This window comes from Pseudophryne corroboree, chromosome 3 (assembly GCF_028390025.1).
Source record: "Pseudophryne corroboree isolate aPseCor3 chromosome 3, aPseCor3.hap2, whole genome shotgun sequence".
NCBI lineage: Eukaryota > Metazoa > Chordata > Amphibia > Anura > Myobatrachidae > Pseudophryne > Pseudophryne corroboree.
This window is the reverse complement of record NC_086446.1, coordinates 359,337,662-359,481,840: the sequence shown is the minus strand read 5'-3', so window position 1 is coordinate 359,481,840 and position 144,179 is coordinate 359,337,662. Positions and strand designations below refer to the sequence as shown.

The 144,179-nt window shown below is 43.4% G+C and overlaps 1 protein-coding gene across 1 annotated transcript; it reads left to right on the top strand.

Annotated features, from left to right (window-relative positions):
- Window positions 1-40,628: 40,628 nt before the first annotated feature.
- On the top strand, window positions 40,629-133,642 carry LOC135057272 (keratin, type I cytoskeletal 19-like). Its single transcript, XM_063963162.1, has 11 exons — window positions 40,629-40,640; window positions 63,318-63,932; window positions 72,406-72,488; window positions 80,165-80,321; window positions 88,757-88,918; window positions 91,042-91,167; window positions 91,852-92,072; window positions 102,629-102,660; window positions 122,441-122,582; window positions 124,242-124,374; window positions 133,601-133,642. The coding sequence occupies exons 1-11, from the start codon at window positions 40,629-40,631 to the stop codon at window positions 133,640-133,642; spliced, it is 1,725 nt and encodes a 574-aa protein (XP_063819232.1).
- The last annotated feature ends 10,537 nt before the right edge of the window (window positions 133,643-144,179 follow it).

Sequence of the window (144,179 nt, the reverse complement as noted above, 5' to 3'; positions counted from 1 at the left end):
AAGAGGCGCAATGAGGTAGCTGACTGTGTGAGTAAGATTAGCGACCCTAGTGGCCGACACAAACACCGGGCCCATCTAGGAGTGGCAATTATGGACGGACTGCCACGGTTAGGTGGTATAAAAAAACCACGGTTAGGTGGTATATAATACAATTATGGATGGACGGACTGCCTGCCGAGTGCCGACACAGAGGTAGCCACAGCCGTGAACTACCGCACTGTACACTGGTTGATAAAGAGATAGTAGTATACTCGTAACAACTAGTATGACGACGGTATAAAGAATGAAAAAAAAACCACGGTTAGGTGGTATATATTATAATACAATTATGGTTGGACGGACTGCCTGCCGAGTGCCGACACAGAGGTAGCCACAGCCGTGAACTACCGCACTGTACACTGGTTGATAAAGAGATAGTAGTATACTCGTAACAACTAGTATGACGACGGTATAAAGAATGAAAAAAAAACCACGGTTAGGTGGTATATATTATAATACAATTATGGTTGGACGGACTGCCTGCCGAGTGCCGACACAGAGGTAGCCACAGCCGTGAACTACCGCACTGTACACTGGTTGATAAAGAGATAGTAGTATACTCGTAACAACTAGTATGACGACGGTATAAAGAATGAAAAAAAAACCACGGTTAGGTGGTATATATTATAATACAATTATGGTTGGACGGACTGCCTGCCGAGTGCCGACACAGAGGTAGCCACAGCCGTGAACTACCGCACTGTACACTGGTTGATAAAGAGATAGTAGTATACTCGTAACAACTAGTATGACGACGGTATAAAGAATGAAAAAAAAACCACGGTTAGGTGGTATATATTATAATACAATTATGGATGGACGGACTGCCTGCCGAGTGCCGACACAGAGGTAGCCACAGCCGTGAACTACCGCACTGTACTGTGTCTGCTGCTAATATAGACTGGTTGATAAAGAGATAGTATACAATACTACTAATATACTGGTGGTCAGGCACTGGTCACCACTAGTCACACTGGCAGTGGCACTCCTGCAGCAAAAGTGTGCACTGTTTAATTTTAATATAATATTATTTATCATGTACTCCTGGCTCCTGCTATAACAACCTGCAGTGCTCCCCAGTCTCCCCCACAATTATAAGCTTTATATACAATACATTGATGTGCAGCACACTGGGCTGAGCAGTGCACACAGACTGAGTCACTGTGTGACTGTGTATCGTTTTTTTCAGGCAGAGAACGGATATATTAAATAAAACAAACAACTGCACTGTCTCTGGTGGTCACTGGTCACTGTGGTCGTCAGTCACTAAACTCTGTCTGCACTCTCTTCTAATCTACAGTATCACAGCAATCTCTCTCTCTCTCTCTCTTCTAAATCTAATCTAAATGGAGAGGACGCCAGCCACGTCCTCTCCCTATCAATCTCAATGCACGTGTGAAAATGGCGGCGACGCGCGGCTCCTTATATAGAATCCGAGTCTCGCGATAGAATCCGAGCCTCGCGAGAATCCGACAGCGTCATGATGACGTTCGGGCGCGCTCGGGTTAACCGAGCAAGGCGGGAAGATCCGAGTCGCTCGGACCCGTGAAAAAAAAAGTGAAGTTCGTGCGGGTTCGGATTCAAAGAAACCGAACCCGCTCATCTCTAGTATAATTATCACCTGACAAGCGAGGTGCAGCCTGGCATGGCAAGCAGTACTCCTCGGCAGTCTGTAGCAGCGTAACAACGGTTGACTGGCACTTCCCCTGGATAAGCGGCGAGTTTGTCGTGGCCTCAAGGGCCAACCTGGTCATCATCTTAAGGATGGACCGGTGCCATGGCATTTTGTCGGGAAGTGGTACTGCTCAGCTAAATTGAGCAGGGGCGGGATTTACAGTCCCGCCCCAATGGTTGTTTAGGTGAAACTTAGGAATGAGGCCATTGACGAGGACCAATTCTAATTTGATCAATAAATTTGTCTGTGACCTCTTAAATCGCAATTCAGTTTTCCGAGTCTTTACTGCATGTAAAGGTGTGTGGGGGGGTTGTTAGTAGGTGAGAGAAAAAATAAAGCCAATGGACGGCTTACAAACAGTTGTCAAAGAAACACACAGAGACTAAGGGGTCTTTGTACTAAGCAAAAGCATTTTAACAGAGGAGGGGGCCCATGTGCAGCTGCAGTCGCAATTTCTGTTTGATCGAGGGGGGGTGGCAGTCAACATGCTGGGCGGCCTTGACCTGAGATGGGCAGCCCCCAGCATACGATCACATGGATTGCGAATTCTGCTTCTTAGCAGAACTTGCAATCCAATATCCAACCTGAATCAGGCCCATAGACTCCTAAAATACAGAAAATATAGAGAGATACAGTACATGTACTAAAGGAGTAGGAAGAAAGAAAGAAAGAAAGAAAGAAAGAAAGAAAGAAAGAAAGAAAGAAAGAAAGAAAGAAAGAAAGAAAGAAAGAAAGAAAGAGAAAGAAAGAAAAACACTTAAGATGATGAAGAAGAAAGATCACAAAACACAGGGTAGTATGTGGGGAGAAAGAAAGGCATAGGGGGTAATTCAGACCTGATAGCAGCAGCAAATTTGTTAGCAGTTGGGCAAAACCATGTGCACTGCAGGTGTGGCAGATATAACATGTGCAGAGAGAGTTAGATTTGGGTGGGTTATTTTGTTTCTGTGCAGGGTAAATACTGGGTGCTTTATTTATACACTGCAATTTAGATTTCAGTTTGAACACACCCCACCAGGCCCGGCGCTATCCGCTCAGCGAAGGGATGCAGTCATAGGCGTGCACCATTGGAGGGGTGTGTCTAGCATCGCTTTTTGGCCGTGTCTAGCACCATCTATTAATGGTCAACGCAATATAAAATATCCACCTTTGTACCAATCCTAATAATACAGATGCATTGTCAGATGTTGTGGTGTGCACCAAATAAACACCCCAGATGGCACTCACTGCAATTACAGTGCTCCTCCTCAGCCTGTGCTGGCTCCTCCTTTTTTCCTCTGCAAGCTCCAGAAGCTTACTTACAAGTCAGTAACTCACTGACACTGACAGTCGCAGACTAGTACTGCTGCTGCTGGAAAAACGAGTGACGTATCAATGCTGCTGCCGGCCGCCTGCCAGTATTGAATTTGTCTACCTAAGAGGAATGCTGGCTGCATGCTGCTCCTCATCAGTGGCTGGTGTTGGCATAGCATAGAAGGAGAGAGGTGGGCGGGTGTGACGGGTGGGCGTGCGAGCAGCATGACGTAATCACGTCACATCACGCTGTTTTTGTACATGGAGGTGGAGCCGGGAGTTTGAAAGCCGGTGGCAGTGGCACCCTTGATTAACCCAGGCGTCCGGTCAGTAATGCAGTCCTGACAGGGTGCAACGCAGAGGGGACAGTAATCAGCCTGCTCGGCGATCGCTGCATCAGGCTGTGAGATCGGAGTGCCGGACATTAGGGGGTGCCTGTGCGCACCAGGCACCCTCCCTGCACACACCTATGGATGCAGTGCAGGGAGGCGCTGGGACGGAGAGGCGCTGTCGCTGCTCTGCATCCCTTCCCTGCTGCTGCGCCATCCTGTACCCTCTGCTGCTGCCAGCTGCTGTGCCTGTCACTGTATGACAGGCACTGACAGCGATGCCGGCAGCATGAAAATCCTCCTCCCTCCCCTGTGTGACAGCGCTGTGTACGGGACAGAAGGGGGCGGAGCTACATGGGATGGAAGGGGCGGCGCTAAAGGGGGCAGAGCTACACAGACCAGGCTGCTGTACAGAGGGAGACTGGAGAGTAATTACAGTGGCTTAGGTAAGTGGAGGGTGAGAGAGAAATGTGTGTGTGTGTGTGTGTGTGTGTGTGTGTGTGTGTGTGTGTGTGTGTGTGTGTGTGTGTGTATGGTGGGTGTGTATGTGTGTGTATATATGTGTGAATTGTGTGTGTGTGTACATGAGGTATGTCTGTGTGCGCACGCTTTATGGACGCTACTACTGGGGTAGGCATTATGTTTAGCAACGCTACTACTGGGGGGGGGGCATTACATGTAAGGACGCTACTACTACTGGGGGGGGAATTACATATAAGGACGCTACTACTACAGGGGGGCCATTACGTGTAAGGACGCTACTACTACTGGGGGGGAGTCATTACGTATAAGGACGATACTACTACTTGGGGGCATTACGTATAAGGACGATACTACTACTTGGGGGCATTATGTATAAGGACGCTACTATTACTAACATAGTAACATAGTATCTGAGGTTGAAAAAAGACAATTGTCCATCGAGTTCAACCTATTTGTGGTCTCCTATGCATGATGATTCGACTAAAATTTCTGACTGATGCTGCTGTCAGCCGTTACATTTTATCCCTATTTATAGTAACTATAATGCATGACTATGCACCATACCCCTGGATATCCTTATCCATTAGGAATTTATCTAACCCATTACGTATAACAATGCTACTACTACTGGGGAGAGGGCATTACGTATAAGGATGCTACTACTGGGGGCGCATTACGTATAAGGACGCCATTACTACTAGGGGGGAATTATGTATAAGGACGCTTCTACTACTGGGGGTGCACTACGTATAAGGACGCTACTACTACTGGGGGGTATTACGTATAAGGATGCTACTACTGGGGGGTATTACGTATAAGGATGCTACTACTGGGGGGGCATTATGTATAAGGACTGTACCACTACTGGGGGCGCATTACGTATAAGGACGCCATTACTACTAGGGGGGAATTATGTATAAGGACGCTTCTACTTCTGGGAGTGCACTACGTATAAGGACGCTACTACTACTGGGGGGCATTACGTATAAGGACACTACTACTACAAGGGGGGAATTACGTATAAGGACGCATCTACTACTGGGGTTGCACTACGTAAAGGACGCTACTACTACTGGGGTCGCATTGTGTATAAGGACAATACTACTACTAGGGGGGAATTACGTATAAGGACGCTTCTACTACTGGGGGGCATTACGTATAAGGATGCGTCTACTACTGGGGGGGCATTACGTATAAGGATGCATCTACTACTGGGGGTGCACTACATATAAGGATGCTACTACTACTGTGGGTGCATTATGTATAAGGATGCTACTACTACTGGGAGGGGCATTATCTATAAGGATGCTACTACTACTGGGGTGCATTACATATAAGGACTCTACTACTACGGTGGGTCATTACGTATAAGATGCATAAGATTGTGCTACACTGTGTCATTTTAAATAGGGGTACTATTGTGTGGCCATGCCCCTTACTTGTGAGACCACACCCCTTTTCCCGACGCGCACCAAAGGAATATGGCAGGGCGCAAATTTATAGTTTGCAGGGGGGCGCCGAACACCCTAGCACCGGCCCTGCACCCCACCCAAATCTAACTCTCTCTGCACATGTTATGTCTGCCCAACTGCTAACAAAGTTGCTGCTGCGATCAACTCTGAATTAGGCTCGTAGAGAGGTGACAGAGATAGAAAGAGGGGAGGGAAATAAATAATTTGGGGGAGAAAGGAGGGAGTGAGAAAAACAGAGTAAGAGAGGATGAAAGAGAACAAACAGAAGAAGTAGAGAGATATGGGTAGTGGCAGAAGATAGAGGAAAAATGAGGTCCAGCAACATTGCTCATAACAGCTGCAGACACCCATGCACATGATGTTATTAAAGCATTTGTTTCTGTCATGCAAATGACGAGTCCAAAATACTTGTATAATCAATGTCATTAGTTCAGATCTGGCACTGTACAATTAAAACTGAGTCAACAGACATCATCTGAAAATGTTGTGTTTGACATGGTGGTGAAGGGGCGTCTCAGGGATTTCCTACTTTATGCATTTAGGGCCTAATTCAGACCTGATCGCTCCTCTGCGAATTTGCAGATAGTCGCCGTATAGAGTAAAGATCTGCCCCATGCAAATCTGTGTACACCTTGCAAAAATCTGTACGAATGCAGGTCAGCTGCAAATCCATTCGCAACTCACTCACCATTGAATGAGTTTTCTAGTCTGTGCAGTCTGTGTGTAGCCCAGGACTTACTCCTTCAGTGCGATAAAATCAGGCTATCGGGGCCGGAGCTGACGTCACACACCCTTCCTGGTAACGCTTGGGCATGCCTGCGTATTTCCTGACACTCCCAGAAAATGGCCAGTTACCACCCCCAAACACCCGCTTCCTGTTAATCAACATGCGAATGCCTAGTGAACAAAAAAGTCGTTGGATTTTTTCGCAGTTTGGCCTTGCACATGCGCATTATGATCCATGTGCATGCGCAGTAGTTTCATAATCGGCAGCCTTGTGAATTTGCACAACAGCGATCAGGTCTGAATTGGGCCCTTAGTTCCTACGAAAACAGAACCAGCGCGGGGGTTAGAAGGGCTAGTATCATTTTCTATTGAAAGTAACAGGGAATCACTGTTTCACTGTAATTTATGTTACTTACCACAATATCACAACATTTGCTACAATTTGCACATCTTGAGCATGGCTATGAATCGGGTGGATCTCTGAGCATGGATGCAAATGGTGAGTTGTTGCATACAGCACATGCTCAGAAGCATTTCTGCAATTGTACATACTATAGAGTAGAGATGTGCACTTGAAATTTTTCGGGTTTTGTGTTTTGGTTTTGGGTTCGGTTCCGCGGCCGTGTTTTGGGTTCGACCGCGTTTTGGCAAAACCTCACCGAATTTTTTTTGTCGGATTCGGGTGTGTTTTGGATTCGGGTGTTTTTTTCAAAAAACCCTAAAAAACAGCTTAAATCATAGAATTTGGGGGTCATTTTGATCCCAAAGTATTATTAACCTCAAAAACCATAATTTCCACTCATTTTCAGTCTATTCTGAATACCTCACACCTCACAATATTATTTTTAGTCCTAAAATTTGCACCGAGGTAGCTGTGTGAGTAAGATAAGCGACCCTAGTGGCCGACACAAACACCGGGCCCATCTAGGAGTGGCACTGCAGTGTCACGCAGGATGGCCCTTCCAAAAAACAGTCCCCAAACAGCACATGACGCAAAGAAAAAAAGAGGCGCAATGAGGTAGCTGTGTGAGTAAGATAAGCGACCCTAGTGGCCGACACAAACACCTGGCCCATCTAGGAGTGGCACTGCAGTGTCACGCAGGATGGCCCTTCAAAAAAACACTCCCCAAACAGCACATGACGCAAAGAAAAAAAGAGGCGCAATGAGGTAGCTGTGTGAGTAAGATAAGCGACCCTAGTGGCCGACACAAACACCGGGCCCATCTAGGAGTGGCACTGCAGTGTCACGCAGGATGGCCCTTCAAAAAAACACTCCCCAAACAGCACATGACGCAAAGAAAAAAAGAGGCGCAATGAGGTAGCTGTGTGAGTAAGATAAGCGACCCTAGTGGCCGACACAAACACCGGGCCCATCTAGGAGTGGCACTGCAGTGTCACGCAGGATGGCCCTTCCAAAAAACACTCCCCAAACAGCACATGACGCAAAGAAAAAAAGAGGCGCAATGAGGTAGCTGTGTGAGTAAGATAAGCGACCCTAGTGGCCGACACAAACACCGGGCCCATCTAGGAGTGGCACTGCAGTGTCACGCAGGATGGCCCTTCCAAAAAACACTCCCCAAACAGCACATGACGCAAAGAAAAAAAGAGGCGCAATGAGGTAGCTGTGTGAGTAAGATAAGCGACCCTAGTGGCCGACACAAACACCTGGCCCATCTAGGAGTGGCACTGCAGTGTCACGCAGGTTGGCCCTTCCAAAAAACACTCCCCAAACAGCACATGACGCAAAGAAAAATTAAAGAAAAAAGAGGTGCAAGATGGAATTGTCCTTGGGCCCTCCCACCCACCCTTATGTTGTATAAACAGGACATGCACACTTTAACCAACCCATCATTTCAGTGACAGGGTCTGCCACACGACTGTGACTGAAATGACGGGTTGGTTTGGACCCCCACCGAAAAAGAAGCAATTAATCTCTCCTTGCACAAACTGGCTCTACAGAGGCAAGATGTCCACCTCATCATCATCCTCCGATATATCACCGTGTACATCCCCCTCCTCACAGATTATCAATTCGTCCCCACTGGAATCCACCATCTCAGCTCCCTGTGTACTTTGTGGAGGCAATTGCTGCTGGTCAATGTCTCCACGGAGGAATTGATTATAATTCATTTTAATGAACATCATCTTCTCCACATTTTCTGGAAGTAACCTCGTACGCCGATTGCTGACAAGGTGAGCGGCGGCACTAAACACTCTTTCGGAGTACACACTTGTGGGAGGGCAACTTAGGTAGAATAAAGCCAGTTTGTGCAAGGGCCTCCAAATTGCCTCTTTTTCCTGCCAGTATAAGTACGGACTGTGTGACGTGCCTACTTGGATGCGGTCACTCATATAATCCTCCACCATTCTTTCAATGGGGAGAGAATCATATGCAGTGACAGTAGACGACATGTCCGTAATCGTTGACAGGTCCTTCAGTCCGGACCAGATGTCAGCATCAGCAGTCGCTCCAGACTGCCCTGCATCACCGCCAGCGGGTGGGCTCGGAATTCTGAGCCTTTTCCTCGCACCCCCAGTTGCGGGAGAATGTGAAGGAGGAGATGTTGACAGGTCGCGTTCCGCTTGACTTGACAATTTTCTCACCAGCAGGTCTTTGAACCCCAGCAGACTTGTGTCTGCCGGAAAGAGAGATCCAAGGTAGGTTTTAAATCTAGGATCGAGCACGGTGGCCAAAATGTAGTGCTCTGATTTCAACAGATTGACCACCCGTGAATCCTTGTTAAGCGAATTAAGGGCTCCATCCACAAGTCCCACATGCCTAGCGGAATCGCTCCGTGTTAGCTCCTCCTTCAATGTCTCCAGCTTCTTCTGCAAAAGCCTGATGAGGGGAATGACCTGACTCAGGCTGGCAGTGTCTGAACTGACTTCACGTGTGGCAAGTTCAAAGGGCATCAGAACCTTGCACAACGTTGAAATCATTCTCCACTGCGCTTGAGACAGGTGCATTCCACCTCCTATATCGTGCTGAATTGTATAGGCTTGAATGGCCTTTTGCTGCTCCTCCAACCTCTGAAGCATATATAGGGTTGAATTCCACCTCGTTACCACTTCTTGCTTCAGATGATGGCAGGGCAGGTTCAGGCGTTTTTGGTGTTGCTCCAGTATTCTGTACGTGGTGCCTGTATGCCGAAAGTGTCCTGCAATTCTTCTGGCCACCGACAGCATCTCTTGCACGCCCCTGTCGTTTTTAAAAAAATTCTGCACCACCAAATTCAAGGAATGTGCAAAACATGGGACGTGCTGGAATTTGCCCAGATTTAATGCACACACAATATTGCTGGCGTTGTCCGATGCCACAAATCCACAGGAGAGTCCAATTGGGGTAAGCCGTTCCGCGATGATCTTCCTCAGTTGCCGTAAGAGGTTTTCAGCTGTGTGCGTATTCTGGAAACCGGTGATACAAAGCGTAGCCTGCCTAGGAAAGAGTTGGCGTTTGCGAGATGCTGCTACTGGTGCCGCCGCTGCTGTTCTTGCGGCGGGAGTCCATACATCTACCAAGTGGGCTGTCACAGTCATATAGTCCTGACCCTGCCCTGCTCCACTTGTCCACATGTCCGTGGTTAAGTGGACATTGGGTACAGCTGCATTTTTTAGGACACTGGTGACTCTTTTTCTGAGGTCTGTGTACATTTTCGGTATCGCCTGCCTAGAGAAATGGAACCTAGATGGTATTTGGTACCGGGGACACAGTACCTCCAACAAGTCTCTAGTTGGCTCTGCAGTAATGATGGATACCGGAACCACGTTTCTCACCACCCAGGATGCCAAGGCCTCAGTTATCCGCTTTGCAGCAGGATGACTGCTGTGATATTTCATCTTCCTCGCAAAGGACTGTTGGACAGTCAATTGCTTGGTGGAAGTAGTTAAAGTGGTCTTACGATTTCCCCTCTGGGATGACCATCGACTCCCAGCAGCAACAACAGCAGCGCCAGCAGCAGTAGGCGTTACACGCAAGGATGCATCGGAGGAATCCCAGGCAGGAGAGAAATCGTCAGAATTGCCAGTGACATGGCCTGCAGGACTATTGGCATTCCTGGGGAAGGAGGAAATTGACACTGAGGGAGTTGGTGGGGTGGTTTGCGTGAGCTTGGTTACAAGAGGAAGGGATTTACTGGTCAGTGGACTGCTTCCGCTGTCGCCCAAAGTTTTTGAACTTGTCACTGACTTATTATGAATGCGCTGCAGGTGACGTATAAGGGAGGATGTTCCGAGGTGGTTAACGTCCTTACCCCTACTTATTACAGCTTGACAAAGGCAACACACGGCTTGAAAAATGTTGTCCGCATTTCTGTTGAAATACTTCCACACCCGAAGAGCTGATTTTTTTGGTATTTTCACCAGGCATGTCAATGGCCATATTCCTCCCACGGACAACAGGTGTCTCCCCGGGTGCCTGACTTAAACAAACCACCTCACCATCAGAATCCTCCTTGTCAATTTCCTCCCCAGCGCCAGCAACACCCATATCCTCCTCATCCTGGTGTACTTCAACACTGACATCTTCAATCTGACTATCAGGAACTGGACTGCGGGTGCTCCTTCCAGCACTTGCAGGGGGCGTGCAAATGGTGGAAGGCGCATGCTCTTCACGTCCAGTGTTGGGAAGGTCAGGCATCGCAACCGACACAATTGGACTTTCCTTGTGGATTTGGGATTTCGAAGAACGCACAGTTCTTTGCGGTGCTTTTGCCAGTTTGAGTCTTTTCATTTTTCTAGCGAGAGGCTGAGTGCTTCCATCCTCATGTGAAGCTGAACCACTAGCCATGAACATAGGCCAGGGCCTCAGCCGTTCCTTGCCACTCCGTGTGGTAAATGGCATATTGGCAAGTTTACGCTTCTCCTCCGACAATTTTATTTTAGATTTTGGAGTCCTTTTTTTACTGATATTTGGTGTTTTGGATTTTACATGCTCTGTACTATGACATTGGGCATCGGCCTTGGCAGACGACGTTGCTGGCATTTCATCGTCTCGGCCATGACTAGTGGCAGCAGCTTCAGCACGAGGTGGAAGTGGATCTTGATCTTTCCCTAATTTTGGAACCTCAACATTTTTGTTCTCCATATTTTAATAGGCACAACTAAAAGGCACCTCAGGTAAACAATGGAGATGGATGGATACTAGTATACTTATGGATGGACGAGCGACTGCCGACACAGAGGTAGCTACAGCCGTGGACTACCGTACTGTGTCTGCTGCTAATATAGACTTGATGATAATGAGATGAAATCAATATATATTATATCACACTAGTACTGCAGCCGGACAGGTAGATATATTTATTATGTAATGACTGATGACGGACCTGCTGGACACAGTCAGCTCAGCAGCACCGCAGACTGCTACAGTAAGCTACTATAGTAGTATGTATAAAGAAGAAAGAAAAAGAAAAAACCACGGGTAGGTGGTATACAATTATGGATGGACGAGCGACTGCCGACACAGAGGTAGCCACAGCCGTGGACTACCGTACTGTGTCTGCTGCTAATATAGACTGGATGATAATGAGATGAAATCAATATATATATATATATATATAATATCACTAGTACTGCAGCCGGACAGGTATATATATTTATTATGTAATGACTGATGACGGACCTGCTGGACACTGTCAGCTCAGCAGCACCACAGACTGCTACAGTAAGCTACTATAGTAGTATGTATAAAGAAGAAAGAAAAAAAAACCCACGGGTAGGTGGTATACAATTATGGATGGACGAGCGACTGCCGACACAGAGGTAGCTACAGCCGTGGACTACCGTACTGTGTCTGCTGCTAATATAGACTGGATGATAATGAGATGAAATCAATATATATATATATAATATCACTAGTACTGCAGCCGGACAGGTATATATATTTATTATGTAATGACTGATGACGGACCTGCTGGACACTGTCAGCTCAGCAGCACCGCAGACTGCTACAGTAAGCTACTATAGTAGTATGTATAAAGAAGAAAGAAAAAAAAACCCACGGGTAGGTGGTATACAATTATGGATGGACGAGCGACTGCCGACACAGAGGTAGCTACAGCCGTGGACTACCGTACTGTGTCTGCTGCTAATATAGACTGGATGATAATGAGATGAAATCAATATATATATATATAATATCACTAGTACTGCAGCCGGACAGGTATATATATTTATTATGTAATGACTGATGACGGACCTGCTGGACACTGTCAGCTCAGCAGCACCGCAGACTGCTACAGTATGCTACTATAGTAGTATGTATAAAGAAGAAAGAAGAAAAAAAAACCACGCGTAGGTGGTATACAATTATGGATGGACGAGCGACTGCCGACACAGAGGTAGCTACAGCCGTGGACTACCGTACTGTGTCTGCTGCTAATATAGACTGGATGATAATGAGATGAAATCAATATATATATATATAATATCACTAGTACTGCAGCCGTACAGGTATATATATTTATTATGTAATGACTGATGACGGACCTGCTGGACACAGTCAGCTCAGCAGCACCGCAGACTGCTACAGTAAGCTACTATAGTAATATGTATAAAGAAGAAAGAAAAAAAAAAAAACACGGGTAGGTGGTATACAATATTATATATATATTATATACAATTATATATATATATATATATATATATTAAACTGGTGGTGACTGGTGGTCAGGTCACTGGTCACACTATCAGCAACTTGCAAGTAGTACTCCTAAGCAGACAATCACAATATATATTATACTGGTGGTCAGTGTGGTCACAATGGCAGTGTGGCACTCTGGCAGCAAAAGTGTGCACTGTACGTTATATGTACTCCTGAGTCCTGCTCTCAGACTCTAACTGCTCCCCACTGTCAGTGTCTCCCCCACAAGTCAGATAATATACAGTCACACTATCTATCACTTCAGCAAGTAACTAGTACTCCTCCTAATGCTCCCCAAAATTACTACTGTGTCTCTCTCTACTGTCTCACTCTCTTCTCTATAAACGGAGAGGACGCCAGCCACGTCCTCTCCCTATGAATCTCAATGCACGTGTGAAAATGGCGGCGACGTGCGGCTCCTTATATAGAATCCGAGTCTCGCGATAGAATCCGAGTCTCGCGAGAATCCGACAGCGGGATGATGACGTTCGGGCGCGCTCGGGTTAACCGAGCAAGGCGGGAAGATCCGAGTCGCTCGGACCCGTGTAAAAAAACATGAAGTTCGGGCGGGTTCGGATTCCGAGGAACCGAACCCGCTCATCCCTACTATAGAGTACTATTCTTGCGCAGATTTGTCTTTCCATGAAGTAGGGCGTTCCAGGGCAGGAACTGGACAGTGACAAGGAACAGTAATCATATGTAACAACCCTGACTTGTGGGCCAAGGTACTGTAGTGCATACCTCCCAACTGTCCCGATCTTTGCAGGACAGTCCCATTTATTTGGGTCTGTCCCGCTGTCCCTCCCGTGGGCCGCAGTGTCCCACGGTGGGGGGGGGGGGGGCAGTTGGGAGGCTCCAGACACTCGCTGCTCTGCTCAGTTCGGAGCAGAGCAGTGGTGAATAGACACATGCGCACAGCGCCTATTCCTGGGAGGCAGTGGGACTGGGGACATGGCCGGCAGCTCACAGAACGCTGGCCATGCCCCCACTGTGACTAAAATGGGAGGTGTGGCCTCCTAGTAAATGCCACGATCACTAGCCATGCCCACATTTTTCTTACAATGGGGACATGAACAGCACTCTGTGAGCTGCTTATCATTCCCCTTGTTTCTCTCTTATGGTGAATAGATGCTGTGCACATGTGCACAGCATCTATTCACCGCTGCTCTACTAGGCATAGCAGCGGTGACAGAGGGTCACCCAACTGCCCCCCCCAACTGTGTGACACTGAGTCCCGCAGGTGAGACAGTGGTATTGTCCCGCCCAAGCATACACAGCTCCCATTATACATCCGAGTTGCAGTTAATATACCGGCTGTCGGAGACCCCGGCGTTCAGGATCCTGACGCTGGAATCTGGACAGCTGCTAAAATGCAGGTGGTTGGAATTCCAACCGTTCCCCGATATTCTCCTCTCGGGTGGTGGGTCCATGCCACCACCCAAAGGAGAACAGAACCCCTGGCGAGCTTTGGGCCCGAAGCGTGACGAACGCAGAGATCCCATGAGGGGACTCGCTGTGCTCGCTGATGGTATTATGACTGGTGGGATGCCAATGTCGGGATCCTGACAGCTGGCATCCCGTGAGCCTTGATACCATCTCCATCTCATCAGACCCAGTACCACATTACATATACACAGCCCCCTCCCTAATATTACACCCAATACCACACTACATTATACACAGCCCCCCCATATTATACCCAGCACATTACATTATACACAGCCTCCCCCATATTACACCCAGCACAATACATTATAAACAGCCCCTCCCCCATATTATACACAGCACACTACATTATACACCCCCCATATTCCACCCAGCACATTACACAGAGGCGGAACTACCGCCAGTGCAACCAGTGCGTTGCACTGGGGCCCGCCTCTGTCCAGGGGCCCAAAGCATGCAATGAGTCAAACTGACTCATTACATGCCGCTGTGCGCTGCGGGCAACCGATGCCCGCAGCGCACAGCCGCCCGGAGAGAGGAGAGGAGCAGCGGTACGGGGGAGAAGGAGGAGGAGGGAGCTGAAGGAGGGAGCCGCAGCAGCGCTTTACTACTGGTGGAGGCGCTGCTGCTGCTGCCCCTCTGCTTCACTATAGGCTGTCTTCCGAGAACAGCCTATAGTGAAGCAGAGGGGCAGCAGCAGCAGCGCCTCCACCAATGACACAGCGCTGCTGCGGCTCCCTCCTCCACCTCCCTCCTCCTCCTTCTCTCCAGCCCGGGAATCGTCTGACGCTGCACCGAGGAGCCTGAGCCAGCGGTGACGCCGGAGAGGGTAAGTATAATTCTTTCTTTCTGTCTCTTTCTTTCTGTCTCTTTCTTTGTTGGGACTGCCTGCCGCTATGTGTAAAAATGTGGGACTGCCTACCGCAATGTGTAAAAAGGGGGAATCTGCCTGCCGCAATGTGTAAAAATGGGGAATCTGCCTGCCGCAATGTGTAAAAATGGGGGACTGCCTCCCACAATGTGTAAAAAGGGGGAATCTGCCTGCCGCAATGTGTAAAAATGGGGAATCTGCCTGCCGCAATGTGTAAAAACGGGGGACTGCCTGCCACAATGTGTAAAAAGGGGGAATCTGCCTGCCGCTATGTGTAAAAAGGGGGGACTGCCTGCCGCTATGTGTAAAAATGGGGAATCTGCCTGCCGCTATGTGTAAAAAGGGTGAATCTGCCTGCTGTAATGTGTAAAAAGGGGGACGCTGTCTGCCGTAATGTGTAACAAGGGCACGCTGTCTGCCGTAATGTGTAAAAAGGGGACGCTGTCTGCCGTTATGTGTAAAAAGTGCACGCTGTCTGCCGTAATGTGTAAAAAGGAGGACGCTGTCTGCCGTTATGTGTAAAAAGTGTACGCTGTCTGCCGCTATGTTTAACAAGGGCACGCTGTCTGCCGTTATGTGTAAAAAGTGTACGCTGTCTGCCGCTATGTGTAACAAGGGCACGCTGTCTGCCGTTATGTGTAAAAAGGGGACGCTGTCTGCCGTTATGTGTAAAAAGTGCACGCTGTCTGCCGTAATGTGTAAAAAGGGGAACGCTGTCTGCAAAAAGGGGAACGCTGTCTGCCGTAATGTGTAAAAAGGGGGACGCTGTCTGCCGTAATATGTAAAAAGGGGACGCTGTCTGCCGTAATGTGTAAAAAGAGGAATCTGTCCGCTGTAAGGTGTAAAAGGGTCTCTACCTGGTGTAGTGGTGCTTCTGTGCGGCGTAATTTGAAGAATGGAGACTACTGTGCACCGTTTTATGAGTTGGTATTATTTTGTGGCCACACCCCTTCCCCACGAAGCCACGCCACTATGTATTTTTGCACGCGCGCGCACTGTCCCTGTTTTGCATGCAGGGGTGGAGCTCCGATGCCGTTTCTTGCAGTGCTAAAATGTCTAATTACGGCACTGTTGCTAGGTATCCATTTCTCTGGCCCTGAGCAGGTCCCCCTCACCAGATCCTCCCCAGGGGTGAGGGGGTGGACTTGGATGGGATGTGGGGGGGGGGGGGGCAAAGCATTTTGTCGCACCTGGGCCCACCGCTCGCTAGTTCCGCCACTGACATTACATTATATTATACCCCGCACCCCTCCCCCCCTATTATACCCAGCACATTACATTATACACAGCCTCCCCCATATTACACCCAGCACATTACATTATAAACAGCCCCTCCCCCATATTATACACAGCACACTACATTATACACCGCCCATATTCCACCCAGCACATAACATTATACCCCGCACCCCTCCCCTCCCCCCTATTATACCCAGCACATTACATTATACACAGCACCCCCCTACCCCCCATATTACACCCTGCACATTACATTATACACAGCCTCCATTACCTCCCATTCCCCACATTACACTCTGCACTCACCGGGTTATGTTGCTCCTTCCTGTAAGGACAGGGAGCCAACCCCAGGACAGTGTGGGAAGGCAGCATAGTGCAGCCACACACAGTGAGTGTGGAGGAGCAGGAAGAGGAAAGCTGCTGCTGCTGTGCTGATACCCGCTGAAGTGCCGAGTCTGGCGGGAGGGGCCAGTCACAGGGAAGCAAAGTCCTGCTCAGACTGCCTAAAGATACATACACCCAGTGTGATGCTTGCTTACGATTTTGACTATATAGTCAAAATCGGAAGAAAAGTTATCACATATCGCACCGTGTGTATACAGCTTGCGATACCGATGCGCGCTCCCGCGGGGTAGGTATCGCAAGAAAAAATAGACTGTACAGGCATGGCAATTTTGACTATATTGTGTACAACCTACTTTCTAGTATAGTCAAAATTGTACATAGCCAAAATCACAAGTAAATATAGTCGGTGGTTCTGGGCTCCAGGGAATTCAAGGGAAATCACAATCGGCACTTAGTCAGTATCTCACCATGGGGGTAATTCCAAGTTGATCGCAGCAGGAATTTTGTAAGCAGTTGGGCAAAACCATGTGCACTGCAGGGGAGGCAGATATAACATGTGCGGAGAGAGTTAGAGTTGGGTGTGGTGTGTTCAATCTGCAATCTAATTTGCAGTGTAAAATAAAGCAGCCAGTATTTACCCTGCACAGAAACAAAATAACCCACCCAAATCTAACTCTTTCTGCACATGTTATATCTGCCCCCCCCCCCCCCCTGCAGTGCACATGGTTTTGCCCAGCTGCTAACAAAATTCCTGCTGCGATCAACTTGGAATTACACCCCATGTGTATGCACCTTAAGTGTGAACTGCAGGATAGCCACTGCTACACACAATCCTGTGGTGGCTGGCCCTGTCCCCAGCTTCTATGGACTAGCACATGCGCAGTCAAGATTTTTAATAAATGACTCTTAAAATCCTGGAGTGCTGTCGAGGTTTATAGTAGAGATGAGCGGGTTCGGTTCCTCGAGATCCGAATCCCCCCGAACTTCACCCATTTTACACGGTTCCGAGGCAGCGTCGGATCTTCCCGCCTTGCTCGGTTAACACGAACACGCCCGAACGTTATCATCCCGCTGTCGTATTCTCGCGAGATTCGTATTGCATATAAAGAGCCGCGTGTCACCGCCATTTTCACTCATGCATTGGAGATGATAGCGAGAGGACGTGGCTGCATTCTCTAAGTTTCTGTGTTCAGTGTGCTGCAAATATCTGTGCTCAGTGTGCTGCAAATATCTGTGCTCAGTGTGCTGCAAATATCTGTGCTCAGTGTGCTGCAAATATCTACGTTCTCTGCCTGAAAACGCTCCATATCTGTGCAGCATTGTTGTTGTGCGCAGTATATAGTAGGAGGACAGTGCAGAATTTTGCTGACCACCAGTATATATATAGCAGTACGGTACAGTAGTCCATTGTTCTACCTCTGTGTCGTCAAGTATGCTATCCATATCTGTGCTGCATTGTAATTGTGCGCAGTATATAGTAGGAGGACAGTGCAGAATTTTGCTTACCACCAGTATATATATATATATATATATATATCTATCATAGTTCCCAATGCTTACCCTGAAAGGGTTTAGACAAAAGGAGACCAGCACACCAACATATGAAAAAAATATGAAAAGCATTTAATGAAACAGTGGCATTATCAGGCCTTTTGAAAAAAGTTTTTAGTACTCATCATGAGGCTTTCAGCAGTATTCAAGCAGAACAGCCATCCCAACGGCCCGTTTCGGTTGTCACACCTTCATCATGGGGTCAGCTACAACATAGTGTTCAAACAGAGAACCTTATAAAGCTGTGCCATTTGCATAAATCAGATACACCTGTTTTGCCCAATCACCAGTGATTCAAAAACCTCCCAGGAGTATGTGAACAAACCAGTGTGGAACTACAAAAGCAGGACAAAATTGCCCAGACCACTAACAACAGTTCCGTTGTACCGGAAGTGACAACACGCAGCCGCGTTTGTCAACATCCGCCAAACAACGGAACTCAAGTGCCGGGGTACGTTTCCACGGCACTAACATAAGTACCGCTGTGCCGGAAATGATGTCGCGTCATCGCGACAATCAACTTCCGCCAATACAAAAACCGGCCTCAGATCACTGGCAATGTCACCGCCTATGTGTTCAAGGTACACAACTTGTCACATACATTAATCTGTACCTAAAAAGAAAAATAAAAATAAAAAATACAGCATAAGAATATCAAATGAAAATAACACATAATAAAAAGTATATTATAGAACATAATGAAAAATAACCTGTGTGTCGATACTTATTCTAAGGGCCAATAGGTCCTATATAACTATCATCTTAAACAGGCATACAAAGCCGCATTAGTAGGAGAATATCGACATAGAGGCTAATTGATCATAAAAAACAAATTATATAAAAAACACAAAAATAGAAATGGTAGTAAGTTGCATTAGTGGCATTGTCAACAGCGATCCCAGATAGAGACAATTTGGCATGAAGTATACTATCTTGGTCAGTTGACTGTAAAACAGTAGTACCAATGATAATTCAAATGAAAGGAGTCAAAATAAGTTCTTCATTCAAACCACTGGGCGCAGTTGAATTTAACTTGTATATCCATTCACATTCACGTTGCAGAAGTAACCGATGTCTATCGCCTCCCCTACGTAGTGGGGGGATGTGATCTATTGGCATACATCTAAAGTCAGCCATAGTGTGACCACTAGTAACAAAATGCCTGGCTACTGGTGGTGTGCTGGAATCTAAAGCTGTAAAGGCCTTCTTGATTGAACTCCTGTGCATGGATATACGTTCCTTCAACATACGGATAGTTTTACCCACGTAGAGTTTATTACATGGACAGAGAATGATGTATACCACATAGCGAGAATCGCACGTCAGTCGATGTCTTATAGTATAGCTACTTTTGGTAATTGGATGTGTAAAGGTTTTTCCCAACAAGAGAAATCTGCAATTTGCACAGCCCGCACACTTATAGGCTCCTTTTTGCAGTGAAAGCCAATGCACATTAGTGTGTATACCTGGACTAATGTCAGAGAATGTGATGCGTTCTCTTAAGTTGCGACTTCTCTTATAACTGAAGAGAGGTGGATTCGTGCAACTGGGTCCAAGGATCGGGTCAGCTTGTAGTATGTGCCAATGCTTAATAATGGTCTTCCTAATTAAACCAGAGGAAGTGCAGTAAGTCGTGGGAAAAACCAATCTGTCAGAAGTAGCATCGACACGTTGTGTAGATAGAAGATCATCCTGTTTCAGCAGCAAACATCGATCTATTGCTTCATCGACTTCATCTTTACTGTACCCCCGCTGGATGAAGTTATCACCCATTTTGTGTAGGGCTATAGGGAGCTTAGAAGGATCTGATGTTGTTCTAACAACTCTAACGAGTTGTGAGTAAGGGAGTCCTTTCTTCAAGGGCCGTGGATGAAAGCTGTCTGCCAAAAGTAGTGTATTTTTGTCCGTGGGCTTTTTAAATAGTTCCGTGTGAAAGGAGTTATTTTTAATAGATACCAAAACGTCCAGGAACTCAATACTGTCGGCACTACTCCTGCACGTGAAAGTGATGTTCTCAACCTTATGGTTTAATTGCTCCACAAACAATTCTAAATCTACAATTGTCCCTGACCAAACAAAAAATAAATCATCAATATACCGAAAATAACAACTTATAAATTTAGAGAAAAGTGGATCTGATGTGATATATGTGGTCTCAAAATCATACATAAAAATATTGGCATAAGACGGTGCCATGTTTGAACCCATGGCGGTTCCTTGAAGCTGTAAAAAAAATGCATTATTAAACAAAAAATAATTTTTATGCAAAATAATCTCCATAAGCAAAATCAAATAATCAACAGGTGGACCTTTGTAATGGGGATTAAGCATCAATACACGGCGCACTGCCTCAATGCCTGCATTGTGTGTAATATTCGTATATAGACTGGTTACGTCCAAGGAAACCAAAAGACAGTTAGCAGGTGGTATCCCAAACTGTTTTAATTTCAACAAAAAGTCAGTAGTATCTTTCAAATGATAAGGGTTTTGTAGTACCACGGGCTGCAAAAAGTAGTCACAATATTGTGAGAGGGTTTGACATAAAGAGCCACGTGCCGAGATTATAGGTCTGCCAGGCGGCAGGCTGAGAGACCTATGTATCTTCGGCAGAATATACAGAAGAGGGATTTTGGGAAAATCCTGTATCAAAAAGTTCTTGGTGTGTACATCAATCCATCCATTAGTGAAACCAAGTTCAATGATGGAATCAATTTCTCTTTTATATAAACCAGTAGGGTCAAAAGATAATTTTTTATAGCAACTCTGAATGGACAGTTGCCTGTCCACCTCCCTGATGTAGTCATCCCTGTTAAGGACAACAATACCACCGCCTTTATCGGCGGGGCGAATTATGATTTGTTGGTTATTTTTCAAGGACTGTATTGCTTTAATTTCATGAGAAGTTAAATTTTGAAAGTGTTTTTTCTTGTGTCTGATCTTAGGTATTGTGTCCCTCTTAACTAGGCGTATGAAGGTTTCTATAGCAGAGTTATTACTAGGTGGATCAAATGTACTTTTTGCTGAAAAAGGTAAATGTCTAGCAGTACTGGTTGTGTTGCCTTGTCTAGAAAAAAAGTCTTTTAGTCTGAGTTGTCTGTGAAATCTATATAATTCAGTCTCCCATTAGAAGTCAGTTTGTTGAAAGGTCTGTACAAAGGTTAATCCTTTAGTTAACACTGCATGTTCCGGCTCACTGAGAATATAATCAGAGAGATTAAAAACAACTATTTCTTCAGTGTTTTTGGTAATCTGTCTGGGCCCCTTCTTATGTTTGACCCCCCCTCGTCTGCAGGGTCTCTTTCTGTGGGATTTTTGTTGCGTGTAAGTGTCTGCTCCCTTAAAAAAGATTTCTTGGAGGAGGAGGACTGATCTGAGTCACTTTGTGATGTGTGTGACTCTATGTCTGTAAATGTCCGATTCTGTCTATATCTATTTGTTTGTGCACCTCTCCAAACCCTTCGGGTACTTTGATTCAAAAGCCAATAATAGACTCGTGAGTCTTTGTAGTCATCCTTGACTTTTCTATATTTGATTTTTTTAAAGGCTATTAGTTCATTTTTGAACTTTAGTGTATTTTCATTCAGTTTGGTGAACCACTCAGTATTACTGTCTTTTTTTAAAACATCAGTTCCACTTTCCTCACAAGCACTAATGTCCAACTTAAGACTCTCCATTTCTGTATTCACTTGCTGTATAACTAATATCATCAAATCAAAGCTGCACTGGTTTAAGATCAGGCACCACTGACGGCAAAATTCCTTGAAATTAAAACAGTTTGGGATACCACCTGCTAACTGTCTTTTGGTTTCCTTGGACGTAACCAGTCTATATACGAATATTACACACAATGCAGGCATTGAGGCAGTGCGCCGTGTATTGATGCTTAATCCCCATTACAAAGGTCCACCTGTTGATTATTTGATTTTGCTTATGGAGATTATTTTGCATAAAAATTATTTTTTGTTTAATAATGCATTTTTTTACAGCTTCAAGGAACCGCCATGGGTTCAAACATGGCACCGTCTTATGCCAATATTTTTATGTATGATTTTGAGACCACATATATCACATCAGATCCACTTTTCTCTAAATTTATAAGTTGTTATTTTCGGTATATTGATGATTTATTTTTTGTTTGGTCAGGGACAATTGTAGATTTAGAATTGTTTGTGGAGCAATTAAACCATAAGGTTGAGAACATCACTTTCACGTGCAGGAGTAGTGCCGACAGTATTGAGTTCCTGGACGTTTTGGTATCTATTAAAAATAACTCCTTTCACACGGAACTATTTAAAAAACCCACGGACAAAAATACACTACTTTTGGCAGACAGCTTTCATCCACGGCCCTTGAAGAAAGGACTCCCTTACTCACAACTCGTTAGAGTTGTTAGAACAACATCAGATCCTTCTAAGCTCCCTATAGCCCTACACAAAATGGGTGATAACTTCATCCAGCGGGGGTACAGTAAAGATGAAGTCGATGAAGCAATAGATCGATGTTTGCTGCTGAAACAGGATGATCTTCTATCTACACAACGTGTCGATGCTACTTCTGACAGATTGGTTTTTCCCACGACTTACTGCACTTCCTCTGGTTTAATTAGGAAGACCATTATTAAGCATTGGCACATACTACAAGCTGACCCGATCCTTGGACCCAGTTGCACGAATCCACCTCTCTTCAGTTATAAGAGAAGTCGCAACTTAAGAGAACGCATCACATTCTCTGACATTAGTCCAGGTATACACACTAATGTGCATTGGCTTTCACTGCAAAAAGGAGCCTATAAGTGTGCGGGCTGTGCAAATTGCAGATTTCTCTTGTTGGGAAAAACCTTTACACATCCAATTACCAAAAGTAGCTATACTATAAGACATCGACTGACGTGCGATTCTCGCTATGTGGTATACATCATTCTCTGTCCATGTAATAAACTCTACATGGGTAAAACTATCCGTATGTTGAAGGAACGTATATCCATGCACAGGAGTTCAATCAAGAAGGCCTTTACAGCTTTAGATTCCAGCACACCACCAGTAGCCAGGCATTTTGTTACTAGTGGTCACACTATGGCTGACTTTAGATGTATGCCAATAGATCACATCCCCCCACTACGTAGGGGAGGCGATAGACATCGGTTACTTCTGCAACGTGAATGTGAATGGATATACAAGTTAAATTCAACTGCGCCCAGTGGTTTGAATGAAGAACTTATTTTGACTCCTTTCATTTGAATTATCATTGGTACTACTGTTTTACAGTCAACTGACCAAGATAGTATACTTCATGCCAAATTGTCTCTATCTGGGATCGCTGTTGACAATGCCACTAATGCAACTTACTACCATTTCTATTTTTGTGTTTTTTATATAATTTGTTTTTTATGATCAATTAGCCTCTATGTCGATATTCTCCTACTAATGCGGCTTTGTATGCCTGTTTAAGATGATAGTTATATAGGACCTATTGGCCCTTAGAATAAGTATCGACACACAGGTTATTTTTCATTATGTTCTATAATATACTTTTTATTATGTGTTATTTTCATTTGATATTTTTATGCTGTATTTTTTATTTTTATTTTTCTTTTTAGGTACAGATTAATGTATGTGACAAGTTGTGTACCTTGAACACATAGGCGGTGACATTGCCAGTGATCTGAGGCCGGTTTTTGTATTGGCGGAAGTTGATTGTCGCGATGACGCGACATCATTTCCGGCACAGCGGTACTTATGTTAGTGCCGTGGAAACGTACCCCGGCACTTGAGTTCCGTTGTTTGGCGGATGTTGACAAACGCGGCTGCGTGTTGTCACTTCCGGTACAACGGAACTGTTGTTAGTGGTCTGGGCAATTTTGTCCTGCTTTTGTAGTTCCACACTGGTTTGTTCACATACTCCTGGGAGGTTTTTGAATCACTGGTGATTGGGCAAAACAGGTGTATCTGATTTATGCAAATTGCACAGCTTTATAAGGTTCTCTGTTTGAACACTATGTTGTAGCTGACCCCATGATGAAGGTGTGACAACCGAAACGGGCCGTTGGGATGGCTGTTCTGCTTGAATACTGCTGAAAGCCTCATGATGAGTACTAAAAACTTTTTTCAAAAGGCCTGATAATGCTACTGTTTCATTAAATGCTTTTCATATTTTTTCATATGGTGGTGTGCTGGTCTCCTTTTGTCTAAACCCTTTCAGGGTAAGCATTGGGAACTATGATATCAATAACAATTGACACGGCACCCTTCTAACATCCTTTAAGTGTGTGCGCTTCACCTCTGGACTTTATATATATATATATATATATAGCAGTACGGTACAGTAGTCCATTGCTCTACCTCTGTGTCGTCAAGTATACTATCTATATCTGTGCTGCATTGTAGTTGTGCGCAGTATATAGTAGGAGGACAGTGCAGAATTTTGCTGACCACCAGTATATATATATATATATATATATATATATATATAGCAGTACGGTACAGTACGGTATATATATATATATATATATATATATTTATATAGCAGTACGGTACAGTAGTCCATTGCTCTACCTCTGTGTCATCAAGTATACTATCCATATCTGTCCTGCATTGTAGTTGTGCGCAGTATATAGTAGGAGGACAGTGCAGAATTTTGCTGACCACCAGTATATATATATATATATAGCAGTACGGTACAGTAGTCCATTGCTCTACCTATGTGTCGTCAAGTATACTATCCATATCCGTGCTGCATTGTAGTTGTGCGCAGTATATAGTAAGAGGACAGTGCAGAATTTTGCTGACAACCAGTGTATATATATATATATATATATATATATATAGCAGTACGGTAGAGTAGGCCATTGCTATTGATATATTACTGGCATATAATTCCACACATTAAAAAATGGAGAACAAAAATGTGGAGGGTAAAATAGGGAAAGATCAAGATCCACTTCCACCTCTCATGCTGAAGCTGCTGCCACTAGTCATGGCCGAGACAATGAAATGCCATCAACGTCATCTGCCAAGGCCAATACCCAATGTCATAGTAGAGAGCATGTAAAATCCAAAAAACAAAAGTTCAGTAAAATGACCCCAAAATCAAAATTAAAAGCGTCTGATGAGAGGCGTAAACTTGCCAATATGCCATTTACGACACGGAGTGACAAGGAACGGCTGAGGCCCTGGCCTATGCTCATGGCTAGTGGTTCAGCTTCACATGAGGATGGAAGCACTCATCCTCCCGCTAAAAAAATGAAAAGACATAAGCTGGCAAATGCACAGCAAAGAACTGTACGTTCTTCTAAATCACAAATCCCCAAGGAGAGTCCAATTGTGTCGGATGCAATGCCTGACCTTCCCAACACTGGACGGGAAGAGGTGGCGCCTTCCACTATTTGCACGCCCCCTGCAAGTGCTGGAAGGAGCACCCGCAGTCCAGTTCCTGATAGTCAAATTAAAGATGTCACTGTTGAAGTACACCAGGATGAGGATATGGGTGTTGCTGGCGCTGAGGAGGAAATTGACAAGGAGGATTCTGATGGTGAGGTGGTTTGTTTAAGTCAGGCACCCGGGGAGACACCTCTTGTCCGTGGGATGAATAAGGCCATTGACATGCCTGGTCAAATTACAAAAAAAAAATCACCTCTTCGGTGTGGAATTATTTTAACAGAAATGCGGACAACAGGTGTCAAGCAGTGTGTTACCTATGTCAAGCTGTAATAAGTAAGGGTAAAGATGTAAACCACCTAGGAACATCCTCCCTTATACGTCACCTGGAGCGCATTCATCAGAAGTCATTGACAAGTTCAAAAACTTTGGGTGACAGCGGAAGAAATCCACTGACAACTAAATCCCATCCTCTTGTAACCAAGCTCCTGCAAACCACACCACCAACTCCCTCAGTGTCAATTTCCTCCTTAGACAGGAAAGCCAATAGTCCTGCAGGCCATGTCACTGTCAAGTCTGACGAGTCCTCTCCTGCCTGGGATTCCTCCGATGCATCCTTGAGTGTAACGCCTACTGCTGCTGGCACTGCTGCTGTTGCTACTGGGAGTCGATCGTCATCCCAGAGGGGAAGTCGGAAGACCACTTGTACTACTTCCAGTAAGCAATTGACTGTCCAACAGTTCTTTGCGAGGAAGATGAAATATCACAGCAGTCATCCTGCTGCAAAGCGGATAACTGAGGTCTTGGCAGCTGTGTTGGTGTTAAACGTGTGTCCAGTATCCACCGTTAATTCACAGGGAATTAGAGAATTGATTGAGGTACTGTGTCCCCGGTACCAAATACCATCTATGTTCCATTTCTCTAGGCAGGCGATACCGAGAATGTACACAGACATCAGAAAAAGAGTCACCAGTGTCCTAAAAAATGCAGTTGTATCCAATGTCCACTTAACCACGGACATGTGGACAAGTGGAGCAGGGCAGACTCAGGACTATATGACTGTGACAGCCCACTGGGTAGATGTATTGCCTCCCGCAGCAAGAACAGCAGTGGCGGCACCAGTAGCAGCATCTCGCAAACGCCAACTCGTTCCTAGGCAGGCTACGCTTTGTATCACCGCTTTCCATAAGAGGCACACAGCTGACAACCTCTTACGGAAACTGAGGAACATCATCGCAGAATGGCTTACCCCAATTGGACTCTCCTGGGGATTTGTGACATCGGACAACGCCACCAATATGGTGCGTGCATTACATGTGGGCAAATTTCAGCACGTCCCATGTTTTGCACATACATTGAATTTGGTGGTGCAGAATTTTTTAAAAAACGACAGGGGCGTGCAAGAGATGCTGTCGGTGGCCCGAAGTATTGCGGGCCGCTTTTGGCATTCAGCCACCGCGTGCCGAGGACTGGAGCACCAGCAAACACTCCTGAACCTACCCCGCCATCATCTGAAGCAAGAGGTGGTAACGAGGTGGAATTCAACCCTCTATATGCTTCAGAGGATGGAGGAGCAGCAAAAAGCCATTCAAGCCTATACATCTGCCTACGATATAGGCAAAGGAGTGGGAATGCACCTGACTCAAGCGCAGTGGAGAATGATTTCAACGTTGTGCAAGGTTCTGCAACCCTTTGAACTTGCACAACGTGAAGTCAGTTCAGACACTGCCAGCCTGAGTCACGTCTTTCCCCTCATCAGGCTTTTGCAGAAGCAGCTGGAGAGATTGAAGGAGGAGCTAAAATGGAGCGATTCCGCTAGGCATGTGGGACTTGTGGATGGAGCCCTTAATTCACTTAACCAGGATTCATGGGTGGTCAATCTGTTGAAATCAGAGCACTACATTTTGGCCACCGTGCTCGATCCTAGGTTTAAAGCCTACATTGTATCTCTCTTTCCGGCAGACACAAGTCTGCAGAGGTGCAAAGACCTGCTGGTGAGACACTTGTCAAGTCAAGCGGAACGTGACCCGTCAACAGCTCCTCCTTCACATTCTCCCGCCACTGGGGCTGCGAGGAAAAGGCTCAGAATTCCGAGCCCACCCACTGGCGGTGATGCAGGGCAGTCTGGAGCGAGTGCTGACATCTGGTCTGGACTGAGGGACCTGCCAACAATTACTGACATGTCGTCTTCTGTCACTGCATATAATTCTGTCAGCATTGAAAGAATGGTGGAGGATTATATGAGTGACCGCATCCAAGTAGGCACGTCAGACAGTCCGTACGTATACTGGCAGGAAAAAGAGGCAATTTGGAAGCCCTTGCACAAACTAGCTTTATTTTACCTAAGTTGCCCCCCCTCTAGTGTGTACTCCGGAAGAGTGTTTAGTGCAGCCGCTCACCTTGTCAGCGATCGGCGTACGAGGTTACTTCCAGAAAATGTGGAGAAGATGATGTTCATCAAAATGAATTATAATCAATTCCTCCGTGGAGACATTCACCAGCAATTGCCTCCAGAAAGTACACAGGGACCTGAGATGGTGGATTCCAGTGGGGATGAATTAATAATCTGTGAGGAGGGGAATGTACACAGTGAAAGGGGTGAGGAATCGGACAATGAGGAGGAGGTGGACATCTTGCCTCTGTAGAGCACGTTTGTGCAAGGAGAGATTGATTGCTTATTTTCTGGTGGGGGCCCAAACCAACCAGTCATTTCAGTCACAGTCGTGTGGCAGACCCTGTCGCTGAAGTGATGGGTTTGTTAAAGTGGGCATGTCCTGTTTATACAACATAAGGGTGAGGACAATTCCATCTTGCACCTCTTTTTTCTTTAATTTATCTTTGCATCATGTGCTGTTTGGGGCCAATTTTTTTTAAGTGCCATCCTGTCTAACACTGCACTGCCACTCCTAGATGGGCCAGGTGTTTGTGCCGGCCACTTCGGTCGCTTAGCTTAGTCATCCAGCGACCTCGGTGCAAATTTTAGGACTAAAAATAATATTGTGAGGTGTGAGGTGTTCAGAATAGACTGGAAATGAGTGGAAATTATGGTTATTGAGGTTAATAATACTATAAGATCAAAATGACCCCCAAATTCTATGATTTAAGCTGTTTTTGAGGTTTTTTTTGTAAAAAAAACACCCGAATCCAAAACACACCGAATCCGACAAAAAATTTTCAGGGAGGTTTTGCCAAAACGCATCCGAATCCAAAACACTGCCGCGGAACCGAATCAAAAACCAAAACACAAAACCCGAAAAATGTCCGGTGCACATCTCTAGTTTATAGGGCAGTGGGAGGCTTGTTTAAAAATCAGGAGCTTCAGCTGAATGCAGGAGGGTAAACAAGCCTGACCCAGTGCGAACAGAAAAAAATACAGGTGCACAGGAAGCTGGGAGGACTACTCAAACAGTACTCCAGCAGCTGTCTCTGGTCCCTACGGCTAACTGAATACCCACCCACAGCTTTTTATATTTTTTTACTTTTGTCAATTGAAAACTCACAATATTTGAATGTGAATAAAATGAAAAGTTAATTTTTAAATATTCTCTCTTTGTGCTCTGAAGAATACAGCATTTCTTTGTCCAGCACTTATCTGTACTTACTTACTCAGATCTTTTTATTCAATGTTGAAGCAGCCAAATTCTTTGTATCATTGATCTGCACACGCTGGTGGCCTGAGCTCATAACATATTGGTAATCCCTATTACTGTAATGATTTCTGTGTACATTAGTGTACCATTTAGGAGGGTACACTCATAAAGGGTTGGCTGCATGACACACCTAATTGAGGTTGACTCACAATCAATAAATACATAATACCTACCACGTTTCCAAGATTGTCATTGGTACATATAGAGGTTACACCAAATAGCAACCATCTCACATATACACCTCTCCTTCCCCCCCTTTTTTCCCCTCCTCTCTCCCCCCCAACATTTCCCACCCCCCACCCCCCCAGATATCCACATCCCCAGAGTGCGCTGACCATTTCTTTGTACTAAATCCTAACAGGAGGTAGGACACCTCCTGGCTAAGCAGCATTCATCCCGACTGTCCCCACAGTGAGCGCAATATCTCCCCACTCCATAGAATCAGTACAAGGGTGCTCTGTCTGTCATCTGGTGGTGTATCTGACAAGGGGTGATCTGTCCATATACATCCAGGGGCGGGGGTGTTTGACTCCTGTCAATATCAGTCATGGGGTGCTCTGTCTGTTGTCTGGTGTATCTGACAAGGGGTGCTCTGTCCACCTAGGGGTGATCTATCCGTCTATCCTGGGGCTCCGCCCTAGTGTAGAATTAAAATAAAAGCTAAAAGGCATAAAATATAATTGTAAAAATACATATTTTTTTTGTTTGTGCTGTACCCCAGTGTACTACGCAGTTTTTATTTTATTTTCATAATTACTGTGGCACTACTGGTCAGACTGCAATATATTATTATTTCGTACTCAAACACGTATTGTGCTACACTGTTGGTGAAATTAAACCACAGAGTTTGATTACTATTCCTGGCTCATACAAGTATTGTGCGACACTGTGGGTGAAGGTGGTACCACAGTAATATATTTTCATTTATACAGTCTCATACACGTATTGTGCGACACTGTTGGTGAAATTAAACTGCAGTGTTTGATTACTATTCCTGACTCATACACATATTGTGTGATACTGTGGGTGATGGGCGTGCCACAGTTATATATTTTTTCGTACTCATCTCATACATGTATTGTGCGACACTTTTGGTGAAATTAAACCGCAGTGTTTGATTACTATTTCTGACTCATACACGTATTGTGCGACACTGTGGGTGCAGGTGGTACCACAGTAATATATTTTCGTACTCATATCATACACGTATTGTACAACACTGTTGGTGGAATGAAATCACAGTATTTGATTACTATTCCTGACTTATACACGTATTGTGCGACACTGTGGGTGGAAATAAACCACAGTGTTTGATTACTATTCCTGACTCATACATGTATTGTGTGACACAGAAGGTGAAGGTGGTGCCACAGTTATATATTTTTTCAAACTCATCTCATACATGTATTGTGCAACACTGTTGGGGAAATTAAATCACAGTGTTTGATTACTATTCCTTACTCATACACATATTGTGACACTGTAGGTGGTAAATTGTTTGTACAAATTGTGGTGTGTGCTGTGCCCCACTTGGTTCATGTTTGTGGATATGGAAGATGAACAATTGAAAGGAAAGCAGGAAGCACATACTAGTGGTGCAGGTGCTGCCACTAGTAATGACGAGTAAATGACGAGTAAAATCAAAGAAACTATATCATTTTACAGTGGCAAAGAAAAAAAAAACATCAAAAATTAAGTTAGCTACAGAGAAAGATAAAATTGGCAATATGCCATTCACCACACGAAGTGGCAAGGAAAGGGTAAGGCCTTGGCTTTAATTTATTAGTAGTAGTTCTGCCTCTTCTGGTTATGTAAGCGCTTCTCTTTGTAAAAGTGTCAAAAAAATTAAGCTCTTTTAGGCACAGGAACCAACTGCTCAGAAAAATCACAAATCCCTCAGGAGAATCTAAGTGTGTCTGCGGGTGCCATGCGTGAGCCTTACCTTTCCAATACTGTACTCAAAGAGGAGGCTTCTTACAACATTTGTGCTCCATCTGCAAATGTGGGGATGAGCAGCATACGTTAACGTGCTGACATAGAAATTGATGATGTTTCTGTGGAAGTGCACCAGGATAAGTAGTATACTTGTGTAGCTGGCGCAAATAAGAATGTTAATGATGAGGATGTTGATGAGGATGTTGTTTGTGTAAATCAGGCACCAGTGGAAACAGTTGTTGCCCATGATATGAAAAAGAACATTGTCATGCATGGGCAAAGGACGAAAAAAATCCACCACTTCCATGAGGAAAGATTTCTACCCAAATCTGGACAACAAGTGTAAAGCCATCTGCAGCCATTGTAAAGTTATAGTAAGTAGAGGTAAGGATGTTAACCACCTAGGAACATCCTCCCTGTTATGTCACTTGCAGCACATTCATCAAAAGTTATTGTCAAATTCAGAAACTTTGGCGAAAAAATGTAACAGCCAGTCCAGTGTCACCTAGCTGCTCCCTTCTCTCTGTTAGATGCAAGGGCCTGCAATCTCCACCACCAATACCTTCATCAACATCCTCAGTCATGATCAGAAGTAGTCCTCTTTCCAGTCTCATAAGCGTGACTGACTCCTCTCCTATCTGCGCTTCCTTAGAAGCATCCTTGAGTGCTCTATGCCTGTTGTTGCTGCTACTGTCCAGAAGGGGACCAGGAAGACTACGTATAGCAGTTTAACAAAACAATTGACTGTTAAACAATCCTTTTCAAGGGGAAGCAAGTATGACAGCAGTCACCTAGTCATACAGTGGATTACTGATGCCATAACAACTATGCTGGTATTAGATATGCATCCAGTATCCACCATTAATGCAGTTGGTTTTAGACAGTTGATTGAGGTACTGTGTCTCTGGTACCAAATCCCATCTAGATTCCACTTCACTAGGAAAGCAATTCCCAGCCTGTACAAGGACATCAAAAAAGTGTTATTAGTGTCCTCAGAAATGTCATTGTACCCACTGTTCACTTAACCATGGATATGTGGACAAGAAGAACAGGGCAAAGTAAAGACTACATGACTGTGACAGCCCACTGGGTAGATGTATTGCCTTCAGCAGCACCAACAGCAGCAGCATCTCACAAATGCCAGCTCATTCAGAGGCAGGCTACTCTGTGTATCACCAGCTTCACTAAAAGGCCTATTGCTGACAACCTCTTAGAAAATCTCAGGGAAATCATTTCAAAATGTCTTACCCTGCTTGGACTCTCCTCGGGATTTGTGATATCTGACAATGAGGGTCATTCCGAGTTGATCGTAGCTGTGCTAAATTTAGCACAGCTACGATCATTTACACTGACATGCAGGGGGACGCCCTGCACAGGGCTAGCCCGCCCCGCATGTCAGTGCTGCCCCCCCCCCCCCCGCAGAAGTGCAAAGGCATCGCACAGCGGCAATGCCTTTGCACTTCAAGAGTAGCTCCCGGCCAGCGCAGCTTTAGCATGCTGACCAGGAGTTACTCATCGCTCCCCGGCCCGCAGCGGCTGCGTGTGACGTCACGCAGCCGCTGTAGCCCACCCCCTGTTCGGTCCGGCCACGCCTGCGTTGGCCGGACCGCACCTACAAAACGGCGGCCAAACGCCGCCGTTTCAACCCCTGCCGCCCACTACGGCGCCAGCGCATGTGCAGTAGAGACCCATTCGCTCTGCTGTGAAAAACAGCAGCGAGCGAACGGGTCAAAATTACCCCCAATGCCACCAATATTGTGAGAGCATTACATATGAGCGAATTCCAACACATCCCATGTTTTGCTCACACAATTAACTTGGTGGTGCAATTATTTTTTTTAAATGACAGGGGTGTGCAGAAGATGCTGTCTGTGGCCCAGAAATTTTGGGGACATTTTCGCCATTCTGCAAGTGCATGTAGAAGATTGCAGCACTTGCAAGAAATGTTGAATTTGCCCTGTCATCAGCTGAAGCAAGAGGTAGTAAGAAGGTGGAATTCAACCTCTATATGCTTCAGCGGATGGAGGAGCAGCAAAAGCATATCCAAAGCTAGACATCAACCTATGACATAGGGAAAGGGGGGGAATGCACCTTAGCCAAGCGCAGTGGAGAATAATTTCCATGTTGTGCAAGGTTCTCAAACCCTTCGAAGATGCCACATGTGAAGTTACTACAGACACTGACAGCTTGAGTCAGGTAATTCCTCTTATAAGCCTCTTAGAAAATAACCTGGACATATTGAAGGAGGAGATGAAAGGCATCTAGTATGTTAAGCATGTCGGACTTGTAGATCAAGCCCTTCATTGACTACGCCAGGATCAAGGTGTTGTCAATCTTTTGAAATCAGATAACTATATTTTGGCGACCTTACTTGATCCCAGGTTTAAATCCTATGTTGTATCTTTCTTTTTGACAGACACAAATCTGAAAAGTTGCAAAGAGCTGTTGGTGAGCAAACTGTCAGCTCATGTAGCACATGACACGGCAACATCTCCTCCTTCAGTTTTTCCAGCAGCTGTGATGAAAAAACTAAATTTTTCTAAGCGACCTGCTAGCAGTGATGCCCATCAGTCAGGAACAACTTTTGACATCTGGTCTGGACTGAAGGAGCTGCCTACAATTACTGACATGTCTGTTGTCACTGTATATGATGCGGCCACCATTCAAAGAATGGTTGATGAATATTTCAGAGATAGGCATGTCAGACAGTCCGTTTCAATACTGACAGGAAAAAGATGAAATTTTTTAGGCCCTTGCACAAACTGGCTTTGCTTTACTTAAGTGTGTACTCAGAAAGAGTTTTCAGCCCGGAACCTTGTCAGCGATTGGCGTAGGAGGTTACTTCCCCAAAAATGTGGAAAATATGATGTTCATCAAAATGAATGACTAATTCCACGAGGAAGACGTTTACCGACAATTACATCCACAAAATAAAGATGCACCTAATATAGCAGATTCCAACGGGGGCAAATTAATACTGTGTGAAAAAGTGTATGTACACACTGATGGGAATGAGGAATCGAATTATGAAGACAATTACATAATCTTTCCTATGTAGAACAAGTTTGAGATCACTGCCAGCAATGTTCACTACCCATTGCCAGCTTGTTTTGTGGGGGCCCAAACAAACTAATCCATTCAGCCGCAAGTGACAGTCCCTGTCACTGATATGATTGGTTTGTTAAACTGTGCATGTCCTGTTTAATATATACCACATAAGGATGGGTCGGAGGTCCCAAGGACAATTCCATCTTGCACCTCTGTTCTTTGCATTATGTGCTGTTTGGAGCATTGCTGACTGTCTTCTTGTGTAGACAACAAACATTTGTATAGTTTATTAGACTGCCATCCTGTCTGTCACAGCAGTGCCATTCTGCTTCCTAGATGTGCCATGTTGGAAGTTTAAGTCCCTCATGTTTGTGCAGCCCACTGCTCTCGTTTAGCTTAGTCATCCAGCTACAGTACCTTGGTGCAATCGTTTGGTCTAAACTGGATGAAAACAATGGGGGTGATTCAGATCTGATCACCTGGCAGCGATTTTTGCAGTCAGTCGCCACCTACAGGGCAAGTGGGTTTTCGCTCTGCAAGTGTGCGTTTGCATGTGTAGCAGAGCTGCACAAACTGATTTTATGCAGTCTCTGTGCAGCCCGGGACTTACTCAGCCGCACATCAGGCTGATCGAGACCGGATTTGACGTCAGACACCCTCCCTGAAAACACTTGACCCGCCAGCGTTTTATCTGACACTCCAAGAAAACGGTCAGTTGCCACCAACAAATGGCCTCTTCATGTCAATCTTCTTGCGATCGCCCATGCGAATGTATATTTCGCACCATCCCGTCTTAGGGCGCTGATACCCATTGCAGCCGTGCGACGAGCTGGCACAGTGTGGTACATTTGCATGCATAGTTCGTATCTGATCGCCCGCTGTGCAAAAACGCACAGCAGCGATCAGATCTGAATTAGCCCCAAATATTGTGAGCTGTGAGTTGGTCAAAATTGACTGGAATTGAGTGTAAATTAATGTTATGGAGGTTAATAATACTGTAGGAACAAAAACAATCCCAAATTATTTGATTTTAGCTGTGTTTATGATTTTTTTTTTTAAAGAAAATACAGATTCAGAACAAATACAGTTCCAAAGCCTGCAAAGGTGGTTTTGGCAAAACCAATACAGATCCAAAACACAAAGGAGATACAGATCCAAAACAAGAACCCAAAACCCAAGATTTGGGCCGGCGCACATCTCTACTCATATACATCAGCATAGCAGTGGTGGTACAGATGGACTATCAGGGTCACTGGTCTCTGTAACACCGCCTTTCACACTCTGATATGGATACTGTTATGGTCATGCCCTTTCACTATGATTGATGAAGCTAAACATATATGGTATGGCCACACATACACAATAGCACACAAAGTTGAAGCTCACACCTCTGGCAGTCTGGGGTGCTAGTGCTGGACAGAGATAGAGTATGATGCACTCTCTCAACTGCCCACAACTACAGTCACAAGGACAATGCCTTATAAGGAAATGGTCTTACATTTGCAGTCCCCTTCTAGTTTTTATTTATAGTTAATGAGTGATTGTGTGACACAAAGGAAAAGTATACTGTATTTTGGACAGGTTTTTTTGGGCTGTTAAGAGAAACTGACATGGATTACTGTAGTATACATCTCAAAGCTTCAGTATGAATGGTAATTCAAATTTTTTTGGCAAAGATAAAGTTTTCTCCCTGTAACCAAGTTATGCTATTATCACATCCATTACACTTAAGTACATATGTACAGTTTGTGTATATTTTTCATCCATGACAATAATTATGCTCTTTAAGGGTGTTACCACAGGCTAAACACAAAAGTGTCCATTATGCTCACACAAATGACTAAATATTTGCTGTATGGTGTATCACCACAATTAAATTATAGTAGCACCTTTTTCTTTTGAAGTACTCTTTTTTATAAACAACTTATATAAGATTTTTATTGCACAGTAAAAACTAATCAGAGAACAACCTAATGCTATATTAAAAAATAGTTACTGTAGATGCCTGTAAAATGCCCATAAATATTGTTTATTTACATATACCACCCACTTTGCATATTATAAAAGGAGACTCAAGGATAGGAATCTATTCTACTAGTGGTTCTGTCAGGATCTAGCTCTCGAGTCAATATGGACCACAGCCTCAAGCACGGCAATTCTTCAGCTGGATCTTATAAAAGAAGTTGTGATGTTGGTGTAAATAATCTAAAGACTTCCCATCTTGGAGGCTCAAATATGTCCCAACATGGAGGATCACATATCTTTCATCATGGAGGCTCACATATGTCTCAACATGGAGGATCACATCTCTCTCATCATGGAGGCTCACATATGTCTCAACATGGAGGATCACATATCTCCCATCATGGAGGCTCACATACATCTCAACATGGAGGATCACATATGTCTCAACATGGAGGATCACATATGTCCCATCGTGGAGGATCACATATGTCCCAACATGGAGGATCACATATGTCCCAACATGGAGGATCACATATGTCCCAACGTGGAGGATCACACATGTCCCAATATGGAGGATTACATATGTCCAAACAAGGAGGATCACATATGTCTCAACATGGACGCTCACATATGTCCCAACATGGTGGATCACATATCTCCCATCATGGTCTATCTGCTATATCTCATCATGGAGGCTCCCACATGTCTCATCATGGGAGCCACCACATCTCTCAGCATGGAGGACACAACATGCCTCATCATGGTGGGTCCCACAAGACTCATCATGGTGGGTCCCACATGTCTCATCATGGTGAGTCCCACATGTCTCATCATGGTGGCTCTCACACGTCTCATTATGGAGGCCACCACATATCTACTAATCCTGGCCACCACATGTCTCATCATGAAGGCCACCACATGCCTCATCATGGAGGTCACCATATGTCTCATAATGAAGGCCACCACATGTCTCATCAAGGAGGCAAGCACATGTCTCATCATGGAGGCCAACACATGTCTCATCATGGAGGCCAACACATGTCTCATCATGGAGGCCACCACATGTCTCATAATCGAGGCCACCACATGTCTCATAATGGAGGCCACCACATGCCTCATCATGGAGACTCCCATATGTCTCATCATGGAGGCCACCACATGTCTCATCATGGAGGCCACCATACATCTCATCATGGAAGTCACCACAAAAAAGAAGTTTCTTTTTCAAAACATGTGGGCCATAGTTGTGAGGGTAATTTTCATAGCTCTGGAGGCAATGGTGGTTGGATGGCTGATGCACTGTTTGGTGTAAATGAAAAAGAAACTATGAAGCTTTTGAATGAACGTCTATCATCCTACCTCAATAAGGTTCGCTCACTTGAAATGGAAAATGCTCAGTTGGAGAGAAATATTTGTGACTGGTATGCAAACAACCCCCCAAGAACACCTCCTGATGGCACTCAGTACTTCAGAATTATTGAGGAACTCCAGAGCCAGGTAAAATACATACAGCACAAGTAGCTACACTATGATATGATGGTCACACAAATACTGTATTATACAGTGCTTGGTACAGTACTCATTCATAATATCATCTAATTATATATTGGTATATACACTTGAATACACTGATCAGTTATTTTATTTATATATTCAGAGACAGATTATTGATGACAAATTCAAAGACATAATGATGAATTAGTTTACAAAAAATATTACAATATTGTAAAATATATTGTGCAGATTACGGAAGCTAATATGGAAAATGCCAGGATTGTGCTGCAAACAGACGGTGCCAGGCTGGCTGCTGATGACTACAGGAATAAGTACGTTTTGCAAACAGAATTTAATATAAAGCGCCTTGTCTCTTGGACATAAAGTATCACCAGTTCTTTTTTAGCGAATTATGGGTCAACCCACAAAATGAATACTTCCACAGTAAATAGTTAACAGGTAAACTTTGCCCTGTCAAGTAATCTGTAGCAGCCAGTCAGTCCCTTACTTCATTTCACTAACTTGTTTTATCAATCAAAGCAAATTTCTGATTGCACGGTAAGGGTTCTTTACATTTACAGCAATTGACCACAATTTACAGTACACTTTCTTCTGAGTAGACAATTATATAAAACTTTTCATATGTAGCTAAAAATAGAAATAGCTCTTCCCCTTGGATAGTACTTTAAATATATTTGTCCATTGCCATGCATACATTTCTAAATAATGCATTTATTGTTACTCAAAGGATTGAAATGGAAAACTCTCTAACTTCCAATGCTGACATGGATGTAAACAATCTGGCAAGAGTTCTGGATGGGCTCAATGAGGAAGGTGGGGAACTGGGGACACAAGTCCATCACCTCCAGGATGAAATGGACAGTCTGAAGAACAACAGTGAGGAGGTTATTTATCAAAACTGACAATATATTAAAATATGTTGAGTTGTGGAGATCCTATAAATGATGTAATTTGACTCTAAAAAATCTACCTATCTCACTGTAGGAAATAAACACTCTTCTTGCTCAGTTGGGTGCCAGAATCAGTGTGGAAATGAATGCAGCCCCCTCCATTGACTTTAATGAAGCTCTGTCAGAGATTCGAGATGAATATGAAACCCTAATGGAGCAAAATCTTAAGGAAGCTGAAAACATGTTCATTGAAAGGGTAAGTTATCCTCCACTTCCATAACAATCTGTCACTCTTGTATCTTTACATAGTCCTTGGTGATTTTTTTTAACAAATCCTTAAAATTTACAATACAGCACATTATGCTCATCTATGCACATCTTTAAGTATGTCTTGGGAAGTTTAGTGCAAATATGATATTGGTCAAGAGGGACAGCCGTTAAGTCTGCTCATTTACTGTATGGCCTACATTGATGGCCAAATTCGATTGCAGTACATGTGGCACAGTTACTGTTGCCAGGCAATTACTGCACCATTGGCATATTGTATTGTAGTCATCAGATGACACATTTTTTACACAGTGTCAGTAACATTTATCTGTCCCACCCTGGAATTAATGGTCATTATAGGCCCACATAATAGTTCCATGAATGAGTAGCTTTTTTTAGTTTTTGTTACTTTTTTATTCTCCTACATGTATTCTACTTATGGGCCATTCCATGAAAATGAGTAGTCCCATACATGACACCGTAAATAATTCTGTAGCTATGTATCTTTTGAGTTTTCAAAATAATTTGAGAGGTTAAATTATAGCTCTTTCTCACAGGTTTTCAGAAATAAATACATTTACCCTGCTTTTAATTTGTAGTTGATGGGAATTCTCATGTAGAAGTTTTCTTTAGAAAACAGTGGACGACTTGGCTTGTTCTCTACATGACAATTACATTTTGTGATATTGTGTTGGGTTTAGTGGAGAAAATTATTTTTTTTTCTACCTAAAAAATAAGCCTCGTTATGCACTTTCGTATTACATCCATCAATTTTTTAAAACATAAAACTTCCTCATGTTAAGTTTTAACAAAATTTGCTAAGTTAAATCTTGTACAAATATTCCACATGTGACAGTGGAATGGCCCTTATTTAGATTGTCTTTTCATTTTCTTCCAGAGTGAAGATCTTAATCGTGAGGTGGCCTCTGGCTCAGAAGAACTGCAGTCTGTTGAAACTGAGCTCATTGAAATGAAGCGCTGCATGCAGGCCCTGGAAATACAATTACAAAGTGAACTGAGTCTGGTATGTTTCTGAGTAATAGGTTCTCCATAAACAATTATTGCACATACCATATGCTGTACTCATGCAATTACTATACAGAGAGAATAATTTATCTGTGTTAATCATGGGAATTATATTCCAGATATCAGCACTGGAGGGCACTTTGGCTGAGACAGAAGCTACTTTTGGGTCTAAGCTTGCCGAATTACAATGCCTGATCAACAATATGGAGTCTGAACTGACTCAGATTCGATCTGATCAAGAACGTCTTAGCAATGAATACAGAATCCTAATGGACCAAAAGACCCACCTGGAAATGGAAATCGCTACATATAAGCGACTGCTTGAAGGCCATGACATAAAGTAAATACAGTAGAACAGTGTCAATATCTATTAATACATATTCAAATATAACATATGTAGCTACTTAAAACATGCATACTTATTCATGACCAACCCTTCTAACATGAGTCTTATCTAGCAAACAACAAGCCATATAATTGGTTAGCTAAACTGTGTGTCCATGACATTTATTATATCTTACACTATCAGTTGAGGAATATGTCCTGTATCAAGTGATTATACTGTATATTTATATACAGGACATGAACAAATGGGGATTAGTATTATATCCATTGTAAAGAAAAATAATTTGCCATTCGTCAATGTAAATGTTAACCAAGTTTATCCCACTTTTAAAGTACTTGAACTTTTCAAAAAACACATGACGCTGATTTATAGATCACACCAATCTTTAACAATTGCACATATACTATGAAGAACTTACATCTATTCTATACATGTTTAATATTGGAGCTCACATTAAAACCAACTTGCATTTGCTTTGCAGTGTTTCTGAACACAGCATGGATCATGGTAAGCATGGTAAGTTTAAAGTCACAAAATAATTTAAACTTAATTGTTGATGATTTCAAGGGAATGGCTAGTAGATCTTGGATAGAAAATGACTACAGTAGATCAAGCTTACATAGTTTGTTTCTCTCTAGTAGTTGTGGTACTATAAGTCTTAGCATGTTTGTCAGCCTTATTTTTCCATGCAGTATGTAAGTATAATGTAATGTGTCAAAATTGCTCTACACTATGAAGAATAATGAAATTTGTACACAAAAATATTCTTCTAGTCTGTGGAATAAAATTATTTACTGGTTAACTTAAACCTAATCAACTAATGCTGCCCATGCAACTCCTTTGTATGCTTATCTATCTCTAACATGACTATAGATTTACCCATAAATATATAACTCTTGAAGGCTTTAACAATACCATCACCAAACATCAGCCATATTCAGCCTAGTATACGTCTCAACTCAATATTATATACTAAATGTAAAAAAAATACATATGTTTTTACTTTTCAGGATCTCATAACAGTCACAGAATGGTACATCTCTCTTCTGGTTCCCATGGTAGTAAACATCTGTCTCATCAAAGTGGTGGCCATCACTGTGTAGAACACCACAGCAGAGGACACCACCCTTCAGGCCATATGATGGGTTAGAACACTGAGAATCTGGGAACACATAACTATACAGTATCACCTGAAGAAGCTCATAGTTCATGTGTTCTCCCAATGATAACAGAAACTAACTACTAGATGGGACAAGTGGTTCTTTTCTGCTGTCAAATTCTATGTTTCTTCTGACTAGACCTTAAGTTATTCTTTTATTAATGTTTCTATTTATATACAATATTTAATGGAAGACTGAAATTGTACGTTATAAATCATCCAATGGTTTGGGGTAATGCAATAATTTTGTGTCCTGATAAAACTAAATAATAGAATAGTAGGGAGGATGCATTTTGTTTAGAACATTTTTCTCTATATTGTATGTTGCTGATCAATAGCAGTACAGTACAGTATATTGGGTACAAAGGCTGCTTTATCAGATGTATGCCTGGCTAAAACAGAATAGTAAAAGAACATGCTGGGTATCTTTTGGTAGTATGGAATAATGCATTACATTCTCATGTTCTCTCTTACATACAACCCAAATCTCTGTTCATAGCACTTTCTGGACATGGAGTGAGCAGCTAAAATATTGTATAAGTATCAATTTAAGTTCCGATGTAAATTATATTCCCATATTCCAGCACTGGCAGAATTGCTTCCAGTGTAATCAAGAATAATCATGGATACAAGATCAGGGGCAAAAATGTGGTCAAACCTCTGAAAATGCCATTTTCAGAGTTTTGACCACATCCCCAGTGTCGGAGTAGTGTATAGAGAAAAACCCGGGTGCGCCCTACTGCCTGAGGCCAAGCCCATCCTCTAGGGTTCAGGTACCAGACTGTGCACTTGAATTGTACAGTATACATATGTTACCTTATACTGCACAGGACTATGGTGTATTTTCTTTGCTTTTATTCATCTGGAACATTATGCATATACGATCAGTATTCACTATGTATTTTTATAAAAGGGCCCAAATCAAGCACTCTCTAATGGTTAGCCAAGCCTCTGTGGCAGCTAACCACACCCCTTATAGAGGCTGGCCACACCCCTAAGCATGGGCCCCTACCACTGCACTCCTCCAATTACGACCCAGTCCAACAGTGCACATTTCCCATTTACACTAAGTGAAACTTTCTGGAGTTTGGACCTGATAGGCAACGCCTTTGCAATGTTCCCTAAGAGGAATCCAATAGGGTCTCTCCCAGTGTCCCCTGCGGCTAGCACATGCACTGCGCAATGGTTGTATTTGAGCAGAAGGACTCTCAGGTCATAAATCTGGAAATTCTTATATTGCAAATAATTGCTCTTTTGGGGAAAGCTGTCCTTTTGAGATTTTACTTGCAATTGTACAAGCAACTATGCTAGCAATGAGTGGCAGAATGTATTGTATGCAAAATGCGATGCTTGATGCATCCTGCCCCAAAGGTTATTGCGTTTTTTAACCCATAATTATGTTCTATAATGCACTCACCATTTTAATGTGTTTTACAGACACCAACTGGCTTCTGATATATATATTTAGTTTGCATTGCTAAAATTGTTCTCTAGATGTCTTTCAATCAAACATGAATGCTTAAAAGGGAAAGCAATGATGAAATGCGCTAAAGACTTATAAATTAGGGAATAACTCTAGAAAATAGTCTGGGGTGTAAGTAATATGTCCAGAATGTCAGTATAATATGTAGATCCCCTTATGATGTTACCATTGTGATGTATATGTGATCTGTGAGAATTCTCTCATGCATAACTGTATGGCTCATGTATCACATAAAGATGGAAATTGGGCAGTAATGTCACTATTTTACTTTCCTATTACTTGTGTAGTTCATTATTAGAATTTCAATAATAAATTATATTATTTTCTTGTCTCATGAAAAATTGTAGTGTTTGCTGAGTATGTATATTTTTGGTAAGGATAATTTATTTTAGAGGGTTAAAATGTGTCTATTATTTATAAAGAGAATACCAATATCTGTTAAAGGGACTGAATGGGACAATGCACAATCATTGCATGCAGCTGCACTTTATTCATAATGCTCAGTCTTGAGTGATAATAAAATCCCTTTTATATATGAATATTTAGTTCCTCATTCTAGCAACCCATTGTACACACATTAATAGGAATATATGTTCTTCCTCATTAACAGTCACAGAGCTCATTACCATATAGAGGCACAAGACCGTGTCCTAATATCAGTCACAGAATGCCAAAGTGGCCTTTGTAGTATCCTTTTACAATACATTAAACATTAATTCTTAAAGTTATTTGGATGAAAACCCCATTACATGCATGAGGAAATTTTCATATGAATGTACGTCGTGTATAAGAGTCAGGGTCTCCTTCATGTAACACTTTCAAAATGACAGAAGTGACATCACTACTCGCTAACTATGGGGGATATTCAATTGTAGTCGGAACTGCCGTCTTGTCAGAAAGACAGTAGCTTCCGACTTTTTTATGTCGGAAACTGTTCCGACCTATTCAATCCCCCTGCCGCTTTTCTGACAAGTTGCCAATTCCGATCTGAGGAATAGCCGCCAATCCACATGTTTTGTCGAAAGTGCGGCCAAATCCGACAGGTTTTTGCCCCGTTTCTGACAACGTCAATCCGACTTTAAAAAAAAGTCGGATTGGCATTGTTGGGAACGGCCAAATCTGTCTCATTGAATACTGAGATGTTGGATCCTTTCCGTCGGAAAGGATCTGACATCAATTGAAAATACCCTTATAAAGAAAATTTACCAGAAATATTCTATATGTCTTTCTGTCAATTGTGTATGTTACTATTTTGGGGTGTTGCTTATAATTTAAGAAATTAAAGAAAAGGCTCTACTTAATAAATGTAAATTGGAATTTAATGAATATGGGGGTTTATGTACTGAGCCTTGGAGAGAGATAACACGGACAGATATAAAGTACCAGTCAACCAGGTCCTGTCATTTTCAAACAAGCAATTGCTTTACATTCCACCACTTTCCACATTAATAGTATCACAAAGGGCAGCTCTCCCAATAAGAGGCGATGGCCGCCAGTCCCTGGACTTCCGGGTTTCCCGTTAGTTCATCTCACCCATAGCCTGTAACATGACAGTTAGAAGTTGCTTGGCTGGTACTTTATCTCCATTCACTTTAACTCTCTCCAAAGCTTAGTACATATACCTTTTAGATTTTTTTTATAGCATATGGTTATGATGTATTGGGAATTTTTGTACTTTATGTACAGTTTCTTTGAAATCAACAAAAAAGTGTTTCTTCCTAAACCAATACCAGACCATTCATTTATTCATTCACTCATTTATTCATAGTGAAGTGTTTATCCATTTTGTCAGTTGACAAGCAATTACTTTATAGGCAAAAAGACAGGCTCAATATCTTACCTACATTTTGCCCACATCTACACTCACAGCTCACATGGATAAATGAAGGTGTGTGATTGGCAGATGCATTTGTCAACATGACCATACGAGTCCAGACTAACAATTAAAAATATGGTATTTGTGTTTGGAACTGTAAAGATGATAAGATATAAAACACATAAGCATGATATAAGCCATAAGAAATTACCATCCATTTGCACTAAACTGAAGATCTTAAAGCCTCTAATATAAAGGTCAAGGGTTTGGCAACTAAGTATGTTTTCCACAAGTGTGGCCATAATGCATAAAAAGCGCTTGAAATATTCAGGGAAATCGTTGGCAATACGTGAAAGCATGCAATGCCAATGCAACAGCTTTGGTAAACGGGTTTAGTATAAAATACTTACAATCAAAATCCCGACGGTCAAAATACCAACAACAAAAGACCAACGATCAAAATCCCAACAAGGTCAAAACACAGACAAGGTCAAAATACCCACATTTAAAATGCTGACAGGGTCAAAATATCGACATTTAAAATGTTGACGGGTCAAAAAGTTGACACAAGCTTTTAGTTGAGTTTGTGTGTGTATGTCGACATAGGTCGACACATACACCGTATAAGTGTACCGCGTCCCCTCACATGGCTCACTGCACTTGCCATGCTTTGAGCACGGTGCCTAGCTGCGCTCTGCACACTATTATTTTCCCCCCAGATCCGCTGGGATGATAAAGAGTGAACAAGTTGGTTTCAATGAAAAACTCATGAAAAACTCATGTCGACTTTTTGACCTGTCGACATTTAAATGTCGGTATTTTGACCTTGTTGGTATTTTAAATGTTGGTATTTTGACCATGTCGGGATTTTGACTATTGACTATTTTGCTATGGGTTTCTCTCCGCAGCGCTGTGTTAGGAATCCGTTCGGATCCCTCCCAGTATGGCCCGCACCTGTCCCTGTCACCCTATGCATGCGCAGACTGACTCCCGAGGCTAAATCCTGGAAGACAGGAAGCCGCCGCGCATTGTGGAGGACAGCTCTTATCTGAAGCGCTGTCCTCCGAAATGCTGATCGCATAGGTAAGTACATATGTGATCAGCATCGTGGTGCTGGGGGCAATGGGCGGCGATGTGCATTAGTACATCCCGCCCATAGAGCCCATAAGACTTTCATACAATGGCAGTAAGCTATTATTCCCAATGCAATTTTGGGCAATCAAAATGGCCGGATCTCGCGATTAATTTGAGGCAGTTTTGATTGGCTGAAAACACATGGGATTGGGGAATACGTCCCCGATCCCATGTGTTATCATGGCTCCGGTGGCCCCTTATCGTGGATTATAAGCATAAGCATAATCTCTGATAAATGCTGGCATTGGGGTAAAAGAATGCTGACATCGGAGCAAATAGGATAACCCCCGGCGATCCCATTATCAGCGGCAATGTACCGCAGCTAATAGGACACCGCCCAATGCATCTGTTGCTGACATCACAGCACAATCCACTGCTGACCAGTTGATTGGATAAAGTCAAATTATCTGAACATGCTGTTAAACTGCTAAGAAGATAGTACCAACCTAACGCATTTGTCACCACTTTATAATTTCTCAGTGTATATGAATGATTAATAAAGTAATCAGCAGAGCTACACCAATGACATTTTCACCATTGACTCCATAAACACAAAAGGGATCAAACCTCTCTATAATTAAAATAAACTGGTGAGCAAATTAATGTGTCAGTCTACACGGAAGTAATGCAAAAAAAAAAAAGCATTAGATCAGCATTGTGTCTATAGAAAAAGTAGGAAAACAGCATTAAAACTAGAGATGTGCACCGGAAATTTTTCGGGTTTTGTGTTTCGGTTTCGGATTCGGTTCCGCGGCCATGTTTTGGATTCGGACGCGTTTTGGCAAAACCTCCCTTAAAAATTTTTGTAGGAATCGGGTGTGTTTTGGATTCGGGTGTTTTTTTTCAAAGACCCATCAAAAACAGGTTAAATCATAGAATTTGGGGGTCATTTTGATCCTATAGTATTAATAACCTCAATGACCATAATTTCCACTCATTTCCAGTCTATTCTGAACACCTCACAATATTATTTTTAGTCCTAAAATTTGCACCGAGGCCGCTGGATGACTAAGCTAAGCGACCCAAGTGGCCGGCACAAACTCCTGGCCCATCTAGGAGTGACACTGCAGTGTCAGACAGGATGGCACTTTAAAAAAATTGGCCCCAAACAGCACATGATGCAAAGAAAAAAAGAGGTGCACCAAGGTCGCTGGATGGCGGTCGCTGGATGGCTAAGCTAAGCGACCCAAGTGGTTGGTACAAACACCTGGCCCATCTAGGAGTGGCACTGCAGTGTCAGACAGGATGGCACTTAAAAAAATTGGCCCCAAACAGCACATGATGCAAAGATAAATAAAAAAAAGAGGTGCAAGATGGAATTGTCCTTGGGCCCTCCCACCCACCATTATGTTGTATAAACAGGGCATGCACACTTTAACAAACCCATCATTTCAGCCACAGGGTCTGCCACACGACAGTGGCTGAAATGACTGGTTGGTTTGGGCCCCCACCAAAAAAAGAAGCAATCAATCTCTCCTTGCTCAAACTGGCTCTACAGAGGCAAGATGTCATCATCATCCTCCGATTCCTCACTCCTTTCACTGTGTACATCCCCCTCCTCACAGAGTATTAATTCGTACCCACTGGAATCCACCATCACAGGTCCCTGTGTACTTTCTGGAGGCAATTGCTGGTAAATGTCTCCACGGAGGAATTGATTATAATTCATTTTGATGAACATCATCTTCTCCACATTTTGTGGAAGTAACCTCGTAAGTCGATCGCTGACAAGGTGACCGGCTGCACTAAACACTCTTTCAGAGTACACACTAGAGGGGGGGCAACTTAGGTAAAATAAAGCCAGTTTGTGCAAGGGCCTCCAAATTGCCTCTTTTTCCTGCCAGTACAGATGGGTCCATGTTTATCTTGACCTTTTATAGGATTAACTGAGACTGGCCAGTCGGACTTAATCCCCTGCTGTAATGACTTAATCCCCTGCTGTATTGTTCTCTGTATTGTATTGCAGCTGAGAACAAAAGATGAAGGGTTTATGTTAATAAACCATGCTGTGCCTAGGTGCAGCAAACTAGCCAAGATAACCATGGACCCATCTGTATACATACGGACTGTCTGACATGCCTACTTGGATGCTGTCACTCATATAAGCCTCCACCATTCTTTCAATGGTGACAGAATCATCTGCAGTGACAGTAAACGACATGTCAGTTATCGTTGGCAGGTCCTTCAGTCCGGACCAGATGTCAGTTTTCGCTCCTGACCGCCCTGCATCACCGCCAGCGGGTGGTTTTGGAAATCTGATCCCTTTCCTGGCAGTTCCAGTTACGGTAGAAAATGAAGGAGGAGCTGTTGGCAGGTCACGTTCTGCTTGACTTGACAAGTGTCTCACCAGCAGGTCTTTGAACATCTGCAGACTTGTGTCTGCCGGAAAGAGATACAACGTATTCTTTAAACCTAGGATTGAGCACGGTGGCCAAAATGTAGGGCTCTGATTTCAACAGATTGACCACCCGTGAATCCTGGTTAAGCGAATGAAGGGCTCCATCCACAAGTCCCACATGCCTAGCTGAATTGCTTCGTTTTAGCTCCTCCTTCAATCTCTCCAGCTTCTTCTGCAAAAGCCTGATGAGAGGAATGACCTGACTCAGGCTGGCAGTGTCTGAACTGACTTCACGTGTGGCAAGTTCAAAGGGTTGCAAAACCTTGCACAACGTTGAAATCATTCTCCACTGCGCTTGAGTCAGGTGCATTCCCCCTCCTTTGCCTATATCGTAGGCAGATGTATAGGCTTGAATGGCCTTTTGCTGCTCTGCCATCCTCTGAAGCATATAGAGGGTTGAATTCCACCTCGTTACCACCTCTTGCTTCAGATGATGGCGTGGCAGGTTCAGGAGTGTTTGCTGGTGCTCCAGTCTTCGGCACGCGGTGGCTGAATGCCGAAAGTGGCCTGCTATTCTTCGGGCCACCGACAGCATCTCTTGCACGCCCCTGTCGTTTTAAAAAAAATTCTGCACAACCAAATTCATTGTATGTGCAAAACATGGGATGTGCTGGAATTTGCCCACATTTAATGCATGCACAATATTGGTGGCGTTGTCCGATGTCACAAATCCCCAGGAGAGTCCAATTGGGGTAAGCCAATCTGCGATGATGTTCCTCAGTTTCCGTAAGAGGTTGTCAGCTGTGTGCCTCTTATGGAAAGCGGTGATACAAAGCGTAGCCTGCCTAGGAACGAGTTGGCGTTTGCGTATGCTGCTACTGGTGCCGCCGCTGCTGTTCTTGCTGCGGGAGGCAATACATCTACCCAGTGGGCTGTCACAGTCATATAGTCCTGAGTCTGCCCTGCTCCACTTGTCCACATGTCCGTGGTTAAGTGGACATTGGGTACAACTGCATTTTTTAGGACACTGGTGAGTCTTTTTCTGACGTCTGTGTACACTCTCGGTATCGCCTGCCTAGGGAAGTGGAACCTAGATGGCATTTGGTACCAGGGACACACTACCTCAAGAAATTCTCTAAGTCCCTGTGAACTAACGGCGGATACTGGACGCACGTCTAACACCAACACAGCTGCCAAGGCCTGAGTTATCCGCTTTGCAACAGGATGACTGCTGTGATATTTCATCTTCCTCGCAAAGGACTGTTGGACAGTCAATTGCTTACTGGAAGTAGTACAAGTGGTCTTCCGACTTCCCCTCTGGGATGACGATCGACTCCCAGCAGCAACAACAGCAGTGCAAGCAGCAGTAGGCGTTACACTCAAGGATCCATCGGAGGAATCCCAGTCAGGAGAGGACTCGTCAGACTTGCCAGTGACATGACCTGCAGGACTACTGGCGTTCCTGTCTAAGGAGGAAATTGACACTGAGGGAGTTGGTGGCGTGGTTTGCACTGGGAGCTTGGGTACAAGAGGAAGAAGGGATTTAGTTGTCAGTGGACTGCTTCCGCTGTAACCCAAAGTTTTTGAACTAGTCAATGACTTCTGATGAATGCGCTCCAGGTGACGTATAAGGGAGGATGTTCCTAGGTGGTTAACGTCCTTACCCCTACTTATTACAGCTTGACAAAGGCAACACATGGCTTGACACCTGTTGTCTGCATTTCTGTTAAAATAATTGAGGTGATTTTTTTTTGTATTTTGACCAGGCATGTCAATGGCCATATTCATCCCACGGACAACAGGTGTCTCCCCGGGTGCCTGACTTAAACCAACCACCTCACCATCAGAATCCTCCTTGTCAATTTCCTCCTCAGCGCCAGCAACACCCATATCCTCATCCTGGTGTACTTCAACAGTGACATCTTCAATTTGACTATCAGGAACTGGACTGTGGGTGCTCCTTTCAGCACTTGCAGGGGGCGTGCAAATGGTGGAAGGAGCCACCTCTTCCCATCCAGTGTTGGGAAGGTCAGGCATCGCAACCGACACAATTGGACACTCTTTGGGGATTTGTGATTTAGAAGAACGCACAGTTCTTTGCTGGGCTTTTGCCAGTGTAACTCTTTTCATTTTTCTAGCGGGAGGATGAGTACTTCCATCCTCATGTGAAGCTGAACCACATAGGCCAGGGCTTCAGCCATTCCTTGCCACTCCGTGTCGTAAATGGCATATTGGCAAGTTTACGCTTCTCCTCAGACGCTTTTAATTTAGATTTTTTGGTCATTTTACTGAACTTTTGTTTTTTGGATTTTACATGCTCTCTACTATGACATTGTGCATCGGCCTTGGCAGACGACGTTGATGGCATTGAATCGTCTCTGCCATAACTAGTGGCAGCAGCTTCAGCACTAGGTGGAAGTGGATCTTGATCTTTCCCTATTTTACCCTCCATATTTTTGTTCTCCATTTTTTAATGTGTGGAATTATATGCCAGTAATATATCAATAGCAATGGCCTACTGTACTGTACTACTATATATACTGGTGGTCACCAAAATGCTGCACTGTACTACTATATACTGCTCACAACAATGCAGCACAGATATGGATACTTGAAGTGACACAGAGCTGCAAGGTACAGCAATGGCCTACTGTACTGTACTACTATATATACTGGTGGTCACCAAAATGCTGCACTGTACTACTATATACTGCTCACAACAATGCAGCACTGATATGGATACTTGAAGTGACACGGAGCTGCAAGGTACAGCAATGGCCTACTGTACTGTACTACTATATATACTGATGGTCACCAAAATGCTGCACTATACTACTATATACTGCTCACAACAATGCAGCACAGATATGGATACTTGAAGTGACACGGAGCTGCAAAGTACAGCAATGGCCTACTGTACTGTACTACTATATATAGTGGTGGTCACCAAAATGCTGCACTGTACTACTATATACTGCTCACAACAATGCAGCACAGATATGGATACTTGAAGTGACACGGAGCTGCAAAGTACAGCAATGGCCTACTATACTGTACTACTATATATACTGGTGGTCACCAAAATGCTGCACTGTACTACTATACTGCTCACAACAATGCAGCACAGATATGGATACTTTAAGTGACACAGAGCTGCAAGGTACAGCAATGGCCTACTGTACTTTTCTACTATATACTGGTTGTCACCAAAATGCTACACTGTACTACTATATACTGCTCACAAGAATGCAGCACAGATATGGATACTTGAAGTGACACAGAGCTGCAAGGTACAGCAATGGCCTACTGTACTGTACTACTATATATACTGGTGGTCACCAAAATGCTTCACTGTACTACTATACTGCTCACAACAATGCAGCACAGATATGGATACTTGAAGTGACACAGAGCTGCAAGCTACAGCAATGGCCTACTGTACTGTACTACTATATACTGGTGGTCACCAAAATTCTGCACTGTACTACTATATACCGCTCACAACAATGCAGCACAGATATGGATACTTGAAGTGACACAGAGCTGCAAGGTACAGCAATGGCCTACTGTACTGTACTACTATATATACTGGTGGTCACCAAAATGCTGCACTGTACTACTATATACTGCTCACAACAATGCAGCACAGATATGGATACTTTAAGTGACACGGAACTGCAAGATACAGCAATGGCCTACTGTATTGTGCTACTATACATACTGGTGGTCACCTAAATGCTGCACTGTACTACTATACTGCTCACAACAATGCAGCACTGATATGAATAGATACTAGAAGTGACACAGCTGCAAGATACAGCAATGGCCTACTGTACTGTACTAAGTATATACTGGTGGTCACCAAAATACTGCACTGTACTACTATATAGTATACTATATATACTGGTCACACAACAATGCAGCAGATATTGAGCAGTGATCATCAGGATACTGTCTAGAACCGAGTCTGACACGGAGCTGCAAGCAGTGCCAGATTAAGGTCCTCATGGGCCTGGAGCTGACATTTTTGAAGGGCCTATTGTGTGCTTCAGCAGGGGGTATGGGGTTGTGATGGTTGCTGATATGGGTGCGTGACCAGTGCTGTATTTACATACATACATATATGTGTGTGTGTGTGTGTGTGTGTGTGTGTGTGTATGCGTGTTGGAAACATAGAAAAATCTATCTATCTATATAGCGAGAGAGAGAGAGAGAGAGAGAGAGAAAAGTAAAAGTAAAAGGCGCCCAATGGAATTATTACATTTTCTTGCCATGACTGCATGATTTCTGAGGTGACTGCAGCATTTTGAGGGGGCGAGCAGAAATCTGCAAACAATTGTTGGAGCGTCCAAACTGTTGTTCCGGCAGCATGCCCAATAGTTTAGACAGGTTTAGATACTTTACGCCGTTAAACCCAGTGCTTTTGGGCGTGATAAGCAATAGGCAACCGCAGAACTAATTTCCATTTGCATTACAATTGAATAGCTCTGTTGGGCTGCCATTACTTATGGGCATGCAACAAACAATTGGAAGCCCCTCACTATGGGGGAAATTCAATCACCTGCGGCACATTATCATGGGTAATGATATTGCCTGGGGGTGTCCTATTAGCCCCGATAAGCCAGCATGAGCTGCGGAAAATTGGGGATGCCATTACCTGCTGCACTGAGTTTCATCTGCCGGGTCCCTTCCCAGCAGTCCCAGGATGCTGCAGCGGCGGCCGTGGGACACTGAATGGAGTGTGTGTGTGTGTGTGTGTGTGTGTGTGTGTGTGTATATATGTGTGTGTGTGTGTGTGTATTATATATATATATATATATATATACAAACATACATACACATACATACATACACACACACACACACACACACACACACATACTGTATGTATACACACCCATGTACAGTATGTACTGAAGACAGGGCTCTAGTACACCGAAACATCGAGATCTTAAAATCACATGTTTGGAAGTCCTAAGTTGCCGTGCCATTTCAATGCCCCATGTTGTGACTTTAAACATCGGCACTGCATATTTGACAAAACACTCAGACACTTGATCTTCAAGGGGGCGTGTTCTTAAGTGTAATGTACCACACCATATACCCCTTATACACATTATGCACCACAATAGTAGGACCCCTTATACTATCTAGTACTAATGCCCCTTTCACAATTATACCACACAGTATGAGCCGAAATTCACATTATACCACACGGTATAAGCCAATACTCACATTATAGCACACAGAATGAGCCGAAATTCACATTATAGCACACAGAATGAGCCGAAATTCACATTATAGCACACGGTATAAGCCGATACTCACATTATAGCACACAGAATGAGCCGAAATTCACATTATAGCACACGGTATGAGCCGAAATTGACATTATAGCACACAGAATGAGCCAAAATTCATATTACAGCCCACGGAATGAGCAGAAATTTACATTATAGACATAGAAAGAGCCGAAATTCACATTATAGCACACGGTATGAGCCAAAATTCACATTATAGTACACGGTATGAGCCAAAATTCACATTATGCCGCATGGAATGAGACACAATTCAGGGAGAGTGACAGCAGGGACATAGGGACAGGGAGAGTGACAGCAGGGACATAGGGACAGGGAGAGTGACAGGGAAAGTGACAGCAGGGACAGGGAGAGTGACAGAGAGACAGGGAAAGTGACAGCAGGGACGTAGGGACAGGGAGTGAGACCGAGAGACAGGGAAAGTGACAGCAGGGACATAGGGATAGGAAGAGTGACAGAGAGAGGGACAGCAAGGATATACAGTAGGGACTAGGGAGAAAGAATGGCAGCAGGGTAAGATTACCTATTTAACAGCGCCGGTGCTGAGGATGCTGTGGTCTGCTGTGCGGTGGATGAGGAGGCTGCGGTTGGCATGGGCGGAGGTGCAGAGGACTGAGGGTGGTGTCGGGGCGGCTGAGGGTGGTGGCGGTGTAGCAGAGGAAGAGGCAGAGGGCAGCGGGGGTGCAAGGAGGTGCGGAGTGGTGTGGAGCAGAGGGGGCAGGATAGGAACAGTGGTGCGGGGCAGGGGGGCAGGATGGGAGCAGTGGTGCGGAGCAGGGGGGCAGGATGGGAGGAGTGGTGCGGGGCAGGATGGGAGCAGTGGTGCGAAACAGGATAGGAGCAGTGGTGCGGAACAGGGGGGGGGCAGGATGGTAGTGAAAGGTACTCGCTCTTGCTCGCTAAGTTAAACAAGAATGTCACCTGCTCCCCGTAGCTCCCGGCCGCTGTCATTCCATTCGTGGACACTGCTCCCCATAATTCCCAGCCGCTGTCGCTCCCTCCGCGGACGGTGGCAGCAGCCTCACACAGGAGCCGCGACGCTAAGACAGATAGTGATAGCAAGTGTGACTAGAGCTCCTGTCGTGTCCTGCTCCTCCGTCTCCTCAAGAACGAGACCTGACAGGGCGCCTTTAGGGGGGATGACATTAATTGGCAGCAGGAAGGGACATTAATTGGCGGGGATGCCTGTGCGCACACCTATGGCCTGCACACAACATACCGGCCCACTTCGACCAGTGTGTGTGTGTGCGCGTGTGTGTGTGTGTTTAAGTATATATATATATACATACACACACTGTACATATATGTGTGTGTATATATACATACATATATATATATATATATATATATACATACATGTATATACATATATGGTATATATAATACACATTGTATTTGTGCAGTATAATTCACTTCAGAAAATGTAAAACTACAGGCTGCACATGAAACGTCTGTCATCTCACCGTGTCCTCTCTACTGAGGATCGACGGCATCAGACAGACACAAATGCGGCACAGACAGAACTGCAGCCAGCCAGGGCTTCCTTCACGGCCGGGGCTTTCAGTCAGGCAGTCCGGCAGTCCGTCCAGTTACAGTGCGAGCGCTCTGCCTGTGCGCTACGCAGCTGGACTGGAGACTGGGTGCGGCGGCGGGGCGGTGCCTTTGTGACGTCACACGTCGTGACGTCGGCGGCGTGGAGGAGGCGCTGGGGCTCTGTAAGAACGCGGCGCAGTGAGGGCTAGGAAAGCCTTTCACTGCGCGCCGCCATTGTATTGAAAATGTATGTTCCAGTTTGCGGGTATTTAAATAAACTTGGCGACAGATGGTAGGTAGGACGGGAGGGGGCGGGCAGCGTGATAGAATGCTGCAGTAGAAGGAATTTTTTTTTTCCTGTCTACAGCAGTATAAAGCACCAGAGATACTGTGGGCCTATTTGAAGTGTGGGCCTGGAGCTGCAGCTCCATCCGCCCCATTGTTAATCCGGCCCTGGCTGCAAGATGCAGCAATGGCCTACTGTACTGTACTACTATAATATACTGGTGGTCACCACAATGCAGCACACTAAGCACAGATATTTGCAGCACACTGAGCACAGATATTGAGCTTTTCAGGCAGAGAACGTAGCCACGTCCTCTGCACTCAATCTCCAATGCACGAGTGAAAATGGCGGTGACGCCGGCTCTTTATATGGAATACGAATCTCGCGAGAATCCGACAGCGGAATGATGACATTTGGCCTCGTTCGGGTTAACCGAGCGAGGCGGGAATATCCGAGGCTGTCTCGGACCCGTGAAAAACACGTGAAGTTCGGGGGGGTTCGGATCTTGACGAACCGAACCCGCTCATCTCTAATTAAAACTAGAACATAACATACTGTAATGTACAGAATCTGGATTTATAAACATACAGTATGTCAGAAAATAATGTACAGTATAGACTGAAGCATTGGCGTAGACAGAACTTTGTGTCCCCATAGCAATATTATGAAAAGGTCCCTGTCCCAATGCTTCTAGAGAGACATTTTAGTTAGTTAATGTTATGCCCCATATAGGCTTACCATACTATCCCTCAAACCGGTACACTCATGAATTACACAGGTTCTGTAGCTGGCTGACTTCAAACCTGCATTTTCCCTGGTTTTAATCAGTCTCAGTATCTGTGCAATTCATGTGTGTCCTGGTTTAAAGGGATATAATATGGTAATCCTAACCCTATAGTAGTGCCATAGTTTATTTTATAAACCATAGTAATACCCTAGTTCATATTATGTCACATTGTAGGTCTGCCAGTACACATTATGCAACACAGTACCCATAACTGTCATTATGACATACAGTGTCCCCAGTTCATATTATGTCTCATAAAAGTGCTCCTCGGTTACATCATGTAACATTATAATGCTTTTCAGTTAATTTTATACCACATTACAATGAGCAGGTCCAGGGGCATATCTAGGTATCCAAGGAAAAAAAATCTAAGGGCCTCTATGTACCACCCAGTGGATAAAAATGTATATAACACATGTAACTGTGACAGGGTAGGTGGGCCCCTCTCTGCTCAGGCTGTACTTCCTGTGTCTATGGTAGATACACTCTTGAACTGAAGGATGGTTTTGGGAGGGGGGCATACTGCTTAATTTTCATTTTATTTTTTTGTTACACTGTGCAGCATCTATGATGTTGATGGGATAACTGTCAGTCACTTGCTAAAAAAACACTAGCAACTGAATAGTGGGTATTGCAAGTGATTACCAGATACCAGTGATCAGACCATGCTGAAAGCTGAAAGCTGGTAAGTGTAAAGCGGGGTAACTAAACACATATACAATCATCGGCCCATTCTTTCCATTCTGACCGGTTCTTTCGAAATCAGAAAAATGTGTTCTCACCTTTAATCATGTTTTGATTGGTCAAATTGAAGGATCAGATCATGTGTACTGTTTCATTTTCATCCAATTCGACTGTGCCAGGTCAGACCAAAAGTGCAATGTGTATGCACATTAGATCATACTTGCGACTGTTCCTACGATTGTACATGAGAAGCAGGGCCTCCTCTGTAGGCATGCATAACTAAACTCAGGTCAGGAAGCATGCTATGTCTCGTACTCCTCTTTTTCCTCCTAATAGCTTGCATTGCTTTTGCCAAAGCAGCAAGAATACAAGGGAGTGAAGTCGAACAAACTGTCACATCGAAAGTGTGATTGTACGGGTGTGTACCTACCTTAATACTAGTGCCTTAATGCGGGCTCAAAAACAGCATTCCAGCCCCATCCCTTCTCCCCTTCCCGGGGAGTAGGGCTAATTAATATGATGGGGACTGTTGTACTGGCAGCTTTGACACCCCTGTATTTCCACTAAGATCCTTTTCCCAGACTACACATGCAGCACATTGTTAAACATGGTTATCTTGGCATTTTGGCCATTTTTCTATGCCTGTGAAAAGGATGTTACTGGTTGTGAACTGGACAACAACTGAGTATAAGCATACAGGAGATCATCCTGTAGGCATGTAGCGGATGTGTGGTACCCCGAATAAATTTGTAGATGTTAAAGTGTGTTGGATTATCACAGGCTCAATGTTACCGGGTTGCAGTGTGTCAACAGGAATCCACTCTTGTTCTGTATCCTCATATGCTTTGTTGTTTCCTCCCTACGTCAGACCTCAGCAAAGAGGCAAGCAGTAACTGACAAAATGGCTGACAGAATGTATGCTAAAGAATTTTTGATTTTTATTCCTAAAGACCCTGAATCACAGCTAGAATGGGTCACTTCAATTAATGGAACATATGGCAAGCATTTCTCAAATTGCTTCAAACACAGGGATCACTATTGCTTACTTAATGGGTGTCAATTATTTCTACTTAGCAGTTTTGCAGTCCTATCTAAATATCAATTTACAATAATATCTACTTATCAAGTCACAATCATATCGACTTAGCAATTCACAATTGTGTCTACAAAGCAGTTCACAATCATATCTACTTAAGCATGCATTCCTGTACACTCTTAATATGGTTTGGTTCAATTAAACTTAAATAGATGAAGAGTCCATGATACAATGTAATGTATCAGAATTAGTAGAGTAACTTTGCTACATTTAGTACGGGTTATTTGTGGATCGTAGTGTGCACAGTTGGGGACATTACTTGGATGTACGCATACAATAAGATCTGTATTTAAATGGTATTGTTGCAGCAGGCAATCTGAGATGACTTGGAACTTTCTTTTCAGGCAATGGCTTCCCCTCATTTCCAGGACAATATGAGATGAATTGCAGCTTTCCTTTCCTCTGGGATGCTGGGTTACCTGGGCTGCTGATTTTGTGAGATTATCAGCATGGTATCCTGCTTCGGGTTCACAGAAGCTGCTATGTCTGTGAGGTTCTCTGCAGCTAGGTAACTACAGCTCTCTCCCAATCCTTCTCTCTTCCTCTCTCCCCAGTCAGTTTAACTTTTATCCCCTTCCTTTTTCCCTTCCTCAAGGTCTTCTCTGGGGTCTCCAGCCCCAGTTCCGGCTCCTTCTATTTTCATTTTGTTTAAGTTTGTGGGCTCCTTGTGGCCCCAACTCTTTTTGCAGGTCACCCGTGGATCCGCCCATTTTGTGCCTCACTTGTGGCTTTGCCCACTTCCTGTCAATATGGCCACAAGGCAATCTGGACGAAGTAGTTTCATCTGCAGTGGCGCTGTTCCTTGGCATTACCTGCTGCGCTGCCTGCCATGAAGAGTGTGTTACCTCACAACCGCTGGGTGTTACAGACATGTAGTGGCAGTGTAGCCAGATTTAAACCATATGCCGAGTTGTATCACTACAGTAACATGGGGTGTGTGTAAATGCTGATGATAATGATGGGAGTGGCTCTCACTTACAGAAAAATCAGAGAGGTGCGATGCATATGCATTAGGATGTGCATATAGTCACATTAGCTTTTTGTTTGCAATATGTTCTCATTCGGGCCTTAATGTGACTCAGAATTAGGCCCTTACATTAAAAACACATAGATACAATATACAGAAAAAAATCTTCATTCTTTTCTTTTCTGCCACCGTACACCAAACCGGAAGTGTAAATTTATTTACTTCTTTACAGATCTAGTATGCAGAAAAACCTAGAAATATTACTAATAAAATATACTCACTTCCACCACGACCACCACAGGGTATCCTGGACTCCCCTCTACTGCTAGTCAATCACATGTTAGCACGTTAAAGTGAGCCATGTTACCACGTACTTCTCACGTGCTGGCAATCTGGTTGGTACAAAGGGGATAAAAGTAATCATGTTAGCAGTACAGTTAAAGACTTTAATATGCATTGCAGAACGAGGTAACTACAATGTAATAAGAGGTAACAAATTTAGGGGGTGTTATCTGTTTATGTGTCACATGTTGACCACAACAGTTAAAGTCAAATATATTATGAAAGCATTACGTAAAAATGTATACAGAAGAGAAAAACAATAATTCATGTGACATCATGTCAGACACATACTAAACATACTGTGTCAATATAGTTAATGGATAGATCATTGTGTTACAAACGTACCAAAATGTTTGTCATAATGAGTATTAAGCTGAGTAGTTTGTCATAACGTGAGCAGGTGAATTACTTCTGGGCCACAATGAGACCATTTAGTGCAGACATAAAGATAAGTATTCCTTATGTCCAACATTGTCAATAATGAATCAATGTATTATTATCATTATCATTTTTATTATTATTATTAGTAGTAGTAGTAGTAGTAGTATCACACTCATGCTGTGGTTGCTAAACATTGATAGTCAGTGGCGTAACTAGGGGTCCGCAGCCACTGCGATCGCTTGGAGGTGTGCAGGGCTGCGGGGCGCCCTAGCCACTGCCACTGATTCTGTTTTGGGAGGGAGGGACAGGGAGGGCACAGCGCGCGCCTCTCCTGTGTGTCCCTCCTGGGGCTCTGGCGGCAGCGGCGTGTCTGTTAAATGAAATGCCCATTCGGGAGCTCTGACTGGCTCACGAACCGGCACTTCATTTGATAGACACGCCGCTGCTGCCGGAGACGCAGGAAGGACACACAGGAGAGGCGTGTGCTGTGCCCTCCGTGTCCCTCCTTCCCAAAACAACACAGCACAGCAGAGCGGGGGAGCCCAGGGGGGGGGGGGGTGTACCTGGCACTGGGGGAGCATATTTGGCACTGGGAGGGGGCATATTTGGCACTGGGGGAACATATTTGGCACTTGAGGGAACATATATGGCACTTGGGGGGGGCATGTTTGGCACTGGGGGAGCATATTTGGCTGTGGGGGGCATGTTTGGCACTGGGGAGCATATTTGGCACTGGGGGGTATATTTGGCACTGGGGGAGCAAATTTGGCACTTGGGGGGCATGTTTGGCACTGGGGGGCATATTTGGCACTGGGGGCATATGTGTACCTGGCACTGTGGGGGAATATATGACACTGGGGGCATATGTGGTACTGGGAGCACAGCCCTAGCAACATTCATTACCCCCTGGTTACAAGCACAACACCCAGCTCATTAAATCCCTGGCAACAAGAATTACCAACTAGCAACGAGCATGACACCCAGTGCATGAAACCCCTGGCAACATATTACCACCTGGCAACAAGCTTGAAACCCAGCACATGATACCTATGGCAACAAGCATAACACCTACCGCATGAAACCCCTGGCAACGAGCATGACACCCTGAGCATGAAAACCCCTGGCTCCGTGCATGGAACCAATAGCATGAAACCTCTGGCAATGAGCAGGTAATTTAAAAGTAATTAGAAGACTTACTGTAGGACTTAATGTGTAACTGGCATTGCGGTGTGTGGCATAATGTATCACGGACATTGCGGTGTATGTCATAATCGTCACAGGCATTACGGTGTGTGGCATACTATATCACGGGCATTGTGGTATGTGGTATAATGTCTCAGGGGCATTGCAGTGTGTGGCATAATGTATAACGGGCATTGCGGTGTGTGGCATAGGGTATAACGGGCATTGCGGTATGTGTCACAGGCATTACGGTGTGTGTGGTATACTATATCACGGGCATTGTGGTATGTGGTATAATGTCTCAGGGTCATTGCAGTGTGTGGCATAATATATCACGGACATTGCAGTGTGTGGCATAATGTATCACGGACATTGCGGTGTGTGTCATAATGTGTCACAGGCATTGTATGTGCTATAATGTATCAGGGGCATTGCTGTGTGTTGCATAATGAAAAACGGGCATTGTGATGCCTGTCGTAATGTGTCACAGGCATTACGGTGTGTGGCATAATGTGTCGGGGGCATTATGGTGTGTGGCATATTGTGTCATGGGCATTATTGTGTGTGACATAATGTCTAAGGGCCATTGCAGTATGTGGCATAATGTATACTGGGCATTACTATATGGAGGAAAAATGACAAATAATGTAAGGGGCATGAATCAGGATTATTTTTTTTTCCTGTGGTGGCCAACAACTGGGCGTGCAGGTTGCAAAACTGGAGTATAAGGTAGTCTTTTCCTGCAAAGCCACGCCCCTTTATGCAAAGTCACACCCATTCAGCAAGCCCACTCCCCTTTTTGCGGCGTGTGCCAAAGGCGCAAGCAGATTCATCACTTTGCTAGTGCCAATTATGGGGGGGGGGGGTTGTCAGAGAATTTTTTGGCTTGGGGGAGAAAAATTTCTAGTTACACCACTGTTGATAGTGATAAAAATAAAAGCACATTGAACACATACATTGTAATAGTTTTGTGGTGAAGACCTTGTTGGTTTTAACGTACCTTATTTCCTGACTACAAAATGAAAAGGGAACATTGATTAGTAGTTTATTTATAATTTGAGCACTTTACATTGCTAATTTCTCACCTCAAAAAAATAACAGTGTGTAATGAGGAATAACAGGTGAAAGAATTATATGCAGATAGGGAAAATAATGTATCGGTAATAAATAATGAGCAAATATACTAGCAGCTGATTTAGTAAAACTGGCATGATTCTTGTGATTTTCTGGTGAATGGCAAGTTGGCGAATGTAATAGAATGTGAATATACTCTAAAGTTCCAAAAATCCACCTGAAATAATGTCAACATGATTCTTTGGAGTGTCAAACATGCACGTTGACAGATGTAATAGTAAGTGACTTTTAAATTAGCAGAAAATTAACAAAAATAAATAAACATTGCCTAACAACAGACAGGGCTCTGGACAGTTAGATAGTTACTAATGCAGCAACAGTACCTTGCTGGCTCCATATGTATAATTATGTTAAAAATAATTAAAAAGAGAAAAATACGTAGGATACCGCCATCATTAGCACTTCTGCCAATCGAGCGTTCCCATTTATACCTAGGCCAGTATATGCAAGTGACCTGCCATTTGCATCATGACCTTGTAAGATGCAGCCATGAGTTGCACATAATAGTTTTTTATTTTGCCAAGCTCATTGGATGCCTACATTGACTGAATAGACCCTTACCAAAGGTTTTAAGTGAGTAGTACATTGGGGAATGGGAGGTCTGGTGGTGCCATTTTTTAATAATAGAATTTTTTTACAATGCTATGTGCTTCATTGTTAATTTGTTATATATTTTTTTCTTATTGATTCACTGCAGAAGCCAGACCCTGTCTCCCAGGGCATCGTAGCATATATGGTTCTCCAGGTGAACAAAAACATCCAGGTGCACAAAAACATCCATCAAAATTGGGCATGAACAAAGGCACTGAGAGGGGGTGCAGGTACTAAATAACCTGGCCCGGCGAGGGCCTGGGAATGTTGCTGCCCATACTTACTTATCTGTCAGCGGCAGCCTCTCTCTCTCTCTCTCTCTCTCTTTCTCTCTCCAGACACTATGGTGGGTTTGTTTGTCCCTCTGCGAGAACCACCATTCCTGGCTCATAATGCCTTGCACCGGTAATGGAAAATATGGGTGAATCCCATGCTCTTTTTGTTGTATGTGTCCCCTTCCCCAGATTTTTCCAGTAACAGCATAGACAGAAACTCTTGTGTTTGTTGAACTTTTGTGTGGACACACTATGCATTTTTTTTTAAATGAATGAATGAATTAATTTATTTATTTATTTATTAACAATAAACATTGTGGAAACATACCCGAATGCCAGCAGTGTGTGACACTCTGGTGGTAGTTTGTAACTGCACCATTATTCATAGGCTACAGTACCAAGAAGGCTGCACGTTCTGAGCAGTTACTAGATTGTTGACACAACCCTAAAACATGTAAACTATCACAATAATAAATCTATTACATATTCTACGCCTTCCGTAAAGTTTATGTTTCATACTGTACGTACGACAAGTCACTTCCTTCTCAAACACAAGTTTGTGAGCAATGAAGGATAAAGGGATTAGATGCTAGTAAAAAGACTATAAACATTATTTAGTATTCCACAACACCCTTATACTTAATATAAAAGGCTTCCATAAACATGGGACATTTGTTCTCTTATTAGGCAGCCTTAACATTTGTATTTGAGTTCATCTTCTCCATAGAAATGAGATATAACATCAACAAAAGTTTTTCACCAAATGTATCTCATGTGTCTACTTATGGAAGTTCTTATTTCCTTCAGCCTGGTGGATTCAAAAAAGTCCACTCTAGATTATCTAACAAACAAGACAATCTAGGAAGCCCTGGGGCTTTCAGTGGAGGAAGAAAAAGCCACCATGGACACTCTAAGCTATCTCACCATGACAGAATCTGCAGTCCTAACTGTGGTCCCCACCTATCTTTCAATGCTCACCATGGTGTTGATTATAAAGAAATTGCTCATTCTTATTTGGGCAACAGACAGGTTCTTAGATATGCACGCGATGATCAAAGCAATGGAAATCATTCTGAGAGCAATGGAAGTTGGAATAGCAATGGCCTTCTAAGCATCAACGAAAAAGAAACCATGCAATATCTGAATCAACGGCTAGCATCATATCTGGAGAAGGTCCACTTTCTGGAGCAGGAGAATGTCCAACTGGAGAAGAAGATCTGTGACTGGTATGAAAACAATGCCCCCAACACACTTCCTGATTCCAGCCAATACATAAAGACAATCGAAGAGCTCCAGAATAAGGTACAATAAAATCAATAAAATCAACTTATGTGACTTTAGTACATTCATTTCAAATTCAAATTCAATGGGAGGTATTTAATTGTTTGAAAAGTCTGTTGGGTGTCTGTTTTTTCCTATCTAATAGACAGGAAAAGAACAGGCACCCAACCAACTTTTCAAACAATTGAATTCTCCCCAATGAATTGTTTTAAATATCAGTACTATAGAATGTGCATCTACTTTTCAGTGTCTGTGAAAAACAAAAGTATTAGTGACATTGTTACAAATTGCATACAAATTAAGTGCTCTAATAGTGTTTAAGTGATTTACATACAGACATATGATTTTCTTTACACTCAGAAGTCAATATTTGTTTCCATACTGTGCATACATATCAAATTGCGTTCTATATATAGATCTAAGCACATTTTAGACTTGTGACCCCTAGTCCTGGAGAGGCGGAACAGAGATGGGAAAGCATGGATTGAGAACTGAAAGGACGTGTGCACATACTGTAAGTGTAGCACCCACTCTGGGTTTGAGGCCTAATCTCTATATATAGTATATAGTATATGTAGTATAATTCACCAACATTTGTACTGAAAAACAGCTTTCAACTGTAAATAATATTCATAGTGCATTTTTACAACTAGGGGCTATTATTAAGCGTTAAGGGTAAAGATGTCACATTTGCATTTGAAAAGATGTATCTGTACACTTATATTTACATATTTGTATTTTCAATTATGCAAATCTTATGTAGACATGCAACTAGGACTGTAACTAGGGGTGTGTGAGCAGAGCCGACCTTAGCTATAGGCAGGCTAGGCATTGCCTAGGGCATCCAAGCATGTCTAGGGTCATCAAAGCATGTCCCTGCAGTATCTCATGCTGGGAGAGACAGTCTGCAAACTATCTGTTACTTTCTAAAAGTATTCAATCAGTACTTGTATACACTGCTGTTTACATTTGTCAAATAGAATGCACACTGTCCCTTGAACTCCCTCCGGCATGCTTGAATGCCCCTGACTTGTGAGACCTTAGACAGCAGAAGCCCAGTAACTGCAATTCCTGGACCTGTGACATTTTCACTGACAATATAGGGTTATTTACTGGATGGCTCCTTATGATACCACATGTGTATTGTGGAAGACTGCTCCACATAAATCTGACATCACCTACACTGCTTGTGCACGTGGGGGAGGGAGACCCTGCTATCCTATGTCCCTTATCCCTGTGCAAACCCCAGGTGTCTGCGGGATTATAACATGGGCAGTGTTCTCCCCATACCTTATTTCTCAGTTAGTCCATGCCGTAAAATTCTCCTGCCATCCAGCACTGTAACGTGGTCAGTAAGTTGTGTTGCGCTATTTCTATATGAAACATCAGTGCAGCGTGACTTTCAGATGCGTCAGACTGGAGAGCAGAGCATATTGCTCCCGCAGTGTAAAATAAAGGGCATGCAGTTGCCGGGAGTAACATACACCAGCAAACACACTGAACAGTGAAGAGAATGGACAGTTGCTACATGTTTTATACTGGTCTTTTTGTATAACCAGCAAGTATGGCAGTATCTGGACTTTGCTGCCATCTGTGTCCAACCAGCAAGCTAAAATAAAGGGTGAGGCTTGCAAAGGACGGCGTACCCTGTGAGGTCACATCCCTTGTACGGGTGCCCCTTTAATGGGTGCGAGTGCAAGCACTCACCCATCCTGCCACCCCCATCTCACAAAACGCAGTCACGGATCTAGGGAGCTGCATGGACGCAGACACTGACTGCAAGCACACCAGCAAGCAAAAGTAAGTTTTATAAAAACAAGCTACTAGCATTACTAATGTGGGGCATATGTGTAAGGTGCATTATTGTGTGGAATTATGTGTATTACGGGCATTGCTGTGTGGCATTATGTGTATTATGGCCATTACTAATGTGGGGCATATGTGTAAGGTGAATTGCTGTGTGGAATTATGTGTATTACGGGCATTGCTGTGGGGCATTATGCAGGGTTGAACTGGCCCACAGGGGCACAGGGTAACTCCTACGGTGGGCCCCACTGCCTAAGTGTTGCTGAGTCAGATGCAGAACTAGCAGCGGTGCTAGGGGGCACCAGCCAAAATTTTGCCAAGGGAATCAAATTGGCTAGGTCCTGCTCTGTGTGTGAGTAGTGCCACGTACAGGGTGCACAGCGCCGTGGGAGGCACCATTGCTGCTCTACAGCAATGTTTACCCATGAAACACTTTTCATTCTTAGGGAAATATTTTCAGCATAACTTGATATTGAGTCTCATTCAGCTACAGTTGCAAAATTGCAAAGTTACAAATCAGGAGATTATCGGCAGACTGCGCATGCGCTGCAAATGCATTGTGCGCATACAAAGACTAAATTGTGATCATAATTTAGTGAAATGCGATCGTAATTTGACAGGTAGTGGCCGTTTGTGGGTGTTAACATGGCATTTGTGGGGAGAGGTTAAAAAATGCAGGCGGATCATGGCCATTTTCAGGGCGTATATCTGACGTCGGATACCTTGATTTTCTACTAAAGTAAAAACATGGTGCCGGTGTGACTGCATTTCATTATTCTGAGTAGCCCTGGATCAACTGCAATTGTGCATGGTACTCCATTTCTGCTTACATTATAATTTTAATACAAATAACTCTAATATAGATATATCCTAACAAGATTTTAGACTGCAGTATAAAACATAAATCCCAATTATATTTTTCTCAGGGTATTTACCCAGGTCATGACTTCGTTGGTGCACATCTTTTCCTTTATTTGTAGTGTCTCCAGCGTCATTAACTGGCTGATGGCTAATACTATAGTGTAGCTACTAGTCCTGGATCTGGCTGAGCTGGGAAGCCTTACTGTACAATATTAATAGTAGCACTGTAGTTCTGTGCAATTTATGCCTCTTATATGATTGATCAGTTTTATTTATCACTAGCCCTCTCTTTACAGTAACTTCCTTATGCTCCTGGTTCTTTAGCTTTCCTCCAGGATAACAGTCTATACAGTGCTTGGTATCTTTGCTGTAGTTAAGGCTGTTTACCTCTTTATCTGTCCTCAAACTGTGGAGTAGCTGTCTTCTGAACTAGCAATAAATTGGGCAGCAGTATTTCCCTGCAAGTATTTTAAGAGGGCAGTTTCTCCTAGTTGTAGTGTTAGATCTGTAGCTGCCTTTAGAACAAAAAGCAGATTATTTGATTTATCTAAGTTATGTGAGTGCAGATACCTTGGATATTCCTCTACTCACAGGGGGTAATTCAGACCTGATCGCTAGGCTGCGTTTTCTCACAGCCTGCGATCAGGTCCGAACTGCGCATGCATATGCACTGCAATGCGCAGGCGCGTTGGATGACTGCACCGGACATTGGTGCATAGCAATGGGATGGTGCGAAAAAAGCGATTGCACGGGCGATTGCAAGGAGATTGACAGGAAGAGGGCATTTTTGGGTGGCAACTAACCGTTTTCAAGGAGTGTTTGGAAAAATGCAGGTGTGTCAAAGCATTGGAAGGGAGGGTGTCTGACATAAAATCCGGTCCCTGACAGGCTGAAATGATCGCAGTGGCTGAGTAAGTCCCGGGCTGCGCACAGACTGCACAAAATCAGTTTGTACAGCTCTGCTACACATGCGATCGCACACTTGCACGGCGAAAATACACTCCCCTGTAGGCGGCGACTGTCTGATCGCAGGACAGCAAAAATCGCTGCCCAGCGATCAGGTCTGAATTACCCCCATTATGCTGTATTTGCTGCTCTCTATCTGGCGTTACCAGACAGTACTGGGAAATACTACTTCATCTCACATCTGTTCAATAGGGTGAGCTGCTGAGCTGTGATAACTGAAGGCCGTCTCCCTGGAGGGTGTGTGTTACTGAGACCGCTGCTCGGACAGTGGATGCTGCTGCCAGTCAGCTTACTGCATAGCCTGTCACTGCTGACACCCCTATCTGTGTTCCTCCTTGAACACTGCATCCCCCTCTTAGTTCTGCTCTCTGATGCAGTGTTTGCCCAACTTGTCAGACTTGCTGGCCAATGCAGCCCTCCTCTGCCCGCTTAACTGTCACTTTACCCCTATATGCTGCAGCTCACACTGCTGCTTAACTGTCACTTTCCTCCTTAATTAGCTTTATAATTGATAATTTGCTGTTAGGGTCTCCTGCCCTGTGCTGCCACGTCGTCATGGCAACCGGGAGACAAGTGCTAGTGGAGTAACCTGAGCGCAGCGGATACTCCGGTTCGGGTCTTTTGCTGTGCAGTGGTTATAGGCTCTGTGCATGGCAGGGGATCCGGTGCTGGTTTTTGTGCTCACAGTCTGTGAGGTCTGAGTGGGGCGTGGACAGCACCTGCTTTATAAGGCCTCTTCTCAGGGTAAGCAGATGCTGCTGAATCTTTGTTGGTTAGTCAGTTTCTGAAAGTTAGCCAGTACTGTGTAGCTTTGTATTTGTTTGTTGCTTACTGCAAATAGGCCTGGGGATTTGGTATTACACTCTGCCAATCCAGACCTAGCAGTAAGACTGGAGTCAGTCGTTTAGCTTGCTGGGGTTCTGTTACTACTCTGTGAACTTAGCAAGTTTGCGGCTGTATTCTAAGACTTGCCTGTCTAATCCTGTCTCACTGTGCTAGGTGTCAGGGGTCAGTTTAGTGGCAGTAAGCTGAACCTGTGCACTGCAAGTGAGAATTAGGATTGTGGAGACTCTCCTTGTGTCTATCATTCCATCTCTGACCAAGGAGTTTACTGCCACACCCGTTGGTAACCCTTTAGGGTTTTGCTGTTGCCCTTAGCAACAGCATTTCGGGTTCTCTACGTATTAAAACACAACATCTTGCTTTTCCCATCTGAGCAGTTCTAATACAAGGGAGATACCCAGTTCCTTAGCCTCTGGGCTTCTCTGTTCACTTTGTGTGTATTTTGTTAACCTATCACCTTCTGTGTACGTTATGTCATATTCCCCAGTCTGTCTGTAAGTCCATTTGTTTTGCATAACAGTTCAAACACCAGTACATTCCTGCAGGCACTGGAGTGCATAACAGTCCTGACACCAGTACTTTCCTGCAGGCACTGGTGTGCATAACATTTGCTTGGGCAGAGTATTACATAACAACAAATGTACATATTTTATTGGGCTACACCACTCGTACACTTCTGCTGGTGAAAACATTCATCATCATTATTATCAATGCTCATTTGTGTAATTAAATGAGTGCAGGGTGTACAGTGTGTGGGCCTGCCTAGGGGATGCAGTCAATTTACCTCCAATCAAAATCCTGCATGTCGGTATTTTGACCTGTCGGCATTTTACATGTTGTTATTTTGACCTTGGTTGTATTTTAAATGTCGGTATTTTGTCCATGTCGGGATTTTGACCTTGTCGGGATTTTGACCATCGGTCAATTGCTGTCGGGATTTCGATTGGAGGTATTTCATACTGATCCCCTGCCTAGACCCAGGGGCATGTGTGCACCTTTTACTCATTATAGATACAGTATGCCAGTGGCACCACCCCTATTTCTGGTGCAAATGATTCATATGTTTGGTCTTCCCAAATATAGGCTCTCACCACTACAATCCATGTTAAATGCAGCTGTGAGGCTAATTTTCCTCGCTAGACATTCTTCATCTGCTGATCCGCTCTATCAGTCCCTCCATTGGTTACCAGTATTCTACCGTGTTAAATATAAAATACTTTTACTTACATACAAGGCTATTAACCAAACTGCACCATGATACATCTCCTCACTCATCTCAAAATATCTCCCTACCCGACCTCTCCGCTCTGCACAAGATTTGCGTCTTTCATCCACATGTATTACCTGTTCCCACTCAAAATTACAGGACTTTACACAGGCTTCACCCACTCTGTGGAATGCCCTCCCACGCACAATAAGACTCTCCTCTAGTCTCCAAACCTTTAAACGTTCCCTGAAAACTCACCTCTTCAGACAAGCCTACCAAATTCCAGACCCACCCACATAACCTTCAATGCTTCCCTATCCAGTTACATCCTCTCTGTACAGTCCACATAACCTCACATATTTTGTCTTCCAACATTGCTGGGTGATCATATCATACAACCCATTAAGAACCTAGCAATCTGGTGGGCCATTATGCGACAGGTAGCATCTATTCTTGTGTATCAATGCCTATTTCCCTATAGATTGTAAGCTTGCGAGCAGGGCCTTCCTACCTCTGTGTTTGTCTGTCTTTGCCCAGTTTTGTTCTATAACTGTTGTTCTAATTGTAAAGCACAACGGAATATGCTGCGCTATATAAGAAACTGCTAATAAATAAATAATAAATCCATATAAACCTGTCGGCTCTTTGAGTATGCTCACTTCTGATTAGCCTGCAATGCCATCTCCATGCAGTGGCATCACAACGGGAATGCAGGCGGTGCAGCCCGCCCCTGGGTGTCACCCACCGAAGGGTGAAACCAAAATGCTGGCTCCTGTTCAGTGACAGGAGCCAGGTGCTGCACTGTAACATTATTTATTTATTTATTACCAGTTATTTATATAGCGCACACATATTCCGCAGCGCTTTACAGAGTGTAGCACTCGGCTCCTGCCAATGTGTAGGAGCCAGCACTGCAGCCACAGCAATCCCCGGGGCACTCCCAAACCCCTGGAGTGGCGAAAACAGGGGTCAGGGCGCAAAGCCTTGTCACCTCCATGAAGCCCCACATCTTTCCCCACAAAGCCCTGTCCTTTTCTGTAGCACTGTACTGGGTAAGTGACGCCTCTTTCTCCATGCCTACCACATACCCAGGGCGAATTTAATCTTGTACAAAAATCCTGTTGCCACTGAGTATTGCCCAATTAGCCGCAGGGGGAGGGGCCCACAGATGGACGATCTCGCGAGCAGGGCCCTCTTTCCTCATTTGCCTTTCCTTCTTTTACTTAAACCATCTTCTACTCCATACTCCCTTTGACGGCACCAAATCCCTTTGTTTTCTGCCACCCTAATACTTACAGTAAATACACTGTTCTTGTTCTATATTACCTTGAACTGTAAGTCACTGTTTTCTAGTTTTGCTTATTTCTTTATGTTCACTGTAACTGGATGCTGTGGATACCTTGAGGCGTAATATAAATAAAGGATTCTAATAATAATAATAATAATAATAATAATAATTAATAATAATAATAATAATAATAATAATAATGTGTATCTAGGCCTCCGGAGCCCTTAGAACAGGGGTGGGCAACATGAGGCCCGCGGGCCGGATGCGGCCCGCGAACCGATGCTGCCTGGCCCGCTGTCCCCCACCAGTGTGCAATGACAAGCGGCCTGACTGGCTGAGCCGCTTGTCATTGCGCTACAGAGCTCTGAGACGCGGCGCCGCTGAGGAAAGACCCGGTCACGTCACAGGGACTGCTGACCGGTATTTCCTCTGTGACGTCAGGCACTGGGCGGCGCTGGGGGTGGAGCCACGGCAGGATTGTGGATATGTGCCTTCTGCATCAGCGGCAGCAGCAGCGGGGCCGCACTGTCTTGTCTTTGTTTGAATGCGCTGGTAGTGTATGTAGCTGTGCGCTCAGCTCTGTGTCTGCTGAGCACACCTCTACATACATTACCCCGCATTACATCGGTGTGGCCAGCACTCATTGTCTGCCCCCTCTTCGCTGGGTCATCAGATGTCCGCACTCCACAGGTGACATTAGCGGCAAGGCGATGCAGCTGCATGGGCACATGCTCCGCCTCCCTTCCCCAGCTCACTGATCAGCGCTGCCTCCTCCTCAGGCAGCTTGGCGCCACCACCTCCTCCTACTACGGGGAAACAGGATCCTGCAAGGTGAAAAATCACACACTCATGTCATGGGCATGAGTGTGTGGGGGACAAGTGATGTATTGTTGCTTTGGTTAAAAATTATTGGTATTTTGTACATTATATTAGTGTGGCTGTGGATGTCACCAGCCTTGAACTGCTTGCTCGCTCTCTCTCTCGGACTCTGCTTGCCTAATGTGTAAAAAGGGGGGCTCTGCTGCCGTAATGTGTAAAAAAGGGGGACTCTGCTGCCGTAATGTGTAAAAAAGGGGGAATTTGCTGCCGTAATGTGTGAAAAAGGGGGGCTCTGTTGCCATAATGTGTAAAAAAGGGGGACTCTGCTGCCGTAATGTGTAAAAAAGGGGGACTTTGCTGCCGTAATGTGTAAAAAAGGGGGACTTTGCTGCCGTAATGTGTAAAAAGGGGGACTCTGCTACTGTAATGTGTAAAAAGGGGACTCTGCTACTGTAATGTGTAAAAAGGGGACTCTGCTACTGTAATGTGTAAAATTGTCTTGTATTGTATATACAAGATACTTTGTGTGTGGCCCTCGAATATTCACTGGAAGTGTTAAGCGGCCCCCCAGCTGAAATAATTGCCCACCCCTGCCTTAGAAGTATGTAAATTATGAAAAATTGCAGATGCCACCACATTAGCTGTATTTCGCAATCAGGCCCTATCTATGAATCTGAACTGAAGTTATCTTCATTTTTCTATAGAGCTCTGCGGAAACTGTAGAAAACACCAAAATTGCCTTGCAGATTGACAATTCTAAATGGGCTACTGATGACTTTAGAAACAAGTAAGTAAGTATAAGACTACTATAAGTTTGTAAATTACAGGGGGGAAGTGAAAGAAAAAAGGAGAAGGAGGTAAGAAAAAGGGAAACTATGGTATAACAATGGGGCTATGTACTAAGTATTGGAGAGAGATAAAGTGGACAGAGATAAAGTACCAGCCAATCAGCTCTTAACTGCCATGTTACAGGCTGTGTTTAAAAAGTGACAGGATCTGGTTGGTACTTTATCTCCAACCAATGTATCTCTCTCCAAGGCCTAGTACATAGATCCCTAAGTGTATTATATTGTGTGTTCAGGGCTGCCATCAGAACTTGTGTGGCCCAATACAAATGAAAAAGGCAGGACCCCCGCCTCCTCGGTTCCTCAGCCCCAAAAGTCCCCCCAAAAGTCAGGTTTGTCACCCATTCAGGCATTACTCTTTTGATCTGCAGCCACCAGCCGTGGTGTGAGGTACAGCAGCACAGATATGGGAAGAGGGCAGATGCTCACATGGAGAGTGGCACACTAGGGTAAATGGCACAAAGACACAGATAGGAAGGGAGCAGAGCTACAGATAGGAAGTGGGCAGAAGCACATATATGAAGAGATGGGACAAAGGCACAGATCTAGGGGATGCTCAGACACAGCCATGGGTAGAGCAGAGACATAGTTATGAGCGGGCAGAGACACAGATGTGGGGAGGAGGCAGATATTTGGGGGCATAGATACAAATATATAATGGGGGGGACACAAATATATATTGGGGGGGGGGTGGCGCTTCTAAACTTACCATAATAATCTGCCCCTGCTGCAGTTCCTTCTGAAGTTCTGATTCACAGTATGCTTATGCAGTGCTGGCTGGAGAGTGATATGTGTGTGACTCATTGCTCAGCTTAGCTGTGTGGTGAGTCATTCATATCACCCCCAGCTGTCCGGCCCGAGACTACAGTCCCGGCATTCCATAACTGGTGGTGGCCTTGTGTGCTTTAGATTCAAAGGATACATTTTACAGTATATGCTAGAGGTGTGTGGTATGGTATGCCGGCGTCCGGGCTCCCGGCGACCAGCATACCGGCGCCGGAAGCCCGACCGCCGGCATACCGTCAGCGTGGCGAGCACAAATGAGCCCCTTGCGGGCTTGCTGCGCTCGCCACGATGTGCTCGCTACGCTGCGGGCATGGTGGCGTGCTACGCGCGCCACGCTATATATTCTCCTTCCAGGGGGGTCGCGGACCCCACAAGGGAGAAAAACTGTTGGTATGCCGGCTGTTGGGATTCCGGCACCGGTATACTGTGCGCCGGGATCCCGACAGTCGGCAACCTGAAGACCACCCGTGCTAGAGTATACTGATACATGTAAGTCTGAGATCATAAGATTCTTAAAATGTCATTAACTGAGATCTCAAGTTCTGATGATGCATTTGATTCTAAAAGTAAACCTGTCTTCTAAACCATACATTGGCTCTGTTCAATGCTTGATCATAAATGGAAATCTCTCTTAGGGGCTAATTCAGACCTAATTGCTGCTGTGCATTTTCGGCTGTCTTAGCCCTGATTGACAGGCAGAGGCGGTCGCTGGGCGGGAGGGGGCAAGCCTGCGGCATTTGGCCACCGTTTAGGGTGTACGGTCCAGGCAACGCAGGCGTGCCCGAACCGTTGGGGGGCCGCAGTAGCTGCGTGACATCACACGCGCAGCAACGAGTAGCTCCCTGCCAGCGTGCAGGAGCTGCTCTGGCTGGGAGCTACTCTTACAGTACAAAAGCATCGCCACTGTGCGATACTTTTGTACTTGTACAACGGGGTAGGGCTTGACATGGGGGGCGGACTAGCCCTGTGCTGGGTGTCCCCCCGCATGTCAGGGAAGCTAATCGTAGCACATCTACAATCAGGTCTGAATCACCCCCTTAGTCCCCTGTGCATAGACCTGATCTGATGCTTGTGTAATCACTGATTTCTTTCATTGCCATATGAACATTTTGCAGATCTACCCACCAGCTATGTCTGCACTTCCACGTGTGCCTGGATCAGTCTCATAGTGTTAGTAGCTTAACAGACATGGGCCATCATTCCGAGTTGATCGCACCAAGCAACTTTTTGCTGCTGGTGCGATTAACTAATCTCCACCTATGGGGGAGTGTATTTTAGCATAGCAGGGCTGCGATCGCTTGTGCAGCCCTGCTATGCTAAAAAAGTTTCCTGCAAAACAAGACCAGGGTAAGAGTTACTTACCCAGTGCGACGGCTCCAGCAATGTAGGTCCCGGTCCTGACGTCAGACATCCACCCTCCAAACGCCTTGACATGCCGGCATTGGACTCACCACGTCTGGAAAACAGTGAATATCCGCCCCGGAATGCCTCCCGCCTGTCCATCTTCTTGCGATCGCCGCTGCGATCACATTTGTCGCTGGTGGCGTCGTTGCCCGTCAACAACGCGCATGCGCAATACGCAATGCACATTTCTGACCCGTTCGCACCGCAGTGAAGAACCGCTGCGTCCGAACGGGTCGGAATGACCCCCATGATGTTCCATGAAAGCTTTGTACAAAATGAGTATTAGCATAACTTTTGAAAATATAGCAGTAAATATTGTCAGTGATAACAACAGCTAATATGATTGACACTGTTCAGTTATACAAAATAAATTATTGGTAAGTTGATTTGGCAGCAGATCATTTCAATTGAAAAAGTACTTTGTCTGTCCGACAATGGCCCTCATTCCGAGTTGATTGATCGCTAGCAGAGCAGCGATCAGATAGTCGCCGCCCACGGGGGAGTGTATTTTTGCTTTGCAAGTGTGCGATCATATGTGCAGCCGAGCATTACGAAAACGTTTTTTGCAGTTTCTGAGTAGGTCTGAACTTACTCAGCCCTTGCAATCACTTCAGCCTGTCCGGTTCCAGAATTGACGTCAGACACCCGCCCTGCAAACGCCTGGACACGCCTGCGTTTTCCCTACCACTCCCAGAAAACGGTCAGTTGACACCCATAAACGCCCTCTTCCTGTCAATCTCCTTGCGAACGGTTGTGCGAATGGATTCGTCGCTAGAAGCATTGCACAGCAACGTTGCTGTTTGTGCCCGTACAACGCGCGTGAGCATTGTGGTGCATACGCATGCGCAGTAGTAACCTGATCGCTGTGCTGCGAAAAATGGCAGCGAGCGATCAACTCGGAATGAGGGACAATATTATTTTTGTTTACGAAAAACATTATGTGATATTCAGCAATTGTGGCTTAGAAATTCAAGCTATTATGGGACTAGGGATGACATTTATCGAAGTTTGGATACAGATAAAGTGGAGACAGATAAAGTACCAGCCAATCAGCTCATGGATGCCATGTTACATGCCATGTTTGAAAAATGACAGCAGCTGATTGGTTGTTACTTTATCTCTCTCCATTTTCTCTCTCCAAGCTTTGATAAATCTTCCCTAAGGAATCTTAGCACTCACAGTCTGTCTATCGTTGTTCACCAGAACTTATCCTGGAAGATGTCTTGCCGGGTGTGATACTGTATACCGGCATTTGGGATGCTGGCTGTCATAAGACCGACACTGGCACCCTGATGCTCATTATTCCTAAAGGGGTCGGGTAAGTATTTTTACTCTCCCCAACCTCCCTAACCCTCCTTTTCTACAGCCAATCCCTAACCATGCAGCCTAACCCTAACCCTCCCTGGTTGTGCCTAAACCTAACACCCCTCCCTGCAACCTAACCCTAAGCCTCCCTTCTCTGCAGCCTAACCCTCCCTCGCAGCCTATATGTAACTCCCCCAGGGGCTTAACTAGTGCTGTGCAGAGTCTGCTGCGCCCACAGCGCAATTTCCCTGTGTGTGCAGTGTCAGGACCTGCCCCAATATCCCACGATGTGCCGAGACTACAGTGGTATCACTGGTCGCTGTACATTATATAATTGAGCAGTCAGCGCTGGGCAGTGTTGGTGGCCGAGTCTCTCCCCCATATGCTGCATTCCTATCCCCTCTCTTGTCCTGCAGTGTACAAAGGGAGTTCTGGGTCAGGAGCTGGCAGTAGCACAAAAGGGAGAACTAATGTAATCGTCTACACACACACTACACTTCAGTACACTACAGTACACCACACTACACCACACTACACTACACTGCACTACACTACACTACACTACACTACACTACACTACACACTAAGGGTAGGGGGAATATAAGGGGCTCTACCTGCTGTGATGTGTATAGGTGGCTCTGCCTAGTGTAATGTGTATAAGGGGCTCTACCTGACGTAATGTATATAAGGGCTTTACCTGGTGTAATGTATATAAGGGGCCTTACCTGGCATAATGTGTGTAAGGGACTCTACCTAGCATAATGTGTGTAAAGTACTCTACCTGGCATAATGTGTGTAAGGCACTCTACCTGGCATAATGTGTGTAAGGCACTCTACCTGGCATAATGTGTATAAGGGGCTCAACCTGGTGTAATGTGTATAATGTGCTCTATCTGGCGTAATGTGTGTAAGGGGCTCTACCTAGCATAATGTGCATAATGTGCTCCACCTGGTATAATGTGTGTAATGTGCTCTACCTGGCATAATTGAAGGGACACTGCGCTTGCTGTGAGGAAAGAGTACAAAAACCAAATAAAATAATGTGAATATTTATTACTAAAAATGATTAATAAAATATTTTCTTATAAAATTATCTCAAAATTCAATTCATAAAAAATACATATGTAATATCTGACAACTGCAGTTAGAGCATGAATTGGAATGGAATAGTCACCCCTTTGGAATTCTGGATTCCACATCCATGATGAAATGGTAATATAAAAGCGAAGTGTCCTGTTCCTTGAATGTGACCTATTTGGAAAAGTACAATCACGAGTTGGATCTGGTGGGTCCTGGCTGTATGTTGCTGTCCAGGCTAGGCAAATGTGTGGTCCTGGTATTGGCAGACGGCACTGCTGTGGCAAAGGGAGTCCCTTGTAGCCGGATTCACAGCTCCATTGGAATGGCCCAGAAATGCATATCCATACGTGGTAAAATTATGAGGTCTGGTCCAGGTCACATAAGTCAAAGATGGAATCCAAATGCAGGATGTGGAAGATGTATAGTCCAATTGTGTCCAAGGGGTGCAGGTATCCTGACGCGTTTCGCTGAGGGGGTTCCCAGATTTTTCAAAGGACCTTGACGTACGTTTCACCATGGGGGGGCTGTCTCCCCGGCATCTCAACTACTTGCGCATAGCAGGACACCTGACTCACAGGTTCCGTATGGTGCACCTCGGTCTCCCATGACAGGGATGTATTTACTTTTCATTTGATGGTTATCTTCAACCTTGTTCTATGCTAATGTGACTGTGCACCTCTAGCATGCTGCTTAACCCACAGGATGCCTTTGTGCGTCACATGCAATCCGTTTATATGCTTTCAATTGCAACAAGTTTCCTGCATGTTTATGCATATGAAGTGCTTTTAGAGTAATTTTCTGAATAGGTATTATGTTCGGCAGCTGTTCTTTCAATAATCAGTTATTGATATGCTTAAAATTCTCCTATTACAAACACAGCTTAGATTTTTGTTCTTTCCAGCATCAGCAGTTATCTTGTTGATAAAAAGTATCAATGCGTTTCTCTTTGAATGCTAAACATGTACTGCTATATGTCTTGAACAAGATCTTATTGAACTGTCACATTTAATAAGTAATTAGTAACAAATTGTATGAGCAGGATACCATATGTATGAATCAGGATTGTTACTACTGATTACAGAAAGGCCGTTTTTTGGAGCATAGCCAACTGTTTAACTTTGATACATGAGCCTACAATATATACAGCAGAATTTTAACACAACTGCTTCTTTTTACATATTCCATTACTGGGACTATTGCTGTGTAGTAGTTCTTTAGTTCTCTCATTGACTGCGCTGGTATTACACCGTCAGCCGACAGCAGAAATGAAATCTACATGCTAAGACCCAGGTGATCTCTCTGCACTTCCATTGGCTGGTACAAGTACAGATCTCTCACCCTGTATTCAATGCGTAAGCAAATGCGTGGCAGCAGAATCTGGAAAAGACCACTCAGTAGCCATGCCTGCCTTCCTTCCTTTATAAATATTTTGATGCGCATCAATTATTAATATTACGCATCCATTGAGGGCATTGAACCTGAACCTGTGAATCTTTTTATTATATATATATATATATATATACATATATGTATATGTTGTTGTGTCCATATTTTGCCTTTTTAGAATTTTTTGTGAGCTTTCTAAACTCACTTTTATTGGACTGATTAAAAGTTAAGTTTTATTATTTTTGTTGCACAGACCGTAACCTGGTAGATGTAGGAACAGTTAGAGTGCTCCTTAAAGAGAGTCTGGTGCCGCTCTTGACCTGCATTTTTTTTTTTTTTTTTGTGTGTGTACAGAATAACTTAAAAAAGACAGGCAGACTCACTGGAATCAACCAAATCAGTCCAATGACTGCATCTGGCAGGTTATTGCATTTCTCTCCATGAGTGACCTTTATAACAGTAAACATTTGCAGTGTTTTATAACAAGCAGCAGAGCTCTGAGCTCTGGGCTCCAACGCTACAACAGTTGATGGTAGAATTGTGGCACATATTAACCACCAGTATTGGAGGAATAGGGACACAAAGCAGAAACCCATACCAACATTGAGAAAGCATATAAACCTTACACAGAGAGTGTCCTGGTCCCAGTGCTCTGAAGCAGTCATTCAGTACAAACCACTTTGCCATTGTGCAAATACTTGTGCTAAAATATACAGTACCTTCAGCCTGCATGAAAAATGGTCACGCTTCTGACACTGTGATTATGGATTGCCGTCTGCTCTAAAATCCTTGGTATGATACAGTATGTTAACATAGTAACATAGTAGTAACATAGTATCTAAGGTTGAAAAAAGACAATTGTCCATCGAGTTCAACCTATTTGTGGTCTCCTATGCACGATTATTTTGTATAAAATTTTGACTGAAGTTGATGACTGCCGTTACATTTTACCCCTCTTTTTTATAATAACCATAGTGCGTGACTATGCCCCGTAACCCTGGATATCATTATCCAGTAGGAATTTATCTAACCCATTCTTAAAGGTGTTGACTGAGTCGGCCATTACAACTCCCTCAGGCAGGGAATTCCAAACACGTATCGTCCTTACCGTAAAAAAGCCTTTACGCCGTATTGTGCGGAATCTCCTCTTCTCTAACCTGAGCGAGTGTCCACGAGTTCTCTGTGTTGATCTAACCAAAAACAGGTCCTGTGCAAGATCTGTATATTGTCCCCTTATATAGTTGGAAATGTTGATCATGTCCCCTCTTAATCACCTCTTTTCCAGTGTAAACATGCCTAGTCTTGCAAGCCTTTCCTCGTATTCCAGCATCTCTATACCCTTAATTAGTTTGGTCACCCGCTTCTGAACCTTTTCTAGCTCCAGGATATCCTTTTTGTAGTAAGTTGTTAGTATGTTGACCAACTAAGAAGCAGCGCTTCCATGAAACGTGAAACAAGTTTATGCGATTCCTCATCATGATATATTTGGTGCTCTTCGATGTTCTATGGATAAAATTGAACCACTAACCTGTAACAACTATTTAATTAACTACTGGTGTTAAAGAACTGTTACTGATAATTCATTTGGTGAAACCTGCATTAATTTAGATTTTACTCTTATTCTTATAGTATTAATTGTCTCTTTCCCAAACAATAGGCTTGATATTGAATTTAAGCTGAGGAATCATGTTCAGGCAGATGTAAATGGACTTAACAAAGTCCTGGAGGGAGTAAATAAGGAAAAATGTGACCTTGAAATGCAGTTTCAAGAGCTCCAGGAGGAACTAAAACAAATGAAGAAAAACCACGATGAGGTAATGTTTGCTGATGTAGCCAGTGTTGTTTCCAGTGTGCTTATTCATAGGATCAGGAGATGTCACAGTAAATACATAAACAATAAACATTAGTCCTTATACAGTCCACTAAAACTATTATATAATGCTAGAAAAGTGAAGCACACATTTTAAGCTTTTAAGGGGATTGATCATACCAGGTAAATTTCATGATAGAAGACAAGATCTGACAGCACTGAGGAGGAAGGAGGCATAATATATATGGGTATGAGCTGATCATGATGCTCACGTCCACTCATGCCTCATTGGGGTTCTATGGACACTGGTGGTGGGGGGAAATTCCACTGGGGCTCTATTACAACTAGGGGGTGGGGGTAATGCCACTGGGAAATAGTGCCGCTGTGGGTTGGCAGGCACCATTACAATGGGTGCCTACGGAGGGGGGTTCAAATAAACACCCATTTTAAAAAATATGTTCTACAAGTAATAAAATGGCAAAAAAAAAAAACATTTTCTAACTGCTAAGTGTACTTTGGGGAAATAATTATCCAGTTAAGTGCCTAGTCAATTTTGTCCTATGTGCTTTGTGCCCGTGATGAAGGTGGTTACATAAAAAAACTGAAAAATTCTCCTTGTGTAAGTACTCAACCTCCGCACACTTTTACTAATACACATTTCTCTTACATCCTAGAGGATGCTAGAGTCCACATTAGTACCATAAACAGGTCCACTAGGAGCCATGGGCACTTTAAGAGATTAATAGTGTGGGCTGGCTCCTCCCTCTATGCCCCTTTTACCAGATTCATTTTAGAAAATGTGCCCGGAGGAGCCATTCACAGCTAGGGGAGATCCTAGGAGTTTTCTTAGTTTTTTAAAATTTTATTAGAACATTAGGTACAGGAAGACTGCTTGAAACAGCCTTCCTGCTTCGTGGGACATGGGGAGGAGTAGGAACCAACTCTAGAAGTTAATGGTTCTCTATCTCCGCTGACAGGACACTGAGCTCCTGAGGGTGATGATCGTAAGCCCACGAGGCGACCACTCACTCCCGCAGCATGGCCGCCACCCCCTAACAGAGCCAGAAGATAGAAGGTGGTGAGTAAAGCGCCGGCGTCCCAGTTAGCGGGTCACCGACGGGTATGGCGGCACAAGGGTGGGAGCGCAGCTCTGACATGCTGCGCTTCAGGAAGGCTCAGCAACACTTAGTGTAGGCGCTTGGAGGGGCGTCATGGGCCAGTGCGGTCACCCTAAACTGGTCACAGATGCTAACAGGGGCTAATCCCGCTGTTAGCATAGATGCCGCCGGCCAGTATAATTAAATTTGTGCGGGAAGCCGCATGCCATTACAGGGGGCGGAGCTTCTCCTCAGAGCGGATCCAGCATTCACCAGCACCATTTTCCTCCCTGCAGACATACAAGAAGACGCTGACAGGGAGCGCTGACTCCCCAGATAACTCCAGTTACTGCGGTACCAGGGTCTTATAGACAGGGGGGAGTGCATTGTTAGTAATAATCAACCTATTAAGGTTGGTTACTCAGCGCCGGGCTTTTATCATAATAATTGCTCACTAGGGTGCTATGTGGCTGGCTCCTTAGGATCTGTGACTCTCTGAAGGTACTCTGGGGGAAACTGTAGCTGACATTTTCGTGTGTGTGTGTGTATATATCCCACATCACCATGTCTAAGGACTCTGTGTCCTGTGCTGCAGAGTGTTTATCTTCTCCTGAGGAGTTTATTCCATGTACTCAGGACTGCAATATACTGTCTCAACCTTCTGAATCAGAAACCCCATGGGTGGATTCCTTAAGGGGAATGATAGCCCAGATTTCTACAAGGTTGTCACATACTGAGAAATAGACGCAGTTTTTGAGGAAATCGGTGGAGCGGTTACAGTATTTGGCCCCCACTACTTCATCAAAAACCCCACCTACATACCCACAAAAGCATACACTTGCCCAGATAATGCAAGCTGACACTGATACCAACTCTGATACAGGGGACGGTGATGGGGATATGCATCCCTGGCTAAAGGAATCTTATTTCACAGAAAGTAAGACATCCTCGCTTACCTTTCCGGCTTCCAAGGAATTAAACTCTTTATTTGAAAAATCCTGGGAAAACCCAGAGAAAAAATTCCAGATCCCAAAAAGGGTTCTCATTGCTTTTCCTTTTCCTGAAGAGGATAGGAAAAAGTGGGAAAACCCACCTATAGTTGACGCATCTGTATCTAGGTTGTCAAAAAAGGTGGTTTTACCTGTTCCTGGTTCAACCGATTTAAAAGAACCGGCTGACCGTAAGATTGAGACTACACTATACACAGCTAATGGCGTTGCTTTACGGCCCACTATTGCTTGTGCGTGGATTTCTAAAGCCATAGTAAAGTGGTCAGGTACATTGCTAGAGGACTTAGGTACTATGGATAGAAGTGACATTGATTTGTTCTGACCATGAAAGACCTTGGCATGCTGAATGCACAACCTTCTTCTCTGGTGGTCTTGGCATGCAGAGGACTCTGGCTACGCCAATGGACTGCGGATGCGGAATCCAAAAGAAGTGTGGAGAACCTACCCTTCACAGGTCAGGCTCTGTTTGGGGATGCTTTGGATGCATGGATCTCCACGGCAAATGCGGGTTAGTCAACCTCTCTTCCCTCAGCAGCACCAATGGCTAGGAAATCTTATCCTTCGCCTACACTGCAGTCCTTTCAGACCGCAAAATTTAAGAAATCCAAACCCCATCCCACCTTCTTTAGAGGAGGTCGGGGAAAGTCCAGAAAACCTGCACCATCAGGTTCCCAGGAACAGAAACCAGGTTCTACTTCCTCAAAATCTTCAGCATGATGGTGGACCTCCCAGCCTGGAGGTTGGGCAGGTGGGAGCGAGACTAAAAGCTTTCAGCCATGTTTGGGCGTCATCATGCCAAGACCCCTGGGTAAAGGATATTGTGGCCCAGGGATACAGACTGGGGTTTCAAGAACTCCCACCTCACAGATTCTTCAAACCAGGCTTACCAGTTTCACTGACAGACAGCGCTATTCTACAGGAAGCCAAACAAATGTCATTGTTCCTGTTCCACTCCACCTATAACACAAGGGTTATTACTCAAACCTCTTTGTGGTACCGAAACCGGATGGTTCGGTAAGGCCAATATTAAACCTAAAGTCATTGAACCCCTACTTGAGGGAATTCAAATTCAAGATGGAGTCTCTGAGAGCGGTGATCTCAGGTCTGGAGGAGGGGGGAATTCCTGGTATGCCTGGATATCAAGGATGCATACCTTCACATTCTGATCTGGCCGCATCACCAGGCTTATTTCAGATTTGCGCTGCTGGATTGTCACTATCAGTTCCAGGCACTGCCTTTTGGCCTCTCCACAGCACTGAGAGTGTTCACCAATGTCATGGCAGAGATGTTTTTACTCCTCCGCAGGCAAGGAGTGAACATAATTCCATATCTGGATGATCTGCTGATAAAGGCAAACTCCAGGATCATGGGTGGATCCTGAACCTTCCAAAGTCACATTTGGAGCCGACAAGGAGACTGCCCTTCCAAGGGATGATACTCGACACGGAAGTGCAGAGGGTGTTTCTGCCAGTAGAGACAGCGTTGGTGATCCAATCAATGGTACGGGATGTCCTGAAGCAGGCCCGGGTATCGGTTCAGCAGTGCATTCGCCTTCTGTGGAAGATGTTGGCCTCTTAAGAGGCTCTTCAGTACGGAAGATTCCATGCGAGGTCCTTCCAACTGGATCTCCTAGACAAATGGTCGGGATCACACCTTCACATGCACCAGCGGATACGCCTGTCGCCAAAAGCCAGAATTTCACTCCTCTGGTGGCTGCAAACTTCTCATCTACTCAAGGGCCGCAGGTTCGGGATTAAGAATTGGATCCTTCTAACCACGGATGCAAGTCTCAGAGGTTGGGGAGCGGTCACCCAAGGGGAAAACTTCCAAGGCAAGTGGTCAAGTCTGGAATCCATCCTTCCGATAAACATTCTGGAACTACGGGCCATATACAATGGCCTTCTACAAGCGGCTCATCTTCTGTAAGATCAGGCCATTCAGATTCAGTCGGACAATGTAACAGCAGTGTCCTACATAAACCGACAGGGCGGAACGAAGAGCAAATCGGCAATGTCAGAGTTAACAAGAATCCTCCTCTGGGCAGAAAGGCACGCAGTGGCGCTGTCAGCAATCTTCATTCCGGGAGTGGACAACTGGGAAGCGGACTTCCTCAGCAGACACGATCTCCATCCAGGAGAATGGGGCCTCCACCCGGAGGTGTTCGCAGAGGTAACAAGCCGATAGGGTGTACCTCAGATAGACATGATGGCCTCTTGCCTCAACAAGAAGCTTCGGAGGTACTGTTCCAGGTCAAGGGACCTGCAAGCAGTGGCAGTGGACGCCCTGATAACTCCGTGGGTGCTCCAGTCAGTGTATGTGTTACCTCCACTTCCACTCATCCCAAGGATTCTCAAACTAATAAAAAGAACAAGAGTTCAGGTGATCATCATTACTACAGACTGGCCAAGAAGGGCTTGGTACGCGGATCTTCTGGAATTACTGCTGGAGGATCCGAGGCCTCTTCATCTTTGAAAGGACCTTCTCCAACAGGAGCCGTTCGCCTATCAAGACTTACCATGGCTATGTTTGACGGCATGGAGATTGAACGCCAGATCTTAGCTCGGAAAGGCATTTCGAGAAAGGTCATTCCTACCCTGATACAGGCTAGGAAGGGAGTAACGTCAAAACATTACCATCGCATTTGGAAAAAGTATGTGTCTTGGTGTGAATTTAATAAGTTTCCTACGGTGGAAATTCAACTTGGTTGGTTGTAGACCTAAGCTTGGGCTCCATCAAGGTCCAGATTTAGGCCTTGTCCATTTTCTTCCAGAAACAATTGGCGGCTCTTCCTGAGGTTCAGAAGTTCTTGAAAGGGGTTCTGCATATGCAACCACCCTTTGTGCCTCCTACGGCACCTTGGGATCTTAATGTGGTGCTGCAGTTCCTGCAATTGGATTGGTTTGAGCCTTTACAGGACGTGAACGTCAAGTTTCTTACTTGGAAGGTGGTCACTCTGTTGGCATTGGCGTCTGCTCGACGTGTGTCAGAATTGGGGGCATTGTCATGCAAGAGTCCCTACTTGATTTTCCATGAGGATAGAGCTGAGCTCAGAACGTGTCAGCAATTTCTTCCAAAGGTTGTGTCGGCTTTTCATATCAACCAACCTATTGTGGTGCCAGTGGCTACTGACTCCTCAATTACCTCAAAGTCCTTGGATGTTGTGAACTTCTCGTCACAGGAATTCGAACGCTCTGTTTGTCCTTTATTATCCCAACAAGGTTGGGTGTCCTGCTTCTAAGCAGACAATTTCTCACTGGATTAGGTTCACTATCTAGCATGCTTATTCTGCAGCAGGCTTGCCGTGTCCAAAATCTGTTAAGGCCCTTTCTACTCGTAAAGTGGATTCTTCCTGGGTGGCTGCCCGGGGTGTCTCGGCTTTACAGCTTGGCCGAGCAGCTACTTAGTCAGGGTCGAACACGTTTGCTAAGTTCGGCAAGTTTGATACTTTGGCCTCAGAGGACCTAAAGTTTGGTCAAGCAGTTCTGCAGGAACCTCAGCACTCTCCCTCCTGTACTGGGAGCTTTGGTACATCCCCATGGTACTACAATGGACCCCAGCATCCTCTAGGACACAAGAGAAAATAGGATTTTAATTACCTACCGGTAAATCCTTTTCTCGTAGTCCATAGAGGATGCTGGGCGCCCGCCCAGTGCTTCATATTCCTGCATTGTTACTTGGTTCAGTTTGTTAGTTCAGCCATTTCCTTTTGTTGTACATGTGAGCTGGTGTGAGTCTCACCACTATCTGTGTATTTCCTTCTCTCGAAGTATGTCCATCTCCTCGGCCACAGTTTCTAGACTGAGTCTGGTAGGAGGGGCATAGAGGGAAGAGCCAAACCAAACTATTAAACTCTTAAAGTGCCCATGGCTCCTAGTGGACCCATCTATACCCCATGGTACTAATGTGGACCCCAGCATCCTCTACGGACTACGAGAAAAGGATTTACCGGTAGGTAATTAAAACCCTATTATTTGCTACAATACCAGCATTACATCTGGTGGGATAAGTTTCTACCAAATTTATTTGGGAGGTATTTTTGCCTAGATCTGCTCCAGGTTGTTCTGGTTGGTTAAATGATGCTTGTGGATTGCGATTTTCAAATAGTGCAACAGAGTCTCAGTTGGATTAAGATCTGGACTTTAACTTGTTCATTGTACAACATTCACATTTTTATTATTTACTTAAATCAATCTTGCTTTGGCCTTGTGCTTGGTATCATTGTTCTGCTGAAAGGAACTTTGGGGGTAATTCAGATATGATCGCTAGGGTGTGTTTTTTGCATCCCTGCGATCGGGTAGTCGCCTCCTACAGGGGGAGGGTATTTGCTGTGTGCAGGTGTGCAATCGCATTTGTTGGAGAGCTGCACAAACTCATGTCTTTGCTCAGCCCAGGACTTACTCAGCCGCTGCGATGATCAGGGCCGGAGTTGACGTCAGAAATCCTGCCACCAAACGCCTGCTCCCTCCTGCGTTTTCCCGGACACTCCTACAAAATGGTCAGTTGCCACCCACAAACGGCCTCTTCCTGTCAGTCACCTTGCGATCGACCGTGCGATCACTTTTTTTCGCACCATCCCGTCACTATGCACCGATGCCTGGTGCAGTCGTCTGATGCTCTGGTGCATTGCGTTGCATACACATGCGCAGTACAGACCTGATCGCCTGCTGTGCAAAGACGCAGAGCAGCGATCAGATCTGAATTACCCCCTTTCTCCCTAGCTTTAGTCATCCAGCAGACTGAAGCAGGTTGTCTTGCAGTATCTCCATGTGTATTGCACCATCCACTGGTTCATTCATTTTAACAAGATGCCCAGTCCCTGCTGAAAGAAAGCAACACCACAACATGAAGCTGTCACCTAATATTTTACTGCTGGAGTAGTGTTTGCTGAGAAATAGGCAGTTAGGTTTGTGACATACATAGTATACATACCATATTTAATTGGAGTCAAAATGCTCAATTTTTGTGTCTTCTAACTGCAAAACCATATCCCAATTTTTAGTTGTTTCACTCTCTGCTTTCTGGCAAATTCCAGGTGTGCTTTGTTATAATTTTTCTTTAGTAATGCCTTGTTCCTAGCCACCCTCCCTCTTTGGTCTTCACTTTCACAGCTTTCCTTCAGATTTACAGTATGTCCAATTTTATTTGACATAAGGGTTGAAAGCTGACTTTTTTAATGATTGACAGGTAGCGGTTAATTGAAAACCAATTGTTAGGGCAGTAGCTTTTATTTGCACAGGGGTTGACTAATTATGCAACCAGAGTTTTTCAGTGTTTATTTAAAAAATAAATAAACAAAATCTGCAGGCAAATTTACTGTCTGGAACAATCTATGTAAGTGTCATTTATAATGCATACAAAGCTGTTGACATTTTAGAGCAGTGATGGAGAACCTTCGGCCCTCCAGCTGTTGTTGAACAACACATCTCAGCATGCTCTGCTTCAGTTTTAGCATGGCCAAATAACAAAACTGTAGCAGGGCATGCTGGGATGTGTAGTTCAACAACAGCGGGAATGCCAAAGGTTCCACATCACTGTTTTAGAGGTTACATATTTTTGCAACTTTTACCTTCCCCTCCTCTCATGACTTTATTTTGTTTTGATAGCCTACTGTGAAAATAGTTCCTAACAGATGGTGGCACTTATGCATAGGCTATTTGGCAGACAGGAGAAGTTTATATGCCCGAGTCCTTAGTTTAATTGGTAACTGCATGGAACTTTGTGCTGAGCTCAGAAACTTCAGATAGTGGACAAAGTAATGGTGGAATAGCTAGTCATTTGATTGAGAGTAATCTCTAGTGATGAAACTTGCATTTACTCCATACAGCCCAGCAAGGCCAAAGAGAGTGGCATTGGGTGCAGGTACTTTCAGAGGGTGTAGCCTAATCAGGGGGAGAAGCATGACCATTCCTTGTTTAAAAAAAAACCTTAAAAATATAATTTAGGAGGCAGACGAGGGACACACACCATGTGTTCCTCAGCCACAGCCAGAATCTTCCTAGACCCACTACAGCCCAGCACACAGCACAGCAGCTGTAGCGACAGACTGCTCACTGCTGTGGGTGAAGGAGGAGCCGTCCTAAACCCTGTCGGCCCCTCCAACGAGCCCTCCAGTGCAACCCAGTGAGTTGTATCTGATGGGAAATGGTGACACCTCAAACCTAATGGGATAGGACTTTTATGGAAATATATGTTTTGACTGGAGTCCTCTTATACTAAAATGTAAAATTCATGACTACATTGCTGAAGATTGTATCCTACAAATGTCTTCCTAACTAATGTGTAGAAAGATGCTTTTCCCTTGGAAGTATGTTATTTAATCTGAATATTTCTAGGAGGTAAACTCCCTGCAAGGTCAGTTGGGAGCCACGGTGAATGTGGAGCTGGACGCTGCTCCAGCTGAAGACCTGAACAGAGTCCTGACGGAGATTCGTGCAGCATATGAAAGCCTGATGGAGAGGAACATGATCGATGTTGAAGTTATGTTCCAAGCAAGGGTACCCATCTTTTATAGTATAAATGATGTATGTTTGATTTTGCTACACTTTTGCTCCTCTAATACACAAATATGGGATCTATAAGTAAAACAAAAATAGCTAATTTTATTTCATTAAAAACATAACAAGAATACAGTATATGTAAAAACTCATAAAATATGTTCTTGTATATAGGTGAGTAGAGATGCCATTATTTACATGTGAAGAGTAGTGAGGTTACAGTTCTCAGGTAATCTATGTCTTTATATTGAAAGAATTCTGAGGGAAAATGCATAGCAAGAATTAGTGTGGCAAAACACAATTGAATGTAAATGTAACTTCATATGAGCGACTTATTTTGTTTCAATTTGAAACTTGTGCTAAAAAAGTGTAATAGAATTCACATTGTATAATAGCACTCAACATGTGGTCTTGTACATTTCTAGGATCATGGAATACTTTGACATATTTTAGCACACATATAGTGGGCCTTATTTAGGTTTGTTAGCAAACCAAAAAAGTTAGTAATCGGGCAAAACTATGTAGCACTGCAGGTGCGGCAGATGTAATGTGCAGAGAGAGTTAGATTTGGGTGGGGTGTGTTCAAACTGAAATCTACAGCAAATTGCAGTGTACAAATTAAGCAGCCAGTATTTACCATACACAGAAACAATATAACCCACCCAAACCTAAATCACTTTGCACATGTTACATCTGCCCCCCTTGCTTTACAACATGGTTTTGCCCAATTGCTAACTTTTTTGGTTTGCTAATAAACCTGAATAACCCCCAATATACTGTACAGTATTTTACAATAAGATGTGCACTCGCCTCAGCCTCTTATCCTATAAACATACAAAATTCATGCTAAGATATGTATAATATTTTAAAAAGTGAGTTGAGATTTTAACACTTATGAATGGTAAATTCTGTGTTCATAGGGAATCCCAGTGTATTATAGTGTATAATTCATCGCTCCACTAAATTATAATGGATAATAGTAGTCATATCAGAACTCTATGACATGTGACCTGTTACACTTGACATAAATGCACTAATGGTAGATAGGTAACATGGTTATATCCCTTAAAGATATGCAACATACGTATCTACTAAAATAAAACACATGACAACAGGAGTTGGCTAATAACTGGGCAAATATTATTTGATAATTATTATTTTTTTTTAAATGATTAAAATTAGTATGGTGTTGGATAACAAGAACACACAACATAAAGCAAGACAGTCATGCATTCCAAACTAATACCCCTTTTTATACCTACTGAGGCGGGTCACACCCAGGAACCTGACATGGGTGCTTCCCGGCTGCGACCTACCTCAGGCCCCTTGCCGCCGCTGTTTCCAACCCAGCATATTGCCTGGTTGGTGACATCACTGGTGACGAAGCGGTGGTGACGCTTAGAGATCACATGTTCTCCAAGTGCCGCCCATCCACACAGAGTGAGCGGGAAACGGGTTACATTGTCCTGGCTTCTCATTTAGACAGCACAGCAAGCTGCGTTGAACAGGTGGTCAACCCTGCTTGCTACTCGAGTTGAAATACAGTGTTGCTCGACCCGGATTTTTCCAACTGGGCCCTTTTACACTGCACAGCAACATGGGTTATGCACGCTCTTGTGCAATAACCCATGTTAGAAGCTGGCGGTGTAAAAGGGGTATTAATCACTGGTGTTAATCACTCTCTAAGATTAGACACACTTGGATGGGACAATCATTATACATCATTGGCTGAGGAGAGTGCACCAAGATGAGGAATAACTGACAACTCATCTACACAGCCATTTTTACTGCCACCATAATGAGAAACAACATCCAAAAAGGGCAAAAGAATGACTGGTTAAGAGGTATCATTAATATGATCATGCAAAATCCACACTTTAAACTGTGATAGGCTGCCAGTCCACAACCTCATTAACACATTACTGTATAAAAGGGAAACCACTAACATCTTTGTGGTTTTATTTTGCTCTGGCTAATTCAGCCCTATGCATCAAGTACGGGTGGTACACTATCCCATAAATATTGTTGTAATTTAATAGACAATACAATACTTATTTTATGTACCACTGCCTTCTAAAATAATGAATTCACCTGTCCATACCACACACTTTCTGTTTCCATAGACTGAAGAACTGAGTTGCCAGGTTCAGTCAAGCTCAGCAGATCTACAGTCAGTTCAAATCGAGGTGCTTGATTTGAGGCGCAGCGTAAAGAATCTGGAGACTGAACTGCAGAGCCAGTTGAACATGGTATGGTCTGCACTAACATATTTGGTTCCATTACCACATTTAGATGTACAGTATTGGTGATTTCCCAACCTAAATTAATTCTGTAACATACATACTGTACAGTAGATATTTTTGAGCTGTGTTTATATTCATAAGAAATTACTATTACCTCACTGGAAACTAATTACATCACTTTGTGCATCTTGTCGCAGCTATGTCACTTGGTTCCTAACACATTTATTGGCTGCATTTTATCATTAATAACTGAAATTGTGTTTTCTCCTCATCTTGTATGTTTTGTCAATCTCGACACTAAGTTGTTATAAATGTAGCATTTTTCTTATGTTAATTCGGGTTGGGATCGATATGCCGGTCGGCGGTATACCGATATTGAGAATCCCGACAGGGAAAGGTAAGTATATTTACCTTCCCCCAATGGCCCCTAACCCTCCCTTTTAGCAGCCTCACCCACTCGCAGCTTAACCCTAACCCTCCCCAGGGGTGCCTAAACCTAACCCACCTTCCCCTCAGCCTAAACCTAATCCCCACTCCTGCAGCCTAAGATAAGATAACTGCTAGATTCTACAGAACATCAATATAGCCTAACGTATCGCTGCCTTGTGTTTGCTGGTACATATTTACAATTTTAAATTGATACATAATGACATAAAATGTGATGACTATGTCAGAATCATTCCATTACAGAAATCAGCACTTCAGGGTTCTTTGACAGAGACTGAGTCCAATTACGGCGCAGAACTTGCCCAGCTACAGAAAATGATTGACACTGTAGAGGCTGAACTAGTGGAAATACGAAATGAACTGAAACGGCAAAACTCAGCATATCGATATCTTATGGATCAGAAGAACCATCTTGAAATGGAAATCGCTACATACAAAAGCTTGCTTGATGGACAGGACAACCTGTAAGTACAATACTATACGACAGTGCCCTCATCATTAAGGTATAAAAAACATATACATTAACCATTACATAGCATACTGGTAAAGCACACAGTGCTGCTAGCATCTCTTGTTTTTTTTTCATTGCATCTAATACTGTGAATAGATAATGTTGGCATTTATTTCAAACCCCCTTTTAAATTGTGTTCTATCTATTTTCCTATTGCTTAAACACAGTAGCCGATGAGCATTAAGATGATGCATTTTCCACTGCATCCCTGTGGATTCATGGAAATGTCTGGCCAGTGATATTGGAGTGTTTGTGGTGCTGTGGGTGTGGCCAGGGGTGGATTTAGGGGTCAAGCTACGTCTTGCCACATTATTGGCTGTCATCCCTTTCCCATTCACGTCATTACCCTCTTCATTTCGGGTGCCAGTCAGGCTGCTCCAAGACCACCAAAGCAGCCCAAGCCTCAGCCTACTATGAACTCCTGGACCACAGTTTGCTGTCCATTTTCCTGCCCCCATCATTTGCTAAATTAAATATTACAAAAAATAAGTTGTAATGAAGAAAAACAAAGAATCACCCAGCCCTAAATCAGACTGGTGTGCTCCCCCCAGCAAGTGCTGCCCTTAAGCATGTGCCTCACGTGCCTAGTGGGAAATCCGCCATCTGGTGTGGCTCCACTATTTAAGCTTTGGTCTGCGCTGCTGCCCCAGGCTTCCAATCACCGCTGCAAAAGCCATACACAACACTGGTCCCAGAACAAATGATTATCACATGGTAAAGTGACATGTTATTAGCCGTGTCTGTGTTAAGCCCCATACACACTAGACAAGATTTTGAAAGATCTTACTCAGAATGGCCGATCTGAGTGAGATCTTTCACAATCTCGTCCAGTGTGTACACTAAATTACATTAACGATGAGCGATCCCGCACATTCTAAAAGATGCAGATACAGCATGGCTGTCATTCCCCCTGCTGCCACCCACCATTGCTGCCTGACCCGTCTGCATCGGCAAGTGTGTATGCACTTGCCGATGCCGCCCCCCCCCCCCCCCCACCGGGTCCCCGCCACTGCCAATATCAGCATCTGCGGGAATTGGGTAGTGTGTAGGGCCCTTGACACACTAGTCTTCCATTGCATACAAACTCTAAAAAAAATAAGATTTTAAACCTACCGGTAAATCTTTTTCTCGTAGTCCGTAGAGGATGCTGGGACTCCGTAAGGACCATGGGGATACACGGCTCCGCAGGAGACATGGGCACTTTAAGAAAGACTTTGGATCTGGGTGTGCACTGGCTCCTCCCTCTATGCCTCTCCTCCAGACCTCAGTTAGAGAAACTGTGCCCAGAGGAGACGGACAGTACGAGGAAAGGATTTTAGTTAATCTAAGAGCAAGATTCATACCAGCCACACCAATCACACCGTATAACCTGTGACATACAATCTAGTTAACAGTATGAAAACAACATATCATCGGTCCATAACCGACGAAACTATAACATAACCCTTATGAAAGCAACAACTATATACAAGTCTTGCAGAAATAGTCCGCACTTGGGACGGGCGCCCAGCATCCTCTACGGACTACGGTAAAAAGATTTACCGGTAGGTTTAAAATCTTATTTTCTCTAACGTCCTAGAGGATGCTGGGACTCCGTAAGGACCATGGGGATTATACCAAAGCTCCCAAACGGGCGGGAGAGTGCGGATGACTCTGCAGCACCGATTGAGCAAACAGGAGGTCCTCCTCAGCCAGGGTATCAAACTTATAGAACTTTGCAAAGGTGTTTGACCCTGACCAAGTAGCAGCTCGGCACAGCTGTAGTGCTGAGACCCCTCGGGCAGCCGTCCAAGAAGAGCCCACCTTCCTAGTGGAATGGGCCTTAACCGATTATGGTAACGGCAATCCTGCCGTAGAATGCGCTTGCTGAATTGTGTTACAGATCCAGTGAGCAATAGTCTGCTTTGAAGCAGGGCCGCCAACCTTGTTGGCTGCATATAGGACAAACAGTGCTTCTGTTTTTCTGATCCTAGCCATTCTGGCCACGTAAATCTTCAAAGCCCTGACCACATCAAGGGACTTGGAATCCTCCAAGTTCCGTGTAGCCACAGGCACGACAATAGGTTGGTTCATATGAAAGAATGAGACCACCTTAGGTAGGAATTGAGGACGGGTCCGCAATTCCGCTCTATCCATATGGAAAACCAGATAGGGGCTTTTATGTGATAAAGCCGCCAATTCCGAAACTCGCCTAGCCGAAGCCAAGGCTAACAACATGATCAAGTGAGATATTTCAACTCCACTGTTTGAAGTGGTTCAAACCAATGTGACTTAAGAAAACTTAACACCACTTTAAGGTCCCAAGGCGCCACCGGAGGCACAAAAGGAGGATGAATATGCAGTACTCCCTTCACAAAAGTCTGTACTTCAGGCAGAGAGGCCAATTCCTTTTGAAAGAAAATGGATAAGGCCGAAATCTGAACTTTAATGGAGCCTAACTTTAAATTCACTCCAGTCTGTAGGAAGTGAAGAAAACGGCCTAGATGGAATTCTTCCGTAGGAGCATTCCTGGCCTCGCACCAAGAAACATATTTTCGCCTTATCCGGTGATAATGTTTAGATGTCACGCCCTTCCTAGCCTGTATTAGCGTAGGAATGACCTCATCCGGAATACCTTTTTCTGCTAGGATACGGCGTTCAACCGCCATGCCGTCAAACGCAGCCGCGGTAAGTCTTGGAACAGACATGGACCCTGTTGCAACAGGTCCTGTCTTAAAGGAAGAGGCCACGGATCTTCTGTGAGCATTTCCTGCAAATTCGGATACCAGGTCCTTCGTGGCCAATCCGGAACAATGAGTATTGTTCTCACTCCTCTTTTTCTTATTATTCTCAACACCTTGGGTATGAGAGGAAGAGGAGGAAATACATAGACTGACTGGAACACCCACGGTGTCACTAGGGCGTCCACAGCTACCGCCTGAGGATCTCTTGACCTGGCGCAATACCTTTGTAGCTTTTTGTTGAGACGGGACGCCATCATGTCTATTTGGGGCAATCCCCACCGACTTGCAATCTGTGCGAAGACTTCCTGATGAAGTCCCCACTCTCCTGGATGCAGGTCGTGTCGGCTGAGGAAGTCTACTTCCCAGTTGTCCACTCCCGGAATGAACACTGCTGACAGTGCACTTACATGATTCTCCGCCCAGCGAAGAATTCTGGTGGCTTCCGCCATCGCCACTCTGCTCCTTGTGCCGCCTTGGCAGTTTACATGAGCTACTGCGGTGACGTTGTACGACTGAATCAGCACCGGTCGGTCGCGAATAAGGTCTCCGCTTGACGTAGGGCATTGAATATGGCCCTCAGTTCCAGGATGTTGATGTGAAGATAAGTCTCTTGACTTGACCAAAGGCCTTGGAAATTTCTTCCCTGTGTGACTGCTCCCCAACCGCAGAGGCTCGCGTCCGTGGTCACCAGGATCCAATCCTGAATGCTGAACCTGCGGCCCTCTAGAAGGTGAGCACTCTGCAGCCACCACAGGAGAGAAACCCTGGCCCTGGGGGACAGGGTGTTCCACTGATGCATGTGCAGATGTGACCCGGACCATTTGTCCAATAGGTCCCACTGGAAAGTCCTTGCATGGAACCTGCCAAAGAGAATGGCTTCGTATGTCACCACCATTTTTTCCAGGACTTGAGTGCAATGATGCACTGACACTTGTTTCGGCTTCAACAAGTTCTTGACTAGAGTCATGAGTTCCTGCGCTTTTTCTTCCGGAAGAAAAACCCTTTTCTGGTCTGTGTCCAGAATCATGCCCAAGAAAGACAGGCGCGTCGTAGGATCCAGCTGCGACTTTGGAATATTGAGAATCCAGCCGTGTCGCTGTAACACCTTAAGTGAAAGGGATACGCTGTTCTGCAACTTCTCCTGTGATCTCGCTTTTATGAGGAGATCGTCCAAGTACGGGATAATTGTGAGACCCTGCTTTCGCAGGAGTACCATCATTTCCGCCATTACCTTGGTGAAAATTCTCGGGGCCGTGGAAAGCCCAAACGGCAACGTCTGAAATTGGTAATGACAATCCTGTATCGCAAATCTCAGGTACGTCTGATGAGGAGGATATATGGGAACATGCAGGTATGCATCCTTTATGTCCAGCGATACCATAAAATCCCCCCCTTCCAGGCTGGCGATGACCGCTCTGAGCGATTCCATCTTGAACTTGAACCGTTTTAAGTAAAGGTTCAGGGATTTTGAATTCAAAATGGGTCTGACCGAACCGTCCGGTTTCGGGACCACAAACAGGGTTGAGTAGTACCCCTTCCCCCTCTGAAGCAGGGGAACCTCGGCCACCACTTGTTGAAGACACAATTTTTGAATCGCCTGTAACACTATCTCCCTTTCCAGGGGAGAAGTTGGTAGCGCTGATTTGAAAAACCGGCGAGGAGGCACCTCTTCGAATTCCAGCCTGTATCCCTGGGAAACAATTTCCATTGCCCAGGGATCCACCTGTGATTGAACCCAGATGTGGCTGAAAAGTCGAAGACGTGCCCCCACTGGAGCGGACTCCCTCAGGGGAGCCCCAGCGTCATGCGGTGGATTTTGCAGAGGCCGGGGAGGACTTCTGTTCCTGGGAACTAGCTGTTTTGTGCAGCTTTTTTCCTCTGCCCTTACCCCTGGCAAGAAAGGACGATCCACGTACTCTTTTGCTTTTATTTGAACGAAGGACTGCATTTGATAATGAGGCGCTTTCTTAGATTGTGAGGGAACATAAGGCAAAAAATTCGATTTACCTGCCGTAGCTGTGGAGATGAGGCTCTCTCCAAACAATTCCTCACCCTTGTACAGCAAAAACTCCATATGCCTCTTTGAGCCGGCATCCCCCGTCCACTGTCGGGTCCATAAGACCCGACAGTGGATAGTCCAAAAGGTAGCGAGGAGCAGCTCCAGCAGTGAACCAGGTACAAGTCCAGGCAGTGGGCGACTCAACACAGCGGGAGAGAGACACTCAGCCGCCACAGATGATCAGGTGCAAGCCGGCAAATCCAGGCGGCAGGCGGCTCAATACAGCAGGAGAGAGGAAGGTCCCGTTTCCTAACCCGTCGGGGATATAGACACCAGGCACTCTTGCAAATAAGGTGCTCAGCAAATCAGGATCTGAAAGTAATGTCTCTGCATGGAGACACGTATCCAAGGAGGTGAGTGGTGACCCATTGAAAACAGAAACACAAGAAGTCTGGCGTTTCTGGGAGCATCAGCCATGGAAGATTTTTTATTGAGCAGTTGGTGAAAAGGCCTAACCATTATTAAGGGCAGAAATACAGTATTCCAGCATCGGATATTTAACTACCATGGTAACCCCTTTGGAACGAAGACCTTGAAAGAAACCGCTATATGAGGATATCGACCGTCCCTCACGTGAGTGTTAGGTACGCCCCTCTCTCACAATAGCAGATACCATTTAGATCCTGGTCTTCAACCACCAATTGATAAAGAGCACGTCACATCTTGAAAAGATACCTTTATGGGCATGTCAACACCTGTCTTTTTGTAAGTCAGGTGTGTTTATATGAGAACACTGTCTATATTTGTTGGTTTAAAAAGATCACCAATTCTCTGACCATTCACATTGCCTAGTGAAGCCTACTAGCCTATCGGCAAAAACCGTAGACTACGTTATTGCCTCATTTTGTTTCACGCGATAATACTACACATTGTATACTTCTGTTTAATTTTCCTATTTTTTGAACACGGTTGAGCTCTCTATCAAGTATTGAACATTGAACACCCTTGACTTTCCGTCCGGAGACGGCACAGCTAAGTATTTTTTTGAGCACTCTCATATTCACCATCACCGCTTGAGCGATAGCGCCATCTAGTCCACACCACCACAACTCTTTCGGGTCCATAAGACTCGCCTAGCAGAAATGGACATAGCGTTTATTCTGGAACCCAGTAAACTAATGTCTCTTTGAGCATCCCTCATATATAAGACAGCATCTTTTATATGCCCTAGGGTCATTCAAATGGTATCCTTATCAAGGGTCTCAATATCCGCTGATAAAGAATCTGTCCATGCTGCTACAGCACTACAAACCCAGGCCGACGCAATTGCCGGCCTGAGCAACGTACCAGAATGAGTGTAAATGGACTTCAAGGTAACCTAATGCTTGCGGTCAGCAGGATCCTTGAGGGTAGCCGTATCTTGGGACGGGAGCGCTATCTTTTTTGATAAGTGTGTCAAAGCTTTGTCTACCCTAGGGGAGGATTCCCACCGTATTCTGTCCTGTGACGGGAAAGGATACGCTGTTAGAATCCTTTTGGGAATCTGCAGTTTTTTGTCTGGAGTTTCCCACGCTTTTTCGCATAATTCGTTCAGCTCATGTGAGGAGGGAAAGGTGACCTCAGGTTTCTTTCCCTTATACATGTGTACCCTCGTGTCAGGGACAGGAGGTTCCTCAGTAATATGCAAAACATCTTTAATTGCGATAATTATATATCGAATACATTTAGCCACCATTGGCTGCAATTTTGCATCATCGTAGTTGACACTGGAGTCTGAATCCGTGTCGGTATCTGTGTCAACTATTAGGGATAGTGGGCGCTTCTGAGACCCCGAAGGTCCCGGCGACATAGGGACAGACATGGGTTGACTCCCTGACTGTACCCTAGCTTCAGCTTTGTCTAATCTTTTGTGCAATAAATTAACATTAGCACTTAAAACATTCCACATATCCATCCAGTCAGGTGTCGGCACTGCCGACGGAGACCTAATATTCATACACTCCCCCTCCTCCTTAGGTGAGCCTTCAACCTCAGACATGTCGACACGTGCGTACCGACACACACACACACACACACACACACACACACACACACACACACACACACGGAAGCACTTTTCTGAAGACAGGTTCCCCGCCAGGCCCTTTGGAGAGACAGAGAGAGAGAGAGTATGCCAGCACACACCCCAGCGCTATATGACCCAGGAAAAAACACAGAATGTTTACCCAGTAGCGCTTATGTATAATGTATATGCGCCAATTATGTGCCCCCCCTCTACTTTAAAACCCTCTTACACTGTGTGTCAAGCAGGGGAGAGTCCGGGGAGCTTCCTCTCAGCGGTGCTGTGGAGAAAAAATGGCGCTGGTGAGTGCTGAGGGAGAAGACCTGCCCCCTCGGCTGCGGGCTTCTGTCCCGCTCAAATTTACTAATAACCTGGAGGGGGCTCTTTATATACATGTACAGTACCCAGCTGTACATGTATATATGTGTATTTGCCACCTGAGGTGTTTATTGCTGCCCAGGGCGCCCCCCCTGCGCCCTGCACCCTTACAGTGACCGAAGTGTGTGAGGTGAATGGGAGCAATGGCGCACCGCTTCACTGCTGTGCGTTACCTCTTACGAAGATCATGTCTTCTGCCGCCTCTGAAGTCTTTTCCTCACATACTCACTCGGCTTCTTTCTTCCGGCTCTGCGAGGAGGACGGCGTCGCGGCTCTGGGACGGACGGCGAGGGTGAGACCTGCGTACCGATCCCTCTGGTGCTAATGGTGTCCAGTAGCCTAAGAAACAGAGCCCTGAAACTCAGAGAAGTTGGTCTGTTTCTCTCTCCTCAGTCCCTCGATGCAGGGAGTCTGTTGCCAGCAGGCTCCCTGAAAATAAAAAACCTAACTAAAATACTTTCTTTTACAGGAAACTCAGGAGAGCTCCCTGAAAGCACCCAGTCTCCACTGGGCACAGTATCAAACTGAGGCCTGGAGGAGAGGCATAGAGGGAGGAGCCAGTGCACACCCAGATCCAAAGTCTTTCTTAAAGTGCCCATGTCTCCTGCGGAGCCCGTCTATCCCCATGGTCCTTACGGAGTCCCAGCATCCTCTAGGACATTAGAGAAATGCTTTTACCAAAAAGTGCACATTCAATACATTTACAAATATGTGTATGCAATTCTACAACTACACACTTACGGTAACTATTAAATATTCTAGTGCAGCAGCCACAACCATTAAATATAATATATTAAAATACATTAAAACATTGTTCAACATTTAAATTATATTCAGTCAACATTAAGTGCAAAAGTCTGGCATCTTGGAGCCGTAGAAAAAGAACTTTCTACACTAGATCTCTCAAATTATTCAAACCTGGTGTTTGTCAAATTACTTTCTTTATTCCTGCTCCCAGCCCTCCTCTATCCTTTGACTGTCAGACATTCTGTACTAATACCATTACACTATTTACTATTTTTAGGGGCTCATTTGGAGGCTTAGGCTGATCCGTTAACTATATTGACCTAATTGCAGAGAAAAGTAGTCTCTTCTATACTTGTTTTTTTTATTCCAGCAGTAGCCCAACTCTTGGCTCTCATCTTCTCATCTCTCGCCCTCTTGTCATCTTCCCTCCCAGATCTTTCACCTCTACTGCTACAATGTATTCTTTTTACAGCTATTCCTCATAATTACCTGACCAGTACATGCCAGGTTTTTTTTTTACTATGGTTTCATGTTTAAATACAGAAAGGAGGATCACAAATTATATGTGATCTAAGGTGTGGTGATTACCTGCAGGAATAATCACCAATAATGTTTTCAAGTGACTGTATGTATATATATATATATATATATATATAATTTTGTATTCTTTCAGCTTAGATGTGACAAAATGGCTGACAGGAAATGTCCTGCATTTAACCTCTATACATCTAGGCTGGGGGAGATCTGCAGACCATAAAGTATGAAATGTGCAATGACCAGACCAGAGGTTATAAATACTGATAAGAGGGAGAATTGTATATTGTCCCAAATATAAAATATCTGTGGTCTGGGACCCTGACATGAAGTGGTAAAAGGGGATTGCATTTCTACATCAAAAGCAGATATTGCCAAGCTCTAGACATTGAGGTCTGATAAGCCCAATTCATTTGTTATGTAAACAGGGGGTTTGTAAACAGACCAGGGAAGTGTGACAACAATGTCCTGATTGGAATGGTCAGGAATCTTATTTCCTGGCTAATGTCATAAACCTCTAAAACTTCAAATCCACAACTCCAGGCTTAGGAAGATGTGACACCCAAAGCCCAGAGCTCACTCTATTTGAAAGAGATTCATACAGTATGCCTTTGGGCTACACCCCCTCCCCCTGTCTTTTTCCAAGCACCAATTATGTAAACCTGGTGTATGTGTAGTGTCCAGCAGGGAAGTAGTTAAAAATCCCAATGGAGGGGGCTTGCTGGAGCTGAAGACTATATCTGTCTCCCTCATGGGGACAGAAGGGGTACATCTCTTGGGGACTCAATTTATATGTTGGAGATGACGTGAGTTAATCTGTGAAATCCCCCACAGCAGAAAAACCTAAGTTTATTTGAGTGAGTTAGGTTTTCTGAATTTTTTATTTATTTTCATTTATTGAGATTGTTGTATTCCGTGTGTGTTTTTAAAATATTCTTAATAATCTTTGTAACCTTTTTGCAACTAAAGCTCTGAAATATTCTTGAAATTAAGTATCTAAATTTTGTTCTGATTCTGTGATTCTTATGAACTCAGGGCCCGTGTGGCTCATGTCTACCTATTTTTCTAAGTATTGCAGTGTGTGTGACATGTAAAGCTAAAGACACCTGCAACGTCCGTAATACGTTGAAAAGTCTTTGCTGGTGGCAGCTGAAGGTGTTTGATTAATCCCATGTGTCCAAAAGTGACCCGCACGTCGCATGTGGCAATTCTCAAATTGGCATATTTGTGGAATTGGCTGGCAGCATCTTGACATATAGTATGACTTATTGTTCATCTTATTGACTTATCTTTGCATCATTACACTCAGATTGCCAGTATAGGCTGGATTCAAAGATGTACGCTAATGTAATCACAGCTGCAATCCCGTATGCAGCTAATGTGCGAAAATATGCTAATGCTGTAGCTGCCTTTAAATGTCCTGAGATGTCCAACAGCAGCTAAAAACATGCAGCGGTTGTTGCCAGTCCTTTGATAATCAACTCCCTAAGTGAATGGATGCTGGAACTGAAATGCTGGTCCCAAGTCTTCTGCATATGCGACTGCAGTTGTAGGCTGATACCTTCCATAAAACCAGTTATGACACATCTACCTTTTTGCCACAACTCCCTTTTACCTTGCCCAAATGGTCCCCAACTGTCAATCTTTGTGAATAAATCCTCACTGTGAGCAACATCACAAAGGTACTTTGGTATGCGTGCAGTGTGACCATGGCATATGCATGTTCGGCCCATGATCAATCAACTCTGTAAATATTGGCATTGTGTACATCTCTGAATCAAACCCTATGTTGTTTAAATGCATTGTTACACACTATCCTGCATAAGAACATTTAAAAATAAAATACTGTTATTACAGTAATGGAATAACAGAAATATATGTATTTTTCAATTTAATAAGTATTCATTAAAGCCTCTTGTAATTCTTTTGTCCGAAAAATCAGACTAGATACTGGAAGGATTCTGTTTCAGATTCCCTGGTGCAAAATACACAGATCCTTGTAAAATCGACCCACAAGCATGTTATAAGCACTTGTCACCTTTTTATTCTCATTTTATATTTTGCAGTGTTAAAGAATCTACACCCTGTGCCCCAGAAGGTATGTGTAAATTGTTAAGCACATTTCTACTTGTTTAATAGTAACTTTTGTACTACAGTATATGCTATTATTACATTTTATTGAGTTTTTTTTATATAAACAATATTTCTTGATTAGTGTGTATCTACAGATTCTCATAAATGTGCCTAAAACCCATCTTCCACCACCGAATAGTACCACAGGTGCCGAGACCTTCTTGGTGTATTCTCACAGCTTGGTAACCTGGCTACTACAGTTACTGTTAGTTTGAGAAATTGGGATTTAGGTAAAATGTTACCGAGGTTGGAGTACTTCTTTCACAATAGATATATATTATACTACCAAAGCAAGCTAAATTTAATTAGGGTATCAAGTAGCTGTATTGTCCTAATTGTTGTAATTATTGAGAAGCAAATAATTTGTAATTAAATTATCCTTTAATAATGAGGGTAATGCTAAGTAATAAAATTCAAGTACAGATGCACTTGGCATATATATATATATATATATATATATATATATATATGTATATAAATATAATATCCATACATGTGTGTGTGGGCACATTGGACTGCACACTCTAATACTAAATTTACTGAGGGATGCTTACATGCTGAGATTTGTAGTTCACCACAGAAAAAAAAGAAAATGCTGATGCACACTCTGTAGTGCTTAGTACTGCTAATCAAAATAATTAGAATAAACTCTGCAATATAATATAAAGCAAAATTGAGGTGTTAGCATAATTTTTGGCCAAAAATATGGCTCATTAACTGTGACCATGTGACCTCATCTGTTGCGTCCCAATACTAAGGTTCAAGTCCAGGGCATGGAACTCCCAGTTCAGCAGAGGCCCATATTTTTGGCCAGAATTTATGCTAAGCATCTCAATTTTGCTCCATGTTATATTGCAGAGTTTAATATAATTATTCTGATTAGCAGTGCTAAGTACTAAAGAGTGTGCATCTTTACTTTCTTTTTTTCTGTGGGGACATACTATATCCATGACAGATTTTCTTGAATCGTTATAATAGACACTTTGCTGTAGTTATGCCATGTGCATATTTTTTTGCTTATGGCAACATATCCACTTAAGGTACCCTCAAAAAAAACCCACTAATTTTTATGTATAATAATGCTACTGTATTTTAACTTTTGAGTTGGAAATTAAAAATGGCTATCATTAGGCTATTTCTATGGTTTTCATAATTTTTAAATAGACAACCAAAACAAACATGAGACTCGAAACTTGTCCATTCCATAAAATGTGCCCATACTTGTTTTGATGTTATGATGTTAAAGAAGTGAAAATAGATACAAGAACCTTTTCTTGCTCTTTGATAATTGAGGGGCACTGGCAATATGGGAAGTTATGCATTGTAAGCGTAACTTTGTAGTTGAATAATCTATTTCTAGTGCTTCATAGGTTTCACCTTACTATATGAATAAACTGAGAATCTATTTTAGGGCTGCTGATAGTAACAGTAGCTAAAATATATCAAAACTGAGTACCATCCCAAGAAGAGGATGGGATACCAGAAGAAAATACTCCTTTTGGGGGGCACACTGTGTACAATATGTATAGAAATTATTAAAATATAACTTTTATTCAAACCGAGGTAAAATATATAAGACTTTACTCACAATACAACAACAAAGAGAAATATTTTTATGAACAAATGTGTATGAAAATGTATTGCTGAGGGGTATGTAATAAACCTTCTCTTTCAAAAGAAAAATAGTAATCAGTAAGGGTGATTCATCTTACCGCAAGTGAAAGCTTAGGAATAGTTTTACTCTTAATATTAGTCAACCGTTAAATGTATCACAGTATGGTGTCAATCATGTCTGGATGACATACACAGAGACCAAAATCTCGTCTCGTCATAATTTGAGGATGAGAAATAACAATTTATTATGGTGTCTGTATAAGCCAGAGACACTAATGTCTAGTGGTACCTTTTAAAGTCGTTGAAAAGCATTTCCCAGTTTTCACAAATGACACATTTCATAATATATACACCTTACTGGATTCGGTATGATGTACCTACGGACACAATACCGAAGGTCATAATCCCGACAGCCATTGACCAACAGTCAAAATACAGACACGGTCAAAATATGGACATTCATTATGCCGACATGTTGAAAATGCCAACATAGTTAGAATACCGACATTTGAAATGTCGATATTTCAAAATACCGACATGAGTTTTTCTGGGGATTTTTGGTGTCAATGTAAACATAGGTCGACATGGACACCGTGTAAGTGTACTGCGTCCCCTCGCATGGCTCACTGCACTCAACATCCTTCGTGCATCTCGCTGCACTCGGCACACTATTATATTACCCCTCCAGGTCCACTGGGATGGTAAAGTATGAACAAGTCTGTTTTGGGTCCAAATATTCCATCAAAACACATGTCGGCATTTTAACATGTCAGCATTTCAAATGTCTGTATTCTGACTATGTCGGCATCTTGGACATGTCAGTATAATGAATGTATTTTGACCGTGTTGGTATTTTGACTGTCGGTCAATGGCTGTCGGGATTATGACTGTCGGTATTGTGTCCGCCGGTAAATCAACTGCTACCCACCTTACTGACGCATTTATTAATAATATTCAGAGAGAAAAGCCGTGTAATATATCCTCTGTTTCCTCTTATAATAGTTGGTCTTAGCATCATTGTCTTACTTTACAAGTCTTGTGCGGAATAAACCCCAACACAATTGGGGAATCATTAAGTTGAGTATCTACAATATGTCACCTATTTCATATACAGTACTTATCGCAAAATCAGAAGAAGCTTTTAATTGCATGTAGGTCAGGTATTTAAGTAGGTGCTGTAATGAATTCAAAAGAAAGAATACTATGTTCATTTAATTGTACACTATTTCAACATTTACACCTCAACCTCTACTAATGACCAATTGATTATATCCTAGAGAATCAGCCAACTGAGTCCCACCCTGCAGCAGAAAGTTCCTCTGAGACCAGCTGTTAAACAAGAACATCTGGGCCACTCATAAAATCTTTGGGGGGAAAAATGAAGAAAAAAATGGAAACAAAAATGTGTTATCTATGTGAAATGTTTTTTTTGTGCTTTTATTGGAATCTATGTACTAATATGGTATAATGCTTGAAGTGTCAACTCATGTCCATATGCTTAGCAAAATGTTTGTGAAAGGAAAAGAATGTTGAGCCAGTAATATACATTTATAAGTATAGGGGCTAATGCGGAGTTGGACGCTTACAGTATGTGTCAATGTAGTAATCTCTAAAAAGCTGCAGGTAGAAATAACCTATTGCCCACATGCAAAGTTGTAGAGATCAGAGATCTGATGATGCTTCCCAACCCTGCACCAGTAGCTTAGGCATTAGAACATAAAAACACTCAGGTACACTTAACAGGTCATGCACAAGAAAGTTTGCTAACATCTATATATTAAATCTACAGTATAAGGTTTTTTACTGTGAGACCTATATTGAGAGAATGGCTGAACTTAAAAATATGGTTGAGGTATCAAAATCAAGGGCTTGCCATGTAGATGTGCCAGTCAAAGAGAAAAATGAGATTGGCGCAATGGTTCAGGTGTTGCAGAGCAGCAAAGGTCCCATGTATAGTCTATGGGAGAAGCTTGAATGAGCAATGTAAACATTTGCTCTACCACTAGACCCAAAATATCCACTTTGTCCACTTTGTTTACCTTGCAAAGGGTATTATTGCCCTCATCTACATAAGGCGCTCTGTTTAGTGTCAAACTTTGTTTGTGCATGGTGCTCTAGATCAGTCCTAAAGTAAGTAAATACTTTATTGAATACTTACACTTAACAGAATGTCTCCCTCGCAGCAAAAAAACCCCAAAACAAACAAAAACATAAGAGCCTTACTGGAAGGGGAGAGCCTTTAAAAAAACACACACAAAAAAAAAACCTTACCTTCGATTTTGACGTGTTACCAATAGTTTATTTTAATTGTGAAAAACACATTTATTATTAAGTTTGATTTAAATAAATATCTCTTTAAGATACCAGGTATCACTGACTGTCATGTACAAATGAAAGTAGCAAAACACTGAATAAAAGTATGCTCACAAAATCATATAGTATATAAAAATAAATGTAAAAAATACTTAATAGCTTTAGAGGTACATTCATCAGCCATTCAGAAGTGGCTAGCTAGTTCTGGCGGCTATCATCATTAGTGTGTATGTATGCGAGTCATTAGGCACCTGCAAGTGATATGACTCCTGACAGGTGTTATGCATCTCTGTGCTGTTCTGCCTTAATTTAGAATTACATGAACATGGACTTACATGATTGGCCCACATCCCTCCCTTGGTACATAAGGATGTACAGGTAACAAAATATGCATAAGGATGTAGGCATATGCCTTTTTTTGTGTTTCATGAGCAGTAAAATTGTAGGCATTTGATGCTAAGCAACTCAGCATTAGCCCAACTAATTTTGGATAAATGTGTTGCACATTATTACTGGCATATATGCTGATTGCTGGTTTCACAGTGGTTGCCCTGGACAGAGTTCTGAAGAGGGGGCAGTGCTCTCAGCTATGCAGAACAGCATCAGAATTCATTGTGAGCCAATCCAATGCTACCCTTTCTATGTCTCTACCTTCCTCCTCAAACCTTTCCTGTCCCATCACAGTGAGAACCTGATATCACCATTTAAACAATAGGAGTATAATCACGTTATGATTTGCACTAAATTAATGTTTGAACAATAACTTTTGTCATAAGCAAAATGATTGTAAATAGCATGTGATAAATCCAATGGTTTGTGGGAACTATGTTAACTTTGTGCTCTAGTAATACAAGTTTAATGTCCAGTGTTCAAAATTTTACTGACTTCATATGAGAAGCAAATTCATTATATACATATTTGATGATGTTTTAGATAAAGTAGGAGGCTGTTTTGTGTCTGTAGCTGGTGCTAAGGTCTGAATAAAACATCCGCTTCATTGTCTTTGAACTTCTTTCTAAGTTGGTGCTAAAAACGGGATGCAATCCCGACACCTGCCCGGTATTCCCACTCAGCTGGTGGAAGCACGACACCAACCAAGTCCGTGAAGGGACTCGCTGCCGGGACTCTGGCAGAAGGGATGCCACTGTCTGTATAGTGACAGCCAGCATCCTATCTGCTGGGATATCGCATGTATTCCCTTAGAACAGCAACAATTTTATAAATAAGACAACTATGCTGCCTTTAGCCTGAGAACCTCCAGGTTAGCTAACCGGATATAATAATTACAAATAACAACACTAGTTGTTGGAATTTAAATAAGGTTCTAGATTTTTATTGAATTTTATATATATTAAGACAGGTGGCCTAAGAAAGCATTGTGCAACTTAGCTCTAGCCAAGATGTGCTTCACTAACAGTGATGGACAACTGTACCCCCAATGCAAACTGAGCTTTAAGGCTTACACTACCCTTAGCCTAGCACTACTGGGGACTGACCTTAATGGAGAAGCCGAGGTCCCCTTTGGGCAGTAACAGTTCACTCTGTACATAGGAAGGTGCACCGTAGCAACCACCTGCACTTCCTATTACCCGCGGAGAAACAATTTTTTCCTGTACAGATAAGCCTTGCTAATTTAAATTGATGTAAGATGCTTACAATGTGACAGGTGACAAAACACAAAAAGGGAAGGGTGGCCGGGGAATCCTGAAGAACACAGGAAGTAAAAGAACTTGACCCTCCTTTCTATAAACTCCTAAGACCCTCCCTTTCCAGTGCTATGATAGGCTGACTGGGCCAACTAATATCATCAATAAACTATTTGAAATTAACCAAACTGAAACCACCAATCGGATCCAAGACTAGCCACTTATGCAGCATGATGCAGCCTCCAGCTACCTTAATGGTCATACATTTCTGTTAATGATGTCATGTTGGACCTTTGTTCCAAAGGACTTAAAAAACAGGAGTACAAAATAGTTTACCCACTAGGTAAAGCCATTGTGATTTAGAAAAGATCACGAATACAGTTTCATATGACTATGAACACGTGATATAGGATGACCCAGGACTGCATTGTCTCATTATTGTATTGATGTAGTGTTACATATTCGTTTTCAAAATAAACTATTTAGATGCAGACTGTTGGTCTATTTGGTTGATTTATTTCTGAACAATATACAATATATAGCAGTAAATAAAAAAAATACTAGTATCACAGCAAACATAATTATTTTTTATAGTTTATACATTTTTGCAGTAATACAGCTAATTTTATTACATTTCATTTTCAGCAGGATAGTATGGCAAAACCTGTAGCTTTATAGAACGTGAGGAAATATTTTTTATTGTACATTGTATAATAGCCAGATAGGAAAGTGTAGCCAGTAAAACACCATGAGAGAAGAATAGACATAATAAAACAATTACAGTAGGAGGTGGAACTACTATACGCAGGACATTATTTGGTTCAGTTTTACTACATAAACACAGGGAGTGTATTGTCTCACAGTGTATCCTGCCAGAAGGTAGCAACACACACACACACACACACACACACACACACACATACAAACACACACACACACACACACACACACACACACACACACCTAAACATGCCCACACACATTCACATGCAAACATTAATAAGCACACGCACATGCATGCAGGACACACACATACAGTACATAGCATATATAGACATGAATATAAAAGAACCAAATGGTAGGGATCAGTTTAACTGGGTGCACTCAATCCCATACATATAGAAAATGTGTATAATTTTGTATAATTTCCTTTATTTTGATTTCATAAGATACCAATACCCAAATGGGATATATCAACTTTATTTTTGTCCCATATGAAGTATTATTTTGACCTATATACAGGTTGAGTATCCCATATCCAAATATTCCGAAATACGGAATATTCCGAAATACAGACTTTTTTGAGTGTGAGTGAGATAGTGAAACCTTTGTTTTTTGATGGCTCAATGTACACAAACTTTGTTTAATACACAAAGTTATTAAAAATATTGTATTAAATGACCTTCAGGCTGTGTGTATATGAAACATGAATGAATTGTGTGAATGTAGACACACTTTGTGTACTACACAAAGTTATAAAAAATATTGTCTAAAATGACCTCCAGGCTGTGTGTATAAGGTGTATATGTAACATAAATGCATTCTGTGCTTAGATTTAGGTCCCATCACCATGATATCTCATTATGGTATGCAATTATTCCAAAATACGGAAAAATCCCATATCCAAAATACCTCTGGTCCCAAGCATTTTGGATAAGGGAGACTCAACCTGTATAAGGTCAGAAAAAGCGAAATATATAAAAACAATTAAAGATAGAGAAAACGTGATAAGAAGAAAAATGACAAGAAAAATTCCTGTCTGTGTGAAAAATAATAAAAAGTATTAAACTCAACTGTCTATTATTTGTATATCTCTTTGTTATAATTTTGGGATAAAATCCACCTCCCTATTATTTAGAAAATCCAATTGAAGTACATATACTATTTCACTTATTATGTGTACCTCTATACTGTTAAGATCACTCACCGGCTCCAATGCAATCACTCACACTTCACTGTGAGTGATTGCATTGGAGCCGCTGAGTTATGCGGCAACGGACGGGAGATTTGAAAATCTCCCGCCCGCTAAGATGATTGGAATAGGAGCATCCTGCACGTTCCTAATGGCTCCCCTACCCTATATAAACTGTAAAGAGGCGGGCGATGCATGCTAGAGCCCTGACAAAGCTCTAACATAGAGCAAAATGCTCATAGGGAATTGCCGTGCGCCGTCCTTTGAAATACTATATACAGTATGTAGAGGGAGATTCAAATGTTTGAAAAGTCAGTTGGGAGTCTGTTTTTTCCTATCTAATAGACAGGGATGTATGGGATTAAGTGCACCCAGTTAAACTGATCCCTACCATTTGGTTCTTTTATGTTTATTCTTTAGATCAGGGGGTTGCACCGATAGGATGTAATAAATGTGGATTTAATTAACAATTTGAATCCCTCATGATATAATTTATTACTAAAGGTTTTGGTGCGGGAAACTACTTTTCCTCAAAATAGACATAAATATGATAGAAGCAAGAACCTATGCACAGTCATATAAAGTGACATGTATGCATGCAAATGCATGCACAAACACATGTATGCTCACGCAGAGATACATGCACACTGGAGAGACCATATACTCTTCAGTTTACACCTAAGTTGTTTCCTTCATCCATTAAAAATAATCGTTAGGACCACATCCACTAAGACCCATGCTAGTGGTAGCCACAACAAGCTTTCCCACATTGTGCGTGTAGTTCCATAACTCCTTCTCTTTTGGGTGGCTAACGATCAGAGTAAGAGAGGGGCTTGTGATTGAATAAACAAAAGGTGTTAATGACATGTAATACAACCCCAAAGGCTTCAATTGTCATACAAACACCACAATGCTCTGCACATGACAGTACTGTATGTTGTCAAAGACAGAAACAAGAGACACATTTTATCAGACAGCAGTTTATGAGGTACTGTATAGGTGAAAAACAGATTGAGATCTTTGGGATTTATTTACTAAGCCTTGAATGGAGATAAAGTGGGCGGAACTCCCAGCCAACCAGCTTTTAACTGTCCTTTTTCAAACCTATCCTGTGACATGGCAGTTAGAAGCTGATTGGTTAGTACTTTATCTCCGTCTACTGTATCGACACCCAACTAAGGGGTCTATTTACTAAGCCTTGGATGGAGATAAAGTACCAGCCAATCAACTCCTAACTGTCATTTTTCAAACACAGCCTGTGACATGGCAGTTAGAATATGATTGGCTGGTACTTTATCTCAGTGGACTTTACCTCCATCCAAGGCTTAGTAAATAGACCCCTTAGACCCGTGTGTATATTATTGCTCATGGCTTAGTAAAAGGAATAGAATAGTTTCCCATTCATACCACTACAGTACATAATATACCAGTAAAGAGTTTTACTCTAAAGAAACTTCTCATTAAGCGTAAAGTAGCTCATCAGTGGATCTTCTGTGTGATGGACCCTTCACCATGCTACCCATTTTGTTCCTAAGCTACATTGCATTATATGGCTTTCTAACTGATTTCTGCTATATTTTTTCAAATGTTACTCTTATTATAACCTGCTCCGTAATGATATAATAATCCGCACTGAATTTTCTGGATATCCTGTCATCAGCCTACACCTATTATTTGTTGCATTGTTAAATGAAAGCATTGCATTACGTTGCAGCAGATATTCTTCTGAGGATTTATATCCAATATACTTGGAAACTAACACCCCTTTCACACTGCCAATGCCGGGAATTGGAAACGGGTCTTTCCTGGGTGGGATACGGCATTGGACCCTAACTGCTGGCTTCCCGACCCGGCAATATTCCGGGCCGGTTGCCATAGTGGCAGGGTCAGAGCTGGCAGTGGGGGCGGAGGCAGCGCTGCGAGATGAGCTCATCTCCGTGCCTCCTCGCCCTATGTAGTGAACGGGTCCTGGGTCGCATTGACCCGAGAAGCCGTTCATGCTGCCACTGACCTGGCATTTAACCCAGGAATAACACAGCTTTATTCCCGGGTTGAATTACCGGGTCAGGCGACCTGGGAATTCGACCGTGGCCCTTTCACATCGCACACCGACCCGTGTCAACCCGGCAATAAGCCGAGTCGATACCGGGTTGTTTGTGCGGTATGAAAGGGGTATAAATTATACAGTACAGAGATACCTTATTTGGCTCTAAATGTTTCTGAGTTAGTGAACTATTGTACTCTGATATTTCCATTATTTATGTAAAGGTTACTTTTAACATTATACCACATGAGATCCACTGTGGCACTTTTGTAACTGTGTACTGAAATTCTTAATGATCTTTTAGTGTTAATAAAATGGGAACGGGTAGTTATTAATACATCGGTTTCATGGGTAGACCTGCTTAGTAGTTATTCACTAGATTATTGTTCTAATACAGTATATTGGGTAACTTTTCTATTAAAAAATGAGTTTACATTATTACATTCTAATTGGGACTGGACCAAATACATTTAGCCCTGTACACTGACATAATGTATAATTTATCAGCTGCTGCCCACATGCAATAAAGTAGCACTGTGAGCTATTACATATTACACACACAGATTGTTATACCATCCTGTGCTCCAAGTACTGTATTCATTTATGTTCCTATACATCCAAAAGCTTGGGCTATACACACTAATTACCAACCATGTACTCATGCACATAGCAGTCAGTTTACCATATACTGTACAATATGTTCATACATACCACACTGTGCCCCAAATACAATAAAGCAATGTTGATATTTTGATTTTCATGGAAGATGGATTTGTGGCTCCTTCTGTACAGATATTATGACTACGGCTACCATTAATGCTGCCACAGAGGTCACCAAATGAGGAAGAGAGATAACAACAGTAATTGCAGCTCAGATGTCTGGGTCCAGCTGTAATATGAGATAGTATTTAAATGGTGTAGCAGCCAAACCAGGGTTGCTAGACCTACATAATCTTTCCTGGACATCCCCACTTAAAAATGAATTACTTTACTCACCACTGTCACCCAGTCACTAGCAGTGGGTGACACTGGAGCTATCATGTAATCAATTTTCCTTTTCCTGCATCATACAGTAGACAATGGAAGAAAACCACTGAGTGGAAACTTTCAGCTAAATTATCAATTCCAATAGGGTTTATTTTTAGGAGGCCAATAACAATGGAAGTTGGACAGAGGGGCTGATGCAGAGTTGCTCTCAAGTCCATTTTGTGGATGATGTTAGAGTTTTAAGCATTGTTTATGTACTGTAGCCAAACATACACATCTATGGGCAATTCATCATATGCCTCTCACTCACATCTCCATGTAGCTGAATGGGTACAACGGGGTAGCTATATGAAATTCACATGTAGGAAAAATATAGCGAGAACATATTGGGGACTTGTAGATGGAATTGTAGGCTATGATTATTGTGCATACGCAAAGATCTCTTGCAACAAGGATAGGTCTGGCACAATACACAGTGATAATAATGACTATGAAGCCAAATGTATGGCTATGGGTACTACAGTCCCATACAGGGCCGGTTCGAGGGCCCTCGGCGCCCTGGGCAGGGAATGGGGGCGTGGCTTAATACATGGGGCGTGGCCAGTTACACCCCCTGTACAGTAAAAGCGCCGCTTAAATGCTGAGCGGTGTGCGATGACGTCATCGCGCACCGCACACCAAAAGGTCCTCTACACGAAGGGAAACTAGACGCGTAGCGTCTAGTTCCCTTCGCGGAGAGGACCTTTGCTGTGCGGTGCGCAATGACGTCATCGCGCACCGCTCAGCAAAGGTCCTCTCCGCGAAGGGAAACTAGACGCTACGCGTCTAGTTCCCTTCACAGGGGACCACAGCCGGGACCACAGCCGCAGAGCCGGGGGACACAGCGGGCAGCGGAGGGCACAGCAGTGACGGATCTTGCCAGGGTGTGGCGCCCTCCGGATGGCACCAGCGCCGTCCGGAAGGCGGCGCCCTGGGCAACAGTCCTGCTTGCCCGTGGCAAGATCCGCTACTGGTCCCATAGCTATGCACAACTTGTCATATAACTGTATATACATACTCAGACTTTGGCTGGTGCTTACTGGGTTTTCTGACTCACCCTGCTTGTGTCTAACATTTTCTGGCCTGTCCCAGTCAGTGATCTCCTTCTTGTGACAGGCTTTCGGCTTTTCCTGCAGTTTATGCTTGCAGTCATGTGACCACTAACATCACAGGGATGGTAAGTTTTAATAACTGCTCCTATATAAACCAGCTTCTAGCTAGAGATGTTTTCTGGGTTTTTGGCTTCCCTTTGTGTCTCCAGTCTCCCTGTTTAATTTTGCTAATGATCTTTGTTTATGTTACATCTTGATACCAGACATGCTCCTTCTACAGTCACTTGGTACTGTATTAGTTATTACTGTTGCTGAATCTACATGGTGGCTATAAACATCCTGATGTGCCTGCTCAATCTACCTGACTTTGCTTCCAGAGACTACTTGTCAGCCTACCATGCTAAGAACCACCTAGCCCAGGTTCAGCAGAGCCCAAACCTCCGTTTACGGGTTCTATGAGAATACCACTGCTATGATAGATGCTGCACCTCTATTGGTGGTGTGGTCTTGTTGCTCATAGTAAATCTTAGCATGTAGGATCAGTTTTCATATCTGTGGAATTAGTGTGATAGAATTGTCTGCCCATACGAATGGATTCAATCTCTGTCCATACGATTCAAGACTCAATCAATCTCCTTAGGACCTGCTGCATCATCTAGTTGCATGAGTGGATAAACAAGCATCCAATCAGAGGCAGATGATGCAGTGTTTGGAATCTCGTATACAATGTAAGAATAATATGCAGTTTTTACCTACTCCCATGAACTCAACCCTAATTACAATTGCTCCTTCCATTCCAGCAAGTGTGTCAACTGAAGTCAGGTTTCCCAAACCAGCAAAATATAACAGAGATAAAAAAAAAAAGGCCAGTATTTAATTCAGTTTGATATCCAGCCAACTAACTTCTCTGCAGAAAAAGCCAATGTTTCCTATAAGGGAAAGGGATAATTCCTGGTTATATGTCTGAAGGATTTTATGGGCCTATCAGGAAAATATTTAATAACCTCAGTTCCTTTGATGATCTTCCTTCTTTGTGTCTTAAAGTAGATTTGTCATTTAGAGAAAGAGTCCAAGAAAAGGAGAACTAGAATCAAGTTAGCATCTTATTTCACTATGCATCTCATCCCCTCCAGATAAACTCATGCAAATAATGAGGTCTCGGATTACACCCAAAGAGTGAAAGAATTTTTTTTTTTTATAACCTATGCTTGTATTAAGGCAGGGGCATAGCCAGAACTTTGTGGGCCCCATAGCAACATTTTGAAGGGGCCACCATCCCTATCCTTCTAAAGAGACACTTCTCTGCAGCAGTTGTTCATTTTATGCACTATAATTTTGCCCTAGTTCATTTTCTGAACCATAGTAGAGCCTTATTTAATGTTATGCCCCATAGTAGTGCCCTAGTTTCTTTTATGAATTGCAGTAGTGCTTAAGTTCACCCTATGTCACATTTCAGAGCTGCCAGTACACATTATGCTGGACAGTATCCCCAATTCAAATTATTATATATTACTCCCTGTTCATATTGTGCAACATTACAGTGCCCGGTTCATATTATATAACATTAAAATGCACTCCAGTTCATTACAATGAGCAGGTCCAGGGGCATACCTAGGTACATTGCAGGACCCAAGGAAAAAGTTTGACAGGATCCCTACGTACCACTCAATTGCGAAAAATTTATATAATACATGTAACTTTGACAGGGAAGGTGGGCCCCTCTCAGCTCTGGGCCCCATAGCAGCTGTACTGCCTGCACCTATGGTAGCTACGCCCTTTTATTGAGGAGAGTTTTGGTATGTCATCTCTTCACATACAAAGCATCTTGTGCAATCGTTAAACAGGAAATCCTAACTTGTCCCATGGAGGAAGGTCATGTTAGGTACTATTGAATACGATTTCAACTTAAGCCTCTCACAAAGTAAGGCTGGGGGGTTTGTCATATAGAAAACAAAAAAGGAATTGTTACTTTTCACTATATATCACATCTATTAAGAAGCAATTCATGTATACTTACCTTTCCGGCAAAACGATTCACTGTCCAGGTCTTCGGCAGTCACTGTCTACTCCTGCGGTCCTCTGTGAAGCGTGGAGTCGGCAATCAAGTCCATGTGCTGGCGGCAGAGGTTCTGGGAGGCTGTAGTGGCTGCTGGGTGTTCAGGGGGTGGTGTAAGTGCCAGATGCCAGGCATTAAGCTGTCCTTCCATTTCTGAACGGATGTTCAGATTAATGCTGTCCTGAGATGGCACATCTAAACCCACAGGAGAAGTGAAAAGTACAGCTTTCCATCCTTTCATGAATCACACCATACTAAAGTATGTCCAAATCAGTAACCATCCCCATGCCTCTGAGCCTAGGCTGGTATTGGAAAATAGGGGATAAAAATGACATGGGGTCCCCCCTATTTTCCAATAACCAATGCTATGCTGAACCAGCCAGGTCCTAAGGATGTTGTTTCCTGGGGTAGACAACTGCACTGTCTTACAGCAGCCTAAAGTGTGACACACCAGTTCAATGTGTTTAGTGGAAATAGCCTCAGTTACTGTATTTTTATTTTGAACAAAATTAAAACAAAACATAAACATAAATCCTAGTCCATCTGGGCACTAACTATACACAAGGTTTTCCTATCTATGTGTGAGAAGGACCTACTGTCCAATTTACCAAACAGCAGTTCTACACAGTACTCACTTCATGCAGTATTAGTGTCTTTCTCTTGGGTATGGGTCATTAGGTCTACCACACTTAGATCGACAGTCATTAGGTCGACCACTATTGGTTGACATGCAATAGGTCGACATGGTCAATGGATCGACATGGTTGGTAGATAAACATGTACTAGGTCGACATGGAAAAAAGGTCGACGTGAGTTATTTGACTGTTTTTGGTGTAGTTTTCTTTGTAAAGTGACGGGGAACCCCAATTTGTGCAACTTACTGACTCATCACTAATTTTCTTACTTCCTGATTGATACTGCATGTTACGAAGCTGAAATTTAACATACAGAAGGAGCCGCACTCATCTATTACGGCTCTATCGCATACGAGCACTCACGGCGTGACTAGGCGAACCATTTGCCTAGTCATGCTGGGAGTGCACAGAGACGCTCCAATTCTAGTGAATGGGGAACGTGCGCATCACGGACGTGCACGCCCCAGACACAGTGACAGGCACGCCCGGGGCGGGGCACATCCAGGCACAGACGGAGCCATGATTAGCGTGGCTCCATCTGTAGGTATTCTTCAGGTGGGAAATAGGAAAATATGTACTTAGAATTTTAATAAACCTTCCCTAAGGAGATGAAAGGGGGGTTGACATAATGACATAATTACCAATGCGTGGCTTCCATTGCGTGAACAATAATGCCCAAAAAGACAATTGGATAAAAATTTGGATTGCAACTCCAGTGTGTAGAATTTCATTAACTACAAAAATGTTCAGTCACTTTTTATCGTATCTCTCACTCACTCACTGACTGACTCATGACTAATTCACTTACTTCCCGATGTGTTAGGAAGCAGAAATCTTACATAGATATTCTTCAGGTGGGAAGTAGGAATACTACATAATTAGAATTTTAATAAACCTTCCCTAAGGGGATGAACAGGGTGTTGACTTAATAACATCATCACTGATGCGTGGCTTGCGTGAACAATAACGCCCAAATGGACAATCGGATCAAAGTTTGGATTGCACCTCCAGTGTGTAGAATTTAATAAATGACAAAGATGGTCCTGTCACTTTTTACCATATCTGCTATGGCTGCTCTTCGGGTAACCCCAGGAACCATGGATTACTATTAACTTACATTTAGTCATCTCAAATATACATCTCTATACATTTACCAAATTTGTAACAGTCATTTATATATACAAATGTGAAAATCAGAAACTCCCGTGCGAAGAACGGGTAGAACAGCTAGTATGTGTATAAAGCAAGGTATATTTAATACTATGTGCCATAGGATGTGAAGTTAATTATGTTAACTCCAGCAGGGAATAGGTGTTGATTAGCAGGTCTTTTGGTGGACAAACATCTTCTTTGAAATGCAAACTAAAGTTTGGAGAAAAGAAAGTTTGTGCTTTTCAGAATCTCCTGTTGTATGATAAGCCAAGCTAGTTTTGGCCTAGAGATAAGAAAGACAAAATAGGATGCTAAATCAAATTGGGTTTTACGAATGCAAACAATTTGATTTAAGATTTCCTAGGCTGCACTATTTAAGATGCTGATTTTTATTTAAACAATGCAGAATTTTGTCTATGTGTGAAAGGAAGATGGAAATAGATTTATCCAGTTATCTCCTTTTGAAATGTAATATTTATTTATTTATTTATTTATTGTGTAAGATAGTTTGATTGGATGGAAAATAACCCAGGTGTAGGTAAAGAGAATGATAGCGTTTTATTTTCATCTGTACTGAAAAACAAATTAGTCAGTTCATAATTTTATATGCATGATTCATATCTGCAAAACCACATGATTAGGAGGTACATTGCAAAGCAAATGACAGTTAATATAATAAACTTTATATTGTGGCTTGCCAGTCCTAAAAAGGATTCTACTAGATGGGACAGACAGACTGACTACTGATAGTGTGTTTTCTTGACTAGTGACAGTGACAAATAATTAAATATATATATATATATACACATATATATATATATATATATATATATATATATATATATATTTATACAGGTTGGGTATCCCTTGTCCAAAATGCTTGGGACCAAAAGTATTTTGGATATCATATTTCTCTGTATTTTGGAATAATTGCATACCATAATGAGATATTATGGCGATGGGACCTAAGTCTAAGCACAGAATGCATTTATGTTTCATATACACCTTATACACACAGCCTGAAGGTCATTTTAGCCAATATTTTTAAAAACTTTGTGCATTAAACAAAGTGTGTGTATATTCACACAATTCCTTTATGTTTCATATACACCTTATACACAAAGCCTGAAGGTCATTTAATATTTTTAATAACTTTGTGTATTAAACAAAGTTTGTGTACATTAAGCCATCAGAAAACAAAGGTTTCACTTTTTCACTCTCACTCAAAAAATTCCATATTTTGGAATATTCCATATTTCAGAATAATTGGATATGGGATAGCAACTATATATGTCTTACCAAAGATGCACAAAGACCCTGTACACCCCCCTGGGCCTCCAATAATATCAGGTTGCAATAGCTTAACAAGAAATTTATCAGCACTAGTAGATTTTTATTTACAGCCATTAGTTAATACCACTAGAGCCTATCTGAAAGATATAAGTGATGTTTTAAGGAAAATTTCTACCTATGAATGGAGGGAGGGTGACTTGCTGTGTAGTGAAGATGTAAGCACCCTCTATACCATCATAGAGATGTATGCTGGTCTTTTGGCAGAATCCTACTTTCTGGAAAAAAGTAATTTGGGCGATCAATTAAAATCTTTCATTTTGGAAAGCATTAAGGTTATTTAAAAAAAAAAAAAAATATTTTGATGGCTCCTTTTATTTTCAGCTGGTGGGCACTGCCATGGGCACTAGGTTTGCCCCCAGTTATGCAAATTTATTTATGGCATACTGGGAAGATCAACAGATATGGAAAGATGATGGTCTGGTGGCGAACCTGATGTCAGGGCAGCGCTTTATTTATGACATTTTATTTATTTGTTGTGGTGATGAGACCTCCTTTTTAAAGTTTTGTACTGAGTTAAATTCTAATAACTTGTCTTTACACTTGTCTTTACTCATAGTAAAGCTTAAGTATTCTTTTTGGACCTAAATCTATATATAAAACATAGGAAGCTTAATACTAAGACGTATAGAAAACCGATTGATTCAAATGGGTTTATAGAGAGGACCAGCCCTCATCACGCAAATTGGTTAGATGGCATACCTTTTGGCCAATTCTCTTGAATAAAAAAGAACTGTTCGGATCCCATTATCTGTGAACAACAGCTAGATGATCTTAATAACAGATTTTTAGCTAGAGGCTATATGCCTAATCTTTTACAAAAGCCAGAAGTAGGGTTAATACTATTGAGAGAGAGGATTTAATTAAACAAGAACAATCAGGCAGCCTATAAACTAAATGGGGAAAATGTAGAGATAACGGTAGTTGAAATAGATTTGGGAATGCTCATCGATAATAAACTTGGTAGCAGTACGCAATGTCGAAATGAAGCAGAAAAGGTTAATAAGGTGTTATCATGCATAAAACGGGGTATGGAGACAATGGATGAGATGGTAATCCTGCCTCTGCATAAATCATTGGTGCGGCCACACCTGGAATATTGTGTACAGTTTTGAACACCATACTATAAAAAAGATATCTTGGAACTCGAAAGGGTTCAGAGGCAAGCCACTAAACTGGTTAAGGGGTTAGAGGCACTGGATTATGAGGAAACACTTAAAAGGCTTGATATGTTCACACTGGAAAAGAGGCGACTGAGAGGGGACATTATTAATATTTGTAAATACATTAAGGGACAATACAAGGATTTATCAAATGATTTGTTAAAAAAAAAACTACATAGGACACGAGGACACCCCCTGAGGTTAGAAGAGAAAAAAAATCCATACTCAACGGAGAAAAGGGTTCTTCACAGTAAGAGCAGTAAGGATTTGGAATTCTCTCCCAGAGAAGGTAGTAATGGTGGACTCAAACAATAAGTTTAAAAATGGATTAGACAAATTCCTAGTGGGAAAAAATATCCAGGGATACAGCATTTAATTAATATAACAAATAAATAAATAAATATATATATATATAAAAAATGTAATATAGGTTGAACTCGATGGACATTTGTCTTTTTTCAACCTCAACAACTATGTAACTATGTAACTATGTAAAAAAGTCATCTGATAAAAGCAATAACAAATTTGAATGGGCTTTCATTAGTCAATATAATGTTTGCCACAAAGCTGTAGAAAGAGTTTTTAAAATGAATTGGAATCTATTGAGATAAGATCATGTGATAGGAACTGTAATCCCTGAATGACCGGTGTTTATCTATAGAAAGGATAAATTGGTATCAAATACTTTAGATGGTGAACCCAGACAAAGCATACAAACTAAAGGGTTCCACAGATGTGGCATATGCCTTTTATATAGAACAGTGAAATCTAATAAGGGCACTTTTAAACACTTTGAGGCTAATAAGACATAACCAATTAAGGAATTCATCACATGCAACTACAGAAATGTAGTTTACGTGCTGGAGTGTGCATGTGGTCTTACTGTATGTATGTGGGGAAAATCTCGAAGTGTCTCAAGGTCCGGCTTGCAGAGCATATATACAATATCTGTAAGGCCTTAAGATGTATACAGTGTCGGCTCATTTAAAAAAAATACACAAATGTAAAGAGTGCTTAAAAATGTCTGTTGAATCCAGCAAATTTTACAAAAATGGCGTACCAGGGATATAGACAAACATCTGTCATAATCAGAAATGAAGTGTATTTTTGAATTAAGAACCCTTGTTCCCAAGGGACTTAATGTGGATTTTGAGTTAAAATGTTTTTTTGGCATAATTAATCCCATATCCATTTTTTTATTAACTCTATATCAGCACTTTAAAGGTTTTCAGCACCTCTCGGCACGTTACTCACTATTGATGCATGCCCGCACTTTAGGTGGTCAGATTAGTACTGTATTTTATAATCACTTTTGTGATTGCATCTTTTTCTGTTTTTATTTTCATGATTTTATAGACTCTATTGTGGATGCTATACAATTCTATGGGGGGAATTTAAATGTTTGAAAAGTTGGTTGGGTGTGTTTTTTCCTGTCTATTAGATACAAAAAAGCAGACACTCAACTGACTTTTCAAACATTTGAATTCCCCCCGATTATTCTACATGAGGAATATTGTACACTGAATTCCGGAACTACATAAACTGAGAAAGATTGCCCTAAGGACTAAATGTGTGAAAGGAATAAGAGAGACTCTCAACTTCCAGATTCCCTGCCATCTGGAACGCAGATGGGACGCATGTGACTTCCGGCTTCCGGTTGATCTGCGCATGTGCGGCCCATTTGTAACGCCGGTTAGTGGCGATTGGAAGCAGCTGTGTTATTCCTCTGTGTAGGGTATTTATAGAGACACTTGTACAATGTCCTGTATGCTTCTGATGAAGAACCACTATGGTTTGAAATGCGTCAAGCAGGACTGTATACCGGGGTGACTCCAGGCAATGAGCGGACATCAGGAGATCCTGTTCCAGGAGCTGAAATTCCGGACTTCACCTCCTCTTCTTCTACTTTGTTCCAACTGGGAAGGTGACAGAAGCCCTGTTTTGTCTGCTGTTTTGCCACAGATGGAGTATTCTATCATGCTGCTATCTTGTGTTTGTTTGTAAGTGCAATTGTTATTAAAGCTTGCTATGTTTTTAACAACTACTGCACTATTACCTTTTATACCTCTTAAACTCTGGTTCACTGAGGAGTGTCCAGAGATTAGAGGTTTATATCCTCCTAGGTCTGTGTTTGGCTAAGATACAAGAATCAGGAGGTGGATACCAACTGGGAGCAGTTTGCCTATTGGGATGATACAACATATGCCTATTATCCCCTGTATTTTGTAAGTGCATTTTGAAATCACAATTACTTGGTTTCAAAAGGACAACTACACTATGGCCCTCATTCCGAGTTGATCGGTCGCAATGCGAATGTAGCAGAGTTACACACGCTAAGCCGCCGCCTACTGGGAGTGTATCTTAGCTTCTTAAAAGTGCGACCGAAGTAATCGCAATATTGCGATCACAAACCTCGTAGCAGTTTTGGAGTAGCTTCAGACTTACTCTGCCTGTGCGATCAGTTCAGTGCTTGTCGTTCCTGGTTGACGTCACAAACACACCCAGCGTTCGCCCAGGCACTCCCACCGTTTCTCCGGCCACTCCTGCGTTTTTTCCGGAAACGGTAGCGTTTTCAGCCACACGCCCCTAAAACGCTGTGCTTCCGCCCAGTAACACCCATTTCCTGTCAATCACATTACGATCGCCGGAGCGATGAAAAAGCCGTGAGTAAAATTACTTTCTTCATAGCAAAGTTACTTGGCGCAGTTGCAGTGCGAACATTGCGCATGCGTACTAAGCGGATTTTCATTGCGATGCGATTAAAAATACCGAGCGAACAACTTGGAATGAGGGCCTATATTTGTTCCGTTTTGTGTTTCTCTGACCCACAACAATGTGAGAGAGTGTGGAACAAAAGAAACGCTTATTTTTCAGATTAGGTCCATTGGAGTCTGGAATATACCAAGTCGATACTGTTTAACAATTTATTGACTCAAGCCAAAACAAAGGGTGAATCCTTTATGTTATCATTTGATTGTAACCACATTGGCTAATTGGATGCATGTTATCTTTGAGTGCGCTATATAATTTTGTGTTTTTCCCATTTTTAAACCTGTCCTTTGTGTGGTTGTGGATTTCCTCTTTTGCACCGAGTGTAGCTGCACTTAAAAGTTTTATTGCGCATAATCTCAAAATCCCTTTTTTAAATTATATATATATATATATATATATATATATAAACACAATAGTGAAATTGGCACCTTGGGGTTGTACCAACTCTCAGTAATTTTTGAAACCCACAAATAGTTTTATACAATGGTAGAATAATATTTTGACATAAAAAAATAATCAGTGTGTTCCTCTATAGTGATTTTTTTAAAATCCATAAAAAGCAACATCAATGTCCATAACTTTACAGATATTTTTATGGTAACTTCCTCCCAATGTTGACAAAGGTTGAAGATCACAATGAGAATAAATGTACAAATATTTCGTTACAGTCTCCTCCTTCTATTACTGTAGATTGAAGGTCACATAAATAGATAACCCAATGCGTTTAGTTTCATACCGAAACTTCATCAGGGGTATATCTACAATTGTAGAATATAATATAATTTATTTGGGACATTTGTTCACAAAACAGTATTAACAAGTTTATTACAATAACATTAAATAATGATATTAAAAATAGGAACACATCTGAAAAAACGCAGGCCAATGGAATAACAGATCCAGGAGAAAACAGGGGAATAAGAATGAAGAAGGAAAATAGTCAGGTAATGAAAACCTTACATTATAGGGACACATACCTTATTTTATGAGTAGATAGCATCATTAAATTAATTAAGCAGCGGACCAAACTGGTCTTGGACACTTGTAACAAAGCACTTAAATACGTGGTCTACAATGCCTATTTGAAAAAGTATACTATCAATTGTATATATTCACAATAGTAACAATATATTTAATATTTAATGTGCAAGGGAACACATACCTGGTAAGTTAAAAAAATGACATATAATACTCAGGTACTCAGATTTAAGGGGTACTCCAAAAGGTGTTCATTCTGGTAAATGTATTAAATGAAATTAGTGTCCATAAAAGAATCCAACTGATTTAGAATATTATATCCTACCAAGTACCAAGTATAGACCAAATAAAAGAAAAAACCCTCCATTGTTGTAACATGGAGGAGGGGATGAATGGAACAATGATTTAATAGCCACATATATATTATAAGGCTTAATAGCCACAATCAAAAATATACAAGGTATAGGTATATATTCAGTCACAATTCATACACCATATTATGCAAATGCATATAACAATTCATAATACATAGGGAATAAATGGGACCATGATCAAAATAGTGCCCTATTAACCAATTAAAAAGTGAATGCAAATAAATACACTACATAGACAAAAGGCTGTGGGAAGTCCTTACCCTCTGGTGGAATATTAATTGTAACCCAGTATCTGTGGTGTTAGAATGAGGGCACTGACTCTCCTTTTAATAGGAAAGTATGATTACATCACTTCCCCTCAACAGTGTTAAGTGCAAATCCGATAATTGTATTATCTATTTAGATTAAATTTATAAACTTAACAAAGCCAAGGACAGAAAGTGTATATGTTAATCAGTGAAACTAGTCTATTTTCACCTTTAAAAAGGGTGCAGAAAAGGAGAAAACACATCATTAGGAAAATGCCCCATAATGCTTTGCGGTGTTCCATAATGCCATGGTGCAGGGCTGGACTCGATTGACAGTTCAATCTGTCCAATTGGGGGTAGGGAGGGTGGTATGTACACCCTGATTGGGAAGAGCAGCCTGAATGCTTTCTACTGTAGCACCAAGAGACCAGTTTTCCGGTCACTCGGCACCGCAAAGCCGTCCTATTGATGTTAGTGCAAACTGTGTTTAGACAAACGTTAAAGTGACATATATTAAATATACCAAATAAATATTATCTATTTCAATTATTAATCTTAATTTTAACCTTTTCATTATATTGGGGATAATACTCTGTATTATAGGGCCATATCAAGTGTTACACATATATATGCTAAATATCAAAATGGATTTAGCACTTGGACTTATAATACCAGATCAAATACTTTAACCTTGTAAACAGTTTAAACAACCCACTAAGTACTAATTAGCTCCGTAGTAGATATTCATTAGGACTGATCACTACAAATTAGTCAGTCACTACCATGAGATGATTAGGTCTATTGTACCTAAAAAGAATTACTATGATACCCAATGAATGAACAAACACAAACTTGATGTTGACCTCATTTAAATAAAAAATACACAAAAATAGGTACAATCAATTATATGATTCCATAAGAAATAGATACAAAGAACCCCAATAATATACCACTAGTTGTAAGTAGATGACACAACCTAATATAGCCTCATAAATGAAAGCAAAAAGGAGGGTGAACAGGAGATAAAAGAATGTTGAAAAATATGAAAATCCTTAACTATGGAAAACCTATAAGTAGGCCAAAATATCTATGCTCACATTTAAGCCACTAGGGATGTTAGGCGCCGAGGGTCCGCCCGTCAGTGCGGCCCGGCGCCTAGCAACTAGGGACGCCGCATGCGGACAGCCGCCGGCTCCCTAGCAACGCTAGACGCCGGGCGCACGGAGCCGCTCAGACCCTAGCAACAGGGACGCCACTGTCGGACCGCGTTCCCCGTTGCTGGGTCTAGATTAATCACCTCATTGGTATCCTGGCCGTGCAGCATGCAGCTGCACGGCATGATTGTTAATTACCCTGTCTGGCTCCTGATTGGAGAGCTCCCAGTTAAAAGCACTCTCTGGACTTCTCACAGAGGCCGGTAATAGCTTCCTGTTTGCTGTGTCTGTTGCAGAGAGTTTTCCAGTCCTGTCTATCCGGTCGTTCCTGTTCTCAGTGGTCCAATACTCGGAAGTTGTCATCTTTTCCTGGAGTCCTGACCGAGCACCTTTAACATCCTGTGGTGTTCGTGAGTCGCGGCGTAGCCGTGTGTTGCGGCTTGACCGCTTACTATTTATTATTTGGTTACATTGTGTTTCGGAGCTTTTGCGGAGGATTCCGCTCCCACAAATCCACTCTGGTATCCAGCGGTGCTGGATAGGAGTAACGGATTCGTGGATTTTTGGTTGTCCTTTTCCCTGGCGGTTTGTCCGCACATACTTCTGGTTTAAGTTAGTTAGCTTGTAGCCCCTGGCCTGGTTGCTTAGTCAGAGGGCCCCTTGTTATCACCCTGTCTCGGATTTCCCTTTGTCTCCCATTAAGACCTGAGGGGGCATCGGAGTTGGGCAGACATAATCCGCCCTTCAAACGCGGCTGCCATGGGCTCAAGCAACCATAGTCTCGCAGGGGATTTCTGATAACACGGGCGAGACAACGGAGTTAGGGCGCCAGGGGTTACTAGGCTTTCCTGCTTCCGTAACCAGCATTCCATTCCAGTACTCTGACCTCCGTCACAAGATCACCTCTGGTCAGACGTACTGGTATCATAACATTATTACCGGCCAGACTAAAATTTAAAATTAAACAGGGTTTGATTTTTTCCCTTATTTCAGTTTGGAAGATTTGTCGGCCTCATGAATCCCACTGGTGTAGGGCCAAATCCTGGCCAGCTTCTAGTTAGTCAGATTCAAGAACTTACTCAGATGGTTCAGGATCTATCCCTTCGGGTGAGGTCACAGGAAGATCTGTTACGGACTTCCCCGAGGGTCGTTCCTGAACCAAAAATGCATTTGCCTGACCGTTTTTCTGGGGATAGAAAGCAGTTTTTTAATTTTAAAGAGTCTTGTAAACTTTATTTTCGTTTAAGACCAGTCTCCTCAGGTACGGAATCTCAGCGGGTCGGAATTATTATTTCTTTACTTCAGGGGGATCCCCAGACCTGGGCTTTTGGTTTAAGAACTGACGATCCGGCATTGTTGTCTGTAGATGCCTTTCTGGGGTCTTTAGGGCTATTGTATGATGACCCTGATAGAGAGGCATCCGCCGAGAGTCATTTGCGTGCTCTCAGACAGGGTAAGAATCCCGCAGAGATTTATTGTACGGAGTTTCGCCGTTGGTCGAACGACTGTGGATGGAATGACCCAGCCCTGCGCAGTCAGTTTCGCCTCGGCTTATCTGAGTCTATAAAAGACAGTCTCCTTCAGTATCCCGCTCCTGAGACTCTTGATAAACTCATGGAGCTTTCTATTAAGATTGATCGTCGTCTCAGAGAGCGGAGGGCTGAAAAAGGAGCATCTGTCGGGTCTACTCCTGGTGTTTTTTCCATTCCTGTGGACCTAGAGGAGCCCATGCAGATAGGTCTCTCCAAGCTGTCTCCTGAAGAAAGAACCAGAAGGCAAAATTCTGGTCTTTGTTTGTACTGTGGGAGTAAGGGACATTTTGCCCGTAATTGTCCGAACAAGTCGGGAAACGCCTCGACCAAGTGAATTGTGAGGGGGTTCACTTTGGTCTGCAGCTTATCTCCTCAAATAATTCACTGTTAGTCCCAGCTAAAGTTTCCTTTGGCAGCCTCTGTTCCTCGGTGTCGGCTTTTGTTGACAGTGGAGCTGCAGGGAACTTTATGGACTTAACGTGGGCCAAGGCCTTAGGTATTCCTCAGTTAGCCTTGGGTAGGTGTATCACCATGCATGGTTTAGATGGGAGTTCCTTGTCCAATGGGGTTATTTCTCTCTGTACACCTCCTGTACTATTTTCGGTAGGAGCTCTTCATTCCGAAAAAATAGAATTTTTCCTTACCCATTGCCCAGCAGTTCCAGTGGTTCTGGGTCACCCTTGGCTGGCCTTTCATAATCCCATCATTGATTGGCAGTCGGGGGAGATCTCACAGTGGGGTACCATCTGTAATAAGGAATGTATTACGCTTCCCATCAGAATAGCTGCTGTCATTCCCGCACCCATTCCAGTGGAATACCAGGATTTTGTTGATGTATTTTCCAAGGGCAATGCGGACATTCTGCCTCCCCATCGGCCTTATGATTGTGCTATTGAGCTAATTCCTGGTGCCACTTTGCCTAAGGGAAGGTTATATGCATTGTCCGGACCAGAAACTGTGGCCATGAATGAATATGTTAAAGAAAGCCTAGGGAAAGGATTTATCAGGCCGTCTAAATCCCCTTTAAGTGCAGGCTTCTTCTTTGTGGAGAAGAAGGATGGATCACTCAGACCTTGCATTGACTTTAGAGCCTTGAATAAAATCTCAGTAAAAAATACTTACCCTTTGCCGCTGATTTCTGTCCTCTTTGATCAGCTACGTTCGGCTGTGATTTTTTCTAAGATTGACCTGAGAGGAGCATATAACCTCATCCGAATCAAGTCAGGGGATGAGTGGAAAACGGCATTCAGTACTCAGTCGGGTCACTATGAGTATCTGGTTATGCCATTCGGCCTGTCTAACGCTCCGGCAGTTTTCCAGGATCTCATTAACGATGTGCTCCGTGATTTTCTTGGAAGATTCGTAGTAGTCTATTTAGACGATATCTTGATATATTCTGACTCTATTGAACAACACGTTACCCAGGTGCGTCAGGTTCTAAAAAAATTACGTGAAAATCACCTATATGCCAAGCTGGAGAAGTGTGAATTTCATGTCACGGAGGTATCCTTTTTAGGGTACATTATTTCCCCTCGGGGATTCTGTATGGAACCGAAGAAGCTCCAAGCCATCCTTAGTTGGGCGCAACCCACCAACTTAAAAGCAATTCAGCGCTTTTTAGGGTTTGCGAATTATTATAGAAGATTTATTCACTCTTTCTCCGACCTAGTTGCTCCCATTGTGGCACTGACTAAGAAGGGAGCGGATCCAACCAACTGGTCACGTGAAGCTGAGTTATCTTTTCAGGCCTTGAAACAAGCCTTTGTCTCAGCCCCGGTCCTCAGACATCCCAACCCAGAATTGCCTTTCATTGTTGAGGTTGATGCCTCGGAGGTTGGAGTAGGGGCTATCCTATCTCAGAAGGATCCGGATTCTCTAGAATTACATCCTTGTGCCTTTATGTCCAGGAAATTCTCATCTGCTGAATCCAACTACGATGTTGGTAACCGGGAATTACTGGCTATTAAATGGGCTTTCGAGGAGTGGAGGCATTGGCTTGAGGGAGCAACACATACCATTTCAGTTTTGACTGATCACAAAAATCTTCAGTACATTGAATCAGCTAAACGGCTGAATGCCCGGCAAGCTCGTTGGGCTTTATTTTTTACTCGTTTCAAGTTTATTATCACCTTCAGGCCAGGTTCCAAGAATGCCAAGGCGGATGCCCTGTCACGCAGTTTTCTTCCAGTTCATGATAACAGTCCTGTTACTCCCATACTTCCGTCTTCTGTCATTCGGGCAGGCCTCACACAAGATTTATTTACCCAGTTAAAGCAGCTTCAACATCAAGCTCCTGGAAATACTCCTGCTGGTCGTCTTTATGTCCCTGAGTTTTTGAGAGCAACTGTTTTGACGGAGTTTCATGATAGCAAAGTTGCCGGGCATCCGGGGATCGCTAAGACTTTGGAATTAGTCTCCCGCTCAGTATGGTGGCCTGGTCTTTCCAAAGACATTAAGGAGTTTGTTTTTTCGTGTCAGGTCTGTGCACAGCATAAAGTTCCCCGTTCCTTGCCTATCGGTCAACTTATGCCCTTGAATGTTCCTCTCAGGCCATGGTCTCATATTTCCATGGATTTTGTGGTGGACCTCCCTCTGTCAGCCGGATGCCGAGTCATATGGGTGGTAGTTGACCGTTTTAGCAAGATGGCCCATTTCATTGCTCTTCCCCGATTGCCATCTGCCCAGGGATTGGCAGTTTTGTTCCTCCGCCATGTTTTCAGACTCCATGGGTTACCCACTGATATTGTTTCTGATCGGGGTCCACAATTCATTGCACAATTTTGGAAGTCTTTTTGTGCCTCTTTAAAGATGAAATTGTCTTTAACGTCTGGCTACCATCCCCAATCCAACGGGCAGACTGAGCGAGTTAATCAATCATTAAAACAATATTTGCGTTTGTACTCGGCCAAACTCCAAAATGACTGGTCCGAGTTTCTTCCGTTGGCGGAGTTTGCTTACATCAATGCCTGTCATTCCTCCACCAATGTGTCTCCATTTTTTACAGTTTTTGGTTTTCACCCCAGAGCTAATTCCTTTTTTCAACATTCCTCTGTCTCCTCACTGACCTTGACCGCTCATCTCAGACTCATTTGGAGAAAAGTGCACCTTGCTCTCAGAAAAGCGGCATTTCGGGAGAAAAAAATTTCTGACAGGCTCCGGCGGCCGTGCACTTTTAAAGTTGGAGATAGGGTGTGGTTGTCGACTCGCAACATTAGACTTCGACAAACCTCAGCCAGATTGGGCCCTAAATTTATTGGACCATTTCATATTATAAAAAAAATCAATCCAGTTGCTTTCCGGTTACGTTTACCAAGAACTCTCCGGATCGGAAATACTTTCCATTGCTCCCTGTTGAAACCATACGTTTCTTCCAGTAGATTTCCTCGGAAGATCTCTCAGGGGAAATCACCAATAGATGTACAGGGTCAGCAGGAGTTCTTGGTGGAGAAGGTTCTCGATTCCAAGTTGTCCCGGGGTCGGCTTTATTTTTTGGTACATTGGAGAGGTTATGGTCCAGAAGAAAGGTCTTGGGTCCTGGATGAGGATCTCCATGCCCCGAGGCTCAAAAAGGCATTTTTTCGAGAATTTCCTCAGAAACCTGGCCTTAGGGGTTCCTTGACCCCTCCTCAAGGGGGGGGTACTGTTAGGCGCCGAGGGTCCGCCCGTCAGTGCGGCCCGGCGCCTAGCAACTAGGGACGCCGCATGCGGACAGCCGCCGGCTCCCTAGCAACGCTAGACACCGGGCGCACGGAGCCGCTCAGACCCTAGCATCGGGGACGCCACTGTCGGACCGCGTTCCCCGTTGCTGGGTCTAGATTAATCACCTCATTGGTATCCTGGCCGTGCAGCATGCAGCTGCACGGCATGATTGTTAATTACCCTGTCTGGCTCCTGATTGGAGAGCTCCCAGTTAAAAGCACTCTCTGGACTTCTCACAGAGGCCGGTAATAGCTTCCTGTTTGCTGTGTCTGTTGCAGAGAGTTTTCCAGTCCTGTCTATCCGGTCATTCCTGTTCTCAGTGGTCCAATACTCGGAAGTTGTCATCTTTTCCTGGAGTCCTGACCGAGCACCTTTAACATCCTGTGGTGTTCGTGAGTCGCGGCGTAGCCGTGTGTTGCGGCTTGACCGCTTACTATTTATTATTTGGTTACATTGTGTTTCGGAGCTTTTGCGGAGGATTCCGCTCCCACAAATCCACTCTGGTATCCAGCGGTGCTGGATAGGAGTAACGGATTCGTGGATTTTTGGTTGTCCTTTTCCCTGGCGGTTTGTCCGCACATACTTCTGGTTTAAGTTAGTTAGCTTGTAGCCCCTGGCCTGGTTGCTTAGTCAGAGGGCCCCTTGTTATCACCCTGTCTCGGATTTCCCTTTGTCTCCCATTAAGACCTGAGGGGGCATCGGAGTTGGGCAGACATAATCCGCCCTTCAAACGCGGCTGCCATGGGCTCAAGCAACCATAGTCTCGCAGGGGATTTCTGATAACACGGGCGAGACAACGGAGTTAGGGCGCCAGGGGTTACTAGGCTTTCCTGCTTCCGTAACCAGCATTCCATTCCAGTACTCTGACCTCCGTCACAAGATCACCTCTGGTCAGACGTACTGGTATCATAACAAGGGATCAATGTATTCAATGCAAATATCGTAAATGATTCCCTTTTGGCTAACGCTACATCCCTATCTCCTCGTCTCGTATCTTCATGTACGTGTTCTACCACTGCAAATGAAAGATCCTTAACATAAGAGTTGTGCTTCTCTTGAAAATGCTGAGGGAGGCTGTGATTCTGAACCTTGTTTTTAATATTCCGCAAATGTTCTTGTATTCTTAATTTCAGACAACTTCTAGTTTTGCCGATGTAATATAGGTTGCAACTACAATTAATTTTATAAATAACATCTTTAGTATTGCACGTAACAATACCCTTGAGTCTGAACACCCTCTGGTTCTCATCTCTCCAAATAAACTCTTTCTTGTCAATAAAATTACAGCATATACACTTATTGCATGGAAAAGAAGGTCTGTCCTTTTCATTAATGGATGTTCATTATGAATGACGTTATCATTTTTATTTTTCTCGGAGCAAGCATACTTTTAAGGTTATTAGCCTTCCTGAAGACTATATTCGGTCTATCCAGGAGGTGGGGTCCTAATATAGTATCCTTGAGAAGGAGGTGCCAATGTTTATCCATGACTCATTTAATCTTCATATTTTTATTGCTTATACTGTGTGATGAATAGTCAATCCGGGAATTTTTTTTTCCTTAATGGCTCCTTTAGCATCCAGTAAGCTACACCTATCAATTTTGGAAGCTCAAATTTGATCTCTCTGTAGGTTTATCTCCTTATAACCTCTATTGACAAATTGTTCAACCAATTTTAACGACTGTTTCCAGTAAGTATCTACATCGCTGCAGTTCTTTCTGATGTATACAAGTTGATAATAATGAACTGTAGTCTTCCACCTCGACAAATGGCAACTGTTGGAGGGGATGTAACTATTAGCATCCGTTAAGGGTGTTAAGGGTACCATCGGATCCCAAGCTAAAAAGAATGTCCAGATAATCTCTTACATTAGGATGTTGTTTGTAAGTGAATTTAAGATTAAAGGAGATGGTTTGAATATTGGAAATGAAACTCTCCAGGCTCTCAACATCACCCTTCCAAATAAAAATAAGGTCACCCATATACCTCTGGAAAAAAAATGATGTTTGCACATCTAAAACCTATATCATCATAGATGGTCTCATTCTCCCAATCCTCCATATATATATTTGCATACAATGGGGCAAATTTCGTCCCCATTGCTGTATCTTGTTTTTGTACAAAAAACTTTCCTTCAAACTCAAAATAGTTATGATTGAGAATAAACTCAATGCTTTTTAACAGAAAGTATTTTTCTTCTATGCTGACACTATCATCCTTTTGTAACACCTTACTGACTGCTTCCTTTACCTTGATGTGTGGGATCGAGGTGTATAGGGCCTAGACATCAACTGTTACCCATCTATAGGTGGGATGCCAGTGAAAATCCTTTAAAACGCTTAAAAGATTGGTTGAATCCTTCAAGTAAGACTGTTGTTTCTTCACATATGGTTGGCGTTTTAGGTCCAGGAAATGAGACAAATTTGAAGTTAAAGAGTCCACCCTTAGCCACTATTGGTCTTACCGGAGGTGTGTTTTTACATTTATACACCTTGGGCAAATAATTGAACACTGGGGTCTTAGGTTTTTTGTTGTACAAATAATCGAACTTCTCCTTACAAATATTTCCTTCACTTAAGGCATTATTCAAGACAATATACAGATCTTCTCTGAAGATCTCTGTTGGATTCATCTCTAATTGTTCATAAGTGGCTGTGTCATTAATTTGTCTTGCGGCCTCATTCAAGTATGCAGATGGTTCCTGGATCACAACATCCCCTCCTTTATCTGCCGCTTTGATCACTACAAATACCTTCAGAGAAGATCTGTATATAGGCTTGAATAATGTCTTAAGTGAAGGAGTTATTTGTAAGGAGGAGTTTGATTATTTGTACAACAAAAAAACTAGGATCCCAGTGTTCTATCATTTACCCAAGGTGTATAAATGTAAAAACCCACCTCTGGAAAGACCAATAGTGGCAGGGGTGGACTCTTTGTCTCATTTCCTGGACCTAAAACTTCAACCATATGTGAATAAACAACAGTCTTACTTGAAGGATTCAACCAATCGTGACCTCAATAGGATGGGTTTGTAGCGCCGAGTGACCAGAAACTGGTCTTTCGGCCCTATAGTAGAAAGCATTCAGGCTGCACTTCCCCATCAGGGTGGACATCCTGTCCTCCCTACCCCTGATTGGACAGATTGAACTGTCAATCAAGTCCAGCCCCACACCACAACATTATGGGACACCACAAAGCATTATGAGGCATTTTCTTAATGATGTATGTTCTCCTTTTTCTGCATACTTTTCAAAGGTGAAAATAGACTAGTTTCACTGATTAACATATACACTTTCTGTCCTTGGCTTTATTAAGTTTATAAATGTAATCTATTAGATAATACTATTATCAGATTTGCCATTATCACTGTTCAGGGGAAATGATGTAATCACACTTTCCCCTTAAAAGGAGGGTCAGTGCCCTCATTCTAACACCACAGATACTGGGTTACAATTGATATTCCACCAGAGGGTAAGGACTTCACACATCCTTTTGTCTATGTAGTGTATTTATTTGCATTCACTTTTTATTGGTTAATAGGGCACTATTTTGATCATGGTCCCATTTATTCACTATGTATTATGAATTGTTATATGCGTTTACATAATATGGTGTATGAATTGTGACTGAATATATACCTATTCCTTGTATGTTTTTGATTGTGGCTATTAAGCCTTATAATATATATGTGGCTATTAAATCCTTGTTCAGTTCATCCCCTCCTCCATGTTACAACTAGAGATGTGCAGCGGGCATTTTTTGTGTTTTGTGTTTTGGTTTTGGATTCGGTTCCGCTGTCGTGTTTTGGATTCGGATGCATTTTGGCAAAACCACCCTTTCGGATTTTTGTTGGATTCGGATGCGTTTTGGATTTGGGTGTTTTTTAAAAAAAAAACCCTCAAAAACAGCTTCAATCATAGAATTTGGGGGTAATTTTGATCCTATAGTATTATAACCATAATTTCCACTCATTTCCAGTCTGTTCTGAACACCTCACACCTCACAATATTATTTTTCGTCCTAAAATTTGCACCAAGGTCGCTGGATGACTAAGCTAAGCGACCCAAGTGGGCGGCACAAACTCCTGGCCCATCTAGGAGTGGCACTGCAGTGTCAGACAGGATGGCACTTAAAAAAACAGTCCCCAAACAGCACATGATGCAAAGATAAATAAAAAAGAGGTGCAAGATGGAATTGTCCTTGGGCCCTCCCACCCACCCTTATGTTGTATAAACAGGACATGCACACTTTAACAAACCCATAATTTCAGCCACAGGGTCTGTCACATGACTGTGGCTGATATGACTGGTTGGTTTGGGCCCCCACCAAAAAAGAAGCAATCTCTCCTTGCTGGCTCTATAGAGGCAAGATGTCCACCTCATCCTCAGATTCCTCACCCCTTTCACTGTGTACATCCTCCTCCTCCTCACAGAGTATTAATTTGTCCCCACTGGAATCCACCATCACAGGTCCCTGTGCACTTTCTGGAGGCAATTGCTGGTAAGTGTCTCCATGGAGGAATTTATTATAATTCATTTTGATGAACATCATCTTATCCACATTTTCTGGAAGTAACCTCCTACGCCAATCGCTGACAAGGTGACCGGCTGCACTAAACACTCTTTAGGAGTACACGCTGGAGGGGGGGGGGCATCTTAGGTAACATAAAGCCAGTTTGTGCAAGGGCCTCCAAATAGCCACTTTTTCCTGCCAGTATACATACGGACTGTCTGACATGCCTACTTGGATGCTGTCACTCATATAATCCTCCACCATTCTTTCAATGGTGACAGAATCATATGCAGTGACAGTAGACGACATGTCAGTAATCGTTGGCAGGTCCTTCAGTCCGGACCAGATGTCAGCACTTGCTCCTGACTGCCCTTCATCACTGCCAGCGGGTAGTTTTGGAAATGTTATCCTTTTCCTGGCAGCTCCAGTGGCGGTAGAAAATGAAGGAGGAGCTGTTGGCGGGTCATGTTCCGCTTGACTTGACAATTGTCTCACCAGCAGGTCTTTGAACATCTGCAGACTTGTGTCTGCTGGAAAGAGTGATACAACATAGGCTTTAAACCTAGGATGGCCAAAATGTAGTGCTCTGATTTCAACAGATTGACCACCCGTGAATGCTGGTTAAGCAAATGAAGGGCTTCATCCACAAGTCCCACATGCCTAGCGGAATCGCTCCATTTTAGCTCCTCCTTCAATCTCTCCAGCTGATTCTGCAAAAGCCTGATGAGGGGAATGACCTGACTTAGGCTGGCAGTGTCTGAACTGACTTCACGTGTGGCAAGTTCAAAGGGTTGGAGAACCTTGCACAACATGGAAGACATTCTCCACTGCGCTTGAGTCAGGTGCATTCCACCTCCTTTGCCTATATCGTAGGCAGATGTATAGGCTTGAATGGCCTTTTGCTGCTCCTCCATCCTCTGAAGCATATGGAGGGTTGAATTCCACCTCGTTACCACCTCTTGCTTCAGCTGATGGCAGGGCATGTTCATGAGTGTTTGCTGGCGCTCCAGTCTTCAGCACATGGTGGCTGAATGCCGAAAGTGGCCCGCAATTCTTTGGGCCACCGACAGCATCTCCTGCACGCCCCTGTCATTTTAAAAAAAAAATTATGCACCACCAAATTTATTGTATGTGCAAAACATGGGACATGCTGGAATTTGCCCAAATGTAATGCACGCACAATATTGGTGGCGTTGTCCGATATCACAAATCCCCATGAGAGTCCAATTGGGGTAAGCCAATCTGTGATGATGTTCCTCAGTTTCCGTAAGAGGTTGTCAGCTGTGTGCCTCTTATGGAAAGAGGTGATACAAAGCGTAGTCTGCCTAGGAACGAGTTGGCGTTTGCGAGATGCTGCTACTGGTGCCACCGCTGTTGTTGCTGCGGGAGGCAATACATCTACCCAGTGGGCTGTCACAGTCATATAGTCCTTAGTCTGCCCTGCTCCACTTGTCCACATGTCCGTGGTTAACTGCATTTTTTAGGACACTGAGGACACTTTTTCTGACGTCTGTGTACATTCTCAGTATTGCCTGCCTAGAGAAGTGGAACCTAGATGGGATTTGGTACCGGGGACACACTACCTCAAGCAATTCTTTAAGTCCCTGTGAACTAACGGTGGATACCGGACGCACATCTAACACGAAGATAGTTGTCAAGGCCTGAGTTATCCGCTTTGCAACAGGATGACTGCTGTGATATTTCATCTTCCTCGCAAAGGACTGTTGGACAGTCAATTGCTTACAGGAAGTAGTACAATTGGTCTTCCGACTTCCCCTCTGGGATGACGATCGACTCCCAGCAGCAACAAAAGCAGCAGCACCAGCAGCAACACCAGCAGTAGGCGTTCCACTCAAGGATACATCGGAGGAATCCCAGTTAGGAGAGGACTCGTCAGACTTGCCAGTGACATGGCCTGCAGGACTATTGGCGTTCCTGTCTAAGGAGGAAATTGACATTGAGGGAGTTGCTGGTGTGGTTTGCAGGAGCTTGGGTACAAAAGGAAGAAGGGATTTAGTTGTCAGTGGACTGCTACCACTGTCACCCAAAGTTTTTGAACTTGTCAATGACTTCTGATGAATGCGCTCCAGGTGACGTATAAGGGAGGATGTTCCTAGTTGGATAACGTCCTTACCCTTACTTATTACAGCTTGACAAAGGCAACACACGGCTTAACACCTGTTGTCTGCATTTCTGTTGAAATAATTCTACACAAAGAGGTGATTTTTTTTGTATTTTGACCAGGCATGTCAATGGCCTTATTCATCCCACAGACAACAGGTGTCTCCCAGGGTGCCTGACTTAAACAAACCACCTCACCATCAGAATCCTCCTCATCAATTTCCTCCTCAGCGCCAGCAACACCCATATCCTCATCCTGGTATACTTCAAAAGTGACATCTTCAATTTGAATATCAGGAACTGGACTGTGGGTGCTCCTTCCAGCACTTGCAGGGGGCGTGCAAATGGTGGAAGGCGCCACCTCTTCCCGTCCAGTGTTGGGAAGGTCAGGCATCGCAATCGACACAATTGGACTCTCCTTGGGGATTAGTGATTTAGAAGAATGCACAGTTTTTTGCTGTGCTATTGCCAGCTTAACTCTTTTCATTTTTTTAGCGGGAGGATGAGTGCTTCCATCGTCATGTGAAGCTGAACCACTAGTCATAAGGAACATAGGAGAGGGCCTTAGCCGTTCCTCGCCACTCCGTGTCATAAATGACATATTGGCAAGTTTACGCTTCTCCTCAGATGATTTTAATTTAGATTATTGGGTAATTTTACTGAACTTTTGCTTTTTGGATTTTACATGCTCTCTACTATGACATTGGGAATCGGCCTTGGCAGATGACGTTGATGGCATTTCATCATCTCTGCCGTGACTAGTGGCAGCAGCTTCAGCACTAGGTGGAAGTGGATCTTGATCTTTCCCTATTTTACCCTCCACATTTTTGTTCTCTATTTTTTAATGTGTGGAATTATATGCCAGTAATATATCTGGAATTAGACGGCAGTAATGTCTGGAATTAGATACCACTAGATAGATACCAGATACCACTGTGACTGGAATGATGATGACCTATGCACAGTGACAGGACACTACCACAGCACCCTACAGCAGCAAGATGCAGCACAAGACACTGTACTAGTATTACTAATGTAGTATTACTGAGCACCACAAGACAATGAGCAGTGATACTGAGCACTGATGATACTGAGCACTGATGGTACTGAGCACTGATAATACTACGGAGAACTGACACTGAGCAGTACGATTAGCACAAGACACTGTACTAGTATTACTAATGTAGTATTACTGAACACCACAAGACAATGAACACTGATGCTGAGCACTGATGATACTGAGCACTGCTGATACTGAGCACTGATGATACTGAGCACTTATGATAGTACGAGAACTGACTCTGAGCAGCACGATTAGCACAAGACACTGTACTAGTATTACTAATGTAGTATTACTGAGCACCACAAGACAATGAGCAGTGACACTGAGCACTGATGATACTGAGCACTGATTATAATGAGTACTGCTGATACTGAGCACTGATAATACTGAGCACTGATGATACTACGGAGAACTGACACTGAGCAGCACGATTAGCACAATACACTGTACTAGTATTACTAATGTAGTATTACTGAGCACCACAAGACAATGAGCAGTGATACTGAGCACTGTTGATACTGAGCACTGATGATACTGAGCACTGATGATACTACGGAGAACTAACACTGAGCAGCACGATTAGCACAAGGCACTTTACTTGTATTACTAATGTAGTATTACTGAGCACCACAAGACAATGAGAAGTGATACTGAGCACTGATGATACTGAGCACTGATGATACTGAGCACTGATGATACTACGGAGAACTGACAATGAGCAGCCCGATTAGCAAAAGACACTGTACTAGTATTTATAATGTAGTATTACTGAGCACCACAAGACAATGAGCAGTGATACTGAGCACTGATGATACTGAGCACTGAGGATACTGAGCACTGATACTACAGAGAACTGACACTGAGCAGCATGATTAGCAAAATACACTGCACTAGTATTAGTAATGTAGTATTACTGAGCACCACAAGACAATGAGCAGTGATACTGAGCACTGATGATATTGAGCACTGATGATACTACAGAGAAATGACACTGAGCAGCATGATTAGCACAAGACACTATACTAGTATTACTAATGTACTATTACTGAGCACCACAAGACAATAAGTAGTGATACTGAAAACTGCAGATACTGAGCACTGCTGATACTGAGCACTGATGATACTGTGCACTGATGATAGTACGAGAACTGACACTGAGCAGCACGATTAGCACAAGACACTGTACTAGCATTACTAATGTAGTATTACTGAGCACCACAAGACAATGAGCAGTGATACTGAGCACTGATGATACTGAGCACTGATGATACTGAGCACTGATAATACTGAGCACTGATGATACTGAGCACTGATGATACTACAGAGAACTGACACTGAGCAGCACGATTAGCACAAGACACTGTACTAGTATTACTAATGTAGTATTACTGAGCACCACAAGAGAATGAGCAGTGATACTAAGCACTGATGATACTGAGCACTGATGATACTGAGCACTGATGATACTACGGAGAACTGACACAGAGCAGCACGATTAGCACAAGGCACTGTACTAGTATTACTAATGTAGTATTACTGAGCACCACAAGACAAAGAGCAGTGATACTGAGCACTGCTGATACTGAGCACTGATGATACTGAGCACTGATGATACTACGGAGAACTGACACTGAGCAGCACGATGCAGCACAAGACACTGTACTAGTATTACTAATGTAGTATTACAGAGCACCACAAGACAATGAGCAGTGATACTGAGCACTGATGATACTGAGCACTGATGATACTACGAAGAACTGACACTGTGCAGCACAATGCAGCACAAGACACTGTACTAGTATTAGTGACCAGCACAAAAGCACTCTGGAATTGTCACCCCCCAGATACCACTGTGACTGGAATGATGATGAACGATACACAGTCACAGGACACTACTACCACAGCACCCTACAGCAGCAAGATGCAGCACAAGACACTGTACTAGTATTACAGAGCAGCACAAAAGCACTCTGGAATTGTCACCCCCCAGATACCACTGTGACTGGAATGATGATGAACGATACACAGTCACAGGACACTACTACCACAGCACCCTACAGCAGCAAGATGCAGCATAAGACACTGTACTAGTATTACTGAGCAGTACAAAAGCACTCTGGAATTGTCACCCTCCAGATACCACTGTGACTGGAATGATGATGACCGATGCAGTCACAGGACACTACTACCAGAGCACCCTACAGCAGCAAGATGCAGCACAAGAGAGACACTGTGCTAGTATTACTGAGCATCAATAAGCACTGATACTGAGCACTGATACTGAGATTTGACACTGAGAGAAAGTAGCCATGTCCTCTCTATACCCTCTACAATGCACGAGTGAGAATCCGACAGCGGGATGATGACGTTTTGCCTCGTTCAGGTTTTCCGAGTCAGGCGGGAACAACCGAGCCGGGCTCGGAACCGTGTTTGACACGTGAAGTTTGGTAGGGTTCGGTTCTCAGAGTACCGAACCCGCTCATCTCTAGTTACAACAATGGAGGTTTTTTCTTTTATTTGGTCAATACTTGTTCCTTGGTAGGATATAATATTCTAGATCAGTTGGATTATTTTATGGACACTAATGTCATTTACTACATTTACTAGGATAAACACCTTTTGGAGTACCCCTTAAATCTGAGTACCTGAGTATTATACATCATTTTTAACATACCAAGTATGTGTTCCCTTGCACATTAAATAATAAATATATTGTTACTATTGTGAATATATACAATTGATAGTATATTTTTTCAAATAGGCATTGTGGACCATGAATTTAAGTGCTTTGTGGTCTGTCTGGTTGATACAAGTGTCCAAGAGCAGTTCTGTCCGCTGCTTAATTAATTTAATGATGCTATCTACTCATAAAATAAGGTATGTGTCCCTATAATGTAAGGTTTTCATTACCTGACTATTTTCCTTCTTCATTCTTATTCCCCTGTTTTTTCCTGGATCTGTTTTGCCATTGGCCTGTGTTTTTTCAGATGTGTTCCTATTTTTATTATCATTATTTAATGTTATTGTAATAAAATTGTTAATACTGTTTTGTGAACAAATGTCCTAAAGAAATGATATTATTTTCTACAATTGTAGATATACCTGTCATGCCGCCGCGCTTGCCCCTCCGGGTGCGCTGGGCTTCCCGGCGGCCGTCCCCGCTGGTGGTCCCCGGCTCCTGGTGCTCCGTTGGCGCTGGTCCCGGTGGATGTTTGGGGGGCAGGTGCCGCGGGTACGCCCGGCGTCCACGAGGGTCGGATGGGCGGGTGCGTCATCGGCGCTCCTCGCCAATCAGAGTGAGGCCGGAAGGTCAAATTCAGACGCCGGGGAGAGCTCCGGCGCCTGAGTATCATCTATTCTTGCTACAGAAGCTGTGATCTTCAGAGCTCCCGCATTCCTGTGGTTTCCAGCCCTTCCAAGCACCTACGTGCCTCCAAGCACCTCCGTGCCTCCAAGCATCTCCGTGCCTCCAAGCATCTCCGTGCCTCCAAGCACTTCCGTGCCTCCAAGCGCCTCTGCACCTCCAAGCACCTCAGTGTCTCCAAGTGCCTCTGCGCCTCCAAAACACCTCTGTACCTCCAAGCACCTCTGTGCCTCCAAGCACCTCGGTGTCTCCAAGCGCCTCCGCGCCTCCAAGCACCTCAGTGTCTCCAAGCGCCTCTGCGCCTCCAAGCACCTCAGTGTCTCCAAGCGCCTCAGTATCTCCAAGCACCTCAGTGTCTCCAAGCACCCAGTGCACTTTTGCGCAGTTTGTGCCTCCAGCACCTGGTATTCTTCACTGATTCATTAGCGCCTTTCAAGTTCTGTCTTTCAGGAGACCTTCAGTGTCCACACGTGCCTCCTGTCTGCCGACCTAATCCTGCATGAAGAAAACTTACATTCGGCCATCCCTGCTGCGGCCCGTTTGCAGTTCCTCTTCCCGGTCACCGGAAGAAACCCCGAGTCCACAACACTCCCAAACCACGTCAGTGATAGTATACTCAGGCCTCATGGACCCGGGGGATCGGAACACAGAGTCGAGCGCCATCCAAAGTTTGGCTTCCCGAGTTCAGACTCAGGAGGCGACACGGAGCCAGGTGATGCAATATCTCAAGGAATTGTCGATTGGATCAAATTCAAGCATCCTTAGCCTCCGTAATTCCGGTTTCAGTTCCCGTAACTCCTCCAGTTGCTGTTTCCAGTAAAGTCCAACCTCCGGCCGGTACCAGGTCACGCCTTCAGCTTCCTACTCCTTCCCGCTATAATGGGAATCCTAAGAATTGCCGTGGTTTTTTAAACCAGTGCGAGGTGCACTTCGAGCTTCTCTCTCATAATTTCCCTACGGATCGGTCTAAGGTGGCGTATATTATTTCCCTGCTCGAAGGGTCAGCGTTGGATTGGGTGTCTCCGTTATGGGAACGATCTGATCCCGTGGTTTCCATCTACACCAACTTCATCACGTCCTTTCGAAGAATCTTCGACGAGCCCGGCAGAATGACCACTGCTTCTTCTGACTTGCTCCGTGTCCGTCAGGGCTCCCGCTCCGTGGGTCAGTATGTGGTTCATTTCCAGACCATTGCCTCTGAACTTTGCTGGAATAATGACGCCCTGAGGGCTGCCTTCTGGAACGGTCTCTCCGACCGGCTGAAAGATAAGTTGGTCACTAGGGATCTGCCGGATCCATTAGAAGAGTTGATCTCCCTCTGCGTCAAGGTGGATCTTCGGATGCAGGAGCGTGGAGGAGAACGTAGTCGCTCAGATCGTCCCAGGTTCCGGCTTCCTCCTCCTAGGCCGGCGGCTGTGCCCAGTCCGGACGAACCCATGCAAATTAACCGCTCCCGACTGTCTCCGGAGGAACGACAGCGTCGTCGTGAGGGTAAACTTTGCCTTTACTGTGGAGCCGCAGATCCTTTCCTCAAGTTTTGTAAATCCCGTCCGGGAAACGGGCAGGCCTAGCTTGTTCCGGAGGAGTCAAGTTGGGAGTCACGTCCAAATCTTCTCCGACTTTGGATTGCTTACTTTCCGTGTCTTTGACCTCCAAGTCAGTTGCCAAATCTTTCAATGCCCTATTGGACTCTGGGGCTGCTG

Bases quoted from the DNA above. Each gene is read 5' to 3' on its own strand.
- LOC135057272 (XM_063963162.1), top strand. The intron at 63,933-72,405 runs GTACAATAAAAT...ATTTTTCTATAG, and splicing joins TCGAAGAGCTCCAGAATAAG to AGCTCTGCGGAAACTGTAGA. The intron at 92,073-102,628 runs GTAAGTACAATA...TATATTTTGCAG, and splicing joins CTTGATGGACAGGACAACCT to TGTTAAAGAATCTACACCCT.